At 46.7% G+C, this 140,480-nt stretch overlaps 7 protein-coding genes across 31 annotated transcripts; 3 read left to right on the forward strand and 4 right to left on the reverse strand.

Moving 5' to 3' along the window:
- Positions 1 to 6,202: 6,202 nt before the first annotated feature.
- Positions 6,203 to 19,262, forward strand: ELOA (elongin A). The gene is made up of 11 exons (XM_003356197.5): positions 6,203 to 6,356; positions 10,835 to 10,891; positions 11,697 to 11,803; positions 12,623 to 13,817; positions 14,188 to 14,302; positions 15,080 to 15,235; positions 15,337 to 15,434; positions 16,302 to 16,482; positions 16,786 to 16,897; positions 17,473 to 17,654; positions 18,872 to 19,262. The coding sequence occupies exons 1-11, from the start codon at positions 6,204 to 6,206 to the stop codon at positions 18,931 to 18,933; spliced, it is 2,418 nt and encodes an 805-aa protein (XP_003356245.3). The 5' UTR covers position 6,203; the 3' UTR covers positions 18,934 to 19,262.
- Positions 19,263 to 30,377: 11,115 nt separating this feature from the next.
- Positions 30,378 to 38,268, forward strand: PITHD1 (PITH domain containing 1). Of its 2 annotated transcripts, XM_003356196.4 has the most exons (6): positions 30,378 to 30,660; positions 31,288 to 31,331; positions 31,702 to 31,779; positions 35,774 to 35,878; positions 36,669 to 36,777; positions 37,324 to 38,268. In XM_003356196.4, exons 1-6 carry the CDS (start codon positions 30,463 to 30,465, stop codon positions 37,423 to 37,425), a joined length of 636 nt encoding a protein of 211 aa, XP_003356244.1. In that variant the 5' UTR covers positions 30,378 to 30,462; the 3' UTR covers positions 37,426 to 38,268. The 2 variants fall into 2 exon arrangements, with proteins under 2 accessions (XP_003356244.1, XP_084819504.1); XM_084963378.1 differs by lacking the exon at positions 31,288 to 31,331 and having other exon boundaries at positions 31,710 to 31,779.
- A 2,625-nt stretch (positions 38,269 to 40,893) lies between these two features.
- On the forward strand, positions 40,894 to 45,311 carry LYPLA2 (lysophospholipase 2). Of its 2 annotated transcripts, XM_003356203.5 has the most exons (10): positions 40,894 to 41,020; positions 42,456 to 42,559; positions 42,815 to 42,846; positions 42,977 to 43,042; positions 43,511 to 43,558; positions 43,649 to 43,719; positions 43,859 to 43,932; positions 44,010 to 44,111; positions 44,194 to 44,367; positions 44,456 to 45,311. In XM_003356203.5, the coding sequence occupies exons 1-10, from the start codon at positions 40,897 to 40,899 to the stop codon at positions 44,504 to 44,506; spliced, it is 846 nt and encodes a 281-aa protein (XP_003356251.2). In that variant the 5' UTR covers positions 40,894 to 40,896; the 3' UTR covers positions 44,507 to 45,311. The 2 variants fall into 2 exon arrangements, with proteins under 2 accessions (XP_003356251.2, XP_084819501.1); XM_084963375.1 differs by lacking the exon at positions 42,815 to 42,846 and having other exon boundaries at positions 40,923 to 41,020.
- Positions 45,312 to 45,364: 53 nt separating this feature from the next.
- Positions 45,365 to 49,895, reverse strand: GALE (UDP-galactose-4-epimerase). The gene is made up of 11 exons (XM_003356202.5): positions 49,825 to 49,895; positions 48,033 to 48,236; positions 47,783 to 47,898; positions 47,589 to 47,702; positions 47,158 to 47,334; positions 46,780 to 46,893; positions 46,620 to 46,686; positions 46,441 to 46,526; positions 46,248 to 46,325; positions 45,917 to 46,031; positions 45,365 to 45,746 (listed from the first exon to the last, which is right to left on the reverse strand). The coding sequence occupies exons 2-11, from the start codon at positions 48,151 to 48,153 to the stop codon at positions 45,688 to 45,690; spliced, it is 1,047 nt and encodes a 348-aa protein (XP_003356250.1). The 5' UTR covers positions 48,154 to 48,236; positions 49,825 to 49,895; the 3' UTR covers positions 45,365 to 45,687.
- Positions 49,896 to 50,911: 1,016 nt separating this feature from the next.
- HMGCL (3-hydroxy-3-methylglutaryl-CoA lyase) lies at positions 50,912 to 69,839 on the reverse strand. Of its 21 annotated transcripts, none has more exons than XR_014807305.1 (10): positions 69,744 to 69,839; positions 65,415 to 65,498; positions 62,443 to 62,550; positions 61,635 to 61,730; positions 59,457 to 59,605; positions 56,725 to 56,788; positions 55,148 to 55,311; positions 54,310 to 54,498; positions 52,812 to 52,937; positions 50,912 to 51,580 (listed from the first exon to the last, which is right to left on the reverse strand). XR_014807305.1 is itself a non-coding variant. In XM_084963372.1 (9 exons), exons 2-9 carry the CDS (start codon positions 65,263 to 65,265, stop codon positions 51,479 to 51,481), a joined length of 837 nt encoding a protein of 278 aa, XP_084819498.1. In that variant the 5' UTR covers positions 65,266 to 65,377; positions 69,744 to 69,839; the 3' UTR covers positions 50,912 to 51,478. The 21 variants fall into 21 exon arrangements, 8 of the variants coding, with proteins under 8 accessions (XP_084819498.1, XP_084819500.1, XP_005656108.3 ...); XR_014807304.1 differs by having other exon boundaries at positions 69,702 to 69,839; XR_014807306.1 differs by having other exon boundaries at positions 67,420 to 69,839.
- A 7,764-nt stretch (positions 69,840 to 77,603) lies between these two features.
- On the reverse strand, positions 77,604 to 95,300 carry FUCA1 (alpha-L-fucosidase 1). The gene is given in 8 exon segments (NM_001315628.1): positions 77,604 to 78,149; positions 78,373 to 78,472; positions 79,834 to 80,024; positions 81,235 to 81,435; positions 84,685 to 84,790; positions 86,471 to 86,608; positions 89,159 to 89,293; positions 94,902 to 95,300. Coding segments are annotated over 8 exon segments (1,404 nt in total). The 5' UTR covers positions 95,294 to 95,300; the 3' UTR covers positions 77,604 to 78,008.
- A 3,177-nt stretch (positions 95,301 to 98,477) lies between these two features.
- On the reverse strand, positions 98,478 to 131,458 carry CNR2 (cannabinoid receptor 2). 3 transcript variants are annotated; one of them, XM_021095532.2, is made up of 2 exons: positions 131,333 to 131,458; positions 98,478 to 100,735 (listed from the first exon to the last, which is right to left on the reverse strand). In XM_021095532.2, the coding sequence occupies exon 2, from the start codon at positions 100,688 to 100,690 to the stop codon at positions 99,608 to 99,610; it is 1,083 nt and encodes a 360-aa protein (XP_020951191.1). In that variant the 5' UTR covers positions 100,691 to 100,735; positions 131,333 to 131,458; the 3' UTR covers positions 98,478 to 99,607. The 3 variants fall into 3 exon arrangements, with proteins under 3 accessions (XP_020951191.1, XP_020951190.1, XP_020951189.1); XM_021095531.2 differs by lacking the exon at positions 131,333 to 131,458 and adding an exon at positions 120,307 to 120,482; XM_021095530.2 differs by lacking the exon at positions 131,333 to 131,458 and adding an exon at positions 111,414 to 111,689.
- Between the last annotated feature and the right edge of the window lie 9,022 nt (positions 131,459 to 140,480).

Below are 140,480 nucleotides of genomic sequence, written 5' to 3' on the forward strand. Positions count from 1 at the left end.
ACCACAGCTCACAACAACACTGGATCCTTAACCTACTGAGCGAGGCGAGGGATTGAACCTGCGTCCTCAGGGATACTAGTCAGATTCATTTCTGCGGAGCCACGACGGGGACTCCCTTTAATTCTTGATACATTGTCTACAGTGTTAAAAAAATGTATAGGTTTTATCACTCCCCTACCCGGGGTCCATAAAACTTTACAAAACAATTATAACATCCTTACCCTGGTCTCTAAACCCCTCCATAATCTGCCCCCTGCCTTCCTCATCAACTTCTTCTGGTACTACCCCTCTCCTTTCTCAATCCTCTCCACCACCAAAGCTGGAGCAAATGAATGAATGGATGGATGGATGAAGTGTGTCTGTTGGATAGTGTCTTCCCAGTGGTTTCTCTGGCAAGGGGAAGCAAGGCGGCTTAAGGTCAAAGGGCTTGAGCATTGGTGCTGGACAAACCTGGCTTTGTCTCCTAGCTGTGCTGCTTTCAAGTTCTGGGACTTCAGATAGGTCACAACTCCTCAGTTTCCTCATCTGTGAATGGAGATCATGTATCTATATTGCAGGATTGTTTTAGGTAAAGTTGATAGTTAATGCAAATTGCTTAGCATAATATGTGGCACACAGTAAGAACCAAGAAATGGCAGTAGCATTACCATCACTGTTATTGCAATTATTACTTTGATACATCAGGCCTCCTCAGTTAACAGATGAGGAAGCAGGCCTCACCTGAGTCAAGCAGTGAGTCAGTGAGTCAGGAAAGAAGTGACCAGAACCCAGATGTTCAGACATGTGTGCAGGCCAGGATGGGCTTTGGAGCTGAGCAGTTCATGTTTTGGGTGTGTCATTTACTATGTTTGAGCCAGTTGCTTAGCCTCTCTGAGCCTGAGGTTCTTCATCCTTAAAATGCCTCATGAGATTGTTGGAAGGTGGAGATATGACGTATATAAAGGTAGCACCGAACTGGGCCACCTCGAGGCACTCAACCAGCAGCAGTTCTTCCCACCCCAGCTGCAGTGGTGCTTTCTTAATCGCTACTAAACCTTTGGTGGTTGGTTTGTTCTCCCAAAGGGATGAGGGAGACATGGACCGCTTTGAGAATTTGTCATCTGTGGACACCCAAACTCATAGATCTTAGCTGATTGTGGGGGTGCAATTTAATCATCCAGACTTAACCCAATCAGTCAATCTCTCCTTCTCCCTCCCCCTTCTCCTTCTCTCTGTTGTCTAGCCCTATGTGTTCCAGGCTAGCTGCCTTTAGCTCACATTTTTTTTTCTAACAACTTCTTTCCAAGGGCATTCTCAGCAAAGACCACAACCATATTTTCAGTTTCTGGGGCTGAGGGCAGTGGACAGTCTGCCCTCCTGGACAGAGGATCAATTAAGATAATATTGTTGATTACTAGCACTTTGCCCGATGTGTTTACACATAATCTCATTAAGTGTAAGCAATTATGTGAGGTAGCTCTTTTATTCAGCTCAGTCAATATTGAGTGCCTACTATGTTCTAGGTAGTCTTAGCTACAGTGATGCTTCGTAGAGTTTATATAGTGGGGAGAGACTATAAAAACAAGAACTGTGGAGTTCCCGTCGTGGCGCAGTGGTTAACGAATCCGACTAGGAACCATGAGGTTTCGGGTTCGGTCCCTGCCCTTGCTCAGTGGGTTAACGATCCGGCGTTGCCGTGAGCTGTGGTGTAGGTTGCAGACGCGGCTCGGATCCCGCGTTGCTGTGGCTCTGGCGTAGGCCTGTGGCTACAGCTCCGATTCGACCCCTAGCCTGGGAACCTCCATATGCCGCGGGAGCGGCCCAAGAAATAGCAACAACAACAACAACAGCAAAAGACAAAAGACAAAAAAAAAAAAAAAAAAAAAAAAAGAAATAGCAACAACAACAACAAAAAGACAAAAGACAAAAAAAAAACAAAAAAAACAAGAACTGTGAAATAAGACCGTTTCAAATTGTGACAGATGCTACAACAAACATGAAACAAGATAGTTAAGGGAAGGGGGTTAGGTTACTACCTGGATACAATTTAAATAAACTCATAGTGTAAAGGTATCAAAGTATATTCTCGTTACTTTTTAATTTTTAGGATAGCCTTTTTTTCCTGGTAAATACAGATTCTCAGTGGACTGCTCTCTTTGGGCGTTATAGAATGCTTCAGTCTACTACTTTAGACAAAGGGCCTCAGAGGGTTTCTATGCCTGATGTCCTTAGCTAATTAGTAGAGCGTTTAATTGAACTTCAAGGCAAGTCTATGAAAGGTGTGGATTTTGAATCTCAGACACCATTTCCTAGGGCTGGCAGTCTCCACTTGCAGTACTATATTTGAGGAAGGCAAACCCAGGCTGTGAGACTCAGAAAGATGCCATCGTGAAGTAAAATAACCAACTGAACATCTTTGAAGGATGTGAAACAAAGATGAATGTAGTCAATTCAGAAAAATGAGCCCACTGGGGACGAGAACAGTGGCTACAGCTGTGTAGAACAAAACTGCCCAGATGGAGGGTTTTATATTCTCCTTTACAGCAGAACACAATATTCTCTTTGCCAAGGCAATGAATTTTCTCTAATAATTGATGCTCTAAAAAAAAAAAGAAAAAAAAAAAAAAAAGGGGGGCCACTGGAGTTTGTTGGTGGTTCACTGCTGTGGTGTGGTTCCATCCCTGGCCTGGGAACTTCCTCATTCTATGGGCATGGCAAAGAAAAAAAAAAAACCAGAGTTCCCGTCGTGGCTCAGTGATTAACAACGAGGAATGATGAGGTTGTGGGTTCGATCCCTGGTCTTGCTCAGTGGGTTAAGGATCCTGTGTTGCCGTGAGCTGTGGTGTAGGTCACAGACGTGGCTAGGATCCTGAGTTGCTGTGCCTGTGGCTGTGGCATAGGCCGGCGGCTACAGCTCTGATTCGACCCCTAGTCTGGGAACCTCCATATGCCAAGGGGACGGCCCTAGAAAAGACCAAAAAAAAGGAGAAAAAAAAATGTACAGTATCAGTTAATATATTAATAAACCTCACAAGAAATCTATACAGAAACAATTTCAGGAGTTCCTGTTGTGGCACAGTGGTTAACGAATCCGACTAGGAACCATGAAGTTGCAGGTTTGGTCCCTGGCCTTGCTCAGTGGGTTGAGGATCCAGCGTTGCCGTGAGCTGTGGGGTAGCTTGCAGTCGCGGCTCGGATCCGGCATTGCTGTGGCTCTGGCGTAGGCTGGTGGCTACAGCTCCGATTAGACCCCTAGCCTGGGAGGTCTTATATGCCACGAGTGCGGCCCAAGAAAAGGCAAAAAGACAAACAATTTTAGCCAGTAAGTTGACCACAGTCAGCATTGCTAGAGGTAGGGACTGGAGCTCAGGTTGTCACTGAGCCCCAACCCTCTGTCCTTCACACTCACCACCCAACAAACCTCACACTCTGTCCACTTGGTAAGATAGAGGAGTGGCAGCGCCCAAGCCAGGAGTGGTCCAACGGGGAAGCCCTCCACCCAGAAGTATTCCTCACTCAGCACACTGCCCAGCTCACAGAATTCCAATGGACCATTCCGTGAAAGACAAGGGCCCCCTTCTGCTGTTGAAGACAGCATCTTTGGTGTTTGTTTTCACTTGTCTTTCAGGATTCTAATTGACTCTAGTGCCAGCCAGCCTGGGGTTGCTTTTTTCCAAAATTAAAGTACCTTTATGGGTTTTTTTTATTATTATAAAAGTACATATTTGTTGAAGTTCCCATTGTAGCTCAGTGGTAATGAACCCAACTAGAATCCATGAGGATGCGGGTTTGATCCCTGGCCTTGCTCAGTGAGTTAAACATCCAGTGTTGCCGTGAGCTGTGGTGTAGGTGCCGTGATGTGGCTTGGATCCTGCATTGCTGTGGCTGTGGTGTAGGGTGGCAGCTGCAGCTCCAATTCTACTCCTAGCCTGAAAACTTCTTATGCCATGAGTGCGGCCCTAAAAAGCAAAAAAAAAAAAAAAAAAAAAAGGAAAGTAGATATTTGTTGCAAAAAGTCAAAAGTGTGCCTAGCAAAGATGAGAACCTTCCTACCCATTTTTCTTCCCCAGTATAGCCTTAAACATGCCTTCTGAACCTGTTTTTTAGGTCTTCTACAAGGGGCTCTATAGTGCTGGTAAGAGAGGTGGGAAATCCTTGTCAGGTTTTCTAATGATACTCTGGGCTAACGTTAAGTTGAATAGTAATTAGTTCAGTTTTCAAGAAACCTTCATGGAATGCCACCTGTGGGCTAAGTATTGTTGATCCAAGATGGACAAAACAGCCTCAGACTTTAGGGAACAGCATTCTGCTGTTGAAAACCCTTGTATAAACCAAGGAGTAGATTGTAATCCCCCAGTGAATATATACAAAATATCATTTTCAGAACTGGCTAAAAAACTTTCTTTTTAATCGGCGTGACATATACAACATAATTAACTGATCTGCCAAGTAGTCAGATATTCAAGTGAGACTTCAATATTCGCAAGTCTCAGGTTGACATACATAGGGTAGAGGGTTGGGGTGCGCTCTCCCCAGTATCCCCAGCAGCATGCATTGTTTCTTTTTATTCTGGTTGTTGAGATCTCCCCGGGTAACATGCACAAAATGTTCTGAGTGTCTCAAGTATATGCCAGGTCAGTTAGTCAGCAATTCTGCTTAAAAAATGGGCCCATTTTCCCATTACACCAATGTTACATTTTCAAAATGGAAGCAATTTAAAATGTAAATGTAAAAGCATTTGCTGTGCAGAAAAGGGAGACTCTAGGGCCAGGACTAGAATCCAAGTCTCCTCATGCCTAGTTTGATGTGTTTTCCATTATACTTCATGATTGAGTCTTAGGGCACCAAGCAGGTGATGATTAATCTTTATGGACTTTTTATCCAGTGCTGATTCTATGGACTAGTTTATACCAGGCAACAGAGATTTAAAGTTGGACAGGTCAATGATGGCAGCTGATAAACAGCTCAGTGACAGGACAGAAGAATAGATGGACAGTTTACACCCTGAAAAGGGTTAGTTGCAGAGGAAAGGGCACCAAGCAGAGGGGTGGGAACATCTTAGGGAGGTCTTCTCAATTTAGTGAGTGCATGAAAGTTCTTTTACTTTTTCCGGAGCTGGGACTTGAAGAGCTGCTGGGCCTTCCCGCATTGGGTGAAAGGTCAGGCTCCCAAATTGCTGATAGTGATAAGATTAGGATATAATCTAATCAAACAAAATGTGATCAATGCTGGTATTTTAAACCAATTTTCCACTGTTCAGTACTTCATTTTAGTAGTAATAATAGTAATAGTGAAATTTAGTGCTTATAGGATGAGGGTAAGGGCCCTCAAGGATGGTCTCTTGGGCTGGTCTGATTCAGGCTGTACTGATTTAGAGAAAACAGCCATTCATTCATTCAATTATTCATTGAAGAAGTATTTCTTTGGTACCTCTGTACAAGACACTGTTTTGGGAGAAAAGTGAGACATGGACTATTATTAATTACTTCACGTAGCTAAACTGACTTGACAAATCCCTCTCTCTCTCTAGGCCTCAACTCCTTGACCTATTCAGAGATGTGCGTTAACAGCGTACCTAAACTGTTTATATTCAAATTCCAGCTTCGCACTTCTTTCCTGTTATGTGATCACATGCAAGTTCGACTCCCAGGGCTTCAGTTTCGTCATCTGTAAAATGGGGATAATATAACTCCTTTCTTTGGGTTTAAGTGAAGGTGAAATTAAGCTAGTTTACAGCTGACGCTTAGTGCGCCCAATCAGGGGTGGTCACTATGTTAATTCCCTGCTGATTCCCAGGGCAGCAGACCCACCCTGGAACCACACACAGGTGTTACTTAGGGCGTGGCTTACGGCGGACGGGGGTGGACCAGGGTTTATAAAGCCAGGGTCTCAGGCGCTCGCCTCATTCCACCTTGGTTAGACACGGGACAGGTCTTCCAGGCCTTGGCTCCGCACACCAAGGACCAGAAGCAGGGCCGGCCAGCGGTGACCAGTGCGGAGCGGGCCAGGACGGAGCGGACCAGTGCAGAGTCGGCGCGCGGGGACCAAGCGGCTCCAGCTCCCCGCGCGCGCTCGCGCGCGGCCGGGGTACGCGCTGAAAACCTGGTCCCCCGGCCCCCCAGCCCTGTGGGCGGGGCCTGCAGCCGGCCAGCCCCCCACGCCCCGCGCCCCCCCACTTCGCCAAGGCCCGGAAGGGGCCAGTCGCGCTTCCGTCTCCGCCGAGGATGCACGGAGGGCGGAGCTGCAGCCCGAGGACGCGACGCGAGCCCAGTTCCGGCGAGGAGGCCGCGCCAGTGACAGCGATGGCGGCGGAGTCGGCGCTCCAAGTTGTGGAGAAGCTGCAGGCGCGCCTAGCCGCGAACCCGGACCCGAAGAAGGTGAGCGAGTGGGCAGCGCGGAGCGGGGCGGGCGTTGGGCGCGGCGTGACCCCGTAACGGTCGCGGGCCCGGGGGCGGCCCCTTCCCGAGCGGCCGGGGCGGTAGGGTCTCGGACCCGGAGCGCGGCCCCGCCGGGCTTCGGCCTGCGGTCGGGAAGTTCGTGGCCATTGGCCACTGCCCACGCGGTGGGACCCCGCACGGCTGGCGGCGCGCCTCCGCGATCCGGCCTTCCTGCCTCCGGGGCCGGGCCGGGGCGCCCGCGGGCTCCGGGAGGGCAGGAGCGCGCTCCGTGCGGCCACCGCGTGCCGGCGGGGCTCCCGGAGCCCTCCTCCGGCGTCCCGGGCCAGCTGTTTCCTGTCGGGAGAGCTCGCCCGGAGTTAACTCCTGCCTGCTCCGTCCCTCGCCCTGCGAAATGTTTCTGATTTCTTAGTGCCTTTTGATGTTTGTTGGGAGAAGGAGGTGGTTCTGCCATTGCTTGATGGGGAGTCTAAGCTCAGTGTGGTCCTGCGCCTATAAGACGTTTTTATTGCATTCTGACGTGGTATTAGAACGTGGACCTTTTCACTTTCTCAGTAAGTCTTTTTAAAACAACATTAACCTCCTGTCACCTAGGTAAAAACTTAGGTTGTGATTGGAAGGGGAAAAAAGATTAGAAGTTGCAGCTAGATTTTCTTCTGGCTTTGATGGAAAGGTAAGAGCCACCGTTTCTGGCTGCTGCCAGTGATAGGCAACCATTTTTAATTGTACTCAGCTAAATTTTTTGCCCCTTGACTATTTTCTTAAGTTAGATGCATTCTTCTCTCCAATATCTGCCACCTAGCTTCTTGGTCTCTGAGAGAGTGTCCGGTGGATGTTAGATTTTTTTTTTTTTCAATTGAAATACACTGATAAAAACACTGCAAATGTTTGACATTCTCTGTCAGCATTATAGCTGGAGTGTGCAGTCCTTAAGAGTTGGATCTCTGAACCCCAGAGTGGCTTTTGAAAAGGACATCCGGGAAGGCAGTTGAGGTAAAGTGGTGAGAGGATCTGAGTTCTAATGCGTTTACTAACCATGGACATTGGGGGATGTTCCTTGCTAAGCCAGTTTCCTCACCTGCTTCTTCCTAGGACTGAACCAAAAAGGTGGAAATGCTCAGTAGATATTAATCCCCACTATTTACAATTTTTCTTGAAGGGCCCCTTTGTCTTCACCTTATTCCCAGCCTGTCATAGGTGTGGTTCCCCCCCTCCCCACTTCTAAAGGCAGTGCACAACCTCTCACTGTCAGACTACTTTTAATTCTTCTCATGCATACCTAGCTCAGAGATTCACTTCTTGGGGAAGACATTTTAGCTTTAAGTCTGTGAAAACTTAAATGCTTTCAGTTGTTTTGTGTTATGTTTTATATCATGGCTTCAGTACCTAATGGACAGGCATATTTACAAGTTTCTTTTTAAGTAACCCTTTGTGGTCATAGAATAAATGGTCATTATTTGAGTACTAGCTTGTTTTCTCAAACACCGTAGGTTTGTGACTGATTATTAAAACCTTAAAGCAATATTATGTAAATCCCCCCATTTCTCCAGTTTGGTCTTCCATCAGGTTAAAAAAATGCACCATATAGTATCTTTAGTCATCTTCCCACTAGAATTTAAGTTTTGGAGTAACTTCTAGTAGTCGATGTGCATGAAATTTCAAATTAGGAAAAGGTTTGTTTGACTTTTCATTGTACATGAGCTGTTATTGATTATTGTGAGCATCCAGGCTTTCTCTTCCCAGATAGAAACTCACCCTGAACTTCACTGGCTTTGCATTATGAAGATCATTTTTGCAAAGGGCACAATAGTTGGCATTCACAAATGAGCTAATGCAGAGAGAAAAACTGCAAGCCGGCACACTGGCCTTCTCAACCTTCTGTTAACCCAACAAGCTCCCACAGGTTCTTGAAATTGCAAGATGATTATATAGCAGTATTGAATTTCCAACTAAATCTTGATTTCAAACCATTATTAGCCTAAGGGTTGATTCCACACCTATATTCTATTTAAATGGAAACAGTTTTCATGGCTGGTTAAGTTACCTGTCTGTCCCATGTTACAGTTCAAATGTGGAAACTACTAAGGACACAGTTTTGGAGGCACATGGAGAGCAAGGGGTCAACATTATGAACATCTTTAGCTCTTTGGGTTGAAGTAGTGTGCAAAGGACAACTGAGATTCCTAAGCGTGGGCTGTGCAAATGTTTGACGTTTCTCAATGACTTGTTATCAGTTCTTGCAAACTCTACAAATGGTCCATGGGTTTGATAACAGCAAGTTTCCACCTACCTGAGGATGCCCAAAGTGCTTTACTTTTTTAATGCTTTGTTCTCTTTTGAACTTCATTGAAACCATTTTTCTCTTATGTTGGGTAAATAGGTTTGAAAATCTCTAAGGTTTTATTTTAGTTATGTCTACTTTGAAGTCACCCCTCCTAACCTAAAACAAAGCAGAAAGCAGCATTTTCTCTTCCAGTTAGCGCTGATCTTCAAGATGAACATACCCTTCAGTGACTTCTGGCCCCATTCTTATATGCTGTCTTTGAGGAGGTCCTGGGACTCTTTGGCTCCGTGGTGACCTTATTTCCTCTGTAGACTCTAAGCTGTCTGACGATATGACCTTAAGGAAGGGCTCTTCTCCTTTGTGTCAGGTATACTAAGAGGCATATGAACTGCTCCGTTCTCTTTTCTTCTAAGGACAGTGTTTTTATGTTGGGTATTTCTCTGGCTTTGTAGCACATGCTGTGGTAAACACACTTGACTTGCTTTTTGGGCAATGTCACCTAACCTCACTGAGCTCAGTTTCAACATCTGTAAAAGGGGGGAAAGAATATCCTTTTTATAGAGTTGGTTAATGAGGGTGAAATGAGGTAACACATGAAAAATTTAGCATAATAGCTAACACATAGTCGATAGTATATAAATGCCTTCCAGGGAATGGCATTGGGGGGAGACAACCTATTTTTAACCTTTTCAATGATTCTAAATTTTCCTTAAAAAAAAAAAAAAATGGCATTGACCTCTGTACCAATAGTTTGGGTGACAAGAAATACGCTTATACTTTGTCCTGAGTTGGATGGTGGTAGTCGAATTTGAAATGGAGATTAATTTTCACTCACTTATGAAGGTGAACCTCCTAAGATACTACACCACTTAGCTTCTTATTTGTTCCCAAACAAGATTATCACATATGATCCAATTGCTCTGCCTAGCCCACTGTGTTCAGTAGTTATTGAAGTAGAATGACCAGAAAAACATACTTGCCACTCCACCTAATAGCAATATGGCATACTAATTATAGCTTGGGCTACACCTGGAAAAAGAACAGATCTTGTTATCAGATATTTAAATATAAAGATAGTCACAGTTATCTCTTTTGAACTACTTGTACTTTTCAGCACTCCTCGAATGGTAAGTGTGTTTATATATGCATAAGCATTTCCTAGAGAATGGCGCAGCAGTCTTGACTTTGAGTAGAAGTGGAGTAAGTAGAAATTGGTTGGGGAAAATTAGGTATAGAATCAAGGGTAGCTGTTTAAAGAATGGTCACTTGATGAAATGATTAAGCAGCAGCATTTATTGCGCTTGTATAGCATTCCAGGCCTTATTGATAAAGACTGCTTGTAGTTTTTGCCTCTGAATCCTAACAGCTTGTGAAGTAGACAGGAGTCAGTTCCTGTTTTGCAGATGAAGAAACTGAGGTTCAGAGAGGTCAGTGACTTGCACAAGATCATCTGGCAAGGACTCGGCAGAGCCATACTGAAGCCTGTCTCTGACTCTGGAACTCTCTCTTAACAGCTCTGCTATCCTGATTTCGACCTAGTTTAAAAGAAAGGAAGTGTGGCCAAACCCAGATCACTTCTTTTATCTACCCAGACATTTTGTAGTCACCATTAGCAATGGCAAAGCTCTGATTCTAGCAGCTTGAAATTCTTGGCTTCCCACTTATATCAAAAGCAAAACACAACAAGTGAAAAAACCCAATTCTATTCAACATTGTGACTTTTCCAGAAAACACGATCACCTGTTCCTATAGAGACCTCTTCTCCTTTTCACTTTTCTGTATGCTGGGTCCATGAGTAATTTCCTTAAATTGGCACCTTTCTCAGAAATTCTCTCTCAGAACTGGGGCAGAATGATAGTTGCTAATGACTTTTGTTAGAGCTGATAGGTTTGATTCTCTTCTCTAAGTCTTATTTCCTCTTGGTGCAGCCTAGTGGTTGAGAAAGCACGGAATCTAAAGCCACAGGCTTGAGAGAACCCTGCCCTACTTGCAACCTGGAGCAAGTAACTTAACTTTTTTGAACCTGTTTTCACACTTGTAAAATGTGGGTAATAACCATGCTTAATACTGTATAACAGAACAGAGTACTCACTTAACCGTTAGATATTACTCTTATTTGTTCCAGCGAATAATTATGATTTTATAGAAATTAACATTTATTTTATTCTCTTTGCAGCTATTGAAATATTTGAAGAAACTCTCTGCCTTGCCTATTACAATAGACATTCTTGCGGTAAGAACTGTGTAATTTTAGCTATCATGTAAATATCCCAGACCCTTCCCAATGGGAAATATTGTACAGTAACCTTAAGAGCAGGGGCTTTAGAAGTGAAAGGAACCAGAAGAAGCCATGTATTGTATGGTTTTATTTATATGAAATGTCCAGAATAGGCAAACCCATAGATAGAAAGTAGATTAGTGATTGCTAGGAGTGGTGGGGAATTGGGAAGAACAGGGTTTTCTTTTTAGAGTGATGAAAATATTCTAGAATTAGTGGTGGTGGTTTGTGTGGTATTGTGAGTATTCTGGAAACCACTGAACTGTACACTTTAAAATGATTACAATAATGAATTTTAAAAAAACCAATTTTATCTCAAATTTTTTTCCTAAAAGTTAAAAGAATATTGGCTTTGGCCTCTAGTTTTAAATTCAAATCCAAGTTCTTAACTAACTTTAGGCTCTTCCGTCATGAAATGGGCAGGTTCCTGCCTCTCAGAGTTGTTCTTAAGTATTAATTCAGACACTGTATGTAGTGCTCTTAGCTCCGTGCCTGACACCTGCCATGATCACTCTTGTTATTATTGTGAAAGTTCTAGAAGTGTTTTCATTTAGTATTTACCTCTTTTGAATCTGGTATGCTTTGCTACTGTGTCATCAGAGCTTGGGGGCATAGATACAAAGTAATCTTGTACTAAGACTTGGAAGGTATGTTTTTGGAAGGAAGTATTGGTTTGTTGAAAAGTAAAAGGCCTTCTTTCCTTAGAAACTTGTGAGCCTAGTTCCACAACCTTGTAACAATTCCTTTGTCAACTTTGTAGGAGACTGGAGTTGGGAAGACGGTCAATAGCTTGCGAAAACATGAGCACGTTGGAAGTTTTGCCAGGGACCTAGTGGCCCAGTGGAAAAAGCTGGTTCCTGTGGAACGGTAGGAAAAGTTTTTCTTTGTTTTTCCTTCTCTGCTTTCTTATTTAAAATATTTATTCTACCTCACTTATAAAAAAATAATTCATGATCATTATAGAATATTAGAAAACATTAAAAAAATACTAATAAGAATAAAAATTTCTAATAATTCTACCATCCAAAGAGAAGCATTATTGACGTTTTGGAATGTTTCTTTTTGACCTGTTCTTAAAAGGCATTTTCAGGAGTTCCTGTCATAGCTCAATGGTCACGAACCCAACTAGTTTCCTGAGGACGTGGTTTGATCCCTGGTCTTGCTCAGTGGGTTAGGGATCTGGCATTGCCGTGAGCTGTGGTGTAGGTTGCAGATGCAACTCAGAATCCACGTAGCTGTGGTGTAGGCTGGCAGCTACAGCTCTGATTTGACTTCTAGCCTGGGCACCTCCGTATGCTGAGGGTTTGGCCCTAACAAGGCAAATAAGTAAATAAAGGCATTTATACATAGTTGTGAATAAATCTAATATAAATTACAGCCCCCCTTTTATGTAACAGGTATTTCCCTGTGTTGAAAAGGTTTTTAAGCATTTTCACATCCACAAGTTATTTGATCTTTGTATCCTGTAGCTAAACTCGTCTTTTTCCATTTACTGAATATTTGTGTTTTCCCTATTTTAAAACTTAGCTGAGTGTCTTTGAGCCGAAATCATTTACCTTCTTCCCAAGACCTTGTTTCTCACTCTGTACACTCATCTCTTTCGTGGATTCAGTTTCTGTGACTGTGCTAAGCAAGGATTACCCTTGAGATTTATATCTGCTGTATCTGCTTTTTCGTTTATTCTAGAAACCCCGAGCCTGATGAACAGGACTTGGAGAAGAGCAATTCTCGAAAGCGTCCTAGGGATGCCCTTAAGGAGGAGGAGGAGGTGGAGGGGGAGGGGGACTACCCAGAAAGCTGGAAAGCCTCTGGGAGCCGATCGTATAGTCCTGATAATAGACAGAAGAAACACAGAAAACTCTCAGAGCTCGAGCGGCCTCAGAAAGTATCTCACAGTCAGGAGAGGAGAGACGAGAGAAAGAGGTACCACAGAGCCTCTCCAGTTTACTCTTCAGACCACGAGTCTTCCGACTACGGCCATGTTCAGTCCCCTCCATCATCCACCAGCCCTCATCAGATGTCTGGGGACCATTACAGATCCCTGGAGGAGGACCACGAGCCCTTTGTTCCACACCAGAAGCCTGGCAAAGGCCACGGTAATGCCTTTCAGGACAGACTGGGGGTCAGCCAAGAACGCCACCTGGGTGAAGCCCAGGGAAGAGAAGTCATGAGTCAGAGCAAGGAGCACAGATCTTCCCATAAAGAAAAACGTCCCGTGGAGGCCAAAGGAGACGAGAAGTCTTCTTTGAGCAGAGAAAAATCACACAAGGCCCTCTCCAAAGAGGAAAACCGGAGGCTGCCCTCTGGGGACAGTGCAAAGGAGAAACCGCCCTCTAGTGGCGTCAGGAAAGAGAAGGAGAAAGAGGGCGGTACCAAGAAAAAGGTTTCACCCGCCTTGGACGTGGCTTCAGACAACCACCTTAAAAAGCCAAAACATAGAGACCCAGAGAAAACCAAATCAGACAAAAACAAGCAAAGTCTAGAAGGCTTAGACACTGGCAAGGGGGCAGGAGACCTGCTGCCCAAGGTGAAAGAGAAGGTTTCTAACAACCTAAAGACTCAAGAAGGGAAAGCAAAACCTTCTCATTCAGATAGAAAGTCCGTGGGCTCCTTACCCAAAGCCGAAGAGGCAGATGTAGATGATGAATTCGAGCAGCCCACCATGTCTTTTGAGTCATACCTCAGCTATGACCAGCCCCGGAAGAAGAAGAAAAAGATTGTGAAGACGTCAACCACAGCTCTTGGAGAAAAAGGACTTAAAAAAAATGATTCCAAAAGCACTAGTAAAAACTCGGACTCAGTTCAGAAATTACCTAAGGTGAATGAAAACAAGTTGGAGAAGCTTCTGCCAGCCGGAGCCGATTCAGCCAAACCGAAAAAGGTAACCCCTGTAGCCCCTTCCCTGTCAGAGCACCTGGGCCTGTGGAGCTCCCAGGACCCGCCCCATCGCCATTTTGCTTGGCTGGCGTCTCCATGGTGGCCTGTTGAATTTCAGTTCGAAGTAATTTCCTCCAGCCTCTCTAGTGCCAGGGTCTGTAGGACCCAAGCACAGTATTTTCTGAAGTGTCTCATTGTGCTGGGCCCATCGCATGTATCTCCTGACTCAAGTGGTTGTCAGGCCTGGCTGCCGCCCTTCTCCAGGCTGGGTCTGCCTGGGCAGTTATCTGCCCTGTGAGCATTGCTGGGCATTGACTGTAGGAAAGAGCTGTGCTTGGGAAGGGGCCCTCCAGTCACTTGTCTTTTCTCTGCAGGTCCCCAGTGAGGTGTTGCCAGTGTTACCAGACCTTCCATTACCTGTGATACAGGCCAATTACCGTCCGCTTCCTCCCCTTGACTTGATATCTTCCTTTCAACCAAAGCGAAGAGGTAATTTTCTGTATCTTCTTCTTGTTTTTTTTTTTTTTGGTTTTGATGGAAGTAGGATCTTAAAAATTCATTCATGATCTGTCATCAGATTTTGGTACATTTCTTAAGAACACAGGTTCTGGAGTTCTTGGGTTTGAATTCCCAGCTCTGAATTCTACTAGAAGTTATGTGAAATGGGGTCATAACAACTTCCTTGGACTTCAGTTTCCTAGTCTGTAAATGGGATTAATGTATCTGCCTATTAGGTGGATTGAAAGTGATAATACCAGTAACGCTCTGAGCTCTGGGTTTTTCCACAGAGTAAGTGTTCACTGATCTTAGCTGTTCCTTTTACTAAGATCCCTTTATTCTGTACATTCTCCAGGGGCTTAAAAAGAAGTCTAGGGAGTTCCCTTGCAGTGCAGCAGGTTAAAGATCCAGCATTATCACTGTAGCAGCTGGGGTCCCTGCTGTGGGCAAGGGTTCGATCCCTGGCCAGGAAGCTTCCATATGCCATGGGTGTGGCCCAAAAAAAAAGTGGAAAGTCTATATACTGATGTGGAGTCATTTCTAAAATGTAAATGACAAAATGATGATAGTATATTAATTGGTTAAAAAGGAGTAAAATATTAGCTTATTTTTGTATAGACTCCCTGGAAGGATACACAAGAAGCTGATAGCATTGGTTGCCTTTGAGAAAGGAAACTGGGAGGCTGAGGAATGGGATGGGAAGGAGAGTTTTCACTAGATAACTCAGTGCCTTTTTAAACTTACATTCCTGCTTTCCTCATACCACAGCATTCTCCTCACCCCAGGAAGAGGAAGAAGCTGGATTCACGGGACGAAGAATGAATTCTAAGATGCAAGTATATTCTGGTTCCAAGTGTGCCTATCTTCCCAAGATGATGACCTTGCATGAGCAGTGCATCCGAGTACTTAAAAACAACATCGACTGTAAGTCCCATGCTTCTCCCTTGGCTCGTAAGCACGTTGTGGCACTGGAACACCGGTGACTTGGCCGCTACTCAGTGCTTTTCTCCTTTGATTCTTTGCAGCAATCTTTGAAGTGGGAGGCGTCCCGTATTCTGTTCTTGAACCTGTTCTAGAGAGGTGTACACCTGATCAGTTGTATCGCATAGAGGAATACAATCATGTGAGTATCCTGTTTGCATGGGAAGAGGGCAGTTTTCTGGCTTGTATCTCCAGAAATAGCTTTGTCTCTGAATCGGCCACAGTGATGGGCAGGTGGTGGTCAGATCACTGTTCTGAGTTTGCCTCTGGGCCTTTAAACAGCTTATTTTTAGCACCTGCTTCTGGCATGTTAAGTGAGCCTCTTGGGCTAGCATCAAGGTAGGATTAAAAGGTAGTGGGAGTGTAGCTAGGGCTCCATGGGAAGGCAGAGACCACTTCCCATACCTCCCTTGAGCTTGCCTCGTTTAGGAAGTCAAGAGAGAATTCTGGCAGCACAGCCCCTGGGATGCCAGGCAGGGACAGAGCTCTTTGTTGACCCCCAGATGTCTGGTGAATGTAAGAGCACAGATTGGCTGGGTGTCTCCTAGAGACCAGCAGATTTACCCCCCAAATCTTCCTGATGCTGAAGATGCTCATTTGATTGCATCCACTCTTTTTAATTCTGAGGGATCTATAACATATCCTTCTTAGGTGGCCCCTGGCCATTGCAGTTTAGTGTAGTGCTGGGGAAATGGCTGGATTTGACTTCATCCCAGGTCATGCCCTGCACTGATTATCTAAAGGAGAAAGACTGATCTTAAACTAATTTTTGTATTGTCTTCTTTCCTAGCCCCACAACCCCCCAAAGCAGCTAGTATAGTGCCTTACACTTAACATTTTTTTAATTCAGTGATTTGGGTTTTTTCCTAGAACTGTGGTATTTTAATATATTACTACTATTATGAGGACCAAAACATCATTAGGAACCTGTCACCCCTGGGTGATTAAGGATGGAAAAGAGATGTATAAGAGTGCTTGCATGTAAATGACATCCTGGTTTTGATTTTAGGTATTAATTGAAGAAACAGATCAATTATGGAAAGTCCATTGTCACCGAGACTTTAAGGATGAAAGGCCAGAAGAGTATGAGTCGTGGCGGGAGATGTACCTACGGCTTCAGGATGCCCGAGAGCAGCGGCTACGAGTCCTCACAAAGAATATCCGATCTGCACACGCCAATAAGCCCAAAGGTAAGGGGGCAGGATGAGTCTAGCAGAGCAGTGAGCCCGTGTTCTGATCGACAGCAGGGCTTTGGTGGGCTTGGCTGAGGTAGAATCTCTGAACCCTGGATCTCTTGCGTTTGCGGAAGAGGGCAGAGGTGGCATGCTTCTTCCACCACCGCCCATGCTGCCCTAGAGAGGGGCTTCCAGGGTTGATAATCCCATACCTCTGGAGGGATTTGCAAAACCTTTATCTTTTGATAGCATAGATTATTGAAATAACAGTAGCATCTCAGCTGAAGAAGGCCGGTGTTAACCTCCATTTCTCCACAGGCCGACAAGCAAAAATGGCCTTTGTCAACTCTGTGGCCAAACCACCTCGTGATGTTCGAAGGAGGCAAGAGAAGTTTGGAACAGGAGGAGCAGCTGTGCCTGAGAAAATCCGGTAAGACCTCTGCTCCTGTGGTTCCTTCCTGCTCAGGGAGAGAGCCCAGGATCTTGTCATTTAGCCTGAAGGGGCAGCCTGGGGACAGGAAGCAATTTGGGGGTGAAAGCATGGCCTTGCAGAGTGGGTTCTGGAGGCTGACCTTAACCAGCTGGGCACTTGACCTCCCTGAGCCTCAGCTTCCTTGACTGCATTGTGGGCCAGATAATAATTCCTGCCCCTTAAGGGGTCATAATTAAATGGAGAAAAGGGCCTGGCTACTGGGAAACATCCTCTAATGCTTTCCCTTCCCCCATTGAAACAGTAAAAATGTTACCACGATGACACAGCTATCTAAGTACACTGGCATTTTCAAAATACAGATTTACACCTAAACACTGAAAAGTCATTTGAGATCATCATTCATTCTAAAGGGCTGTTACCATTGTCACTTCCAAGCCATCAGCATAATCGAAGGTACTAGGTCCATTGGTCCAGGCCACAGACCTGAGTCCTCGGACCAGCCAGCTTCAGGCTCTTGGTACCAAGGGCAGACCTCTCTTACTCTTGACTAGCAGCTTTGCTTTGTGTCCCAGGATCAAGCCGGCACCGTACCCTGCAGGAAGCAGCCGTGCACCCTTCAGCAGTGGCAGCAGCAACAGCTTTAACGCTAGCCCGGAGGAGCCAGCCTATGACGGCCCGAGCACAAGCGGTGTCCACTCTGCACCTATGATCAGCAACACTGTTTCCTATGACCCTAGGAAACCGACTGTGAAGAGTAAGTAACTTGGGGCTCCTGCTCAGGTATTTCAAAACTAGTATTTGCACCCCTTTAATGCCATTACTGCTGCATGGCACTTTGTGATTAGATGTAGCCTATGTGGTGCCTTGCCCACAGTTGGTCTAACGGCCAGTGCCTCCTTTCCCCTGCTTTGTTCATACTGTGTGTGGTGTGAATTGTTTCGATTATGAGCATAGGAAATACTCATTTTGGTATTTTTTTTTAACTTAAATGTAAACCCCTTTTTCTCTAGGCAGTAACGTGGAGTTCATAACTATTAACAGCTAAAGGATTTTATTGACCTTTTATGACCTGATAAGCCCAGCTTCCAGGAATTTATTTTTGATATATAGTTGGGCCCATTTCATATTTTCCTAACTTGACTACTATAGGCTCTCCCTAAGGGGGTATCCTAACTTAAGAAAAGCATTATTCTGGAGTTCTTGTCGTGGCTCAGTGGTTAATGAATCCGACTAGGAACCATGAGGTTGCAGGTTTGATCCCTGGCCTCGCTTAGCAGGTTAAGGATCCGGCATTGCCGTGAGCTGTGGTGTAGGTTGCAGATGCGGCTCGGATCCCAAGTGGCTGTGGGTGTGGTATAGGTCGACAGCTACAGCTCTAATTCAACCCCTAGCCTGGGAACTTCCAGATGCCGTGGGTGAGGCCCTAGAAAAGGCCAAAAGAAAAAAGCATTATTCTGTATTTACTTCAGGGCCCACAGGAGGGTAGAAGTCCTGGGCTTAAGCTTTGGCTGGGCTCAGGTTAACCAGTTGAGAGGGCAGGCTAGGACTTCTTAGGTGATAATTGTATTTAGCTCATCTCAGACCTGTTGCCAGCACTGGTTAGACAGGGGTAGGAGGGGGTGCTTTGTGCTGGTTTAATGTTGGGGAGGCAGAATTAAATTACGGCTCAGAATGGCTATTAGAGTATGGCAAAGATTGAATTCCAGTTCTGCCACTTACTATACAGGGCAAGGTGGCCAGTCTGAGTCTTGGTGAAGTTGTGAGAATTAGAAGAGAGGGTGATTGTCAGGGGCCTGGGGAAGCGACAGCTTTGAGCAGCTGCCTTTATATGGTGTCAGTAGATAGCTACTGTTTGTATCCAGTGGTCTAGTTATGGAGAGCCAAGAGGAGCAGGACTTTGGTTTGATTGTAAACCACTGGTGTCCAAACTGCCGTGGATCCGAAACAATTGCCTTATTTCTCTCTTCACAGAAATTGCCCCAATGATGGCCAAGACGATTAAAGCTTTCAAGAATAGATTCTCCCGACGATAAACTGAGGACTTACCTTGGAAATGAAATTTGGGGGGGGATGAATTCGAAGACAGTGGGGGTTGAGGAATGGAACTTCCAAAGGAGACCGGACTCTGGCTTCATGGAACCATTTTGGTCTCTTGAGTCCTGCACAGTCCGCAGGGGTTGTGCCTGCACCTGTGTCCGCAGCCACTGCCTCCCCGCCTGGCGAGCACTTCAGAGTTCTGAAGAAGATGTGAAGCCTCATTCTCACTGAGGATTTTAAGGTCAATTGTACCTTTGTTGTTAATTAGCTTCTTTATAAACTATAAGACATAGTTTTAATTAATAAATATTGCCCCCAGATTGTATTTATATTACCCCCAGGGTTTTTTGTTTTGGTTTGGTTTTTTTCCATCTTCCACCACACATTTAGCCTTTTATTTTAAGGGTTCTTTGTTAGACAAAAGCCTAGTGAAAGCCATCCCCCGTCCCAGTTCACCTCTCCTGAGTAGACTTTCGTCCAGAGGGAGGACTGGGTGTGCCCAGAGCCTGTGTGGTGCCTGCTGCACGAAGGGCGAAGAAGGGGTCCAGGCCTGGGCTGCCTGTCCTGGAGGGGGAGCCTTGTGTGGAGATAGGAAGTGTTCATGTTGGACCCCTCACCTCTGAGAGCCTTCTCGAGTGTTGCTTTGAGGTCCTGTGCAGGTGCATCTCTCTCCTACTCATTAAATAGTATTTATTAAGGGAAGTTATTTGTAAAGGTCTAGACTCTCCCCCATCCCTTTTGCCAGGTCCTTTTTTTTTTTTTTTTTTTTTTTTGAGGCTCACCAGAGGGTACAGAACCCCACCCCCCCCCCCAGTGTTTTGGTTTTTTTCTTTCTTTTAAAATTTCTGGTTTCTAACTCAAAATTTAGGCTTTTTTCCCTTCTCCCCACTGGCATGGGGGCAAAACACAAACACATGGATGGCAGCGCTTTTGCAGCCCCACAAATACAACTTCAGAGTTTTAAAAGCCAGCACTTTGATCTCTTATTCTCTGTGAATCGCTACAAGAAGTGAGTGATTTTAAAAGTTGTAATTCGATGTTGGAAATTGGTTTTGTTTTTGCCTTTCTTTAAAAGGTAGGATCATGTGATTGGAAAAGCACAACAGTTGGTTATGTTTCAGAGAGAACTTCGCAGCTTGAATCTCTTACTTTTTGCATCTGTAAGCCAGAACCTAGAGGGGAGGACCAGTTTCAGGAAGTGTCTGAGCTGTAGCATCAGGATGGGGGAGCCACAAGGGCATCCACCGGGTTTGGGAAGGGAGGATCTCACCTTCAGTTGACAGAGGGGGCAAGATCAGAACTAGGAGGACAGGGTCAGTGTCCTTGGCAGCTGAAGGGCATTGATCTAGTAGGAACCCTCTCGGCTGTGATAGGTAGAAGTAGATGCTGTACATTTGAGATGCCCATCCTTAAGCAATGGGTTGAGGGCGTTTTTAGTGTGACAGCCCAAGAGCTTGGCTATTAGTCCCTTTGACAAGCTCACTCCAAGCCCAGGTTATGGAGCCCACTGTTTTTAATCATTCTGGACACCTCAAAGTGACGCTAACTTTGAAGATTGCAGAGCAATGCAGCAAGAAGTGTGCAGCAAAAGCTGGACTGCTCAGTGTGCATTGCTGTGCAGGGTGCCTGAGGGATGCAAGTATTGGTATGTTTTAATTTGCTGTATTTTTGAATTGGGTAAAGCATTATTTCTCTGGATTGTGTATTACCGTTCCACCAGTCCCGCAGCCTGCTCCCCAAATGTGATATTAGGAAGCCTTGTACCGAAAACCAAATGAGCAACTGGGCCTGGTGCCAGACATCTGTTGCCCAGAATAGCTTCCTCTAGGTGTGCACCACCTTGATTTTGTCTCTTCCCTTTGTGCTCAAGTCTTCGCCATTGAAATTAGTTTTTCATATTTGATTCCATTGCATAACATTTAATTTCCTCTATTAGGAGTCTTTAGCCAGGGAGGGAAGAAAAAGCACATCCCAACATTACTCCCCATCTTTACAACATGAAGATTTTGGATCACCCCTGTTTGTATAGAGCCAGAGCTTTCCCCCTCCCCTCCAAGAGTGCCTGCATCAGGGCTGCGACTTGGTGAGAAGAGTGAGGAGGAAGAAAAACCGAGTTTCTAAACAACCTCCTCTCCTGGGTTACTGAAATGGCTAAAGAGCAGACACAGGATGATGTGGAACCTTAGGTCTCATGTGTAAAAACTTGTGCAATTTTTTTTTCTGTGCTACACTACATACAAATCACCAAATTACAAATTAACCCTTTGTGATCCTTGGTGTAATGAGCATTTTCTTTGGGGCTTTCTCTTTCTTTCTGGGAAGTGGGAGGGAAAGAAGCAAGACATTATCTTGCTCTTCATTTGTATTTTGGTCCCAAAATGTAAATACAATTTTCTATGTTACTTTTTTGTGGTAACTACCAAGATGAATATTTTAATTAGATAAGTTATATGAAAAGGAAGGAAAACTCCACGTCTAAATAAAAAAAGAAAAAAACATATGTTGTTCTTCTTCCTTTCTCCCTTACTGTGTCAGAGACTGGATGTCGGCCACAGGTGTGTGGTTCCTGGGCTGTGAGGCAGTGGTCTCAAGCCTTAGGCTGCACCACAAAGGATCCTGGGTTTCTGTCTCCACTGTAGCACAGCAGGACTGGGAAAGTGGGGTTCGCAGGGAGAGAGCCCTGTGAGCAGAGCAGGGAGACTCAGATGAAAATGAGCACCTAGTGGGAACTGGGCACTGTCCCCTCTTTCACTTGGAACCCTGGTGCTGAGCAGTTACCCCATTTTACAGTTGGAAGCCGAGGCTCAAAGGGCTGAAGTAACAGCCAAAGCCGCATAGCTAATAAGTGGCAAAGCAAAGGAGTTGAAACCCAGATTCTCTGACTGCAAAGTGTGTGCCACTCCGCCTTTCGGTCACTTTTGAGAGGCGTGGAGGACCCAGGCAGGACTCCTCAGTCTTACAATGGCTAATGAGAGCATAGTGAGCATGCAGCAAGGGCTCAGTAAGAACCTGCTGTGTTGGCTCTGGCTGCGTTGGAGGAGGTTCAGTGTTGCTGGTGGAGCCAAGGGCTTGGTTTCAGCCCCTGCATACATCAAAATGAAGTTTCTTACATCAAACTCCCAACATCTCATGGCAACACAGTTTTATTATCCCTTCTCTCCTAAAGAGGGCATTCTTGGTGTATGGTCTGAACTTATTTTTCTCAAGTCTTTACTGGATCAAATTCTCACTGTTGGACCTTACTAGGCATTGAAGTTAATTATGGCACATGGTATCTGTTGGCTGATGTCACCCAGAATCTGTAAGTTAGCCCTTTGTCCCTTATTAATTGAACATTTCCTGAGCCACAACCTGTATATTAGACCCCAGGATACAGAGTAATACACAAGTCTGGTGCTCAGGTCTAAGTGACTAACCTCACTGGTTACATATCCTACCACGTGCCAGAACCACTGTCACAATATACACACATCATCTCAGTTATCACAACAATCCTACAAGGTAGGTCATCAAGGTTCCCATTTAAAAAACAAGGAATCTGAAGCACAGGGAAATTAAGAACTTGCCCAAGATCACACAATGGTGACCAGCAGTGCTGTGCACTGGTCTGATGCTAAACACATATTCTCAGTGGTATCTGCCATCTCACACACAGACGCGTACCCAATGTTAGGCTTCTGGAACCGAGCTGGCCTCCAATGCATTAAGATGCCCAGACCAAGGCCTTGATGACTTGTAGGAATGATTTCTTCTCTCTGCTGCACTTAACTGATGCCCAGAGGAATCCTCTACCTGACTTATCACCTTGACAGATGCCCCCTTCACAGGATTTCTCCGCTAGGGCTCCACCTCCACTTGAGCATCTCCCTGGGCATTAGGCTAAATGATGAAATAGGCAGTTTGTCCTCACAGCCCCCCAGACTTCTCCTTCGGTGATGCCTACTGTCTCAACCCTTTCTGGAAACTTCCAAGGAAAGTTCAAGCCATCAAAATTTTACATAGCTACACCTGTGTTTTGCAAGCATAGAATCTCTGGGGTTGGGCCCCTAGAGCATGCATAAAACAAACAGAACTCCAGTAATTCTTTTTTTTTTTTTTTTTGCTTTTTAGGGCCGCACCCACAGCACATAGAGGTTCCCAGGCTAAGGGTCGTATCAGAGCTGCAGCCACTGGCCTACGCCAGAGCCTCAGCAATGAGGGATCCAAGCCGTGTCTGCAACCTATACCACAACTCATGGCAACGCCAGATCCTTAACCCACTGAGCAAGGCCATGGATGGAACCCACAACTTCATGGTTCCTGGTCGGATTCGTTAACCACTGCGCCACAACAGGAACTCCACTCCAGTAATTCTTATAAGGTGCACATTAAAGTTTGAGAACTGGGAGTTCCTGTTGTGGCTCAGTGGTAACAAACGCAAGTAGCAGCCATGAGGATGCAGATTTGACCCCTGGCCTTGCTCAGTGGGTTAAGGATCCAGCATTGCCATAAGCTGCAGTATAGGTCATGGATGCAACTCAGATCTGGCACTGCTGTGACTGATGTAGGCTAGCAGCTGCAGCTCCGACTTGACCCCTACCCTGGGAACTTCCATATGTTGTGGGTACGGCCCTAAAAAAATAGTAAATAATAAAATAAAATACAGATTTCTGAGCACCCCCTGCAGAAATCTGAATAGATTAGAGATAGGACCTGGAAATATGTACCTTTTTTTTTTTTACAGGCCTCCCCCAGTGAGTTTGATGAGCAACCTGGTTTGGGAATGCGTAGTGGACTGGGAAAACAATGTATGAGCTCAGATTCAGGTTCAAATCCTGGCTCCACCATTCTTTAGCTTGTTCTTTTTTCTTTTTCTCTTTTGTCTTTTTAGGGCTATACCCTCAGCATATGGAGGTTCCCAGGCTAGGGGTCAAATCGAAGTTGTAGCTCCTGCCGGCTTACACCAAAGCTACAGCAATGTGGGATCCAAGTCGCATCTGCAACCTACACCACAGCTCATGGCAGTGATGGATTCTTAACCCACTGAGCGAGGCCAGGGATTGAACCCAAGTCTTCAAGGATACTAGTCAGATTCTTAACCTGCTGAGCTGTGATGGGAACTCCTTTATAGAATTCTTTCAACCTTAAAGATCATAGTATCAATGCCACTTTATTCCAAAGCAAAGAAAAATGCTATTGTAGCTAGTAAAACACTGATATGGAAACTGAATAAAGTTTGCACCAGAAAAATTACAGACCAATCTTACTATGAATAGTTATATGTCTATCCTAAATATTAGCAGATTCTAACAGTATATTAAAGAAACCAGGTCTAAATGGGGTTCATATAGGACTGGCAGGATAATCAAACTATTAGGATAGAATAGGGAAGGAGTTCTCAACTGGAGGTGATTTAGCCCCCAATAAGACAAGCAGCAAAAAATTTTAAACATTCCACAATGCAAAGGACAATCCCCACAGCAAAGAATCATCTGGCCCAAAATGTCAATAGCGCCAGGGTTGAAGAACTGTGGACTTGGTTATGGTGCAGTAACAACTCTCAAATCTCAGTGGCTCAAAACAGTGAGGTTTGTTTCTTACTTGCACTATAGGTCCACTGAGCTCTGCTTTATGTCACCCTCCCTCAGGGACCCAGGCTGAGGGAGGCCTTCTCAGGTTTTCAAGGCAAGTAAAGAGTCCTGCACTGGGCCCTAAGCTATGTCCAGAGGTGACACCCATCGTTCCCATCATCTTTCATTGGCTGCCCCTAAATTCAAGGAGCTATGGAAGTATAATCCATCTGTGCACCCTCAGGCAGAGAACTGGAAACACTGGCTACCTCCAAAGGCAGTCACAGTAGCCTGGACTCGGGAATCCACAAGCCCACCCAGCTTTGAATCCCACACTTCCGAGCTTCAGCAGGTCACTTAACCTCTCTGTGACTCAATGTCTTTCCTCCAAGAATGAGGAAAATACACCAACCTTGCAGAGCTATTATATCATGATTTAATAAGTTTAAATATGTAAAGTGCTTATAATAGGAGTTCCTGTCATGGCTCAGTGGTTAACAAACCTGACTAGGAACCATGAAGTTTCTTGGGTTTGATCCCTGGCCTTGCTCAGTGGGTTAAGCATCTGGCGTTGCCGTGAGCTATGGTGTGGGTCGCAGACAAGGCTTGGATCCCGAGTTGCTGTGGCTCTGGTGTAGGCTTGGCAGCCACAGCTTCGATTCGACCCCTAGTCTGGGAACCTCCATATGCTGCAGGTGTAGCCCTAGAAAAGACCAAAAAAAAAAAAAAAAAAAAGACACACACACACACACACACACAAAGTGCTTACAATAGTGCCTGGCACATAAAAAGAGCTCAAGATATGGCAGCCAGGATGTTGATGATGAATTAGGAGATGTATACAACAGGGAATGGGCATTTAGTAAAGGATTATTGTTATAACTGAAGCTCTAAGGAAAATGATTTGTCCAAGGTAACGTGGCTGGTATGTGCAGCATGTGGTTAAGAGCCTGAGCTCTGGGGCCTCAGCTCGGCACCAGAGTAAGTACTTAATAAATGCTAATTAATATTTGGAGGAGATTCAAACTGGTTAAGAGCACAGCCTCTGGAGGTCCACTGCCTGGATTCAAATCCTAGTTCCACCACTAACCAGCTGTGTGTCCTTGAGCAAGTTACTTAGCCTCTCTGGGCCCCAGTTTTCTCATCTATAAGAATAAAGATAATAATAGGACACCTCTAATTATGAAGACTAAAAAATAACATAAGGAGTTCCTGTCGTGGCTCAGTGGTTAACGAAACCGACTAGAAACCATGAGTTTGAGGGTTTCAATCCCTGGCATCACTCAGTGGGTTAAGGATCTGGTGTTGCTGTGAGCTGTGGTGTAGGTCACAGATGTGGCTTGGATCCCACGTTGCTGTGGCTCTGGCATAGGCCAGAGGCTACAGCTCTGATCCGACCCCTAGCCTGGGAACCTCCATACGCCGCAGGTGCGGCCCTAGAAAAGACAAAATAATAATAATAAGTAAAGCCCTTGGGACAACGGGCATTATTAGTGCCATTATTAGCACATTATTAGTGCCATATAATTGTTAACTATTATTATTAGATACTCTCATTTTGCCACTGTGCCATGACGGGAACTTCCTAAAAGATGTTTTCATTTTCAGGGGTCACTTAACATGTGCGGTACTGTGGCAGCCACTTCTAAGGGGACCTCTAAGGAGTTCTACCCGCAGTATTCACACCTTTATGTTATTCCCTCTCATACTGAGAATGGCTAACCGACGGGATCACGGAATCTTGCAGAATTGACAGTTTGTGATTTTTTGTTGTTGTTGTCTTTTTGTCATTTTAGGGCCACACCCACGGCATATGGAGGTTCCCAGGCTAGGGGTCTAATTGGAGCTATAGCTGCCGGCCTACGCCAGAGCCACAGCAACATGGGATCCGAGCCGTGTCTGCAGCCTACACCACAGCTCATGGCAATGCTGGATCCTTAACCCACTGAGCGAGCCAAGGATCAAACCTGAAAACTTGTGGCTCCTGGTCGGATTCGTTTCCACTGCGCCACGATGGGAACGCCACAATTTGTGATTTCTAAGGCTGGGTCATATAAGATATCATGGTTTCTACTTTGCACTCTCTTGGATCTCTTGTACTGGTGAAAGCCACCACGTCCTAAGGATACTCAAGCAGTCCTCTGGAGAGGGCAATATGGTGAGGAACTGAGGCCTCGTGCCAACAGCCTGCACCAACCTGCCAGTCATGCAAGTGCACTGTCTTGGAAGAGGATCCTTCAGCCCCAGTCAAGCCTTCAGAAGACCCGAGAGCCAAGACAGAAACCCCCAGCAAAGCCATTCCCAAATTCCTGGCTTGCAGAAATTGTGAGATAAATGTTTTTTGTTTGTTTGTTTTTGTCTTTTTAGGGCCAAACTTGTAGCATATGGAGGTTCCTAGGCTAGGGGTCCAATCAGAGGTGTAGCCACCGGCCTATGCCATAGCCACAGCAACACTAGATCTGAGCCACATCTGCCACCTATACCACAGCTCACGGCAACGCCAGATCCTTAACCCAGTGAGCGAAGCCAGGGGTCAAACCTATGTCCTCATGGATACTAGTCAGATTCGTTTCCACTGAGCCACGATGGGAACTCCCGTGAAATAAATATTAATTGTTTTAAGCCATTACCTTTGGGAATAATTTGTTACACAACAAAAGACAACTAATACAGGTATATTGGGGGCAGGGGAGAGGGGAGCCACATTATTTTTGTCATTCTTCCAATTAAAAGGTGAAGTCCATCTCTCCACCCTTGAATTTGGATTTGGCCTAGGAAACTCGTTTTGGCTGATGGGACAGTAACAAACATTACAGAAGCGAGGGTTAACAAGTGGTCCTCCCTTGGGTGCTCCTGGAACTCAGCAACTGCTACAATGTGTCTGAGCTCAGGTAGCCTGCTGGAGACTCCCGGCCATCACCTCGGCTGCCGGCCATATCAACTAGACGTGTGAATGAGGCCATTCCAAACTGATCAGCCCAGCCAACTTGCCCAGAATAGAACTGCCCAGGTGCTCTACAGAACCATGAGAAATAGCAAACGCTGATGTTTAAAGCTTTAACATTTTGGGGGTAATTTGTTACACAGTATAAACTACTTGATACAACACATTTATTTCATGTATACCTTTTTGTTTCAGGAAACCACAGGCTGTGCTCAAAGCCTAGTTACTTCCTTATCTTATCTGGTCTTGGGCAAGTTAACTCACCTCTTGCAGCTTCACTTTTCCTCATTTTCAGATGGGAGATCACATGGGATAACACTCCCTATCTTTTAAAGATCATGTGACCAGTACTTGAGATGAACCACATGAACTTACAGAATGTGCTTAGCACCATGTCTGGCACTCTGTACTTACTTTTAAAACAGTGAAGAGGCCCATGATGCAAATGACAAGAAAGAAGCCAAAAGTGAGTAGAAGGGCTTGGGTGTGGCCTGGATTAGTCTTGCAGTGGGACATGGTCTTTCCAGAGCAAGACTGCTGAGTGTACCATTCAATTAAATACATATTTACCATGCATGTACCTCCAGCCAGGCCCCTTGCCTGAAACTGTGAGGTGAAAGCAGGAGTTTGTCATGGCAGTGAGCTATTTGAATCAGAACCAAACTTGCCTACTTCACAAGGAACTGCACTAGGACATCAAAATATTTCTGAATGGGAAGTTCCCGTTGTGGCTCAGTGGTTAACAAACCTGACTAGGAACCATGAGGTTGTGGGTTCGATCCATGGCCTTGCTCAGTGGGTTAAGGATCCGGTGTTGCCGTGAGCTGTGGTGTAGGTTGCAGATGTGGCTCGGATCCAGCGTTGCTGTGGCTCTAGTGTAGGCCAGCGAGTATAGCTCCTATTCGACCCCTAGCCTGGGAACCTCCATATGCCACGGAAGCGGCCCTAGAAAAGGCAAAAAGACAAAAAAAAAAAAAAAAAATTCTGAATGGAACAGAGGGATATTTTGATTTACAGTTCTAGCCTGGTCTGGAGACTCCAGAGCCAGAAGGGAAGGGCAGGGGACATCCAGAGTATCCCATAACTCTCTCTCCAGCCTGTCTTTGCCCGTCTCCACCAAGGAGTAAGGACAAAATCTTTGGCTTTCCTTTTTTTGGGGGCTTTCCATTCTTCTGCCCTCAACCTACAAGACAAAACAAGAAAAAAAAAAAATCTTAAATTGCACCTGAATACACAAACCCAAAGCTGAAACAAAAGTTCCAAAAATTGAGACTTAAAATGTGATACATTCTGAACTTTTTACTCAGTTTTTTAGTGCTGGTGACAATCCTCTAAATGAACTTTGACTTATTAATAGGAAAAAAAAAAAAAAAGACTTATGAATGGGTCACAGCCAGCTGTTTCAAAAAACTGCTCGGGGAGTTCCCGTCATGGCTCAGTGGTTAACGGATCCCACTAGGAACCATGAGGTTGCAGGTTTGATCCTCTGGCATAGGCTGGCAGCTACAGCTCCGATTGGACCCCCTAGCCTGGGAACCTCCATATGCTTCGGGTACGGCCCTAAAAAGGCAAAAAGACAAAAAACAAAAAACTGCTCTGAAATATCACATAGGGAGGGGACTTAAAATTCATCTAGTCCAATTATTTTATTTACAGGGAGTAAACTCAGTTTACTCTCAGGGAAGCTAAATCACTTGCCCAAGGCCTCACAGCTAGTAAGTGGAAGTGCCTGAATTTGAATCAAGATGTATCATAATTACTGACTTCTTACCATGTGTCAGCTAATGTGCTGAATTCTTTTTTTAAAAAATTATTTATTTATTTATTTTTTGCCATTTATTGGGCTGCTCTCACAATATACGGAGTTCCCAGGCTAGGGGTCCAATCGGAGCTGTAGCCACCGGACTATGCCAGAGCCATAGCAACGCGGGATCGGAGCTGCGACTGCAACCTACACCACAGCTCAGGGCAATGCCGCATCGTTAACCCACTGAGCAAGGCCAGGGATCGAACCCACAACCTCATGGTTCTTGGTCGGATTCGTTAACCATTGTGCCACGACGGGAACTCCTAATTTTTGTCTTTTTAGGGCTGCACCTGCAGTATGTGGAAGTTCCCAGGCTAGGGGTTGAATCCCACTTGCAGCTCTCAGTCTAGGCCACAGCCACAGCAACGCCAGATCCAAGGCGCGTCTGCGACCTACACCACAGATCACAACACCGGATCCTTAACCCACTGAGCGAGGCCAGGGATCTAACCGAAGTCCTCACGGATACTAGTGCGGTTCATTACCGCCGAGCCATGACGGGGGCTCCCTATTGTGCTGAATTCTTGAAGTGCATTATTTCATTTAATACTCATTGCGATCCTATGAAAAAGATATTACCAGCCCCACTTTACAGAGGAGGACGAAGTCTCAGGGGAACATGAGTTACTGGGGCGTCACACAGTCAGTAACAGACCCAGGACTTGCCTCCAGATTCGGCTGTCCTTAAAGCCCTTGGTGTCGACCGCTAAGCCCACTGTGAAGATAGTGGCTATGACAGTGGGTTTGTGAGCTCTAAGGCCTAAGCGCGCACGAGTGAGGCCGTGATAATGTGCTCCCTGCTCCTCAGGGCCTTATCACTGCGCCACCAGCTCCCCCAAAAACGGTGGTGGTAAACAAAGAGGGAACAGACTTTAGTCTAAAGGGGAGGGGGATTCGAAACCCAGCCCCAACATTTTCTCGGAACACCATTTAATCTCTCTGCCCTTTAGTTTCCACATCTGGCAAAAAACCTGGGAAGGCAACAACATCCGTCTCCAAGGCTGAAAGAGTCAACATTAATCAGCTCCCTGGCTCCTGAAACCGCTGGGTCAAAAGTAACCCCCCTCCGAGCCCCGCCCTGTGCTCCTCAAGCGCATGCGTCGCACAGGGGCGCCTTTTACGACGCGGCGGCCGCTGCGCGCTTGGCGGCCGGAGCGAAACGAGCGAAGCGCGGGTGGCCGCTGCGGCAGGGCCGAAGGGACGCGCGGGCGGCGGCGGCGTCGCCATGTCGCACGGCCACAGCCACGGCGGGAGCGGCTGCCGCTGTGCCGCCGAACGGGAGGAGCCACCCGAGCAGCGCGGCCTGGCCTACGGCCTGTACCTGCGCATCGACCTGGAGCGGCTGCAGTGCCTCAACGAGAGCCGTGAAGGCAGCGGTCGCGGCGTCTTCAAGCCCTGGGAGGAGCGGACCGACCGCTCCAAGGTGGGCCTTCCCGAGCCTGGGCGGGCGGGCGAGGCGGGGACCCGAGCGGGGCCTCAGGCCGCCCGTCTGCTGTCAACCTTGTTCCTAAAGTTAAAAATAACCACAGCCCGATTGGCAAGCGCTTTCCCATGCCCGTCTCCTGCCAGCCCTTTGAGAGGCGACAGAGGCGAGTCTCCCCATTTTGCAGGTTAAGGGAACTGAGGCCCAGAGACAGAAAGGGGCACTTTGCTTTACACATCCAACATTCAGTCCAGGGCTTCGGGAGGTCGTGGGGGAGGATGGCCATCAGGGCGTCTTCCTTACCGCTTGACCACTAGTCCAGTTGCAGCCTGATCACTTATCACCAGATGAAGACCAAAGACCGGCCTGGGGAGATAAAGCGCGATATCTATCTCGAGCGTTCACCATTGCGGGGTCACAGAGCCATTCGAAAGCTGTGGATCGTAGATCTTTGCAGACAATTGCAGGGGGCTGATCGGCCCTGAATGTTAATAAGTGCTGGATAATCGAGGGAGGTTGACTATTTGCATTGCACTTCAGCTGTAAAACAGGGTGGAACATGTCTAAAATTGTAGGCTCTCAGCAAATATTTGTTGCTTTCTCCTACCCCCTCCCCATTCCCTCCAGTTTGTTGAAAGTGATGCAGATGAAGAGCTTCTGTTTAATATTCCGTAAGTATCTCCTTGGTGTTTGCCTCAGGCTGAATAGGCTATACTCAGGATTCATTCATTGGTGGTGTCAGGAGCACACATCTGTTTCTAGAAATGGGGTAAATTACCGTGGTGGGTGTGAGGAGAAAAGCATCATTGCTTTCTTGGTGCAGACTGAGAAAAGATGTTCTTAAACGATAACTGAGAAGTCAAGGTAAATTTCTTAGAACCACAGAATGCCAGAGGCAGGTGGGATCTTAGAAATTATCTAGTACAAGTCTGACACAAGCATGAACTGAAGGCCAGAAAGGGGAAGGGTCTTGCACAGGATCACACAGCTCAGCAGAGATTCCAACCCAGGTTGACAACTCTCTTTTTTGCCTTCTGGCAGATTCACAGGCAATGTCAAGCTCAAAGGCATCATTATAATGGGAGAAGATGATGACTCACACCCCTCTGAGATGAGACTGTAAGTGGCAAGGGTTTAGGCCCTCAAGAAGCTCCTGTCTCTTTTTCTCTTTCCTCTGGTAGCACTTTATTCCAGAATAATGATTTTTTCTTCTATACTGCGTTAAATATCCCCCCCTAAAAGATGTCTTCTGTTTGTACAGATTATGCTTATCTTTTCCTGAATTAATGACATTTTTAGATTAAGCATCTTTAGGGCCAACAGCTTGTCTCTCTTCAAAGCCTTGCTATGGCATCATTCATTCAGAGAGCATCCTATAAATGCCAACTGTTGATGACTATGCAGTTTTCTTAATAACACATCTGCAGATCTCAAATGACCTTTATGGATTCTACTCTTGGGGTTAGCTTCAAATTTTTCCTTTGCTTTTTCAGACACTTATAATCTTTCTGTGTGTTTTGTTGAGCTGGAATCACCCCATCTGAGTTTGCATGGCTTTAGTTAGCAAAGTTCTCTCTGCCTCTTGTAAAACTGAACCTGTTGACCTCAGAGCTCATACTTCCTCTTTAACAACTTCCAGTGGATCCTTTCTAAGAGGGAGGAAGAGTGCCTGTTGCGGTGCAGTGGGTTAAGGATCTGACTCCAGTGGCTTGGGTCACTATGGAGGTGTGGGTTCCATCCCAGGCTGGGTGCCATGGGTTAAGGATCTGGTGTTACCACAGCTGTGACGAAGGTTTCAACTGTGGCTCGGATTCAGTCCCTGGTCTGGGAGCTTCCATGTTCCCTGGGCGCAGCCAAAAAAATAAAGAAGTAGCAGTTAAGTATCTGGCATTGTCATTGCTGTGATGTGGGTTGGATCCCTGGCCCTGGAACTTCCACATGCCTCAGGTGCAGCAAAAAAAAAAAAAAAAAAAAAAAGCAGGGGTGGCAGTGGGGGGACCAGTTCCTGAGTGCTGGAGAAACAAGTATCAGAAGAACTTTACATAAAAAGTTCTTTTGAGGTGTTCCCGTTGTGTCTCAGTGGTAACGAATCCGACTAGTATCCATGAGGATGTGCCTGGCCTCATTCACTGGGTTTAGGATCCTGGGCTGCTGTGAGCTGTGCTGTAGGTCGCAATGCTTCTTGGATCCCATGTTGTGGCTCTGGCGTAGGCCAGCAGCTACAGCTCTGATTCAACCCCTAGCCTGGGAACTTCCATATACTGTGGGTGTGACCCTAAATAGCAAAAAGGAAAAAAAAAAGTTCTTTTGAAAAATTAATCAATTTAAATGAAAAATTTAAGAAATGGATACCATTTTTGAATGTTAGAAATATGATTTTGAAGGCAAATCCACACATTTAGTCATTTTAAGGAAACAAAACATGTTTGAGGTGAAGCTTTTTGAGATCCACTTACTTGGGAGATGGATTGGATTAGCTGGAGAGGACTAAACATCCATGTTGCGTTATGATTAAGAATGGGCTCCGGGAGTTCCCGTCGTGGCGCAGTGGTTAAAGAATCCAACTAGGAACCATGAGGTTGCAGGTTCAGTCCCTGCCCTTGCTCAGTGGGTTAACGATCCGGCGTTGCCGTGAGCTGTGGTGTAGGTTGCAGACGCAGCTCGGATCCCGCGTTGCTGTGGCTCTGGTGTAGGCCGGTGGCTACAGCTCCGATTCGACCCCTAGCCTGGGAACCTCCATATGCCGCGGGAGCGGCCCAAGAAATAGCAAAAAGACAAAAAAAAAAAAAAGAATGGGCTCCGGAATAAACTGCTTGAGTTCAATTCTGGCTACCCCTTGTTAGCCACATGACTTTGGGCATTACTTCTCTATATCTCAATTTTTTCATATGTAAAATGTTTTTTTTTTTTTTTTTTTGTCTTTTTGCTATTTCTTTGGGCCGCTCCCGCGGCATATGGAGGTTCCCAGGCTAGGGGTCGAATCGGAGCTGTAGTCCCCGGCCTACACCAGAGCCACAGCAACGCAGGATCCGAGCCGCGTCTGCAACCTACACTACAGCTCACGGCAACGCCGGATCGTTAACCCACTGAGCAAGGGCAGGGACCGAACCCGCAACTTCATGGTTCCTAGTCGGATTTGTTAACCGCTGCGCCACGACGGGAACTCCTAAAATGTTAATTATAGTCTGAATCTCTTAAGATTATGGACAGAAATGAGGTATAACATGTAAAAAGCTGAGGATAAGTCTGGAACAGAGTAAATACCCGGTTTGGGAAAAGCAGGTGCAAATACTTACATAGCCCTCAGTTCTAAGCACTTTCATGTACTACACTTTACCGAATCTAAGATGTCATTGATTGTAAAATGCACCATTTTATGTACATTGCTAAAGAATGCCTCTTCAACTATGACATATCATCAGCACATTCAGAAAAATTAAATTGAGATTTAAATCAGTGAAATTTGAAGACTGGGATGTTAGATGATATTAAAGAATTATTGTTAATTGCTAATTATAAGATGGTACCACAGGTTTTTCTTAAATCCTTACTTGATTAGCAGATACAAACTATTATATAAAAAACATAAAAAGGTCTACTGTATAGCATAGGGAACTGTATTCAGTATCCTGTAATGGACCGCCCCGTCTGCAACCTCAGCTCACAGCAGCCCCGGATCCTTAACCCACTTAGTGAGGCCAGGGATCGAACTTGCATCCTCATGGAAACTAGTCCGATTCATTTCTGCTGAGCCCCGACGGGACCTCCTCTCTCTACTTTTGCATGTGTTTGAAATACTCTGTAACAAAATTTTTACCAAATCTGTCTCTTAGAGTTGATTCTATTTAATGTCCACATCAACTGTATGGGATATGCACTGTTGCTATCCCCATTTCACAGATGAGAAACTAAGAGACAGGTTAAATCACTTGCCTAGGATTACACAACTAGCAAGTGACAGAGCCAGGCTTTAAACCTAGGAAGTCTAGCTCCAGAGACACTGCTTTTTACCACAGTGCTACACTGCCTCCCATAATGCTGCTTGTAACTGTTCACTATTTTTATTATTCTGTGCATGATTCTTAGAAACACTTTGTTTTTGTTGTTGTTGTTGTTGCTATTTCTTGGGCCGCTCCCACGGCATATGGAGGTTCCCAGGCTAGGGGTCTAATCAGAGCCGTAGCCACTGGCCTACGCCAGAGCCACAGCAACGCGGGATCCGAGCCCCGTCTGCAACCTACACCACAGCTCACGGCAATGCCGGATCGTTAACCCACTGAGCAAGGGCAGGGACCGAACCCGCAACCTCATGGTTCCCAGTCGGATTCGTTAACCACTGCGCCACAACGGGAACTCCTTTTTGTTTTGTTTTTTTTTTTTTCTTAGAAACACTTTGAAGCAAACTTTTGCTTTCTTAAATTACATGAATTTTGCTAGGCCCCTCTCATGTGTTGTGTTAATAAAACACTGTAGAGATTGGGGGTGTGTGTGGCTCAGTCCTTTAGAATTTGTGTTATAGAAGAGACTGCTGTGTCTTGCAATTTTTTTCTTCACTAGCAGTTTTTTATTTGACTTTCCAAAGCCCATCGTGAATTTGCGGTCTTCTGTGCTCTTTTCAAAATGGCAATCCCCAAATTGTATTTTTTTAAGAATTGTAAGATGACTCGGTATGTAGGGTAATTTTGAACACAAAAAAATGCTTGAGCGTTGGGTTACCTGATCTTATCTCTTAACTGTGTTTAATATGTTTCTGCCAAAGTATTTTTCCCCCATGAGTAAGCTGTTTGTTTAACATCCTCAGCTTAGTCTGAATGTGCAGAGTTGCTTATTTTCTCCATGCACTTGCTGCATGTGACCTAATTTGAGCTACCTCTTTGTGTATTGCTTCTCATGTGATCTTAACCCACTCAAAGATGCCATTGGATTATGTTGCAGTTCTCAGCTCTTTTCTTGCTAGATTAAAGATATCTGCGTATAAATGCCAGTAAAATGCCATTTCCAAAATTTGATCTCCTTTTGATAGAACTGAAAGCAGTTGAGTCTAGGAAATTTTGAGAAACTGCAAGATATGATAATGCATGTTTCTTGATTTTTCTTCTCTTTCCTTTCTCAGGTACAAGAACATTCCACAGATGTCCTTTGATGATACAGATAGGGAGCCAGATCAGACCTTTAGTCTGAACCGGGATCTTACAGGAGAATTAGAGTATGCTACAAAGTAAGCACTGGGCCTCTCTTCCGCTCTCTGGGTTCGAGAATAGCAGGCGTTCCCTCATTTGCAATGAGCATCTGTGCATTAGTGCTTGCTGGGCTTACAAATTGTTTTGGGCTCGTTTCATGTGTTCTCTCAGTGTCAGAAACAAAACAGTGGAGGAGGCGTGATCCTAGGCTTGGTCAAATTTTGGCAGAAGTTTAGTGCAAGCCACAGACTTGTTAACCTGTAAGCAATTGGCAGATCTGGGAGTTCCTTGGTGGCTTTGGAGTTAAGGACCCAGCCTTGTCACTACTGTTGTACTGATTCAATCCCTGGCCCAGGAACTTCCACATGCCGTGGGCCTGGCCAGAAAAATTTGGCAGATCTGAATGAGCTCCTGGGATGGTCTTAGGAAAGATGTTTTCAGAATTCCTCTCTGCAAAGTGGGCTTATAGCAGGCCGAGTTACATGTGACCACCTTATCTCTTCATTAGTTCTCCATTCCCTACTGAGTTTGTTTTCACATCCCTGCCTGGTCACACGGCATTTCTCCTTCCTGTTCCTTGAGGGCAGGGGTAATGTTGATTCATTTTTTTGTTCCTGTTATCTTGGGCAGGGTCTGGCAGATGTTCAGTAAATGTATTAATTGCTTGTCTAAAGGTGAAAAATGAGATGTAAGACCCCAAGATTGTTCTCTGACATTTGCCTGGGTTTTACCAAAAGGTGGAGTCTGAACTGTCATTTTTGACATCGTGGTGAGCTTCTCATTGAACTCTAATTGTTGTCTTCTCTCCCTACTCCTTTTATCCTCTAGAATTTCTCGTTTTTCAAATGTCTATCACCTTTCAATTCATATTTCAAAAAACTTTGGAGCCGATACCACAAAGGTCTTTTATATTGGCCTGAGAGGAGAATGGACTGAGGTAAGATGGGGTTGGAAATATTAGTGACTCCCTCCAGTATGTGTGCATATGTGTGTGTATATCTGCATGCTGTGGAAGTGGGAGCTTAAAGGAAAGGACAAAGCAGGTGAGACATTGACTGCTCCTAGTCCCTCTTAATTTTTCTTGGTTTCATCACTGTAAACTGTCTCATTTATTTAACAGGCCGTAGGAATTTTAAAGGAGTTGAAATAATACAATTATATCAATTCGGTTTTTTCACCTTAAAATTATTTCCTTCATTTAACATTGTTGATAACATTTCTTGTTCCAGGCACCAGAGAAAAGATGATAGACAAGGTAGACAAGGTCCTTTTCTCACGGTGCCTCCATTAGAATGGAGGAATGAATCTTCTAGGTTACGGGGTAAACCGTGGATGTGATCTTATCCAGATCTTATCAGGATGAAAAGTATCAGAACAGGGAAGAGATTAGATAATGACTTATAGAAATGAACCTGAATAACGACTACTCCATTGTGTGGTCTGGGAAATGGCCAGCTGACCCAGCCTCTCAATTTTCTTACAGCTTCGCCGACATGAAGTGACCATCTGCAATTATGAAGCATCGGCCAACCCAGCTGACCACAGGGTCCATCAGGTTACCCCACAGACACACTTTATTTCCTAAGGGCTGGCCAAGGCTCCTACAGAGGCGTTGTGTCAGTGAAGATATGTGACATCCTGTTGGGGAGGACAAAGAGAGATGGGGCTCCAGAGAGAGTTGGCAGCTACAGCCTCTGCCAAGCTTTGTGTTTGGAGCTTGCTGCAGAAACCTGGCCTATGGAAGACACCACACCCCCGGAAAGGCTTGTGTGGGCGCTGAGGGACAATCGTGGTTCTCTAGGGGCCTGCAGAAATTGGGTCTTGGGCTGGTCAGCGTCTGGTAGTCATGGATAATGCCTGCCTTTCCAGTTAATGTGGCCATGGGATTCCAAGTATCTTGTTGCTTTGTGGCAGGATTTTTGTGTGACTTTTTTTTTTCTTAAAGTGGAGACTATTCCTGGGCTGCATAAACTTTCTGAAGCCTCAGCATTGTGTTTGTATTAACCATCAGGAGGGTTTCCAACTAGAAATACTTGTCCCTGCTTGCTCCTTCTCCCTGTCATCTTTCAACATTCTTGTCAAGTTGCCCAGCTTGGAGTTGTCTGTCATTCAGTAGTGTCCCATGGTTATAGCTAGAAGAGCAGGAATCACCTGATGATGCTTAATAGCTTGAGGAGAAGGTCTTTTTTCCTACTGCCCAGGTAAGCAGTCTGAGGCGAGCAAGGGCATCATTTCTGTGTTTGTGGGTATGCTGGTCCGGGTGAGATTGGGACTTAGGTAAGATTCTCCTTGGATATCCTTAATGTTTATTAGCTTCTCACTAGTATTGTAAGCCCAGTGGCAGAATTTGGAAATCTCAGTTCTTCTGTTCATGGCTTTTTATTCACTGTGATTAATAAGCTTCCTAATAAATCCTTGCCAGACTTAATGTTTGTATATCCTTTTAAGTTCTTGGTAGTACTTATGAAAACTTTACTGGGAGCTGTATGGAACTTTGAAATTTGTTGTTGTTTTATACTAGGTAGATCATAAGTGCCACAGTTGTATCAAGACTGGATCAGTTTCTCTAGGAAAGGTCAGGCTTAATTCTATATAGTAGGCTAGAAACACTCCTACACCCACCTACCTACATTTTGTAAAGAGGAAGGTGAGGTTAAAAACCTTGCATTTGGAGTTCCCGTCGTGGCGCAGTGGTTAACGAATCTGACTAGGAACCATGAGGTTGCGGGTTCCATCCCTGCACTTGCTCAGTGGGTTAACGATCTGGCGTTGCCGTGAGCTGTGGTGTAGGTTGCAGACACGGCTCGGATCCCGCGTTGCTGTGGCTCTGGCATAGGCTGGCGGCTACAGCTCCGATTGGACCCCTAGCCTGGGAATCTCCATATGCCGTGGGAGCGGCCCAAGAAATGGCAAAAAAAAAAAAAAAAAACGAAAAAACCTTGCATTCCATTTTTCATGCAAGGAAGTAACTTGTGGGGTGACATTTACAAAAATAAGGGAGAGCAGATTCTGGAACTCATCAGAAAAAATGGTGGTGAGGAAAATAAGTGAGCAGCACATATGTTCTAAAGGTAAACAAACCCAAGACACTGGATTTAAGTTTGAAAATTCAGTATAGCAATTGGAGAGAATATAAGTATCTAAAAGTAGAGGATTTGAAATGGTCAGTATTTTCTCCCTTGCAGGAAATAGATAGACTTGATAATGGGGATCAGTGAGGGAATTCCTCTGCAGGATTGGTCCACCCTGTTGTTAGCCTGTTTCTCTAGCCTATTCTGAGGAAGCCTGCCACCACCAAGCCATGTCAACCTCACAATTTCTGAAATGCTGCCTGAAACCAACTAGGATGCAAATGAATTTTATTTTTTTTGCTTTTTAGGGCCATGTCTGGGGCTTATGGAGGTTCCCAGGCTAGGGGTTGAATTGGAGCTACACCTGCTGGCCTGCACCACAGCCATAGCAATGCCAGATCCCACTGAGCGAGGCCAGGGATTGAACCTGCAACCTCATGGTTCCTAGTCAGATTCGTTTCTGCTGCGCCATGATGGGAACTCTGCAAATACAACTCTTGATGCACTAGGGGTCCTCACTCCTCCACCACAGCCTCTTTGTTTCAGTTGGGTCATTTGGAGATAAAAGAAGGGCTATGTTTTAATTTGGGGTAGGGGGAGAATAAAGTTAGAAATGTTAGCAAACTAGCCTTTCATTAGTTCCACTGATTAAAGCACTAATCACAGATAGCCTCTGGGACTGGGCCTCTGAATTTGATTTTTACTCCAAAGAATTGCTCAAAGTGCCACCCATGTCTCAGGTGATTGGGATGCAGGAGGAATTGTCTGTTCCTCCACAAGCTGACCCAGCAGGCATTCTGGGAGTGGGGGCAGCTGTGTTGTCTTCACACACTTATCCCATTTCTTCTGACATCCAATCCTGGGTGCTGGGCCTGCTATGGTCCTGTGGACACATTCTTCCTGTTCAGGCCTTTTTTAGGCTCTGTCTCTGACCTGCTGAGTACTTAAGACCAAACGCCTCTTAACCTGGGGAAAAGAGCTTTGTTGAACTTCCAAGTTTACTGTTTTCTTTCAGTTCAAAGAAAAACTAGTGTAGGTTATGCTGGGTGAATGAGTCCTAAACTGCTGACGGATGAGCATGACTCATTTCCTGTTTGTAGATGCCCACGGGCTCTTTCAGAGACAAGAGCCTTCAGCTCACTTTGCCTCCCCTTCCAGCCTTTATGTGGACCCTGAGCCCGGTTCCATTTTACCAGTGCAGCAAGCACCGAGTGACTCCTCGGTTACCAAGTGAAACCCTTTTTGTTAACTGGAGCTCACTGCCGGTGGTTATCTTGTGCGCTGTCTGCGTGGCATTGTTTGCGTAGGGCAGAGCTAAGACAACACTTTTGATTCCTGTCCAGTTTTCACAGACACTGCTGATGCCAGTGCTCTTTTTTCCCCCAGGGTCCTTTTTAGAGTCTTTACATCCTCACACTGATTTTATACTGTATAAAGCACTTCCACACAACCTCATTTGAGCCTAACAGCGAAACTGTGAAGGAGGAAAGGTGGTTATTATCACCGCTTTATAGCTCAGGAAACAGGTGCAGAGGCAGCATTACAGTGTAAACCTGAGATTGCTGTTTACTTCCCTTCTTTGAACCTCAGTTTCCTCATCTTTAAAATGAGACTGGAAGACTAGACAGTCTCTAAGGATCTTGTCAGGTGAGTGTATAACTCTACCCATGATCCTGGAATAGGGCATGAAAGCCAGTGGTGGATACCCATGACCGTAATGACGTGTGGCCCGTGGGGATGGGAAGGGGGGAGACTATGTTAGTGTGAGGAACGCCTCTCCTTCAGGATAGGTTTCCTCCAGGAGGTGCATGGGTGGTGGAAGCAAGTGGGAGTCACAGATACACTGCCCAGATTCTGCAGGTGACTCCGTGGCTTAATTACGGGGAGTGGCCCCATCGGACCCAACATGGCAGCTCCTATATGAAGAAACTCCGACACCCACTTCCGGGTTCCGTACTGCTGGCCAGGCTACTTCCGGCAGCGGGATGGCTGGGTTCCCGGGACTCGAACGGAAGTTCCGGCGGGGGCGGCCGAGGGGGAAGAGTGTGTGTCTGTGCGGGAGAAAGAGGAGAATCGCCGGAGAGGTCTCTAAACCCCCAGGGAGTGGAGGTACTCTGGTCCGGGGCCAGCAGGCGGAGGGAGGGCACTGGGGGGCATCGGCCCACCGCGAGGGTCTTGGCGAGTGGGGAGGGGCAACCGCAGTTGTGAGGGATGGGGGTGGGGAGTGCGGTGCGAAGAGATGCTGGCCAGTCTTGGGGACTCGGAGGGTAGAGAGGAGGAAGAAGGTGGGGTCCGGGTACAATGAGAGGATTTCAGGGTCGGAAGTGGAAGATCCCATTATGGGCGGGGGCTCTCCGGGGTCAAAGGTAGAACGCCCCTTTGTGGGCAGAAGCGGGTCCGGGGTCAGGATAGAAAAAATGTCACTATAGGGAGGAAGACTCTTGGTCAGAACAGAAGTTCCCATTGTGGGGAGTCAGAGACCCTGGATCAGGGTTGTAATTTTTACTGTGGGGAGGAAGACCCCAGGTCGGGGGCGGGAAGGCACCACTCGGAGAGGAGGGACCTGGAGTGAGAGGTGAAAGTCGCCTAGTGGGTAAGGAAGGAAATCTCAGTTCAGAGCGAAGGGTGCACTTCTGTGTGGACAGAGGGGCCCCGGGGTCAGAGAAGAGAGGCACTCGGGGACTGAGAAGGAAGGTGGAAGCCAGTTGGTGGGATAGGAGGGGAGGGCGCCCGGTAGGAAGGGCAGGCACTTAGGGGGAAGTAGCAGAAGCCTCCCGGGGAGTTTGGAGGATGCTGAGGATGGGGAGAAGTCAGCCAGCTTGACATTCTTTTGTGTGTTTGGGAGTCCCAGAGCTTGGCTGAGCTGGGGGGACCTCTTTGGAGTCAGTGGGCAGCAGCAGCAGGTAGCCTCCTTCAGGGGGTCATGGGGCACCATTTAGGGGGTAGGTGTTGGACCAGAGTTCATGTGCCTTCTAGGGACATGGGCATTCCCCAGGGGTTCTGAGAACGGTTGAGCCAGAAACTGCTGTGAAGGCTGATGGGGGCCGGATGGGAAGGAAGTTGGAGAAAATGTCTGAGGGGTTGCGGGTAGGGGCTGAAAGCATATTTCCCTGGCGTTTTTCTCCCCTTCATTTCCCAGTAGGGCTTGAAGTTGGGGAGGAGGGGGATGATTGGAGAGAAGGGAGAGGAGGCCTTACCCGCTGACAGGTGGGGAGAAGGCAGCAGGGATGCCCTGGCTCCGCCCCCCCCACCCCCGTGGCGGCCAAGCCCTGTCTCTGCCCATCTCCAGCAAGCTCAGGCTGTGGGATGGGCCAGAAGCAGAGCCTCTAGGGTGGCTACCTTTGCTTTTCAGCCCTGGGATGAAGGCAAACCTCCTGCCCCCTCTGGCCCTTCTTGCTTGTCTTTTCTTTGTGCCCAGGATAGCACCCAGGGTGCCATTGGGGGCTGATGGCCTGGATGGGCCCTGGGTTTGAGGCTCTGCTCCTGTGCCGGGATTCTCTCCCCGCCTGGTCTTGTTCTTGACCACTCCCCCAAATTTGCACAGGCCCCAGCGGTGGAGCCCTGCAGTGTATGTGTGGTAACACCATGTCTGTGCCCCTGCTCACCGATGCTGCCACTGTGTCTGGAGTTGAGCGGGAAACGGCTGCGGTAAGGATCCTCTCCTACCCACGTGGCCCCCAGGCCACCTGGGGAACTGGCTGGAGGGAGTGTGGGGAAGTGGAGATGGCAGTGATGAGAGGGGAGGAGCCTGAGGCCAGGAGGCCCGGAGTTCCTCACCCATCTGGCTAATCCCCCAGTTACCCCCCAGGCCCCTGGGGGTCAGAAGGGGATGGCTAAAATCTGGAGGATGGAGTGGTAGCAGGATGCTGACTGCCCTCTCTCCCATCTCTGATCCCCTTCCAGGTTATTTTTTTACATGGACTTGGAGACACAGGGTGAGAGAGCTGGCAAGGGGGTGTTGCTGGGTTGGGGGTAGGGAAGGGCCCGGTGGGCAGGCCTGGAGAGGCCGGCACCCTCCCTTTCTCCCTCTCCACAGAGGCGCCTCTTCTCCCTTCCCTCCTACAGGCACAGCTGGGCTGACGCCCTCTCCACCATCCGGCTTCCTCATGTCAAGTACATCTGTCCCCATGCGTGAGTGTCACCCCAGAAAGGGAGGGGCTGAGGATGGAGGGTGGTCCCGTGGCCCCAGGCCTGTTCTCTCCCGCCGGCCGCATCCTGGGGCCTGGGCCTGGAGCAGTGAGAAGTGCCATTCTCAGCCTTCATTTCTGTGGAGCCCTCAGGAATGGGGTCCAGCCCCCAGCCCAAGGCCTCCTAGACCTGAGACGCCTAGACCAGACCCCTTGTGCCCCTTCCCCAAGTACTCACCGACTGAACTGGAACCCCATCCCACGGAGCACTGGGCTCTGCCTCTCCATCACCACTGCTGATGCCCCAACCACAGCCTCCAGCCCCACGTGGCAGGTTGCCTGGCAACGCCTTAAACAGAGGCCGGGCCTGTTGGGAGGGTTCCCCAGGGCTGCCCTGCCCCCTCCCGGGCTCTCTGCAGCGGCTTCCTCATCTCTCCTGAGCACCACGGCCCTTCTTGCTGTCCCTCCTCAGGCCTCGGATCCCCGTGACACTCAACATGAAGATGGTGATGCCCTCCTGGTGAGTTTGGGGAGGAGGAAAAGGAGTGGAGGGAGTGGCCCAGGGCCAGCCCAGGTCTTCCAGTAGCTGCAAACGCCTCTGCTCCCACAGGTTTGACCTGATGGGGCTGAGTCCAGATGCCCCAGAGGACGAGGCTGGCATCAAGAAGGCAGCAGAGAACAGTAAGGCCCCAGCCCCTCCTGGGCATCCTCCCTCTTCCCCTCTGCCCCCAGGAAAGTGCTGGGCAGTACCTCTGTCTGGCTTCCTTCGCTGGGCCCCTCCAGCAGCTTTCCCCCACCCAGTCATGCCCCCTCCCCACAGTCAAGGCCTTGATTGAGCACGAGATAAAGAATGGAATCCCTGCCAATCGGATTGTCCTGGGAGGCTTTTCACAGGTGAGCAGGAGAGAGAGGGGGCTGGCGGATGGGATCTGAGCTGTGCCCTCGTGACCCTCATTCTTTCTCTCCTCCAGGGTGGGGCCCTGTCCCTCTACACAGCCCTCACCTGCCCCCACCCTCTGGCTGGCATTGTGGCATTGAGCTGTTGGCTGCCTCTGCATCGGGCTTTCCCCCAGGTGGGTGTCTCCATGACCCTGCTCCTGCCCTCCATCTCCTTGTGGCAGGGGGATTGTGCTGAAGCACTGGCTCTGCCCACAGGCAGCCAACGGCAGTGCCAAGGACCTGGCCATCCTTCAGTGCCATGGGGAGCTGGACCCCATGGTTCCGGTACGGTTTGGGGCCCTGACAGCTGAGAAGCTCCGGTCTGTTGTCACACCCGCCAGGGTCCAGTTCAAGACTTACCCAGGTGTCATGCACAGCTCCTGTCCTCAGGTCAGTAGTGAGGGGTTACCACCCACTCCCACCTCCTCCCTTCCCCTCCCTCCAGCCAGAGCCTCTCACAGCCCCCCCTCACCCCCAGGAGATGGCAGCTGTGAAGGAGTTTCTTGAGAAGCTGCTGCCTCCTGTCTAACAAGAGTGGCTGGCCCCCGGCGCAGTCCCCCGGCCCACGGAGGACTCCGCACCCGAGGCACCATCTTGGATCTGAGCCGGTCGAGCCCCTCTCACCCTCCTGGACCCATCCTTTTCCCACAGGCCTCTGGGGCAGGCAGGCCAAGGGAGGCCCTCTTTCCAGGCTTCGGCCACCTGGCTGGCTGCCTCTGGGGGTGGGCTGCTTTCTTACCTGTTTCCCCGGAGGTGGGGCCCCCCGGCAGCAGTATTGAAGGGGCTGTAAGCAGCGGGAGAAAGGGGCCCAGCCGCTGACCCACTCACTCAGGACCTCACTCACTAGCCCCGCTTTGGGCCCCCTCCTGTGACCTCAGGGTTTGGCCCATGGGGCCCTCCCAGGCCCCACCTCCCACCCCCTCCCCACAACTGATATTCTGCCCAGATAATCGTGTCTCCTTCCTCCACTCCAGCTGCTTCTCAATCATGAATGTGTCTGTGGCCCAGGCCCCCTTGCTGCTGTGCTCCCTGCCCCTGCGCAGGGGTGTTGCTGAGGGGGTGGAGGCCTTTGAGGGGCCTCCCCTCAGCCATTTATTGACTTGGGGGCTGGGCCCTGCCTCCCCATTACCCTCCCCCCAGGCCTGGAGCCTGCAGGGCTGGACTGAGGCTCAAGGTCGCCCGCAGCTGTCCCACCCCACGTCGCCCCCATGCTGGGGCCCGGGGAGAGGTGGGGAGGACTTGTGTCTTGTCTTCTGTCTCCATGTAGTTTTGGGTGTTTTTCTTGTTGTGTCCTGGATTCCGATATAAAATTAAAGAAATGGCTTCACCTCTCAGGCCTGGATGATTCTATCCCAGGGGCAGAGAGTGACCAGGTGGAGGAATCTGCTCCAGTGTCAGCAGGGGTTTTATTGTAAATACTTTGGAAAGCTCCTGCAGAGCGGTCTGAGTTAGCGCCTGGGAGGAAGGCGTTCTGTGTCTCAGGGTCCTGCTTCCCCCACTCGCTCTTGGGGGTCCTGTCCTCATGGGTTCCTGGACCCTGTGGAATAGAGACCCCTGATACCTGGTCAGTGGGGCCCTTGGCCTCTTGCCTGGTGGGCCAAGTGGGCCCAGCTGGGGTCTGAGGTAGGGGAGGCTCTGAGGCCCCAGGGTTCGTGCCGAAGGCTGGAGAGCAGGCATTTGTTTCTCTTCCTTTTCTGGCCCCAGAGGATCTCAGGCCTGTGCACCAAAGCCTGAAGGATTCTGCTTCTGCCAGCGCCATAGATCTTCACCTGGGAAGGGGCGAGGTCTGTGCTTAGGGCCCAGACTGGAATGCAGGGCCCTCACCACCTCGGGCAGCCCGGGTTAGGCAGGCCTGGGCCCCAGCAGCCCTTTCCTAACCCCTTTCTCTCTCCCAGGGGTCAGGCCAGCACCAGGGTCAGGGGTCAGGGCTAGCACTCACACATCCTGTCCAGCCCTAAGGCTGCTGTCCAGCCCAGCTCCTTGAGAGCCAGGCTGGGGTTGGCATAACAGGCAGCCACATCTCCTTCCCGCCGTGCCACCACCTTGTACGGGATCTGTAAGAAAAGCAGTGTTTGTAGCTGAGCTGAGCCAGCCCTAGCCTCACCCCCTGAGTGCTGACCAGGCTCTCAAAAGACGGAGGCACAGGGCAGGGTCTCGCTCTCAGGCACCAAGGCTGAAGGCAGGCTTGAGCAGGCAGGGCAGTGCTGGGATGCCCACTAGATAGGTCAGTGGGAGGGGCTGGGGTGGGACAGGGTGGGCTGCCAGCCTACCTTCTTCCCGGAGGCCTTCTCCATGGCCCGGACCATCTGGAGCACCGAATAGCCCGTGCCCGTGCCCAGGTTGTAGATCTGCCCAGGGGAGGAGAGCAGGGGTTGTGGTGGGGCTGCACCTCCTACCTCTCTGGGACCCACTGGTTGAGGATTCCATCTCCCGCCCTCCCTCGCTTCTCCCTTCTCTCCCTACCCGGCAGCCACACTGCTCCTTCAGCTTCCGCAAGGCTGCGATGTGGCCCTTGGCTAGATCCACGACATGGATATAATCCCGGACGCCTGTGAGGAGGAGGCGGTTGGGTGCAAAGGTTCAGCACAGTCTCCGCCCCGCTTCCATCTCCCACGCCTGGCTCCTCCTGGTCCCGGGCTCACCTGTGCCATCCTCCGTGTCATAGTCATTGCCAAAGACATTCAGTGCCTCTCGTCGCCCGATCGCCACCTGGGGTGAAGGTCAGGTTAGCTCTTCCCAGGCCCTAGGCACCAGCTGGGCCCCTCAGCCCTAGGGCCACCGCCCTTCCTCTCCCTTCTTTACCTGGGAGACATAGGGCATGAGGTTATTGGGAATGCCCTGGGGATCCTCACCGATGCAGCCTGAGGCATGGGCGCCTATGGGGTTGAAGTATCGCAGCAGCACTGCATTCCAGGCCTGTGGGATGCAGGTCAGATGATGGGGGGAGAGCGGTGCAGGCTGCCCATCCGAGCTGAACCCAGAATCTGCGCCCACCCCCGCCCTGCCCCTGTCAGTCCTCTGTCCCTAGAAAAGAGCAGGGGATTGGGCCCTTCCGCCCCAAATACTGTGACCTTGTGCAAGTCACTGCTGCTTCCTGAGCCCCAGCTTCCTGTCCTCGGGCTGATGGGGGCTGTGAGGGGCCCAGGAGTGGAGTCAAGGCTGAAGCAGAGGGGGCCTCACCTTGTCGGCCTGGCACAGGTCCCGGATCATTTCCTCAATGAAGAACTTGGACTTGCCGTAGGGGTTGGTACAGCCACCTGTCGGGTGGGCCTCGTCCAGGGGCAGGTACTGGGGGTTCCCGTACACAGTGGCCGAGCTGCTGAACACCAGGTTCTTCACCCCATGGGCCTTCATGATCTGCCCGAGGCGGAGAGGCGTCAGTGGCCTCTGCCTCACATGTTATCCTGCCCCCCTTATGCCTCACGGGTGAGGCTGAGGTGCCGACACTCCCATTTCCAGAAGGGGAGACTGAGGCCAAGAAGTAAAAACGTGTCCAAGATGACACAGCTTAGGCCCTGCCTGACTCTACCCCCCAGGGGCCTTACCCACTGTGGCACTGTCTGCTTGGCTAGGGGCCCTCCCAGGGTCTGTGTCCTTGTCCCACGTCTCACCTCCAGAAGCTGAATGGTTCCTGTCAGGTTAACCCTGTAATAATCCAGAGGCTTCTGCACCGACTCGCCCACAGCTTTGAGCCCGGCAAAGTGGATGACTGCCACGAAGTGGTACTGCAGGGTTGCAAAGCTCAGGTCAGGGGCTGCTTATAGGCCCGGCCCTGGGCAGCGCCCACGGCCTGCCAAGCACTTACCTTCTTAAAGAGACGCTGTAGGGCTGCCTGATCTAAGATGTCCATCTCCTCAAACTCCACAGAGCGGCCTGTCAGCTCCTGAACCCGCCGCAAGCTCTCCGGCATGGAGCTCCCTCCTGGTTGGGCACATGGGTCCTGGGTTGCCAAGAGGCTGGCCATACATTTAGCCCTTGGAGGTGAAGGTACCTCGTGGGGTTTTCCTTCCATCCTCTCTGGGAGCCCCAGCACCCCTCCCTCCCAGGCTGCTCACCACGAATGGCGTTATGGAAATTATCGATGACCACGGGCGAATAGCCTGCTTCCAGCAGCTCCAGCACAGTGTGACTGCCAATGTAGCCAGCCCCACCTGTTACCAGCACTTTCTCTGCCATCGTGCCTGGTGCAGGACAGAGACTACCCGCTCAGCGTCTTCTTCCAGTGAGAGTCTGGGGTTGGAGGGAGGCAGTGGTGTGTCCTAGGTAATAGGGTGGGTCCAGAGTCAGCCCTGGGCCAAGTCTGGATACCATCACTTTCTGGCCTTAGGCCTTAGAGACCAGTTCTCTCTTGGCCATGGTTTCCATTTCTATGAGATGGAGTTTATAAATGTACAGATATCTCGTGGTAGTGTGAGAGTTAGATGATTTTAAAAACCTGCCACATGGTGCAGGTGGGGAGGTTGATGCACAGGCGCCCTAATTCCTAATCTTAATTTGACCAGGGCTGGGAAGATAGAACCTGAGGCTCCACACTGCCTTCCCCAAGGTGTGTGGAGACCAGACAGTTCTGGACAGAAGGAAACAAGGCAGCAGCATTGGGACTCCAAGAACTCAGGAGGGGGATCTGTCTGTACAGACTCAGACCTTTCCAGTCCCTCTACCATCCCTAGGTATAAACTGGCTCCTTGGTTCAGTGACTAAAACGTCATGCTGTAAGTAGCTCCTGACTCTCTCCCACCGTCAACTGGGAGGAAGCAGGAAATACAGCAGTTGGCCTCAGGGTGAAGTCCTTGAGGCCAGTTCTGGGGGCTGTAGCCCTGCAGTCCTAGAGTGGGCCCCACCCCAGGTCAGCCAGGCTGGTTCAGCCTCTGCCCATGCCACTCTCGGCTTGAGGCTAAGGATACCGTCCAACTCTAGGCGGCACTGAGCGGGATGGTGTAGACGTGGCGTTCGCCCCAGATTCCACTGCCAGGTGTGCACCACCGCCCTGAACAAACTCTGCGGGCAGAGACGGTGGAGGAGGGGTGAAAGCCCAGACACTGAGGCCTTTCATCCGGGACAGGCTGGCCCGCAGCCGCCTTCCTCCAAGTTGCCTCAATCCTCTTCTGGGTTCACCCAGCTCCGACCCACTTTGCTGAACGCCCACTGAGTGCCAGGCTCTGTACTGGGCACTTTTGCATTATTTTCCTGAATTCTCCCAATATCCTGATGAGGCAAGTGTTATTAGTGGCACTTTACAGAGACGGATACTAAAGTCAGAGAGGTGAAGTAATTTGCCTTAAGTCACACAGCTACCAACGCCGGCCCGGCCAGGATCTGGAACGCCAGGCTCAAAGCCCCGCCCCTCGCCCCCCGCCCTCACTGTTTCCCGCTGGACTCTGCTCCCAACTCTGAAGCTGCCCGCGCCCACACACCCCCCCCCGCCCCGAGCTCCAAGCTCTACGCGGGGCCCAGGAAAGTGGTGGCAGAGGGGCCCTCGGAGGCAGGAAGGCTGGCGAGGCTGGCTTCCCTCCGACCAGCGGAGTGACCTCGGTCAGCTGTCGCCTCCTCAGTTTTCCCAGTCCGCAAAATGGAGGGGAGGGGTCGCAGGGCCGTGAGCGCTCGAGTGCAAGGAGCCTTGGCCTGGGATTCTGGTGGTGGCTCCGAGAGGGGACAAACTAGGTGCCCTCCGGCCGGGAATGAATGAACCCAGGCCTCCCTAGCCAAGGCAGCAGGAACTGGGACCAGCAGAGGCGGGCCTGCCCTGGCGGGGCTCTACCCAGAACGCGGTCTCTCTCTCTCGCTCGCTCCCCGCGGACCACCCGGCCCCTCGCAAACGCGCCCGGGTCCCCCATTCCCTTCCCGAACCTGCTCGGCTCCACGCGCCCCGCACTGCCTCCAACAGCGCCGCCTCCGGCGCCCGGCTCAAGGGTCCCTTTAAGAGTCGAAGGCCCCGCCTGGCCCCGCCCCCTCCCCGCCCCCAGGAAACGTGTCTGTCGGGAGACTGCAGTACGGGACGCCGCGAGGACCTACGGCGCTGCCGCTTCCAGACGCCTGCGCGGCGCCTCCCGCAGAGGGCGGCCCTGAGCCGTGCCGGAGCGGTGGGCAGAGGCAAGGCGCAGCTGGGACTTAAGATCTAGTGCCCGAGCCGCGGAGGTCCGCTTCCTGGCCGAGGCCCCAGGCCTCCGCGCCAAACACCGGCGCTGGTCCCAGCCCCTGAGAGCAGGCGCTGCGCCCCCGGAGATGGGGCTCGTTGGGGGCGCCCGGCACCTGTCCCCGCGGTAGGAGCCACAGCCGAGGCTGGGGCCGAAGACTGCTGCTCCACGCTCGCCCGCAGGTTTTCCACCCTTTTTATATCTTACAAACCTTTTCTTCACAGTAAGCCTGGCATGAAATAAGACGGCTGCCTGGAGGAGAGGCAGTCGTTCTGGAAAGTCTAGTTTGAAAACCCGCCTAAGGGCTGGCGGCAGCTCTGAAACTAAAACAGGAATTACAGCGCCGATTGCGCTCAGCCTTCACGTAAACCATGCCCCTCCACACACACCGCCTTAGGGAATGGTGTGCACCCTGCCTATCCTGGTAGGTTCTAAAACAGTGTTCTGCTTGAAGGGAGGGCTACGGGATGCTGTGTATAGAGGCATGACATAACGGGGGATGAAACCCGAGCAAAAGAATGTGCGTCCTACAGCCTGAACAGGCGGCAGGGCACCTTGTGCACCAGCCTGGTCACAGGCCAAAAAACCCAAAAACAGCCTCTCCCGGGTGCTCCGACCAGAGTTGAGTAAGTCTTAAGCCACTGATTTCCAGTCACTATGAATTCCCAAATTTTCAGGAGGAGAATGAGGGAGAAAACTCCGAGATAAATAGTCTGTGTTTCCCTCTCAGCGTGCAGTGCTGGAAGGATGCTTTATTCCCCCTCTCATACACACACACACGTCTGCACAGGACACTGGCATGGTTATGGCATTAAACCTTTAATTACATAAGCTGTTTTCAAAAATCATGTTCAAAGTGGAGATTTTCCAGAGTTGCTGGAGTTGGCAGGTGGCTACCACTGCTCCCTCACACCTTCACCAAATGCCCTCTGCCAGCTGAGGAAAAAACTCCTCCATGCCCCTTTGCCCTATACAGAGAGCGATGGCCCCAAGGATATGGCAGCATTGTGCTGAGGAGAGTGGCTAACTGGCAGGTTTCACCCAGAGATGAGACTTAAGGATCAACCCAAGCCCAAGAATTGGGTTCCCAAATGCCCACAGGTATTCAGCTCCTGGACCTTTGGGTCCGTGTGGGAGGGAGACCTCCAGCTGCCCAAGCCTCTCATTCACACTCAGGTTGGACAGGGAGGGCCTGAGGCCAGGCAGCGCCCATCTTCCTCCTTTCCCCAGGAGAGACCACTGGGCAGAGCTGGCGGTGAGGTGCCTGCACCTGTTCATTTCATTCCCATTTCCATGTGCTCATCCGTGAATCATCCACATGTGTCCCTATTCCCATGCAATCCCCAAGGCTTCAGGGGGCAAGGGGCTCACAGTTTACAGGAAGCCTGAGCCACTCTGGAGCTGGTTTTTTTGTTCAGGGCTTGACAGATAAAGGCCCCAGCTTCCAAGAGCTTCTGGAGGTTCACACCCTTTGAGAAACAAATCAGAGGATGCAGTAAGTCACGACATGCCCACAACACCCAGGGAAAACATCTGATTGGACAGAAACTGTGATACTGAAAAAGTAAAGGTGAAGACAACCAGGCTCTTGTGCCTCCGACGAGGGGACACCGGCTGCTGGGAGTCCCGCTGACTGCCCTCCATCTGTGACATGGTTTGTAGTGCTGCCACCAGGGAAACCATCTCATCAGTGTGGTTGGGCACAACACCGTCTAGCACAGGCCTGGCCCTCAGGGGTCAAACACTGCATCCTGAAGTAAGGATTGTGAGGCAGAGAAAAATAGGAGTAAAAACACCAACTGAAAGGGCCACACTGAAAACCTACGGTTATAATAGGAGCTCTTATTTACTGAGGTGTACTATGTGCTCCGCTCTGGGCTAAGCATTCTGCATTTTCTTGGTGCTATTTATTCCCATTTCTTAGGCCCAGAGAGGTGAGGAAATTTGTCCAGTCACAGACTGCGAGTGGCAGGACTAGGTTTTGTTTTATTTATTTATTTAGTCTTTTTAGGGCCGCACCCTTGGCATATGGAGGTTCCCAGGCTAGGGGTCTAATTGGAGCTGCAGCTGCCAGCCTATGCCACAGCCACAGCAACGCCAGATCCGAGCCGAGTCTGCGACCTACACCACAGCTCATGGCAACGCTGGATTCTTAACCCACTGAGCGAGGCCAGGGATCGAACCAAAACCTCATGGTTCCTACTCAGATTCATTTCCACTGCACCACGAAGGGACTCCAGTTCTGTCTGACCTCAAAGCACAGATGCTATACTGCTTCCACCCCACACTGAGGGCCTTTACTGACTCTGGCAGAGCCTGGGGGGCCAGGGGGCGGGGGGCCATGGTGTGCTGGCTAATTCCGCTGCCCTTATTTTACAGAGAACAAAACAAAGGTCCAGAGGGAATGGATTCATTTCAGGTCATGGCCTTAACCCTCTCAAAGCTCCTCCCCACACCCTGGTGCCTCCTGGAACTGAAGTGTCAAAGTGACACTGTGAACCTGGCCTTCTTGTGGCCTCCATCAGTTGCACTCTGTTATCTCAAAACATCTGACAGCACAGCCCTAATCCCCTGGCACCCTTCCCCTCTTAGCTGCACCAACACCACCACAAAAACCCTGAACAAACCTAGCAGCTCTAGTCCTTGGGCACAGCTCTGGTCCATTCAGGGCTGTCGCCATCAGGGGGCAGGCAGGCTTACCGTGTCAATGCCCATGCCCGCCAGCATGTAGACCAGGTCCTCTGTGGCCAAGTTTCCTGACGCCCCCTGTGCAAAAGGACAGCCTCCAAGTCCAGCTACAGAAGAGTCCACGACACTCACTCCCATCTGGAAACAAGGACGGCAAAACACGGCTGTCACGGTGGGGACCAGAGCCCACAGAGCCAGTTCTTGTAAACCTCCCTGTCACTTGCTGCTGGAAATTCCAGGACTAACGCATTCCTTTGGTTTATGATTCTGCTGAAGTGAAAAATCCCACAGAAAAGAAACAGTGTTTCCTTTTTTATTTCCTCAAACTGAGTCTTTTTTGCTACATTCTTTCCTCTGCCAAGAATATCTTTCCTCCTCCCTTTCATGGGAGATCCCTCACCTCCTTCTCAGCCTGAAAGCCATTTCCGCAGAGAGGCCCTTCCTGATCACTGACCTCAAGTAACCCCCACTAGGCCCACCGTAAGGTTTCAGACCCCCGTGTAAAACCTGTTGTGTTTGTTTGCCCACCGTCGGAGGGCCTCTAACCCCACGGGGGCCTAGCCCATTTCCCTGGGTCAGTGGCTCCCACTTTCTGAGATGATGGTTTCACTGTCTCCTCTCTTCTTAAACCTTAACTCTGAGAAAATAGACCCAGAAAGTAATAGAATCAACCAATTTAAAGATATGAGCCTCAAGGAGGTAACCTGAGAGCTAAACAAGTTGGCGCAGGATTGCTCTAGGTAACCTAGACAACCGGCTAGACTTGGACTAGCCTAGAGCTAAGTAGCCCGTGGCCAGGCCAGCACTTTCCTCCTAAGGGACTGCTGCAAAACGGGACCCTCGTTCTGGGCCAGGCCCCGCCAGCCTCGAGGGATATCCAATTTGAGGTCTCAGTCTGGTTTCTGAGGACCGCATTAAAGCCCCTCCCTGAGCGCCCTCTGCCTCCCTCACTACTTCCAGCCCGCTCCCCTACACACAGGCACATGCACACACACACAGCCGTGCGTGCTATCTCGGGGCTCCAGGACCCACCTTGGTCTTACAATGCGGTGCTGCCCGGTTACCATTCCACTTCTCTCTTCCACCTGCTTAACTTCCTCATGTCTGTTAAGCCTCGCTCAGGGCTCCTCTGCAAAATCCTCTCTGACCTCCCCAGCTCAGATGGGTGCCTTCCTCAGCCCCAGGCTTCCTTCCTCGAGGCATTTGTCACATGCATTAGGGTTACTACCTAACTCTCGAATGTCTCCCCTAACAGACAGATGCAGGTGCTTCCAGCGATGGGTCACATGTCTGTGCCCACCACGGCCAGCTTGGGGCCTGGCACACAGCTCTGGGCTTTTGGCACAGTGGGTGCTTGCTGAAAGCATAAATGGAACACAGCTGTCAACCTGCGCTTTCCTTCTCCGCCTGCCTCAACCTCCAGTCCCTCACCCCCACCTTCACACAGTTTCAGGCCATGTCCTTTGGGAGAATGGACTTGCACCTTTAGCCTGGGACAGGCCCTGATTACCTGCAGGGCCATCAAGGTGTTGGCCAGTGCCTGGCCGTAGGTGTCATGGCAATGGACGGCCAGGGCAGACACTGGCACCTCCTGCATGACAGCAGACAGCATGGCCTTCATGAGCCCGGGAGTGCCCACGCCAATGGTGTCTCCCAGGGAGATCTCGTAGCAGCCCATCGAGTATATCTTCTTGGTGACCTGGGAAGACAGGCAGGTACTTGGAGGACATGAGGCTCCTCAAGCCAGAGGCCGAAGCCTGCACAGAACACCCCCCACGTCCGAGTTTCTACTGGCCAACAGGCTCCTTACAACTTGCTAAGTGTGGCTAATAATCCTCGTTCTGCTGGTCAGGAGACTGGGACATAGGGAGCAGAGCTGGCCAGTGGTGCGGCCCTGGGGCTCCAAGGCCTGCGCTTTCCTCCTCTGCCTGCCTCAATCTCCAGTCCTTCATTCCCCACCTTCGCACACTGTTCCAGGCTCAGCAGAATTGACTCCTTTCAGGTGCTTTATCTTGATAAGAAGATATGTGAAATCATGGGGCTGAGGTGCTAGATATATATATATAGATATAGATATATATATATATCTATATCTATATATATATATAGTCTTTTTGCCTTTTCTAGGGCCGCTCCCTCGGCATATGGAGGTTCCCAGGCTAGGGGTCTAATTGGAGCTGTAGCCACCGGCCTACGCCACAGCCACAGCCACACCGGATCCTTAACCCACTGAGCAAGGCCAGGGATCGAACCGAAACCTCATGGTTCCTAGTTGGATTCGTTAACCACTGAGCCACGACAGGAATTCCCAAGAGATATATATTTTAAGAGAAGTACAAAACTCTTACAACTTTTGGAGTTCCCACTGTGGCGCAATGGGATCAGCAGTGTCTCTGCAGTGTTGACCCAGCACCGTTGGTTAAGGGTCTGGCGTTGCCGCAACTGGAGTGTAGGTGGAAACTGGGGCTTGGATCTGATCCCTGGCCTGGGAACTCCATGTGTCACCGGGTAACTGAAAAAGAAAAAAAATTATTTAAAAGTCCATTTGTAAAACCCTAAAATCACTGCAAAACAAGAGCAGGATATGCTCCACCTGAAGAGATGCTGCCCTACACTGTTCTGCTGGAGAAGGTGGGGGAAGGGCCAGGGACAGAGACGACACTCAATGATAGGCTGCTGGATAAAGGAAACAGAGCCCCTCCCCACTGCCCACCCAGGCAGTGACAGAAGGTGTGGCAGCACAGGCTGTAGCCAAAGGGACAGGCTTTGGAGTGACCTGATGCTGAAGTAAAATCCCAGTTCTGCTGCTTTCTAGCTGTGGGATCTTGACAAAGGACTTAAATGTCTCAGCTTCAATTTCCGCTTCTGAAAAACAATGATGAGCCTCTGTAGGGCTACAGGGAGGACTGACAGCAACAAGAGGCTGAGGTCTGGACTACAGAAGCCACTCTCCATAAGCAGTTGCTACTGTTACCACTGCTTATTTATTTTATTTTTTATTATTTCTTTTTGGCTGCACCCAGGGCATGTGCAAGTTCCAAGGCCAGGGATTGAACCCACACCATAGCAGTGACCTGAGCCACAGCAGTGACACCACCAGATCCTTAACCACTAGGCTACCAGGGAATGCCAACCACTGCTCTTTTTTTTTTTCTTTTCTTCTTTTTTTTTTTTTTAGGGTCGCATGTTCGGTATATGGAGTTTCCCAGACTAGGGGTCGGATAGGAGCTACAGCTGCCAGCCTTCACCACAGCCACAGCAATGCCAGATCTGAGCCATGTCTGCAACCTACACCACAGCTCACGGCAAGGCCGGATCCTTAACCCACTGAGCGAGGCGAGGGATCGAACCTCAACCTCATGGTTCCTAGTTGGATTTGTTTCCTTTGTGCCACAACGGGAACTCTTTTTCTTTTTCACAGCTGCACCTGTGGCATATGGAAGTTCCCAGGCTAGGGGATGAATCAGAGCTGCAGTTGCCGGCCTACACCACAGCCACAACAACGCCAGATCCTTAACCCACTGAGCGAGGCCCAGAAGCAAACCTGCATCCTCACAGAGACCATACTGGACTCTTAACCTGCTGAGCCACAATAGGAACTCTCCAACCAGTACCAGAACCCCTCTGCAGAGGACTCTCACTTGTCCACTCACCAGTCTGAAAACTGAGTCAGAGGCTTTCCTTCTGGGGTAGGGCAGGGGCCTTGGGGACTCCATGCCAGGCTAGGAGGTGGCCCTCCAGGAGCAAGTGCAGGGCTGGGCTCTCAGAGGGGCTTAATGAAGGAGTGGCAAACAAAGGAACTTAGGGGACCACAGGAAAGGGTGGCGAGAGCAACTTATGCCCTCAGGGGCAGGCACCCTCACAAGACCCCGCCCTGACACACACACATAAACACACACACACACACACACACACACACACACACCTTGGCTACTTTGGCTGGGGAGATCTTCCCTTCGTAGGGGCATCCAAGCACACAGGAGACATACCTGTGGGAAAACAGGAATGGTGTCACTGTCCCCGAGCTCTTTAGCCAGCAGGGCTGGGGCAAGCTGGTTTCACATCTCTGGTTACACCTGAACCTGAAGCTGGGCAGGAGGCCAAGGGCCTGGGTGAAAGCTACTTCAATGATGACGAGCCAAAGGCAGCGCCGCTCAGTGGGAGTGGGCACTGCAGCGCCATGGCAGGGAGGGGAAGGAATGAACAGGCTTGTCGTTCGGGAAGCGCAGGTTTTGGGAGTGGCTGCCAGAGACCAACCAAGGAGGAGAAACTAAAGGACAACCCGAGCAGCCAGCTGGGCCACACAGGGGAAGGGACAGCAGAAGACAGGTGGTGAGGGATGGGGGGGAAACTCAGGAGAGGACCAAGGACAGGTGAATCCAAAGCAGGAACAAAAAAGTGGGGCTGGAATTCCCTGGTGGCCTAGCAGTTAAGGATTTGCATTGTCACTACTGTGGCTCAGGTTCGATTCCTGGCCTGGGAACTTCTGCACGCCATGGGTGCAGCCAAAAAAAAAATTTTTTTTTTTTTGAGGTATATTTAAACTATCAGAATCACTGAAGAATTAAAAAAAAAAAAAAGGCTGGGCCAGCTTGAAAGCCAAAGGATGAGCTGCTCCAGTGAGTTGCCAGAGGATTCATACACTCATTTATTTAACTGATATTTACGGAGTTGCCACAAAGTGCTAGGCACTGGGGTAAGCCCAGTGAGCAAGACTGAAAAGGTCCCTGCCATTATGGGGCTTAAGGTTGCAAGGTAAGGAGGCAGCTGATAAAAAGGTAATCAAGGTGGTGAAGGCGAGAATCACAGACAGTGATGTGCTGGGAAGGAAAAGGCAAGGGAAGTGAGACAGGAGCGGCGGGAGGAGGCCAACAGCAGTTAGGATGGCCCAGGAGGGCCTCGGTGAAGACATGATGCTGGAGCTGAGATGGAGGGAGAGCTGTGTTCCAGGCAGAGAGAAGAACCAGTGTAGAGGCCCAGAGACAGAAGAGCAGGTGTGTTAAAGACACAGAACAGAGGACTGAATGGCTGAGGGAGGGGGAGCAAGGGGCAGAGAAGTGCAACATGAAGTGGGAGAGCGTCCACCAGCCTGACCTCGAGGTCTTGGGAGCTATGGTAAGGCCTGGTACTGGGTGTACACAGCTCCTAAGCCCACCCACCCTACTGAGGCTGAGGCTCTAGTAAATCCTTTTAAAGTCTAGCAAACTACTCTATATATTAAGAGACATAATACATGTTTGCTGGATAAGTAATTTCATACCCAAACATCTCCATGTATTTTTCCATCTTAATTTTCCCCCTTACTCCCCAATCTTCATTGAACAAAGAAAAGTTAAGAGAAATACTGAGGAAAGAGCACAGGCTTGGGAGTCAGGAAGACCTGACACGCCCCTGCCTCCCATCTATCCCCTGGCCCATCGATTCCCTGAGCTGGAGGAGGGAGCACACCAGGGACTGAGAGATGTGGGCTCTGCCCTCATGGGGAGTAGAGTCTGGTGGGGGTGGGGACAAGCAGGTCAGTGTTACATTAGAGGATGTCCAGGCGACTATGGGAGCTCAGAGGAAGGGCTCCAAAGCCACCTGAGGGAAGAGGAAGCTTCTTAGAGAAAATGGCATCTGCGAGAGGACCTGAAGGTGAGCAGGAATTAGCCCTGACAAGTAGGTTGAAGAAAGAGTGTTCTGAGTCTATGGAAAGCACATGCAAAGGCCCAGAGGCAGGAGAGAACTGGGCCATGGGACACATGGACAGATGTTCCGGCTGGCTGGAATGCAGTATGCAGAGGAAGTAGGGCCAGAAGGGAGCAATGAGCACCGAGGCTGCAGAGAGTAGCAGTGGCTGAATCACTCAGGGGCTTGTAAACCATGCTGAAATCTCTGGAGTTGATGAGTCACTAAAAGGTTTTTAACCAGGGAGGGATATAATCAGATGTGCACTCCCCACCATCCCCCATCCCCTGGTTGCACCTGTGGCATATGGAAGTTCCCAGGCTAGGGGTGGAATCAAAGCTGCAGCTGCGACCTACACCACAGCTTGTGGCAAAACCAGATCCTCAGCCCAATGAATAAAGCCAGGGATCAAACCCGCATCCTCATGGACACTATGTTGGGTTCTTAACCCGCTGAACCACAATGGGAACTCCCAGATGTGAACTTTTGAAAGAGCATTCTGGTTGCAACTTGTTGTGTAGCCTTACAGCAGACTTTTTATCCTTCCTCAGTCTATTTTGTCATCTGGAAGTGGGGCTAGCACCCTCCCTGCTGGGCGATGATGAGGCCACAATGAGATAATCCATGGACGATGCCTGGCACTGCTGCCATTAGAGGCGTGAAGGTGGAGACATCTTAGAGGCCAAAGGCATTCCTTAGGGATGTGTGAATAGCTGGCGATGAAGCCAGGATTAAATTAATTGAACCCCATTTAGTATCCTGTCCTGCCAGATTCCTCTGGTGAACTGACCCGAAATTTAGGTTTGGAGAAGGCATTTGCCTGCATTTCTTCTGACTGCACTTACTTGGGATGAGATGTCTGAGTGGCGAGCTAGGCCTGCCTGCACCCAGGATAAGGAGTCTGCGAGGGAGGTCACTTGAGTCAGCGCCTGGCCCTGCTGCAGAATGGTACTGAGGAAAGGGCAGGCAGCACCCATGTGGTAGACTCACCCCCGCACAGGGATACCGGCTACCCGAGCTGCCTTCAAGATTTCGTCACACCGCTGGAAACTCTCATCTGTGGAGCAGTTGACGTTCTTCTTGGTGAAGAGCTCAGAGGCAGCTACAAAGACCGCCACTTCCTTGGCTCCAGCAGCAACCTGCCAACAGCCAGGAGAATTCCCTTCAGGTTTTTCTCTTCAAGGAACATCAACACAGAGTGGCAAAAATCCTTGTCTTACAGCGAATGTTATGATACATGAATATTACAGGTTGAATTGTGCGCTTTTTGTGTTCCCAAAAAGATATGTTGACCAAAAAAAGGAGTTACTGTTGTGGCTCAAAGTAACGAACTGGACTAATATCCATGAGGATGCGGATTCTATCCTTGGCCTCGCTCAATGGGTTAAGAATCTAGCGTTGCTGTGAGCTGTGGTGTAGGTCACAGATGTGGCTCAGATCCTGCATTGCTGTGGCTGTGGTGTAGGCCGGCAGCTGCAGCTCCAATTTGACCCATATCCTGGGAACCTCCATATGCTGAGGGTGTGCCATAAAAAGACATGTTGGCATGCTAACCCCCCAGCACCTCACCGTGCAACCTTATTTGGCAATAAGGTCATTGCAAATGTCATTATTAGGATGAAGTCACATTGGTCCCTACTCTAAGATGGTGGCCATGTGAAGACAGACACAGCGGGGGGAGGCCATGAGGATGGGGAAGACATTGGAGTGATGCGACCACAAGCTGAAGACTGCCAGTCATGACCAGAAGCCAGGAGAGAGGCATGGAACAGATTCTCCCAGAGCCCCCAGAAGGAACCGACCATAGAGTTAAGAGTCTTTCATAGCCTCCAGAACTGTGAAAGACTACATTTGTGTTTCTCTTGTTTTTTTTTTTTTGTTTTTTTTTTTTTTGCCATTTCTTGGGACACTCCTACAGCACATGGAGGTTCCCAAGCTAGGGGTCGAATCAGAGCTGTAGCCGCCAGCCTATGCCAGAGCCACAGCAATGCCAGATCCGAGCCTCATCTGCAACCTACACCACAGCTCACGGTGATGCTGGGTCCTTAACCCACTGAGCAAGGCCAGGGATCGAACCCACAACCTCATGGTTCCTAGTCAGATTCGTTAACCACTGAGCCATGATGGGAACTCTCATTTCTGTTGTTTTAAGCTACTAAGTTTTTGGTATTTTGTAATGAAATTAATACAGTGAACTTTATTTATTTATTTATTTATTTATTGGTCTTTTTGTCTTTTAGGGCCACAGCCACAGCATATGGAGGTTTGAAGGCTAGGAGTCCAATCGGAACTGTAGCTGCCAGCCACAGCCACAGCCACAGCAACTTGGGATCCGAATCACATCTGTGACCTACATCACAGCTCACAGCAACACCAACTCCTTAACCCACTGAGTGAGGCCAGGAATCAAACCTGCATCCTCATGGATGCTAGTCTGGTTTGCTAACCGCTGAGCCACGACAGGAACTCCAACTTTATCTCAATGAAAAAGAAAACCTGGCCTTCCTCCAAGGACCAATACTTTTGCTGCCATTGCCACCCTGGAAGTCATGTTTATTTTTCTGGCCATGCCCATGGCATGTGGAAGTTCCAGGAAGCAACCTAAGCCTTGGCAGTGACAAAGTGACAATGCCAAATCCTTAACGGCTAGGCCACCAGGGAACTCTCTGGAAGTCACTCTTAAAAGAAGCTTTTTGCCTAAATCCAGAATCAACATCTCCAATGGCATTCTCATCTAAAATTATAAAAAGGCTGGCAGATACTAGCAACTACCCTTGAACTCTTGTGGCGAATTTGATTACCTTTCTCTAATGAGGAAACGGGCAACAGCAACAAGAGCTGACACTTATTACACTCATCTTCTATGAGGCTCCTCTAAGCAATTACATGCTTCCTAAGTTCTGATGCATGGTACTATCATTAGTCCTGTGTTTTAGGCAGAACCCGAGGCTCAGAGGTTCAGCAGCTTATCAATATCAGAAAGCTGGGAGTGGCAGGGCCAGGACTGCCCCAGGTCTGTCTGACAGTGCCCATCACTGCTGGAGCCAAGCTGTCAGACAGACATTCTGGGAGAGGGACTGAGGCCCAGAGACAAGACAGGGACCAACGCCATCAATCTCATTTCAGGCCCCCCACCCCCACCCCAAAACGAGACCAGGAGCCTCTTACCGCTGTCTGGAAGGCTCTGAGATTTGGTGTCAGGACTGGGTAGTTGACGCCAGGAAATTTCTGGATACCCTTCAAGACTTCAGTGTGGTCAGCCATCTGGGAACCAAAGGAGACATTGCAAGTCACCACCAAGGGCCGGCAGAGAACTCAGGTAGAGAAAACCTTTTTAGCACAAAGTCTCTGTTCTCCAGAGCCCTTGGAGAATGAGTCCTTTTGCAGAGCTAAGGCTCCCAAATGCTTTTACTACTTGTTAGACTGCTGATGAGCCAAGAAGCCTCCTTGGCAGGGGTGAGATCCTCCTTTTCTCCATATGCCTAATACTGCTGGCTTTACATAAGCAGCAACAGCAATAATGAGACTTCTAGCCATTTGCTGAGAATGTGCTCCAAGCCCGGCACTGGGCTCAGCACTCTGTCAACTGACAGTTAGAAAACCATCTTTCTTCCCAATTGACTGTCTCTGTGAAGCAGGAATCATCTGTCTTTCCCTTTTAGAAACGCTGAAGCCACATCTCTAGACAGGCCTAGAGATTCTAGGCTTCTAGCGCCAGAAGAGATCTGGGAGGTCATCTTGAACCTGGAGAGGGGAAGGCCTCAACGAGCAAGTCAGGGCATATCCAAGACTGAATCCGAGCCTCCTGCCTCCCAGGCCGTGCTCTTTGGTCACACCACACTACTACGAACCACCTGAGACCCCTCAAAGCCAGAGACCTGGACACCTTCCCATCTTCTACTTACTTCCAAAGCAAATGCAAAATGTCACACCCCTCTTATCTGAGAAATGCCTCGTGCTGAGGGCTAGGGCTCACCTGGGGAACCCATTTGGGAGACACGAAGCTGGTGACTTCTATAACGGGGAGTCCTGTTTCAGAAAGCATGTCTACCAGCTTGATTTTTGTCGGAGTAGGTATGATATTCTGCAGTGGAGAAAGAAAAACATCAGAAAAGACAGGTAGGCAAAGTCAGTCAAAAAAAAAAGTCTCAGAATGCAGCCTGTTAGTTTGAAGTTTTTGCTACAGCATGCACTTCACTGCCTCAACTTCCAAACACTAATATGAATTCATAATCCTTGCCAACAGATCCGGTACAAGGCTTGTCTTCAAGTTCTACAGATGGTGTTTTGCAGTGGAAGCAGTTTCTCACTTGAAAAGGGGTTAATACTTAACACGGAAACAATATTTTTCTGTTATGCAGGTTTTTTTTTTTTCCTTTTCTGTTTTTTGTTTTTATCCTTTTTAGGGCCACACCCACAGCACATGGGAGTTCCCAGACTAGGGGCTAAATAGGAGCTGTAGCTGCCAGCCTATGTCACAGCCACAGCAACGCCAGATTCGAGCCACATCTGTGACTTAGACCACAGCTCATGGCAATGCCAGATCCTTAACCCACTGAGTGAGGCTAGGGATCAAACCTGCGTCCTCATGGATACTAGCTGGGTTTGTTACTGCTGAGTCACAACAGGAACTTCCATACAAGCTTTTAAATTTCTGTGACTTTATGACCCTATTATAAAAGAATTAAGAGCAACATACCATGGCCTGAAAGGGCAGAGATGACCAATGCTCTGAGTTCCAAGAGATGGGAGTGTGAGGGTGGAAAGGACCGCACTCTCCCCTTTCCATCTCTCAGCTGGCAGAGGAGCTCATCCTCACACACAGCCCACTGCTTCTTTCTTTCCTTCTTTCTTTTTTTTTTTTTTTTTTTTTTTTGTATTTTCTAGGGCCGCACCCACAGCACATGAAGGTTCCCAGGCTAGGGGTCTCATAGGAGCTGTAGCTGCCGGCCTTCACCAGAGCCAGAGCAACACAGGATCCGAGCCACACCTGTGACCTACACCACAGCTCACGGCAACGCTGGATCCTTAACCCCCTGAGCGAGGCCAGGGATCGAACCCGAAACCTCATGGTTCCTAGTCAGATTCGTTAGCCACTGAGCCACGACGGGAACTCCCCACTGCTTCCTTCTTTCCCTCCCCCAACACAGAGTTGCCCACCTGATTCTATGGACGCCTATTTCCAAATCTACTGTCGCTATCCCATGTACATTACGGCATGGTCTCCTCTGCCAATTCATCCTGCATAGGAATCCTTCTAAAACACAGTGTCTGTTAGCTCACTCTCCTGTTCAAAAGCCTCCTATGGCTCTCTAGTACTTACAGGATTAGGTCAAAAATCCTAAAAACTCCAAGTCCTTCTCATCGGACCCTTCCGCCCCCAATTTCTCTCCCACTGCTTTAATGTAATGATTAATTCACAAGTAAATTTTGAGAGCCTCCCATGTTCCAGGGATTGTGCTAGGAGCTACAGATACAGTGGTGAGTAGAACAAACATGACTCTGCACTAAGAGAGCTTACAGTGTATTGTTTCCAACCAATGTTCACTATTAAAAGTTAGGCTGGTGAGGCTTTAAAAACAAAAAAGAAAAAGGTTTTCTTACTGAAAAAATAATTAATACATGATTATTTCAGAAAAAATGCCCAAAACAAGAGAAAAGCACCCTTAAAACTTCTCAGAGACAATACTATTAATATCCTGATATGTAACTTTCTAGATCTGTGCAGTCCAATACATTAGACACTAGCCATATGTGGATATTTAAATTTATTAAAATTATATTTAAAAAATTCAATTCCCCAGCCACACTAGTCACATTTCAAGTGCTCAATAGCCACACATGTCTAGTGGCTACTGTAAGAGTGCTCAAGTCTACAGCACTTCCATCTTCACAGAACGTTCTACCGGACAGACTGTTCTAGACCCTTTTCTAGGTAGATGCTCCCACATGTATAAACTTTTTTGCTTTTACACAAAAGGGTAAGAATAAAAACACATATATAGGAGTTCTCTTTTGGTGCAGTGGGTTAAGGATATGGTGGTATCACTGCAGTAGCTTGGTTTGCTGCTGTGGCAGGTTCAATTCCTGGCGCAGGAACTTCCACATGCTGTGGGTGCAGCCAAAAAAAAAAAAGATATATATATATATTTTTTTAATATAGTATATAGATATAATTTTATAATCTGCTTAAGTCATTTAATATACCCCTACGTTATGTAAAAAATTTTTTTTCTTATTATTTGTTTTTTTAGGGCTGCACCTGCAGCATACACAAGTTCCCAGGCTAGAGTTTGAATCTGAGTTGTAGTTGCTGGCCTATACCACAGCTGCAGCAACTCCAGATCTGAGCTGTATCTGTGACCTCCACCACAGCTCATGGTAATGCTGGATCCTTAACCGTCTGAGCAGGGCAAGGGATTGAACCCGCATCCTCATGGATACTAGTTGGGTTCGATACGCTGTGCCACCACAGGAGCTCCTCCCCTATATTATTAGTGGCTTCAAAATATTCCATTTTATTAACTCATTAATGTATTTGTTCTAACTTTCTTCCTATTGAACATTTAGGTTGTTTCCAACTGTTCTGCTGTTACAACAAGGTTATAAGGAAAATCCCCAAGCCTAAATCTTTGCATGTGACCTGCATGACTTCCTCTGGGCAAATTCCCCCACAGGGATTTGCCAGATCAAAGGCACACCCTCACCTTCCTTTTACACTCCTGCTGCACCTACCGCCTGCCCTGTGCCACAGGGCCTTGAGAGGGACCTGAGGTCACGACACTTCTGACATTACCATCCTAGATGGATGAACTGTCGCAGGTGCCTGCCTGGCCTCCCCAGCCCAGGCCTCAGTCGAGCAGAGTGATCACGTCTTGCATACTCTACACCATCACATCAACTCTCAACGCCTGAAAAAACAATGTTTTGGTTGATTTCCATCTTTACCTTTTCATTTTGTAGTCCATCTCGGGGACCAACTTCCACAATTTTCACCCTCTTTGGGAAAGTACCCACAGATGAGGTGCTGACCTTTGGTATAAAAGAGCAAATAAGAAAGTAACAGGAGGAGATTGTCACAATTGTCCAGGGGGACACATCTGAAAAAATGTATGCCTCTTCACTGAGACAAGAAGCAGTATTTCTTACCCTTTAATTCACATTTGGTCTGTTTTACTTTATTTTTAATTTTTGTTTTTTTGCTTTTTAGGGCCACACTCGCGGCATAAGGAAGTTCCCAGGCTAGGGGTCAAATCGGAGCTACAGCTGCTGGCCACTGCCAATGCCATAGCCATGCAGGTTCCAAGCCGCATCTGTGACCTATACCACAGCTCAGGACAACATTGGATCCCTGACCCACTGGGTGAGGCCAGGGATCCAACCCAAATCCTCATGGATACTAGTTGGATTCGTTTCTGCTGCACCACAAGGAGAACGTCCATATTTGGTCGGTCTTAGAATCAAAGAACAAAAAGAATAAGAACATTTCACTTAGAAACAGGAACGAGTAAGAGATTCATGCTCCCAGTACAGGGCCATTTCCAACTTCTCTGAGTCCAGACCCATTTCCACCTGAATGGCAGTTGCATTTAGGTTGTTTTTTACACAGACCTATTTGTACTTCTCAAACATAGAAGTCCCCAAACAGAACTGTTTAATTTCTCCCAAAGCCCAGTCTGACTTTATCCTTTTTATCTCAGTTAAAAAGCACCACATGCATCCTGTTGCTTAAGCCAGAAACCTGACTCATCCCCTTCTCCCACCCACCGTGGACCATAAGATTCTTAGCATCTCACTCTTGCCACTCCTGCTGAACTCATTAGCTGTTCCTGCTGTTCCACATCCACCTCGTTGGGTCACTCACTGGCCTTTCACCCACAGCAGGGCCTCACTGCTTTCAGTTCCCTCTGCCCAGGATGCTCTTCACCTGGCCTGTACCACATCTGGCTCCCTCTCATCTTTCATAGATAGGTCCCCTCTGATTACCCTTTGTAAAGCTGCCAAACTGCTCATCCTCATTCTTTTCTCTTTCAGGACTATAATCACTTTCTCAGGGTCTCTTGCAGTAGAACATAAGCTCTATAGGGGACTTTGTCTCAATCGCCACTTCATCCTTTGTGTCTGGCACTGTGCTTGGCACAAAGCAGGCACTCCTTCAAAAGCTACTAAAACAACACCTAAATGCATGAAGGTCATAGCTGCCTCAGAGGAGGGAAATTATTGAGTGTGGTGAGGAGCAATCTTGGACCTTGGGGGGTTGTGGAGATGGAGTTGGGCTCTGTTCTGATACAAGCACAGGCTGGGCGAGGACAAGGAGACTGAGTCTGACAGATGAAAACTTTAGCGGTTGAAGACATTTAAGAGAGTGAGATTCCCTCTCTATTTAAAGCCTGCTCTATATAAAGTCCTCTATATAAAATCTTCCCCTTTTTACCACCAATATAAGGCTTTTCTCTCTCTCTTTCCTCTATCCTTCTTAATATTACTTGAGGAGTTCCCGTTGTGGCTCAGTGGTTAACGAATCCGACTAGGAACCATGAGGTTGCGGGTTCGATCCCTGGCCTTGCTCAGTGGGTTAATGATCCGGCATTGCCGTGAACTGTGGTGTAGGTTGCAGATGCAGCTCAGATCCGGTGTTGCTGTGGCTGTGGCACAGGCCAACAGCTGTAGCTCCGATTAGACCCCTAGCCTAGGAACCTCCATGTGCCATGGGAGCAGCCCTAGAAAAGGCAAAAAGCAAAAACAAAAATTATATATATATATATATGTTATATATATATAACTTGATACTCTTCAAGTTAACTTCATTTTACCAGATTTAATCTGGATAAACATAGTACAATGGGGCAAGGAGAGAGGTATATTGAGAATCTGCTAAGGATTCCAAATTCCTAAAATCCTTAAGGAAGGAAATATTCCTGGCTATTAATCAGCTAGAACTTAAACAACTCACCTGAACTGGCCTTGGTTTTAGCCAGCAAAGCTTCCTAGAGACTAATGATGAGCCACTGAATTCCATGAAGTCAACAAGCTAGATGGAAGGTCCCTGCAAGCTGAATCTCCCTCCAATAGGGAGGTTCAGGATCTGCTGGTACATTACTCTAAAAGGATCCCACTGGAATGCAAGCTCCATGAGCAGGGACTTTGTTTTATTCACTGCTACATTGCCAAGACCCCAGGACATAATAGGGGCACATTAAATCACTGCTGAATGTTGCTGAAAAAGCGTAAAATCTGTTTCCAAGTTCCTTTTATGAGAACACAATAAAAACTCAATTCCACTTCCTTGCCATAACAACTCTTCACATACTAACAACAAAGCAACTCACATTTACGAAGCATTTACTATTTGCCAGGCACTTATAGGAACCTTTTACATATTAACCCATTCATCCTCTCAACAACCTTATTAGGTAGGAACTAGTATAATCTCCATTTTACTGTGAGAAATCTGAAGCCCAAGGAGATTAGGTAATTTTCCCAAGGTCACATGGTAGTCACTGAGCCACTATCTGAACCCAGCAGTGTGGATCTAGAGTGCTTGCTCTCAATCCCTAGGCCACATTACCTCTGCCACCCCTCGGTTCCCCAGTCTTCTTTTGTCCTGGTTAAGCACCTATTTCATTCCTTCTATAAAGTTCTCCATAGTAATAATGCCCTCTAACCACACAAATCCCAGGCCACAACTTCTGAGCTATGGTGTCTATATCAAACAGCCGATAATGACTAAAGCCCAGTGCTAACTTCCAGACATCAGCACCTCATTTAGTCCCTACATGACAAGGACTATCACTATCCCAACTACAAAGAGGAAGAAACAGCCTCAGAAATACCCCAGTTCACCCAGTAGGAAGTGAGGAAGTTTGGACTTAACTGTCTGCTTCTGACACCAAGTCTATGCTAGTAACCTTGAACCTACTACCTACCACCATCTCACTACACCAGGAATTTTTTCAAAAGCACATTTACATCCACCATCTCATTTAATTTTCTTAACTTGGCAAGTTGGAATTACTAGCTTTTCTGGCACATGAGTAGTTGATGGGGGAGGGTGGCCTAGGAGACACTGAAGTGGTTTTCTGAGAGGGGCCCATTGCCAAGACAGTGAAATTTTTACCACTATACAGTTTTTTTGTTTTTTTTTAAATTTTTTTTTTTTTTTTTTTTTTGGTCTTTTTGCTATTTCTTTGGGCCGCTGCTGCGGCATATGGAGGTTCCCAGGCTAGGAGTCGAATCGTCGAATCGGAGCTGTAGCCACCGGCCTACGCCAGAGCCACAGCAACGCGGGATCCGAGCCGCGTCTGCAACCTACACCACAGCTCACGGCAACGCCGGATCGTTAACCCACTGAGCAAGGGCAGGGACCGAACCCGCAACCTCATGGTTCCTAGTCGGATTCGTTAACCACTGCGCCATGACGGGAACTCCCAACACTATACAGTTTTAATTCCTTCTAAACTCTAAGGCAACAAAATTCATCGATCACTCACGGGCCTAGAACAAGGTCAAATGCTTTACCTACATCTTCTTTAATCTCCAAACCCACACTGAGGTAACATTTTTTCATGCTATAGTTCAAGAAAAGGGGTTTAGAGACCTGTCACTCAACCTAAAAAAGTGGCGTCATAACCACTGGCTCACCACAATTTTTGAGCTTTAACCAACACAGTGTATTCAACCCTTTAAACGATTAGGTCCACTCACTGAGCATGGGAAAGAAGAGGGAAAACATCAGGACACAATTCCAAGGTAATCACACTTAGCCCCACATGATCCAAATCCTGCTCTGCACCCTGGAACAGCTCGCCAAGCGTCCCCAAACGCAACAAGAGCTGGAAATGGAGACGGACAGAGGGGGATAACCTTGCTTTTTCCACTGGCAACGGACAGAGTATTCACGATTTTCACTGTGTCACTTTAGTCTGAAGTTAAAGTTCAATCGGACAGAGAAAGATGCCAGAGACACCAGGAAGAACCTAAGCCAGGGAATTAGGACGTCTGGGATGGCGTCTCAGGTCCTGACAACCTGGACAAGTCGCTCCCCATCTCTGGGCCTCAGTTTCCCTATGCCCCTCAAGAGCTTTGGGCGGGACAGACAGGGTTCAAGACGCCGAGGCCCTCTGTGAAAGAGCTGTCGGCCTTCGCCTTTCACAGACCAGCCGCTACGGGTCAAGCCCCCGACCTTCACCGTCAAGGTGCCTTCAGGACCGCCCCCGGGCGGGTCGGGGCACTTACAGCCCGAAGGGATGCCAAGCCCACCAGTCTCCGTAGCGGCACCTTTCTTACTGTCGCCATCTTGTCCCAGCTTCCCCCGCGGCTGCCCAGCAGAGGTCCGCGCGTCCCCCTTCGCCAGCTGGGCATGGCCCCGCCCCCAGGCGGGGCCTCTGGGACGACGTGGTGACGCACTACGCTGGCTCCGCCCCCAGCCTGTCTAAGTTTTTCGTCTTTTCTGACGCTCTTTGTGTGCCAGGCGAAGTGAGGCGCTAAGACTATAAAGATGAACAAAAGTTAACCAAAGTCTCTGACTTCAGGGGTTTGTAGTCTAGGGGGTATGGGGAGACAGATGTTAACAATCACGCAATTATAAGATGAAGCGTTACTATTTGCCATGCACTGTTCTGAGTTGTTTGCATATAATAATTCATTAATCATGATCTTTGGGACTCAAATGCAGGCAGTTGACTCAAGAAAGAGAAGCGTCCTTTGATTTCACACCTCGAAGAATAAGTAAGATTTACCCAGGTAAAGAGGATACAAGAAGAATTTTCCGGACAGAGCATAGCATTATGCAAAGGCCCCTAGGCAAAGAAATTGAATGTTTAGAGCAGCGTTTTTCAAAATTGAATGCCTGTGACCAGTGTTGTACCCCATTGGTCATAAAATCAATTTAGTGGGTACTTTTTAAAAAATCCTTTTTTATTAAAAGCTTTAAAAAAATCAGGAATCCACATTGGATTTTGTTGCTTGTTTTTTCTCTAGTGGCTTATTAAATAAATAGTACTTTAGTAGGTACTTTTTTTTTTTTTTTTTGGTCTTTTTAGGACCGCACCCGCAGCCTATGGAGGATCCCAGGCTAGAGGTCTAATCGGAAAGCTGTTGCCGCCGGCCCACGCCAGAGCTACAGCAACGCCAGATCCGAGCCTCGTCTGTGACCTACAGCAGTGCCAGATTCTTAACCCACCGAGTGAGGCCAGGGATCGAACCTGCAACCTCATGGTTCCTGATCGGATTCATTTCCGCTGCACCACGACAGAGAACTTCTTTAGTGGGTACTTTTTAAAAGAAATAGCATAGGAGTTACTGTTGTGGCTCACTGGGTTAAGAACTCGACTAATATACATGATGACGTGGGTTTGATCTCTTGGTCTTGCTCAGTAGTTTAAGGATCTGGTGTTGCTGCAAGCTGCAGCGTAGGTTGCAAATGTAGCTCAGATCTTGCTGTGGTTGTGGCTTAGGCTGGCAGCTGCAGCTCTGATTTGACCCCTAGTTGGGGAACTTCTATATGCCACAGGTGTGGCCATAAAAATAAATAAGACAAAATAAGTAGGATAGAAAATATCGCAGTGCATTGTATAAATAGAAATCTAAGTACTGCTTTACAAAACTTCTGTTATTACACAACAAACTAGGTTGCACTGTAAAATTTATTACTGTAGGCTGCAATTAGAAATTTCTGAAAATATTGCTTCAGAAAGATGAAAAGAAGGCTAGAAGGACTGGAGAGCAGGAGGGAGTTAAAACGGGACTTCCTACTAAGATGAGAGAGATTGGCAGGGACTATACCAGGGGGCTTTGGAGAACATGTTAATAACAGCTATCCTTACAGCAATGCATTTGAAGGATTCTATGCAGGAAGATATGATCAAATTTGCATTTTGTAAATAGTCACTGTGGCTCCTGGGTGTATGGATATCCAACTGGTGAGTGAACTGACTGGCATTCTTGGGAGGAGCAGAAAAGGCACTGTCCCTGCTTTCAAGGGGCTCAGATTTTAGCTAGGGAGAAGATGAGACATGATTAAGTCTTTTGTTATGCTTCCAAAGCACAAAAAATATCCTCCATCATAAGTTAGAGCACTACTGGACAGAATCCTCAAGCCTGCAGCCAGAAGACTGAACTTGACCCCAAAGTACTACCATGCTGTTTAAAATAAACATGACTTTCAAGATTTATACACTGAAAACTACAAACCATTGCTGAAATTAAAGAAGACATAAATAAATGAAAAGACATCCATGTTCATGAATTGGAAGATAGAATATGAAGATGTCAATATTACCCAAAAATGACCTACAGATTCACTGCAATCCCTATTTAAATGCCAGTGACGGTTTTTTGCAGAAATAGGAAAAAAAAAAAGCATACTAAAATTCATACAGAATTTCAAGGGACCTTGAATAGTCAATGAGATCTTTAAAAAGAGAAAGGAGTTGGAGGACTCACACTTCCTAATTTCAAAACTTACTATATTAATTAAAACAGTGTGGCATAAAGGAGGACATACAGACCAATGCAAGGGAATAGAAAACCCAGAAATAGGCTGTTGCATGTATGTTTGAAAAATTTTTGGAGTTCCCGTCGTGGCGCAGTGGTTAACGAATCCGACTAGGAACCATGAGGTTGCGGGTTCGGTCCCTGCCCTTGCTCAGTGGGTTAATGATCTGGCGTTGCCATGAGCTGTGGTGTAGGTTGCAGACGCGGCTCGGATCCTGCGTTGCTGTGGCTCTGGCGTAGGCTGGTGGCTACAGCTCTGATTCGACCCCTAGCCTGGGAACCTCCATATGCCGCGGGAGCAGCCCAAGAAATGGCAAAAAGACAAAAAAAAAAAAGAAAGAAAAATTTTCAACAAGAGTGTCATTCAAACGGGGAAAGAACAGACTTTTAACAAATGGTGCTGGGAGAATTGGAAATCCACATGCAAAAGAAAGAGGCTGGACTCTTATCGGATGCCACATACAAAAATTAACTCAAAATAGATCATAGACTTTAACTGGTTGTTTCCTGTGGTGTTCACAATAAGTAAATATTACTTAGTGGTGTTGTTTCCTGTGGTGTTCACAATAAGTAAATATTACTTAATGGTGTTGTTTCCTGTGGTGTTCACAATAAGTAAATATTTACTTAGTGGTGGCACTAAGTAAATATTTACTGTTAAGTGTAATACTTATATAATCTTATCTGTAGAAAATCCTAAATATTCCATACACACAAAAAACTGTTACTACAGTGATCAAAACAACATGGTACTTGCATAAAATAGACCAAAGGAATAAAAGATAGATAAAAAATAAATTCTTACATATATGGTCAAAGTATCTTTGACAAGGGTGCCAAGATCACTCAATGGGGAAAGGATAGTCTTTTTAATAAACAATATTGAGAAAACTGGATATCCACATGCAGAGAATGAAGTGAGACCCCTACCTGACATCATACAAAAGTTAACTGAATGGATCAAAGACCTATATGTAAGACCTAAGACAATAAAACTCTTTGAAGAAAACATAGGACAAAACCGTCATGATATGGATTTGGCAGCAATTTCTTGGCTATGACAGCAAAGGCACAGACAACAAAAAAAATAGACAAAAAGACTTCATGAGGAGTTCCCATCATGGCTCAGCGGAAATGAATATGACTAGCATCCACGAGGACACAGATTTGATCCCTGGCCTTGCTCAGTGGGTTAAGGATCCAGTGTTTCCGTGAGCTGTGGTGTAGGTCACAGATGTGGCTCAAATCTGGTGGTGTAGGCCAGCAGCTGTAGCTCTGATATGACTCCTAGCCTGGCAACCTCCATATGCCACGGGTGCAGCCCTAAAAAGACAAAAAAGACAAAAAAAAAAAAAAAAAAAGACTTCAAGAAAATTTTAAAGTTTTGTACATCAAAAGGCACTATGAATAGGGTTTTAAAAAAGACAACCCCCAGAGTTCCCGCTGTGGCACAGAAGGATAAGGATACAGCATTGTTTCTGCAGCAGTGTGGGTTTAATCCCTGGCCCAGTGCAGTGGTTTGAAGGATCTGAAACTGTTGTGTGGGTCACAGCAGCAGCTCAGATTCAGTCCTGGACCTGGGAACTTCCGTAAGTGGCTTTTTTCTCAGTGGAGAGGAGTAAACTGAACTCCTTGGGTTTGCCCTCAATTCAAATGTCTCAGTGTTGAAATTACTGGGCCAGAACCAGATAATTTGAGTGAAGAGTGGATTGCACTGCTTAACAAAATTGTGGCCAAAGGCATGGCTGGACTCTTTAGCTGTGGACCTTAGGAGGCCACTTCTTCCCATCTGCCATCAAGTCCTAAATTGACAAATTATGTATCCCCTCTGCTTATCTTAGACACTGACAAGAATAACTCCCATAGCCTGTTAATGGGCGGGGAATCCTCTGAAGGTAGGCAATCCTGCCACAGTGGCCACCAGGGGATGTGTGGTGCAGCTCAAAAGACCTCATCCGGGCCCTGACACTGTACACGTGGGGACTTTCTGGGGCTGTAGACCTAGATGGCCACCCTGGAGCAGGTGGAAAGGTGGGATTGAGACTTCAAGGCCTAAAGGACTTCATTATCAATCATCACAGAGACTTCACCTCCCCTTTATGTATTAATTAGGTTTTTGACATTTAAAAAACAACTTCATTGGAGTTCCTGTCATGGCTCAGTGGTTAACGAATCTGACTAAGAACCATGAGGTTGTGGGTTCGATCCCTGGCCTTGCTCAGTGGATTAATGATCCGGTGTTGCTGTGAGCTGTGGTGTAGTTCACAGATGCGGCTCGAATCCCACATTGCTGTGGCTCTGGTGTAGGCTTGGCAGCTACAGCTCCATTTAGACCCCTAGCCTGGGAACTTCCATATGCCGTGGGTGTGGCTCTAGAAAAGGCAAAAAGACGACAAAATAAAAAAATAAAAAACAACTTTATTGAGATATGATTCACCTTATACAATTTGCCCACTTAAAATGTGCAGTTCAGTGGCTTTTAGGATATTCACCGGGTTGTCCATCACCACAATCAATTTTAGAGTAGTTTGATCATCCCCCAAAGAAACCCCATACCTTTGAGCAGTCACCCTCTTCTCCCCTCAACACTCCCCCAGCCCTTGCTAACCATGAGTCTACTTTCTAGTTTTGTGAATGTGTCTGTTCTGGGTACCTCATACCAGTGGGACCATGCAATATGTGGTCTTTAGTGTCTGACTTCTTTAACTTAGTGTACTTTTTTCAAATTGATGCATATTGTAATAGATCAGTACTTTCTTTTTTTGGCCACACCTGCAGCAAACAGAAGTTTTCCTGGGCTAGGGATCAAACTCACACCACAGCAGCAACCCGAGCCACAGAAGTGCCAATGCCAGATCCTTAACCCGCTGAGCCATCAGGGAACTAAATATTTTCTAATTTTCCTTATGATCTCTTCTTTGGTATATTAGTTGTTTGAATGTGTTATTTAATTCCACAGTTTTGTGAATTTTACAGTTTTCTTTGTTACCGATCTCTAATTTCATCTAGTTGTGGTCATAGAAGATACTCTGAAGATCTTTTTCTTTCTTTTTTCTTTTTGTTTTTTTAGGGCCATACCCATGGCACATGCAGGTTCCCAGGCTAGGGGTCTAATCAGAGCTGTAGCTGCTGGCCTATGCCAGAGCCACGGCAACGCCAGATCCGAGCCGCATCTGTGACCTACACCACAGCTCACAGCAACGCCTGATCCTTAACCCACTGAGCTAGACCAGGGATCGAACCGCAACCTCATGGTTCCTAGTTGGATTCATTTCCACTGTCCCACGACGGGAACTCCAAGAATGGGCCGTACTTCCATGTTTCTTTGTATATTGTTATTGAAAACTGGACGTTTGAATCTAATAATATGGCAATGCTAGAAATCAGATTCTCCCCCTTCCCCAGGGTTTGCTCTTGTTACTGTTTTTGTTTGTTGTTTTTTGATTGTTCTAGGCTGTCTCTGTGCCAAAGATAAGCCAGAGATGTAAACTAATGTTGTCTCAGAATTTTTTTGATTCTTTCCCTGGGTATGCATGGTCATTTTTCTTTTTCCCCACAAATGCCATTATTTTTAAAATTTCCTAATTTTTAACATCTAGCTCCCAAAAGGCGGGGAGGAATTAAAGGGGAGGAAGGCACCAACCCTTTAAATTCTCTGGAAGTTACTTTAGGTGTTGGAGGAGGGGCTTGCCACAATGGAAATTGTACAACAATGGCTTGCCCTCCTCTCTGCCTGTACCTCTATGATAAAAAGCAGCAATCAGAGAACAAATCCCTGCTATTTGAAGGACAGGATCCTCTTGCCCACCTTGGTTCTCGCAAGCTGCGTGCAAGTTGCTCCAGGAACACATGCACAACTGCCTATTCTGTGACTAGGGATGAGGGACGGGTAGCTGCAATTGACCAGAATTAGCCGTATTTCCTGTCCAAGTCTTCCTCTAGAAGTTGCAAGCCTTCTGTAGACTCCAGAGCTTGAAAAAATAACATCAGACGGATTCTGCCAGTGCAACGAGGAGACAGATTCTTGGTGCTTTCTCTCTGCCATCTTCCCAGAACTCTCTCTAAAGACTTTTTTTAATGTTGCATTTCACAAGTTTCAATGCATAGTGTTTTCATTATCATCCTAAGTATATTCTAATTCCCCATGTGGTAGTTTCTTTGATCAGTAAGTACTCAGAAGTGTGTTTAAAAATTTTTAAACGTACTTTTTTTTTTTTTCCTCCAAGTTTTTATAGTCCTTTTTTCCTTTTCTTTTTATGGCTGCACCTGTGGCATACAAAGTTCCTGGGCTAGGGGTTGAATTGGAGCTGCGCTTGCTGGCCTACGCCGAAGCTGCTACAACACTGGATCTGAGCTGCATTTGTGACCCATGTTGCAGCTTGCAGCAACGCTGGATCTTTAAGCCACTGAGGCCTGGGATTGAACCTGCATCCTCATGGACACTATGCCAGGTTCTTAACCTGCTGAGCCACAATGGGAACTCCTGATCTGTTAATTATGTTGTAGACATACTATATAGTCTGGATGATGCTGCTTCTTTGGTATTTACATTTGCAAATGTTTGTTATGTGCTTGAGAAAAACAAAATTTCTATAAATGTTGGGTAAGGATTTCTAAATACATCTAGTTAATAAATAGAAAACTTGATTTGATCTAAAACAATTAAAGAGGCTGAACTAGCAGTCAACTCTAGTACTAGAATAGTATTAGAGGGAGTTTCTGTTGTGGCTCAGTAGGTTAAGAACCTGATTAGTATCCATGAGGATGAAGGTTTAATCCCTGGCTTCACTCAGTGGGTTAAGGATCTGGTATTGCCGTAAGCTCAGCATAGGTGGCAGATGTGGCTTGGATCCTGCATTGCTGTGGCTGTGGTGTAGGCTGGCAGCTATAGCTCTGACATGACCAGTAGCTTGGGAACTTCCATATGCTGCAGGTGTGGCCCTAAAAAGAAAAAAAAAAAAAAAGACTAGTGCTACAAGTGAGGAGCAGAAAAACCAAAATAATTATTTTTTTTGCTCTGCATTAAAGAGACTTGGCAGGTTCCCCTCCTCCCATTTTTTTTTTTTTTTTTTAACAAGAGGAGGCAATAAGCAGTCCATATAGAAATTGGAAGAAGAGGAGTTCCCGTTGTGGCGAAGTGGTTAACGAATCCAACTAGGAACCATGAGGCTGCGGGTTCGATCCCTGGTCTAGCTCAGTGGGTTAAGGATCCGGCGTTGCCATGAGCTGTGGTGTAGGTTGCAGACGCGGCTCGGATCCCGAGTTGCTGTGGCTCTGGCGTAGGCTGGTAGCTATAGCTCCGATTTGACCCCTAGCCTGGGAACCTCCACATGCTGCAGGAGCGGCTCTAGAAAAGGCAAAAAGACAAAAAGACAAAAAAAAAAAAAAAAGAAATTGGAAGAAGAAAGCTGTAACATGCTTTTCGGTAGACAATGATTTGACATGCAAATTTATTCATGATTGTATTACACAAAGGAGGGCAGAATCACATTCCTTTTCTTCATAGTCTCATTGTAAACAGAATGAACTTCAGTGCTCATAGTTTGCTTTGGAAACTTCTAAGAAGCTGTTAGTAGCTTGGGGAGCATTTTCCTTCCCTTCCAGGCTCTCCTGCTCCTGGGAGTAGGTGGGGATAGTTGGTGTAAGTTGATGCTACATAAGTAGCATTGGTGGAGCTTGCCAAATCCTTGTTAGCTCCTTCCATAGGCAGCGGGATAACTTGGCTTATTCTTGACCTGAAGTCATTTGAGTAAACAAGCAGGTTATCGAACACAGAATGAAGGGAAGTTTCGTTGTGGGTAACTCCCAAAGTTGGGAATGGATAAACTCAGAGCTTAACTGTGCAGTCCCCTTCTGCTGATCAGAGAGAGCTATGTTAGCAATGGAGCTGAGACCTTTGATCCTGTGAGTAATGTAATCAGTTCCTTTTATTAAAATGTATTAGAAAAACCATCTCTGAGTAGAGAGGAGCAGTTTATTACCACGACGGTTGTATAAAGAGGAAAATCAAAGTGCAAGCAGTGTCCCTTTCTTCTTGAACTCCAATGATCACTTCACTCCTGTCAGCCTTAGAGTCCAAGCAAACTCAGTCGGAACGGCAGCGGGGGGTAAGTGGGGCAGGTACACGAGGAGACCTTCACCTGGATTTGTGGACCACTTCAGATCGTTTTGGATTCCCAGCATGGTTATCTGCATAAAGCAGAAGGGAATGGAACACACTTTAATGCACTGATGAGCACAGAATATGCCCTGAACACAGTGGAAAACAACCATGCCAGGCCAAGGCAGGGCGGGGCAGATGGTCTGAAGGGGAATAAACATGGGACACATCTGGGGAAGTAGGAAAGCATTAGAGGAGGCCTCCAATTCATTTAGAAAAGGTTCCATCTCTGACAGGACTGAGGCTCTTTACCTGTGTGGTTGAGGTAGCTATGGGGGATTCAAGGCTTAAGATTCCGGATTCTGGCCAGTGCAGGAAAATGGCATAAACAGTTGATCCTTTTGAGGTATACCTGGCAAAAAAAGAAACATCATTGTCAAAGATAAATGGCTTGTTACCCTGACACATAACTTACCCATTCCCCTTTCAACTATCCACCTTCAGTCTATCATTACTGTCACGAAGCACTAATAACTCAACACCCGTTAAGGTCTGCAGGAAAAAAATCAGTCCTGGGAGACTCTTTCTAATGATGTCTTCCATTTTCTCTCTCGATGGGGTTCTGAGATTTAACATGTTTTAAGCTCTTATAGTAGTTATTTCACACTGAAGCCATTTGCCTCATTATTCAAATCTTTCTTCAACTCTGAATCCATGTGAAAACAGCCAAGGATATGACACAGATGAGGTGTGCAATGAAAACAAGCTTGTTCTGAGATTTCACCATGCTTATAGAAGAGGGTGAAAAAAATCACTAAAAAGAAACACACCCAAAACAGAGGGATGAATGAGTTCTTACCAATTCAAAGAGCCCCCCTCCCCAGTCTATGGTGGAACACTTGCAGAGGTCTTTCATTGAGCAGTTAGTAGGTATCCGGCACTCTGCTGGTTACTTGACATATGTCATCTCGTTTAACCCTCATGACCACTATGGGAAGTTAGATGTCAACCATGTTGCAACTGAAAAAGCTGAAGCTTGAGATCAAATAACTAGATCCACAATTCCAAGTATGAATCATCACACCTCTACTTAGTAGCTTTGTGATGCTTGGCAAGTGTTATGACTGCCCCGAGCCTGCTTTCTGACTTGTAACCTGGGGCTACTGACAATATGGACTTGGTGGGATTGTTGAGGGGATAAAATGAGCAGAAAAAATTTAGATGGAGCCTTGCACCTTGCAGGTGTTGTACAAATATTAACTCTTACTATTCTTAGCAGGTGGAATAACATTGTCAAGCAAATTGACTGATACTTTGTAGCTCCTTATTCTTTTTTGTGTGTGTGTGTTTGTCTTTTTTGTCTTTTAGGGCCACACCCACAGCATATGGAGGTTCCCAGGCTAAGGGATGAATCCGAGATTAGCCGCCGGCCTACACCAGAGCCACAGCAACACCAGATCCTTAACCCACTGAACAAGGCCAGGGATCGAACCCGCGTCCTCAAGGATGCTAGTTGGGTTTGTTAACCACTGAGCCACGGCAGGAACTCCCATGTAGCTCCTTATTCTTACCACCCCTACAATCTCCCTCACTCCTCAAACATAGACTGGGGCCTAAAACATAAACCTGGGTACAAATTTAAAAGCAAAAGAACAGTTTTTGGGGTTCCTCAAGATGACTCGCAGCCTGGTTTGAACTGCTGTGGACTCAAGGAGGTACCAGCTCAGAATGGGTCATATCCAGTTCTTTCACACAACAGAGGACAAGACTCACCACACAGAGGTCTCGTTCTTTTCAAACTGTACCCTCCAGGGTTTGGAGGCATAGATGGCTTCCCCATTGATGCTCAGCCACTTCCCAACAGCAAGAAGCCTTTCTTGGAAGATGGGAACAATCAGTCCATCTTTAGTTGGTCCAATGTTGAGAAGATAGTTGCCTCCCAAACTTACTGTCTGAACCAGTTCCTGGAGAGGGCAGAAACAAGGAAATCCCAGCTCTGAACACCAAGCCTGGCCAAATGCTTAGAACACACAGATATGAAGAGAAGAAAAAGAAACTAGGGTACCTTTTCCCACTGCTTTGTGAATATTCTTTACCTTTTGGAAAATACTATACACTTTTGTCATTATGAAAGCAGGACATACTTACATGGGAAAACTGAAAACTCCTGCTATGAGATGGAGAAATATATTAACTGGAATTCCAGAGAGTGACCGTGGGCATGTCCCTGTGAGCCTGCACCTGCCATGGTGTCATACGAGCAGGAAGGGTCATGTGTCAGAAGCACCAAGTGTGAGTGGGGGCCTGAAAACAAAGCCCTTGGCCATGAAGGAGTCCCATGGAGCCATCCAGAGAGAATACAGGGATCAGAGAGAGATGCTGAGCAGGTGCTGTGGAGACTCTGGGTAGATGGAAGAGATTTGGTGAATTTCAGGGCACTCTATATGTGATGGGCTATAGACAGATACGCTGCTCCTTCAGGAAAACACACTGTAAAGAGGTATATTCTTTTTTTTTTTTGCTATTTCTTGGGCCGCTCCCGCGGCATATGGAGGCTCCCAGGCTAGGGGTCGAATCGGAGCTGTAGCCACCGGCCTACGCCAGAGCCACAGCAACGCGGGATCCGAGCTGCGTCTGCGACCTACACCACAGCTCACGGCAATGCCGGATCGTTAACCCACTGAGCAAGGGCAGGGACCAAACCTGCAACCTCATGGTTCCTAGTCGGATTCGTTAACCACTGCGCCACGACGGGAATTCCCACACCATTAACTTTTGATGTTTCCTTCTGATCTTTTTCCTGTGTGGTTAATTCTATACAGCTGTGAGAACACATAACTTGTCTTTTCATCAACCCTCTAAGCATTAATCCATATTACATTTAGAAACACTTTCATGGTTAAGGAAAATCCCCGATTCTACTTAATTATCCCTTTACGGTCGCAAGAATGGAAATGCCCCAAAGGTCAAACTGAAAATAACCCTGGAAAGAACATCTCTGTACAGGAGTCTTTCTTCTGTAATTACACCCATTTCCTTAGGACAGGTTTTGTGAGTATGTTCAATAACCCTAACGGAATCTATCGGCCCCCTGCCCTCCAGGATGCTCCCACCACTCTTGCTTGGAGGGCGGCTGCAGAGAGCAGGGAACAGCTCCCTCACAGGTGCGCTTACCGAAATGATTGAATATTCACTTGCAACGTCAGTTATCATCATGTCGCGACGGTAGCCCCAGGACATCTTGTCTATGGAGGTGCACATCTCCCACTTGTGATCTGGCAAGGTCTCTGGCATGAATTTATCTTGACAGTTGTAGTATCCTCCGTGGTGACAGGAACAGTTCTTACCCCATCGGTCATTTACTACGACCACATCCTAAAGGAGGAAAGAGTCCTGGGTCATGGGGGCGGGGGGTAAAACCACTTAGCTTCCTCGAGTAATGCGGTTTGATCAATTAGGTGCCTGTTTGGAAGCAAGGCGCAGACTTAGTTGACCGCAGTGGTCCCTAGCTAGGGGCCATTTTGCCCTGGACCAGACGACTGGCAAAAGCGGGTGTTGGCTGTCACAACTGGGGTGGTGCTACTGCCACCTAGTGGGAGGAGCCCAGGCATGCCTCTAAATGTTTCAGGACAGGCAGGAGAGTCCCCTCACAACAAAGAAACACCAGCCTCAAATGTCACTAAGACCGATGCTGAAAAACCTTGCAATATGAAATTTCAGAGCTGAGACAGGCTCTTTAGATCATCTCATTCTATCAGGGGAGAAATGGAGATTTGCCCAAGGTTACCTCCCCAGGTGGTTTTGGAAAGCTGGGATGAATCAGGTATCTGAACCTAGACCAGGATGCTTTCCACTATATGGCCCTGACTTTCTTTAACTAGGTAAGGAAAGGTCATTAATGAAACATTTTTTTTCTTTCCTTCAACGTTTTGATGAACTTTGAGAAAGTCTTACATGGAATATCTTTTTTTTTTTTTTTTTTTTTTAGTCATTTTAGGGCTGCACCTTAGGCATATGGAGGTTCCCAGGCTAGGGGTCAAATCAGAGCTAGAGCTGCTGGTCTACACCACAGCTATAGCAACGCCAGATCTGAGCTGCATCTGCGACCTACACCACAGCTCACGGCAACGCCTGATCCTTAACCCACGGAGTGAGGCCAGGGATCGAAACTGCATCCTCAAGGATTCTCATCAGATTCATTTCCGCTGAGATGAGACGGGAACTCCTTACATGGAATATCCTAATGTAAAGGTTTAATGCTACTATGAGGCTCACACTGGGATCCAAGGTGGGAAAACACAGTTCTTGCCCACAGGGATCCAGCAGAGACTAGCCGGTGAGACAAATACATGGACACCACATCAGAACCAGGGGCTAACATAAATGGGGAACACTGATCTGGGAGTGTTTCTTACTTCTTCCAGGAAAGAATATAAATTGCCAGGAGCTAGATTTGGTTTACATTCGATCACTACTTCTTATGTGACTCACTGGGCCAAGTACTGTTGCTGGGGTTGGGGACATAGCAAAGCACAGACCCAAACTCTTGCCCTCACACAGCGGACAGTGAGAGAGACAAATAGTAACAAGGTAAATGATGTCTAAAATATGTCAGACCAGGTGGGTGGTAAGAGAAAGACATCTAGTGCGACAGGAACATGCTGAAATTGTAGTCGGGGTGGTGGGGAGGGGGACCCCTTGGGGAAGACCTGCGGAGAGCTCAGGAGTGAGAATGGAGAGGGAGGACAGAGGATGATTCTCCTAGAGGTATTTTCCTAACATGAGCATATCTCCACCACAACCCCCTTTCCCAACGCATGAGAAAGTGTGCAGAACAAGAGTGGGTAGAACAGCGCCCGCAGGGTCCTGCTCAGCCTCGACATTTGAGCCACCCCAACCCGGCGACCATTGGGGAAGAGCCACAATACTCTGCCACTAGAGGTCCCCATACATTTGGCACATCTCAGAAAACCAATCTGAGTTGGCCTCTGTCACATAGGATCTTTCTTTCTTTCTTTCTTTCTTTCTTTCTTTCTTTCTTTCTTCCTTTCTTTCTTTCTCTCTCTCTCTCTCTCTCTCTCTCTCTCTCTCTCTCTCTCTCTCTCTCTCTCTCCCCCTCTCCCTCTCCCTCTCCCTCTCTCCCTCCCTCCCTCTCTCTCTCTCTCTCTCTCCCTCTCTCCCTCTCTCCCTCTCTCTCTCTCTCTCTCCCTCCCTCCCTCCCTCCCTCTCTCTCTCTCTCCCTCCGTCCCTCCCTCTCTTTCTTTCTTTTGGTCTTTTGGTCTTTTCTAGGGCCGCTCCCGTGGCATATGGAGGTTCCCAGGCTCGGCCTACACCAGAGCCACAGCAACGGGGGATCCGAGCCGTGCCTGCAGCCTACACCACAACTCACGGCAATGCCGGATCCTTAACCCACTGAGCAAGTCCAGGGATTGAACCTGCAACCTCATGGTTCCTAGTCAGATTCATTAACCACTACACCACAACAGGAACTCCCAGATCTTTCTTTCTTTCCTTTTTTTTCATTTCTTCCCACTTTCTGAATTTACTAATATTAACCCAAGGAGAGGCTTAGAGTTTTATGAAATCTACCAAGATAGCTCAGTTCGAACTGGTCTTATACTTGGATTTTTTTTTCTTTAAAATCCACAACCAATCTAGATGATGTAAAATGTTGGAAATTTTCTACAGTGAAGATGAAAACTTCTGCTACTTTGTAATTGTACTGAAATACAAACTGTAAGTGGGCAGCCATTATGCAGCGGAATAGCGCTGATTATGAGAAAGAGGACAAGGTAGGCAAAGTTCCCTCGACAATCTGGATGTAAGGGAACTGAAATTTCCCCTTAAGAGTCAAACTACGGGAGTTCCCATCGTGACTCTGCAGAAGCGAATCCAACCAGGAACTATGAGGTTGCAGATTAGATTCCCTGGCCTTGCTCAGTGGGTTAAGGATCTGGCGTTGCCATGAGCTGTGGTGTAGGCCAGCAGCTGTAGCTCTGATTTGATGCCTAGCCTGGGAACCTCCATCTACCACAGGTGTGGCCCTAGAAAGCAAAAAAAAAAAAAAAAAATTTTAATAAAAAATAATTTAAAAGAGTCAAACTACATAGTCAACATAGGGTAGGTGAGGTCATAGATATTTCCATTTTATCCCTATTATTTATTTTTATATGTTTTGTATATTGATTTCTGGGTGTTTTTCTCATTTTAATGTCTGTTTGCTTACTAGTTTATTTTCTCTACGGGGGTCTGGGACTTCTATATACTATTTCTCTTCTACAACCTACATTGAAGAAGATTTACAGCTATCTTGTCAAAATCAAGAATTAAAACTGAAAAAGAAAGTTTATACCCCAAGGGAGGAGGAAAAGAAGAATTAAAGGAGAAACCTTTAACATCTATTAAGTCCCTTGGTCCCTCCCATACTCATGTTGACATTACTCTTTATTATTATTGCTGTGGTCATTATTGTTATTACTCCAGGCCTTGGAGTCTCACATTTTCTTTCTTTCCTTCTTTTTTTTGGCTGGGCCTGCAGCATGCAAAAGGTCTCTGAGCCACGGCAGTCTCACATTTTCTTTTAACATAACAGATAAATAAGAGATACATCATGCAATCACATACCTTTACTGGGCTATCATTGTAGAGCCAAGAAAGGAAATCTGTAGAGTTCCAATACGTATCAGGGCCTTCCCACTCTCCGTCAGACCAAATCAAGTCAGGTTTGTACCTGAGAGACACGCAGTTAGAACAAAATTTATTATCTGACTCCATTCACCAAAGTCTTACAGAGCCGTTTTTGCAACAAGTATTTAAAAATTAATATTCTCCTATTTTGAAAGTAACATAAAATTACTACAGTAAAGAGAAAGTGGAGAACTAAAGAGACAAAAAAGACAACACACATACACACAAGCTCCTTAGCTAACACAACCATTGTTTAATCCACAGCATTTTGAGATATTTCCTCCTTGTCTTTTTTTTAAGGTCTTAAGTTAAAAAGAAGAGTTGTAATCAGTGTATTTACAAGTTGGTTTCCTTCTAGCAGCTAATTCCAATGAGAAGAGTGGTGCTACAGAACTATAGGTTAAGGTTTCTGCTTTAAAGATGTATTAAGAGCTTGAACTAGTCCGCCAAATGCATTTTTTTGGGACAACTCTCTCAAGTTTAACTATAAAAATCTACTGAATCCACCTGAGCCACAGTTGTTTTTCACAGTTTCACATATGATTATTCTGAGCCCTACAAGGTGTGAGAGTGTATATTCATACCTATAAGGTAAGCAATATTATTTCCTCTTTAGAGAGCAAGAATCTGATGCTCAGTAGGGCAATTTGCTTTAGGTGAAAAGCTTTTAAGTAACAGGAGCTGGAACCCACAAGCAAATCTGCCTGATACCTAATCCTGTGCTGTACTCCATAATTACTTAGGCTAGCAGGTTGATTCCAGGGAAAAGACTGGCTGTGTAAGAGGCAAGATAAACACAGACAGTCTATGTTTTACTGTGTATGAGAAACTGCACAAGGCACTTTACATCCGTTACTTCATTAGCTCTCACAGCAACCCTGTGATGTATAAACAGATAAAGAAACTGAGACCTAGAAAGATTAAGTGGGTTGCTCAAGGCTATACAGTCAGTAAGAAAAAAGAATTGGACTTCAATCCAGTTCTATGCTGCTCTCTTATAACTGTACTATTTCCTTAGAGAAGTCATCTGTCTTTTGGTCTACAATGAGAGTCCAGGCAGAGATGTCTGCCTCTTAGTCTTTAAAGGTCCATCATCATCTAGGAGCCCCCGGGGGCAAGAAGGGCAAACTCAGAATAAAACATGAAGACGAGTGACAAATCCCAAAGTGAAAGTGGTCACTTTAAGAATAATGATAATAACACCACCATTATTCTGTACCAGGCATAGTGACAGATGCTTTTTTCACATATCATTCTGGGCCCTACATAGAAGGCATTATTGAAAATCTGAGGCTCAGAAGGGTGACCTGTTTAAGGCTTATAAGTAAGCAAAGTCAGGATTCATATACAAATCTGCCAGATGCCAACTCTTCTACAGGGCCTATTAGACCATGTTGCCCTTCTCCAAGGTCCTGACAAAGAAAATAGCACAGGGAACTGAAGTTTTGACTTAACTAATGTCCTCAGTTTTCTTTCAAATTTTAAAGGCAATATTAAAAAAATAAAAAAAAATAAAGGCAATATGACCATATGATGGATGTTTTGAAAAGTAGGAAGAAAAACTGCATTTTGTCTTAACCACCACTTTTATTATTTCGATGTCCTCTAGATTTTTTTCCATATCCTACCCTTCTCCCCCCTCCCCTCACCTTAACAGTATTTTATAAGTAGCTCAGATGTCACCAATCAAAATCATAAAGCCGAAAACGTTTATGTTGTGTACCTGTTAACAAGGTCATATAGCTCTGGCATTATTTTTGCACGGACAAAATATTGGGTTTTGAAGTCATTTTTCTTATCACGCAGGTAGAGAGGATGGAACCATTCTAAGAGTGAGTGATAGAGTCCATAGCGTATGTTCCTTAAATAGAAAAAATAATTTATTTTTCTTTTATTAAGTAAAGAATAATTTAATAATTTATTATTAATAATTTATTTATAATTTATTAAGTAAAGAAAAAATAATTCATTTTAGAAAAATCAGTTGTAGCATTTTTACATCTCAGTGAAACTTACCCATAGGGCATGCAGAGGTGTAGGAGCTATAATAATTTCCTTAAATTATCTCTTATCATTCATTCAGGCAAATGACTGAGGTTCTTTTTTAATTGTTCTAAATTTTATTTACTTATTTTTTCGCCACACCCATGGCATGTGGAAGTTCCCAGGCCAGGGACTGAATCCAAGCTGCAGTGGCCTGCATCACAGCTGGAGCCAACAATGGATCCTTAATCCATTGCTCCACAAGGGGACTTCCTGAGTTTGTTTTTGATAATACACATAACAAATTATTTTATACATAAATATCTTAACACCAAATGTCATTTAAGCCATCTTTTGTCTTTTAAGTCAATTATCTCAATAACATATAGTCCTATTAAAGAAAAGTTTTTTGTCAATCATATGAATACATGTTGAAGAGATACTGGAAAATAGAGACGGGTATAAAGAATAAAATATCCAAAATCTTATCACTCAGAAATAATCATCAGTAACATTTTTATATAGTTGAAATTAATGAATGTAGGTTTATTGTTTCATTTATAAGATTTACTAATAGTTCTTAACATACCAAAAATGACATATGGTTAAGCTGGCCTGTTTTCATACACAATAAAGCTTGTTTTGCATGAAGAACAGTGTTTTGGAAACACCATAATACAAGTAAGAAGAAAAGATAGGAGTTCCTGTTGTGGCGCAGGGGAAACATCAATCATGGAGGAACCATGAGGTTTCGGGTTGGATCCCTGGCCTTGCTCAGTGGGTTAAGGATCTGGCGTTGCCATGAACTGTGGTGTAGGTCGCAGACATGGGCTCGGATCCTTGCGTTGCTGTGGCTGTGGGTAGGTCCACAGCTGTAGCTCCAATTTGACCCCTAGCTTGGGAATCTCCATGTACCGTGGGTGTGGGCCTAAAAAGAAAAGAAAAAAAAAAAAAAAAAAAGAAGATAACACTTCAATAGCACAGATAAAACTGAAGAATTTCATCAGGTGATTCAGGGACTAAATAGATACAAATGTAACAATCAAGGAGCTTAGAGTCCAGATCTAATCAACATCTCAGAGTTTTACAGCAGGACTATTAATAGAGCACAGCATTGGGAAATTGAATATTTAGCAGGTGACATAAGTCAGCAAATGTCTTTTTTTTTTTTTTTTCCCTGTCTTTTTTAGTGGCTGCACCCTCAGCATATGGAAGCTCCCAGCTAGGGGTTAAATTGAAGCTGTAGCGGCTGGCCTACGCCACAGCCACAGCAACATAGGATCAGAGCCATGTCTGTGACTTCCATCACAGCTCATGGCAATACTGGATCCTTAACCAACTGAGCAGGGCCAGGGATCGAACCTGTGTCCTCATGGACACTAGTCAGGTTCATACCGCTGAGCTGTGAAGGGAACTCCAGCAAATACTTTCTTAATGAATCAGATAGTATTTGAGGCATTGCAAGCCTTGAGATCTCTATCCCAGCCCTGAAATTATAGCTTAAAAGCAGCCAGAGACAACACATAAATGAATGGGCACAACTGTGTTCCAATCAAACTTTATACAAACAGGTAGCTACCTGCCTGAAACAGGACATCAATTTTGCCAGATCACTATAGAGCTGAAGTTGGGCGTGACGCAAATATCACTTTTCCTCCTTACAGGAAATATACTCAGAACCATTGGGTCCAAAACCAGAATACCTGGGTTTAAAAGCCATGTCTACCACCTCCTAGCTCTTTGAGCTTGGGACGTCATTTCTAACTAAGGGGCAAATATTAGAAAACATTAATTAGAATCAACAGAGTGGCTCACTACCTCACTTTTTGCTGCTTTAACTGCCCTTTCCAGTTCTCTCCTGATCTACCACTCATCTAAACCTTCCCAGAATGCCTACAAAGCTCTGTGTTGACAGCTAAGGAGGACACAAAGGTAAGAGACCAAACCCTGGCCTCCTTCAGATACTGGGTTGGAAAGCTTTCCAGAAAGAAAGATCCTCTATGCAAGGGATCCTTCACCTAATCAGACAGGGCCATGAACTTATCTGATGACCTTTGCTGACATAAAAACTCCAAGCATCAAAGGCTGCCAATTCAAAGCCAGAAGCCCTTCAAGGTACTTGTTAAATGCAAATTTAGAAAACACATTAGAGGAGTTCCTGTTGTGGCACAGCAGAAATGCATCCAACTAGGAATCATGAGGTTAAAGGTTTGATCCCTGGCCTCGCTCAGTGAGTTAAGGATCTTGAGTAGGCCGGTGGCTACAGCTCCAATCCAACCCCTAGCCTGGGAACCTCCATATGCTGTGGGTACGGCCTTAAAAAGACAGGAAAAAAAAAAAAAAAGAAAACACATTAGAGCAGAGAAGACATGGTACACTGGATGCTAGACCAAAAGTGACAGTGGAGTAACCATCTGTGGATACACACCTCTTCCGGATAGCTGTTCCCAACTCACCAACCAAATCACGATGGGGCCCCACATCCTTAGAGTTCCAGTTCCAAGACACAGGACTCGGCCAGTTTGTGAAGCCTTCGTGGTGCTTTGTTGTCAGGACTACATATCTGTGGACATGGAAACTATATGAACAAATGGAAGTGGGTGGTGGGCCACCAGCATGAACTTACCTGGCATGTCTGAGGCTTTTAAAATGGTTGGGAGAACTTGACTACAGGAAATGTATAGCTGATTCTTGAACAGCTTGGGGGTTAGGGGTACTGACCCCCTGTGCAGAAGAGAATCCATGTATAACTCTCGATTCCCCCCAAACTTAAGTACTAATCACCTACTATTGACTGTAAGCCTTACCAATAGCATAAATGGTTGATTAACACATTCTGTATGTTATATGTATTAAATACTGTATTCTTACAATAATGTAAGCTAGAGAAAAGAAACTGTTGCTGAGAAAACCATAAGGGGAGTTCCCATTGTGGCTCAGTGGGTTACGAACCCGACTAGTATCCATGAGGATGCAGGTTTGATCCCTGGCCTCGCTCAGTGGGTTAAGGATCTGGCGATGCCATGAGCTGTGGTGTAGGCCAGCAGCTGCAGCTCCGATTTGACCCCTAGCCTGGGAACTTCCATATGCCACAGGTGTGGCCCTGAAAAGCAAAAAGCAAAAAAAAAAAAAAAAAAAGAAAGAAAAAGAAAAAGAAAAAAAACAAAACAAAACCCTCCTTCATCTTCCTTTTGCTTTAGGTTGTCAAACAATGACTTCTCATATTCAAGTCTTTAGGCATGCCTTTCTTAGAGCAATTCTGCATCCACATAAAAGCTGCATTTTCAGCACAAGATAAGAAGGTATTTTGCCAAAAGTGCAAGGTTTTATTTACACCTCCTGACATAGTTGCAGTGACAGCTCCATGAATTTTTTTTTTTTTTTTAAACAATGATCCTTAGGCTGGATTCCTTTATGTCTGGATGGCAGGCAACCACAGCTGCAGACCTCCATCTAGGGTACATATCTAGCAGTCCAACGTTTTCTTGTAAAGTCATGGCTCTTCTCTGCTTCTTGGGAGCACTTCTAGCATCACTAGGTGCACTTTGTACGGGTCCCATGGTATTATTCAAGGTTTACAATGCTGCACTAAACAAGATGAAAAATACACGAGAACCACAAGAGATTATTTTCTGCTGTGATAAGCAATTTATTGGAGGGATGAGTGCTCAAGCAAAGATGATTAGTGTCACATGCATTTTAAGTGGCTACTTGCAACACTTGAGCTCCCTGGGACACCAGCAGGAGGTGGCTACAAAATTATGACAGTAGTACAGGATGCCCTACAGTTAATTTTACGCACTTATGCTTTAATACTGCATCTTTACATTTCTTTCTCATTTTTTAAAGAAAAACATCACAGTTCTAATCAGTGTGCACAAAATAATGGGGTTGTACCTCTATGTTTTCACTTTACATTTCTGCAAATGGCACCATGTAGAGTCTGTAAGTGTGTGCCTCAGTTTTGATAAACTTTAACTTTTTATGATAGATTTGTATATATTTTAAGGTAGTAAATGATAAAATAGACAAGTGTGTATATCTTATGTATTCGTGACATACCCTTTTCTTAATTTTCGATATTTCTAGGCTACGTGGTTCATTTCCGGGTTTTTTCAAATTGTCAAATCTCCAAAAACTTTCCAACATATTTATCGGAAAAAGTCCACATATGGGGATGCATGCAGTTCAAACCTGTGTTGTTCAAGGGTCAACTGTACTTATATGAGTGACTAAGTTAGTGACACTCAGGAAGTTGCTGCAATCACAATACCCCTTGGGTACTACTCCAAGAATGGAAGCAAATTTAAGGAAGCCACAGTGCTTAGGGGCCAAGGAGGAGGCACAGAAGGAAAGAAGAAATAGGTAAGACAAAATATGTACATGTTGGTTCTTGGGTTCTTCAACCTTTATGTATATTAATGAATAGTTTTCTTTTATTTATTTATTTTTTTTTTAGGGCTGCACCTGTGCCATATGGAAGTTCCCAGCCAGGGATTGAACCTGAGCCTGTAGCTGCAGCAACACTGTGTCCTTTAACCCTGGGAGATTGAATCCACACCTCTGCAGCGAGCCAAGCCGTTCCAGTCAGACTCTTAACCCACTGCACCACAGCAGGAACTCCAATGATTAGCTTTTTAAAAAATGCTTTGCCCTAAAGGAGAAAGATCTCTACTGGAATTAGCAGGTGACAGAAAAGTAAGTTGTTTGTTTTACCAAGCCCATACTAATTGCCTCTCATTTACATAGGTGACAAAAGGCCCAAAGAAAAGGGGAGAAAGGGCAAGTAGTGAAATAACCAAATCCTCCCAAAGCAACAGAAATAAAAGCAGAAATAAACCAATGGGACCTAATCAAACTGACAAGCTTTTGCACAGCAAAGGAAACCATTAAAAAAAAAAAAAAAGCAACTTACAGAATGGGAGAAAATAGTTTCAAATGATGTAACTGACAAGGGCTTAATCTCTAAAATATATAAACAACTTATACAACTCAACAGCAAAAAAGCCAACAACCCAATGGAAAAATGGACAAAAGACCTGAATAGACATTTCTCCAAAGAAGATATACAGATGGCCAATAAGCACATGAAAAAATGCTCAACATCATTGATTATTAGAGAAATGCAAATCAAAACTACTATGAGGTACCACCTCACACCAGTCAGAGTGGCCATCATTAATAAGTCCACAAATAACAAATGCTGGAGGGGGTATGGAGAAAAAGGAACCCTCCTACACTGTTGGTGGGAACTGAAATTGGTACAACCACTATGGAAGACAGTATGGAGGTACCTCAGAAAACTAAATATAGAACTACATAGAACTACCATATGACCCAGCAATCCCACTCTTGGGCATTTATCCAGACAAAACTTTCCTTGAAAAGACGCATGCACCCGTATGTTCATTGCAGCACTATTCACAATAGCCAAGACATGGAAACAACCTAAATGTTCATCGACAGATGAATGGATTAAGATGTGATATACATACACAATGGAAAAACTACTCAGCCATAAAAAAGAACAAAATAATGCCATTTGCAGCAACATGGATGGAACTAGAGACTCTCTTACTACGTGAAGTAAGTGAGAAAGAGAAAGACAAATACCATATGATATCACTTATATATGGAATCTAATATAGGGGACAAATGAACCTTTCCACAGAAAAGAAAATCATGGACAAGGAGAACAAATTTGTGGTGGCCAAGAGGGAGGGGAAGGGAGTGGGAGGGACTGGGAATTTGGGGTTAATAGATGCAAACTATTGTCTTTGGAATGGATAAGCAATGGGATCCTGCTATATAGCCCTGGGAACTATGTCTGATCACTTATGATGGAGCATGATAATGTGAGAAAAAAGAGTGTATACATGTATGTGTGACTGGATCACCTTGCTGTGCAGCAGAAAATTGACACAACACTGTAAACCAGCTATAGTGGAAAAAAAAAAAAGAATAAACAAATAAAACCAAAAAAACAAAAGCAAATATTACCTTGGCAGTAGAAAATTGATAGAACACTATAAATCAACTATAATGGATGGGAGGGGGAGGGAGTGGGAGGGATCGGCAGCTTGGGCATATCAGACACAACCTAGAATAGATTTACAAGGAGATCCCGCTGAATAGCATTGAAAACTATATCTAGATACTCATGCTGCAACAGAAGAAAGGGTGGGGGAAAAACTGTAATTGTAATGTATACATGTGAGGATAACCTGACCCCCTTGCTGTACAGTGGGAAAATAAAAAAAAAAAAAAAAAAAAAAAAGAAATAGAAAAAAAAAATCAACTATAATGGAAAAAAAAATCATTATTAAGAAAAAAAAGAAATAACCAAATCACTCAACATTTCATTTGCTTTTATGGCAGAAACAGCTAGTGCCCACAGTGAAAATTTAATCACTGGCCAATGTGGGGAACTCAAGACTTTTAAGGGCTAGACAGTATTTCAGGCTCTGTAGGCCACGTTCCTCTCTGTGGCATAATCTTATTTTCTTCTCATCTCAAGAAACTTACAAAAACAGGCAGAGAAACAATCCCTCTGGCCACGATCGCAGACTCCTAGTGTGGTGGAAAGAACCTTTACCTTAGAGTCGTGGAATTTGGAGTCTAGGACATCTGTCCCCTTCCTCTATCTGGGCTGGTCAGATCATCTTGTCTGTAAGGGGACATCTTGTCCTGGACAAAGGATGTCTCCCAGATTTTAACTTCTTCATTTAAAAATTATGGATTTCAGGGAGTTCCCGTTGTGGCTCAGCAGGTTAAGAACCTGACCAGTATCCATGAGGATGCAGGTTCAATCCCTGGCCTTACTCAGTGGGTTAAAGGATCCTGCATTAGCCTCAAACTGCAGTATAGGTCAAAGACGTGGCTCAGATCTGGTGTTGCTGTGGCTGTGGCCTAGGCCAGCAGCTGCAGCTCTGATTCCACCCTTAGCCTGGGAACTTCCATATGCCATGGGTACGGCCCTAAAAAAAAGAAAAAGAAAGAAAATTATGGATTTATAAGGCTCCCGGAAAACAGAGAACTCCTCCTTTGTTTATTCAAGCCTTATACTCCCATGCATTTAATTGCAAACACTAAATGTCAGTTGTAATTTCTCTTTAGTACAAGAGAACTTAAAGTCCAAGAAAAACTAAAACCCGGAAAACAGCTGAGAAGACAAGGTAAGGGTGGAAGACTGCCCTAAGCCAGGAGCCAGGGGACCTCCCTGCCTCCATTCTTACCCTCCTGCAACCCACTTCCCTCCCAGAAGCCAAACATCTTTGACGCTAAAAACTGCAACATCCCACCCTCAAGGATGACTCCTCCAGGACTGGCCCTAGTCTTCCATGGCCTCATAAGGCCTTGCCTCTTTTCCCCTCCCCAGGGCTCTACACTTTCTGTTCTCAGAACCATTCACAGGCAAGTTGTGACAGTTCTCAAAACAACCCAAACATTTCTTGAGCACTCTCTATGCTCAAGAAGCATGGAGAAGCATGTAGAAAAGCAGATGAACGAGAATCTGTATGCCCAAACACACTGCACACCAGAACTCCCTTCCCTCCCCTTCCCTCTGGGCGATACTAAAGCTGCAAGGAAGAACACAATTCCTTTCTAAAACCACGGAAGGGGGCTCTAGGGAGGTAAAATGCCTTGTTCAAGTTTGCAGTTGAACTTGGATCAGACTCCTGATTGGCTTAAAATCCTGATTGTCTTGTTGACTTGGAAGGGACATTAGGTATCACCTAGCTCAATCCTCTCAATCAATATACAGGTGTAGACGCTGAGGGCTTTCCAGCCCACCACCTCCCTGAAACCTTTATTTCCTTCTAAAGCTCAACCAGACGTACCTTCTCCTTAGGGTCAGGAGTGCCACATTCAATTCTGCATCCTTCAGGAGGCAAAACACAGAACCGGGGCGGGGGGGGGGGGGGAATGTTGAAGTCAGAGGGACAGCTGTATGACCCCGACCGCTGTGTGACCTGGCAAGTCAGCAAGTCGTCTTGCCTCCCCCTCCATGGTTTTCACCTACCTAATCGTCTCGCCTTCCCCTCCACGGTTCTCACCTACCTAATCGTCTCGCCTTCCCCTCCACGGTTCTCACCTATCTACGCCCTCTCCCGGCTCTCTTCCCGGACGCCGGGAAGCGGCGTCCCGCCCGTCCCTGAAGCTGCACTCACTTGGCCCCGGAGGCCTCGAACAGATCGGCCCAGCTGTCAGGATGGAAGAAGTGCGCTGTAAACTGTGGCCCGAAGTCAGCGTAGGAAAAGTCGGGCGGGTAGTTCTCCTTCATGAAATTCTGGTAGGCTGGCAGCTTCTCGGCCTCCCAGTGCCACCAGAACCACTCGCTGCCCCAGGCCGGCACGGAGAACACGCCCCAGTGTATGAAGACTCCAAACTTGGCCTCATCGAACCAGGCCGGCAGAGGCCGGGAGTCCAGACTCGGCCAGTCCGGGGTGTAGCGACGCGGAGAGCCGGTGCAGCGCGAAGACCCGGTGCAGTCGCGAGCCCTCACCAATCCAAGAAGCAGCAGTAGCAGTAGCACCTGGGCACTCATCGCCCGCATTTTCATCCGGGGTCGTGGTACCGCCGCCTTTACGCCCCACCGCCCCCTCTTAAAGCGCAGGTGCGGGGCGCGGGTCCCCGCCCACCCTAACTAATGATTGGCTCGGAAGGAAAAAGGGGTGGGGCAACTCAGGCTGCTTGGCTACCGAGTCTCCTTCGCCTCCGGGTGGGCGGTCCCTGCCACTGCCCTTGTGATCACAGCGAGAAAGACTCTAGGAGGCGTAGGCAGTGCTGTGCTGACATTGGATTTGGTGACAGTGGATTGAAAACTTGGAAAGGGACTTCACTGCAGGGCGAACTCGTGGGGGTGTGGAGCTCCCGGTGTGTGTGGTCCATTTTGCCGTTGGAAGCTATAGGAGACTTTTTGAGCTGTGATGTAGGAGAGCAGCCAGGGGCCAGGAATAGCAGGCGGAAGGGCATTGTAACTTCCCTGGAGTAGAAGGATTATGGAAGGAAGCATTAAAAGGCAAGAGATGAGAGGAAAGTGGGCTCTGAAAGAGGAAGAACAGGTGTGACCATTTTGCCTACCTAATATTTTTTGAACTTGTTTTGAGAATTCTGAGGCAATTCAAAGAATTTAACAGCTAGTTGGAAAAACGAGAGTCATGGACAGGCCACCAAGAAGGAATAATTTTTAGAGTAATAGGGTGAGGAAATTGAGAGTCTCAGGCCCAAGGAATACCTGCGTGAACCTTGTCTGGCAGGGAAATCACCAAATTCCTCTACAATTTGTACATTCTACGTGTGAGGCCATAAGGTGTGGGAAAGTCTAGTGACCCCATGTGGCACAGCTGGTCCCTGCACATCAGTGGGAGATCTGCTGCAGGTCAGAGTTGGAAGGGACTTTGGAAATCCTTGACGCTATCCCCCTTCCTTACTCTTCCCATTTTATGGAAGAGACAGACCCGGAGAGAGGATCAGGGTTTTCCAAAACCACGCAGTTAGTTTGGGTCAGAGGTGGAACGAGAACCTGAGCCTCCACGTGCGGAATCTGTCTCTCAAACATTGCTTCTCCTGGGGTGCAAGAGAACGTGTCAAAACTGTGTTGACAGAGCAAGCACTTCCTCATTCTAGCAGTGATAAGGAAACTCAATGGCTGTTGTTGAACGAACAGCCATTTTCTTTATCTTCTGTTTCTTCCTCTGCAAGATTGTGTTGAAATATTATCCAAAACAGCAAGCCCAGACACTTAAAAAAAAAAAAAGGAGAGAGAGAGAGAAAAACCCTTAGTACACATCTTCTAGTGATCAAGTTGAGTAATGGTCTTTGATGTTATAACTCATTCTAAGGGAGATAAAATGAAGGACACCATGACCTTCGTTTCCCCTTCATCTCATAACCAAAACATAAATCTGCAGGGGAAGGTGAGAGGCATTGCAACATAGTGGAAAAACTGCAAGTTGGGAAACCTAGGTTTCTTGCACCAGACATCACCTTGTTGGGTCTCTTTGGGCAAATCTTGCCCACTGTCTGGGCCCATTTCCTTTTATTTTTTCAGGGCTGCACCTGAGGGATACGGAGGTTCCCAGGCTAGGAGTAGAATTGGAGCTGTAGCTGCCAGCCTGTGCTACAGCAATGCCAGATCCAAACTGTGTTTGCAACCTACACCACAGCTTACAGCAATGCCACATCCTTAACCCATGGTGCGAGGCCAGGGATCAAACCTGTGACCTCATGGATGCTAGTCAGATTCGTTTCCGCTGAGCCATGACTGGAACTCCTTTTTTTGCCTTTTTAGGGCCGAATCTGCCGCATGTGGAAGTTCCCAGACTAGGGGTTGTATCGGAGCTGCAGCTGCCAGCCTATGCCACAGCCATAGTAATTTGGGATCCAAGCCTGCGACCTACACTGCAGATTGGGCCATGGGGCAGTGCCCGATCCTTAACCCACTGAGCAGGGCAGGGATCGACTCTACATCCTCATGGATACTAGTTGGGTTTATTACAGATGAGCCACAACGGGAACTCCCAAAGTTGCAGCAATCTGATGTTACAAAAGTCTAGTATTATTATTAGACTTAGTAAGTCTTATTATTACTTATACTTTATATATATTTATCACTATTAGACTTTTAAAGTCATTATTATTTATAGACTGACTTCTTATTGCTATCCTAATCAAGCAGGCTTTGACTGAAATAGGCCAAGAGGTTAGTGGTAAAGATGGCAGGCGTGGAAGTTCCTGCTGTGGTGTGGTGGGTTAATGATCCGGCTTGTCTCTGTGGAGATGCCAGTTTGATCCCTGGCCCAGCTCAATGGGTTAAGGATCCAGTATTGTTGTAACTGTGGTGTAGGTCACAGCTCTGGCTCAGAGTTGATTCCTGGCCCAGGAACTTCCATATGCCACGGGTGTGGCCAAAAAAGAAAAAACCAAAAAGTGGGCAGGCTTTGAAGTCAAACAAAACTGGGCTGAAAACCCCAGCTCTGGGTACATATTAGTAGTGTGACTATAAGCAATTGACTTTGCCTTTTAGAGGTTTCCTCATCTGTAAAACGAGGATACCAAACTTTCATCCTCAGGTTATTGTGAAGACCGAGAGTCCTCATTTATTTTTTTATTTTATTTTATTTTATTTTTTTTTGTCTTTTTGCCTTTTCCAGGGCCGCTCCTGTGGCATATGGAGGTTCCCAGGCTAGGGGTCGAATTAGAGCTGTAGCCACTGGCCTATGCCAGAGCCACAGCAACGTGGGATCCGAGCTGCATCTGCAACCTACACCGCAGCTCATGGCAACGCCGGATCGTTAACCCACTGAGCAAGGGCAGGGACCGAACCCGCAACCTCATGGTTCCTAGTCGGATTCGTTAACCACTGCGCCATGACGGGAACTCCGAGAGTCCTCATTTAAAAGCACTTAATCCAGTGCCTGACACATAGTAAAATCTCAAAAGAAAGAGTTGACTCTTAAGACCAGAGCACATAGTAGGTCCACCTCACCTAAAGCTGCCTTGATTAATGTCTTTCCTACAACCCTGATGATTTCCTTCATTGTACTGCCAGTAATTAACTTCTTTATTTATTGGCTCTCTTCCCACGAGAATGTAGAATGTGAGCCCCATTAGACAGGGGCAGAGTCTCATTTACGGCTGGACATCCAGGACCAAGCACAGAGCCTGGCATGTATTTGTGAGATGGAGGGGTGAATGAATGGTGGACACCTAGTCTTGTAAGTATTAAATGAAGACACAGTTAATCCATATCTTTCTTTTTATTCCATCCATAGTCCCAAATAATTGCATTAGAATTGCTCTGCAATCCTCTTCGTCGTTAACAATTTCTTTTGCCTACTGCTCTAAGCCCTTCTGAGATCATCAAAAGCATGGGGCTGAATTCTTGCTGGAGATGATGGATTGTGGGACATCAGCCTTATCCCTGGCACGTAGTAAGGAGGGAGGAATTTTCCCCCTCCTCCCACTTGCTCTGTTTATTATTCATTACAGGGTATAGAGGGTGAAGGCGACAAAGGGGCTGGGGAAAGGCGACATGGCTGGGGAAAATCTGGGGATTTATAAAGTCTTTGTGAATGTCTTCTTTTTTCTTGGATTTGGTTTTGACTGGGACTCTGCCTGCTTCCAATGCCACCACTAAACAGGACTTTACAAGGTCAGTCAAATTCTCTGAAGATTCTGTGTCTCAAGTGATCCCAGCCTCCTCTGTATTCCCCAGGTACCTAAGAGGACACAGTGGTTGTGAGGGGGGATTATCAGGGTGTTAGAAAGGGCCATTGCTGTAATAATAAGATGCCCTGACCGAGGGGCTTGTCCATCACCTCTGCAAGAGGTGGATCAACACCCTCGATCCTCACTGCATCAGAGTTCCTGGTCCTGTGTGGGAAAGGGTGACCTGAAGGTGGGGCCTTTCATAGATCCAGAACCAAGGTGGCCCCAACAATTAAGCAGAGAGGGCCAGCCGGCCATCCCATCTGATACTCTGAGATCCCAGGAGAATGGTCCAGTCTTCTTTTTGGATGTCCTCTGAATCCCTCACTGCTGAGCCTGAAGGCTCCACCTGGCTCCTCTGGCCTCAGGAGAATGCAGTCACGAGCTGACTTCTGGGAGGGTTGTCCTGTCCTGCACTGAGCGTGTCCCAGGCTTCTTGCCTTCTGCCCACCTTGCTATCCCTCACAGGGCCTGGCCACCCAATAGACCGTGTGCAGATAGGTAAGGCCAGGCTACCCTCTAGGGGTCAGTACCGACACTCATCAGCGAAAGGGGGCGGAGGTACAGGTCTTCGGAGCTGGTGAGAGGGTCAAGGCCACTCTCTCTCCTCCAGGGAGTGAATGATTTCTGATGTGGCTTGTTTAAACCTGTGAAAGAGGCCTCATCAGGAATCAGAGCAGTATAGCTCTCTGGAAGCTGGTCCCTGGGTGATTTTCCCGTCTGCCTCTGTCTCAGTGATTGAGGACCTCGGGAACTCTTCTTTTCCATCAGGCCCAAGGCAGCTCAGGTGCTTCTTCCAGCGGGCCAGGCGGTGGTGGGCGGAGGAGCGGATCTCCCCACTCCGCAGGGCGTAGATGATGGGGTTGACCATGGAGTTGACAAGGCAGAGCAAGGAGCAGAAGGCAAAGACCTTCCTGACTTGCTCACTTAGAGGGGAGGCCAGGCTATAAACCATGAGGGTCAGTGCCGGGAGCCAGCAGATGAAGAGCACAGCCAGCAGCACCCCCAGGGTCTTGGCCAGCCACACATCCAGCCTCATCCGGGCCATTCCTGGCACTTGCCTGTTGTGGTGCTCAGCCAAGCTGGCTACATGCTGATGGGCCTTCCAGAGGACATGCCCATAAGTGTAGATGATGCCAGAGAAGAGGACGGCAATGAGCAGGAGCCAGCCCAGCAGATAGTCATTGGGAAGCAGGGGGAAGAGCTCAGAGCAGGGCCTGGGACAGCAAGTCCATCCCATGAGAGGCAGGTAGGAGACCAATGCCGAGAGGGCCCACATGATGCCCAGGGCCACCAGTGCCCTCCTGCGGGTGAGCAGGGCTTTGTATGTAGGTGGGTAGCACAGACAGAGGTAGCGGTCAATGGCTGTCAGCAGCAGGCTGCCTACGGAGGCCGTGAAGGTCATAGTCACACTGCCGATCTTCAGCAGGAAGACAGCTTTGGAATCCACACCATGGAAGACGTGGAAATTTACAAAGCTGCAGGCAAAGACCACACTGGCCAGAAAGTCAGCCCCAGCCAAGCTGCTGATGAACAGGTAAGAGGGCTTCCTGCGGAGCCGGTGTGAGGACAGGATCAGGTAGAGCACGACCAGGTTCTCCAGGGCGCTGAGCAGGCCCAGAGGGGTGCACAGCACCGCAATGGCGATCTTTTGGGAACTGCTCAGGACCATGTAGTCCTTCAGGGGGTTGAAATCCAAGTCGTCCCTGGAGCCGTTGGCTGCCTCTATCTTCCAGCATATCTCCATGGAGTGGGACCTTCAGCTTCTGCGGGACTTGCCAAGAAGCCTTTGCTGTAGTACAATGAGGAGAGGAAATGAGTGTTTTTCAATCAGCGCCATCGTGACCTCACACGAACACTGACTTTAGCCAAACCCTTGACCTCTGCAGATGGATCACATGTGGAAATAGCGATTTGTATTTGTTGCTCTATATTTTACCCCTTTTTCATCCTGGGGGGGGGGTACTAGGTCTGCCTTAGGAGAGGTATACGGGAATTCAAGAAGGGGAAAGTGGCCTGCAAACCATATGATCTTACTTATTTGTGGAACTGAAAATTAATCCAGGGGGTCCCTGGTGGCTCAATGGGTTAAGGATCCAGTGTTGCCACTGCTGTGGCTTGGGTCACTGCTGTGTGCAGGTTTGATCCCTGGCCTGGAATTTCCACATGTCATTGGCTGCCCCCCTCCAAAAAAAAAAAATTAATTCGTAGATACAGAGAACAAATTGGAAGTTGCCAGAGGCAGAGGTTTGGGGGCGGGTCAAATGGGTGAAGGTAGTCAAAAGCACAAATTTCCAGTTATAAAGTAAGTCTTGGGGATGTATTACAACGTGGTGACTATAGTTAATAATATTGTAGTGCATATTTCAAGGTTGCTAAGAGAATAGATTTTAAAAGTTCTCATCATAAGAAAAAAATTTGCAACTACATGTGGTAACATATATTAACTAGATCTATCATGGAGACCATTCCACAAAATGTACAAATATTAAAGCATTCTGTTGTACACCTGAAACCAATATAATGTTATATGTCGATTACACTTCAACGAGATAGGAAAATTTTATTATTTTAAAAATATTTATTTATTCATTTATTTATTTATCTGTCTTTTTGTCCTTTTAGGGCCGTACCTGCAGCATAGGGAGGTTCCCAGGCTAGGGGTTGAATCAGGGCTACAGCTGCCAGCCTGCCCCACAGCCACAGCAACGCCAGATCCGAGTTGCATCTGCAACCTACACCACAGCTCATGGCAATGCCAGACGTTTAACCCACTGAGCGAAGCCAGGGATTGAGCCTGAAACCTCATGATTCCTAGTCGGATTCTTTCTGCTGCACCACTATGAGAACTCCAATAAAATAGGAAAATGTTAAAAAGAGAAGTGACCTGCAAGCTTTTTGGCTAAAAAAAAAAAAAAAAAAGACTACACCCAAGATTTCTCTTCAAAAATAGAGAAATCTCCAAGGGTCAAAAATCAAGAGGAGAAGTTCTCAGCAGGTTAAGGATCTGGCATTGTCACTGCTGTGACACTGGTTACTGCTGTGGCAAGGGTTTGATCCCTGTCCAGGGAACTTCCACAGGCCACACATGCAAAAAACAAAATAAAACAAAAACCAAAAGGAAATTAAATGGACTCCAGAGTGATAAGATGGAGAGTTTTTTTGTTTTGTTTTGTTTGCTAGTTTTTTTAAGTGAGCAATATTTTGGTTTCACATCAGTAGATATGTCAGATAAAATATAGGAATCCAGATAAATTTGAATGTCAGATAGTGAATCTTTTTTTCTTTTCCTTTTTGGACACCCTGTGGCATATGGAGTTCCTGGGCCAGGGATCAGATCCGAGCCATAGTTGCAACCTATGCCACAGCTGTGGCAACACTGGATCCTTAACTCATTGTGCCAGGCGGGGGATTGAACCGTGTCCCAGTGCTCCAGAGATGCTGCTGATCCTGTTGTGCCACCGCAGGAACTCCTAAATTATTTTTTAGTATAAATATGTCTTAAATATTGAGAAAAACAGGGCACCCAGACATTATATGGGACATTATTAGAAAGCGGTCTCCAGATTTCTCTAGAGGGATGTACTCTCTATCCAGGTCGCACAAGATTTCTGCATATAAAAGCCCATGGAATTTGCGTTCATGATGCAAAATTACAAAATGCACAAGGAAACAGGAACAAGAGTTAGCAGAAATGTCAGAAAGAAGAATTAGACTTCTAAGAACTTCACGTTAAAAAAAAAAAGAACTTCACATAACTCGGGTTTATGTTATAAAATGTGTTTAATAGGATTAAACAAGGAATCAAAAACATGATTACTTAAGAAGAGACTAGGCAGATCTGAAAAAGAATGAGGTAGAATCTCTGGAAGTGAAAAGTGAAGTCACTGAAAAACAGAAAGCTTTAAAGATAGGTTAAAGAGTAGAAAAGACTAGTTAAAAGTTTTGATCTGGAGTTCCTGTTGTGGCTCAGTGGAATGAATCCGACTAGAAACTGTGAGGTTGCGTGTTCGATCCCTGGCCTTGCTCAGGTGGGTTAAGGATCTGGCATTGCCATGAGCTGTGGTTAGGTCGCAGATGCAGCTCGGATCCTGTGTTGCTGTGGCTGTGGCTAGGTCGGCAGCTGTAGCTCTGATTGGACCCCTAGCCTGGGACTCTCCATATGCCGAGGGAGAGGCCATAAAAAAGGCAAAAAAAAAAAAAAAAAAAAAAAAGTTTGGCTCTGAGTAAACGTCTCAAATCGCAGTACAAGGAGATAGATAGTTGGGAAATATGAAAGATAGGTTAAGAGACATGAAGGATTGAAAGAAAAAGATTAAAATATATCTAACTGAAGTTTTGGAAGAGAAGAATAGAATCAGTGGTAGGCACTGGGATGCTGTATTCAAAGATAGTGGAGAATTGCTATAGAGTCTCCTGGACATGACTCCTTAGATAGAAAAATCACAATGAACTTCAAGCAGAAGTTTTTTTAACGGCAGTACAGTGGATTTAGTGTTCTAGACAGCAAAGCGATTCAGTTATACACTTTGCTGTACATCAGACATTAACACAGCCTTGTAAAATACATGTTTAAAAATGAAGAAAAGGGATTTAGTTATATACATGTATACAAATTTTTTTATTTTATATTTTTATTTTCAACTTTTTATTTTTATTTTTTTTGTCTTTTTTGGGCCACACCCGTGGTGTGTGGAAGTTTCCAGCTAGGGGTCGAATTGGAGCTACAGTTGCTGGCCTATGCCACAGCCACGACAAGGCCAGATCCAAGCCGCCTCTTTGACCTACACCAGAGCTCACAGCAATGCCAGATCCTTAACCCGCTGAGTGAGGTCAAGGATTGAATCCGGATCCTCCTGGATACTAGTTGGGCTTGTTACTGCTGAGCCACAATGGGAACTCCTATGCTTTTTCATTATAGATTACTACAAGATATTGAATATAGTTCCCTGTGCTATACAGTAGGTCTTTGTTGTTTACCTATTTTTTTTTTTTGGCCTTTTTTTTTTTTTTGCCTTTTCTAGGGCTGCTCCCACGGCATATGGAGATTCCCAGGCTAGGTGTCGAATCCAAGCTGTAGCCACCGGCCTACACCAGAGCCACAGCAACACCAGATCTGAGCTGCATCTGTGACCTAAACCACAGCTCATGGCAATGCCAGATCCTTAATCCACTGATCAAGGCCAGGGATCGAACCCACAACCTCAAGGTTCCTAGTCAGATTCATTAACCACTGGGCCACGAGGGGAACTCCTGTTTATCCATTTTTGTACATAGTAGTGTTGTTGAGCAGAATTTTAAAAACAAATTCCGCATTCACATATATCATAATAAAACGTCAGATTACCAAAAGGCAAAGAGAAAAAAATTAAAAATGATCAGAAAGAAAAGAGACAAAACCTGCAAAGGAATCACAATGGATATTAAAGGTGGATTTGCCAATAGCAATAATACTATCCAGAAGATAGAGGGGAACATCTAAACTATCATGTGAAATAAAGAAATACAAATAGAATTGTCCACTAACAGACCTTCACTAAAGGAACATCTAAAGGATATGCCACCAGAAGGAGGAAATTCTTTATAGTGGGAAGAACAAAAAGGCAAGAAGACGTTATGAACAAATAAGTTGATAAATATATAAGTGAATAAAAACCAATGTCTGGGAGTTCCTGCTGGGCTCAGTGGGTTAAGAATTCAACTGCAGCAGCTTGGGTCGCTGTGGAGGCATGGGTTTGATCCCTGGTCTGGCACAGTGGGTTAAAGCATCCGGTATTGCCACAGCTATGGTGTAGGTTGCAGCTGTGGCTCAGTTTCAATCCCTGGCCTGGGAACTCCATATGCCACAAGTGTGGCCATTAAAAAAAAAAAGAAAAAAAAAAACCCAAAAAACAAAACAAACAAAAAAAACCACACAAATATCTATAGCAATGATAATAATAATAATAATAATGACAGAGATTGATATGGAGGGTATGAAACAAAGTGGAAGTAAAGTTGTGAGTGACAGTAGCAAAGCCAAGAGGGATGAATAGAATTGAAACTTTATTTAGGAAGCGAGTAAAGGTGTTGATCTACTGTAGGCTCTTTTAAAAGTCAGGCATCGTTTCACATTTGGTTTACTGCAATAGCTTCCTAACTGACTCTCTGCTTTTACCTAGGTCCATCTTTAGTCTAATTTCAACACAACAGCCAGGGCGATCCTTTTAAACCGTGTCAGATTGTTCCCTGGTGGCCCGTGGGTTAAAGATCTGGCATTGTTACTGCTGTGACTTGGGTCATTGCTATGGTGCAGGTTTGATCCGAGGAATTTCCATATGCCTCAGGCGTGGCCAAAATAAAATAAAATCAGTGTCAGATCATACCACTCCTCTGTCCCAAACCCCCCATGGCACCCATTCTATTCAGCATAAAAGCCAAAGTACTTACAGTGGCCCAGAAGGCTATGTGTGTTCTGGCCCTATTAACTTTCTGACTTCCCTACTAACCATGCTTTCTTTGGTCAACTAGCTTTAGCCACACTGGCTTACTAAAGGGTGTGTCCTCCCACCACAGGACCTTTGCACTAGCTGTTCCCTGTGCCTGAATACTCTTTTCCAGGCTTGGCTCAATCTCACCTTCTTCAAGTTGTGGCTCCAATTTTGCCTTTTCAACGACATCTACTCTATCTTCCTATTTAAAATTGAAACTCACCCTACCCTCCTGCTCATCTGGTCCCCTTTACTCTTCTCTATATTTTATTTTTTCCATATCACTTATCACCTTCTAACATATAGTTTATCCTACATAATTTACCTTTATTGCTTATTGTCTATTCCACTAGAATTTAAATTCCATAAAGTCAAGGAAGTGACTACTTTGTTCACTGATATAACGGCTTAGAATAATTTCTGGTCCATAGTAGGTACTCAATAAATATTTGTGGAATTGAAATGAAATCCAATAGTGAGTGATTCTTTAGCATGCCTCTCTCAGAAGTTAATAGATTAAGCAGACAATATACTAATTGATAGGCTATGTCAGATTTGAACACGCAATTAATGAGCTCGATCTAATAGTCATAGAGGGAACTCAGCACCCAATAAGGAGAGAATACTCATGTTTTCAAGCAAATGCAGACATTTACCCAAATGGGTCTAGTCTTAGGTGAAAGTAAATTACAACAAATCTTAGAGTTTCCATCGTGGCTCAGTGGAAACAAATCTGACTAGCATCCATGAGAACATAGGTTTGACCCCTGCCTCACTCAGTGGGTTAAGGATCTGGCATTGCCATGAGTTGTGGTGTAGGATCTCGTGTAGCTATAGCTGTGGCATAGGCTGGCAGCTACAGCTCTGATTCGACCCCTAGCTTGGGAACCTCCATATGCCATGGGTGCAGCCCTAAAACACACACACACACACACACACACACAATTCTTAGATAATCTGTAACATACAAACCTATGTTCTCAGATCATGGTGCAATTTTTTTTAGAAATCAAGAACTTAAACGATATAATTAACAAACTTCATAGGTATAAAGCTTCTGGATCAAAAAAATCATAAAGGAAATTAGAAAATACTTAGTATTGTAACATATTAATATTCGTGGGATGCATCTAAGTGGTGCTGAAAGGGAACTTTATAGCCCCACATGCTCATATTATACAAAAGAAAAAAGACTAATGAGCTAAATATGCAACTCATGAAATTAGAAAAAGAGCAACAGCAAAAATACAAAGAAGGGAGTTCCTGTCATGGCTCAGTGATAATGAACCCACTAGTATCCATGAGGACACAGGTTCGATCCTTGGCCTCACTCAGTGGATTAAGGATCCAGTGTTGCCACAAGCTGTACGTCGGTCACAGATGCAGCTCAAATCTGGGATCTGATATTGCTATGGCTGTGGCGTAGGCCAGCGGCTGCAGCTCAGATTCAATCCCTAGTGGGAACTTTCATATGCTTCCGGTGTGGCCCTAAAAAGACTACATAAATACACACACACACAAATACTAAATATATATATATATATATATATATATACACACAATTTCACCACAGCAGAAATTGATAATGTGGAAAAACAATAGAGAATAAAAAGCCCTGACAAAGACCGAAACTAGTTCTTTGAAAAGATAATAAAACAGAAAAACCTCAAGCAAGATCACTTGAGAAAAAAGAGAGAAACCACAAATAAGAAAAAAACATCAGGCATAAAAGAGAAATGGTCACCAATCTTTTGAAAAGATGTGTAACCTCAATAGCATCCGCAGAAAGGCAAGTTTCACTTCCGTCACGTGTGCAAAAAAATAAATCCGACAATATGGCGTATAGGAGAAGGTGCAGCTCGAGAATGCCCAGCGCTGTGATGGGGTGTAAGCTGGTGCAAACACTTTAGAGAGCAGTTCGGCAAAATCTAGTGAAGGCAAAGCTCTAACCCTGCCCTTGTAGGCACCCATTCCCCTCCTGAGAATGTGCCAGGGGAGACACATACGAGGGTGTTCATTTCAGTATTTTTGAAATGGAGAAAAGTCCAACTGGAAACTGTGTGAAGAAATTATAAGACGTCTGTACAAAGAAATACACAAAGCAGTAAAACATGAACCAGAACTCTATGTATCCACAAGAATACAGCTTAACAATACAATGTTGAGCCAAAAATCCAACTCCTTAGGAGAAGGTAGAGGATTTACAAAATAGATAAAGCGGGGAGAACTTGCTGACAGTGGCAGGGGAATGAGAGACATAGGAAGGAGGGCAGAATGTCTCCCAGATTACACCAGAAAGCAATGCCTTGCCTGAGGCAAAGGGAAAAAAATGTGCTCCACGAAGTAGACATTTCCAAGTATTCTTCTGTGGCTTTTTTTTTTTTCCTCTCAAAACATTAAACATTAAAACACCAAAAAGTAGTTACTATTGAAAAATGGAAAAGTAGGTACATTAAAATTCACAGCAGTATATTATAAGGTTTCAACGTTTTATTTATACTCAAACATAATTTATTTATTATAATTTTGGGGCATCCATTTAAACTTTGTGCCCATGGAGAGGGCCTCACTCTCCTCACCCTATGTCTGGTCCTGCTAGAGGGTCTCAGAGAGTGGGATTTGGGATAAGGTGGCTTCCCAAGCAGTGGTTTCCTGATGTGTCTTTGTGAGAAGACCTTCACTGCATTTTCTTTTCTTCTTCTCTTTTTTAATGGCTGCACTTGCAGCATATGGAAGTTCCTGGGCCATGGATTAAATTCGAGCTGACACCTATGCCAGGGCTGTAACAATGCCACATCCTTTAACCCACTGCACAGGCCCAGGACCGATCAGTGCCTCCAAAGGGACCCGAGCTGCTGCAGTCGGACTCTTAACCCACTGTGCTGCAATGGGAACTCTCACTGCATTTTCAAATCTCCCCTGAAAATAACCTCCAGGATGGATGTGCTCATGCTTAGTTTATGTAGGAAGAAGGCTTAGGAATGATAAGCTCTCTGGGCTCCCTCTACTCAGTTTCCTTATCTAGAAAATGGGGAGAGGAATTCCCATTATAGCTTAAGAACCTGACGCTATCTCTCTGAGAATGCAGCTTCCATCCCTGGCTTTGCTCAGTGGGTTAAGGATCTAGCATTGCCGCAGCTGTGGCATAGGGCACAGATGTGGCTTGGATCCTGGTTGCCATGGCCGTGGCATTTCCATTCAACTGATAGCTTGGAACTTCCAAATGCTGCAGGTGTGGCTGTAAAAAGAAAAAAAAAAAAAAAAAAGAAAATGGAGATGATGATGGTAAACTACTGTTACAGGTAATTCATGTTATGAGAATTAAGTGAATTTGTATATAAAATATATTTAGAAGAGAGCTCAACACTGGGGCGTACTGTTCTGAATTAGGAACTTGCTCCAGGATGACTTAGTTATTCAGGTGTGAGGACTGGGGTTCAACTCCAGTTCTGTCTATACCTACATCATCAGCACGGTTTGTCTGAATGGAGATGTGCCTTAGGTGTAAAACACACACCAGATTTCAGAGCCAGTATGGAAGAAAGCAGGTAGGATACCTCATCAATAATTTTTTATACCGTTCCCCAGTTGAAATGACATATTGGGCTAAAGAAACATTTATTTTGCCTGTTGCTTCTTTCTTTTTTTTTAATTACTTAATGAATTTTATTGCATTTATAGGTGTACAACAATCATCACAACCAAATGGCTTTTTTTTTTTTTTAATGTGGCTACTAGAATGTTGTAAATGACAGTGGCTTATGAGACAGTGCTAGCCCACCCCACAGAGGTCTACTATCTGTTGACAACAAGGTCAGAAGTATGTCTTTGCAGCCGCTGCAGGCAGCCCCAGTCTGGCTGGCCCGGGTGCTTCATCATTCCTAAAATAGTTCTGATTTCTTGCACCTTTGCCCCAGGGTTCCTTTCCTTGGCTTCACCCTTTTCCTTGGACCTATCTTTCGCCCAGCGAGCCTTCCCAAAGTCACACACCATGCTCCCAGCCTTACTCTGTATGTCCTCTAATGAGTTCTGCCTTAGTCTTTTCTCCAACCAGACTCACATTTGTATGAAATGTAACCTCTACAAAATATTTTTCTCAGCTACAGCATAACGTAATTCATACAACCTCTGATATAAGAAATACGAAAAACACAATCTTCATTATGGTGCTGGTTACATAAGTGGGCGAATTTGTCAAAGGGTATTGTAGCACACCCTTCAAATGGATACATTTTATTGTTATGTAAATAATGCCTCAATAAAGTTGATTTAAAAGTTTTTTTGTTTTTTTTTTTTTTTTGTCTTTTCTAGGGTCGCACCCTCAGCATATGGAGGTTCCCAGGCTAGGGGTCTAATCAGAGCTATAGCCACCAGCTTACGCCAGAGCCACAGCAACGCAGGATCCGAGCCGGGTCTGCGACATACACCACAGCTTTCGGCAGCACCGGATCCTTAACCCAAGGAGCCACGACGGGAACTCCCAAAAGATAATTTTTTTAAAAAAGGGTTATTGTTATTTCATAGATAATGGAGGCTCAGAGATGTTAAACTCCTGGGAGGAGGCCACACAGCCTGTCAAGTTTGGGGACTGCACCTGCATTATTTCTGGGTCTTCAGTGCCTTGCACAATGCCTGCTACAGAGTTGACGCCTGAAAACCATTTAATGCACAGGGAACTATATTCAGTATCTTAGGATAGACCACGATGGAAGGTAATATAAGAAAGGGAATGTGTGTGTGTGTGTGTGTGTGTGTGTGTGTGTGTGTGTATCTGAGTCACTAGAAATTGGCACAACATTGTAAATCAGTTATACTTTAAAGAAAAATAAAAAATGAAAAAATAAAAAACTGCGTAATGAATGAAACCCCTTTGGATGGAAAGGGACTTTCTCCAATAGAGTATATCCCAAGGAGGAGTGTGAGGGGGAGGGGAACTTGTGTAGATTCAAATCCTAGCTTGGTGACTTTATGCACGATAACCACTGTCTCGGTTTTCCCATTTCCCATCTGTAAAACGGGTTTTTTTTTTTTTTAAGAAAAGTAAATTAATAGAACACAGGGAAGTACTTGTTATTGTTACTATTATTATTATTAGGAGCCTCTTCAAATGGGGTTAATTTACCTGATTGCTGAGGCTGTTAAGAATAATACGCCTGGTATATTATAAGAACTTATTGCATGGCAGCCCTTATAATACAGAGTTTTTCAGATTTTTAAAAGAGCAGAATGCTTTTTTTTTTTTTCTTTTTAGGGCTGTACCCATGGCATATGGAAATTCCCAGGCTAGGGGAACTACAGATATAGCTGCCGGTCTACACCACAGCCATGGCAACAAGGGGTCTGAGCTGCATCTGCTCATGGCAGCCCCCCGGATCCTGAATGCCTGATCCCCAACCCACTGAGCAAGGCCAGGGATCGGACCTGCATCCTCATGTATACTAGTCGGATTTGTTTCCGCTGCACCAGAATGCTTTTTACCACTGATGGAAGCGCCTCTTCATAAATCAGGTAACATCTGAGTTCATGTCATCTATGTCCTTTCTTCTGAGCAGCCCAGTTTCCTCTGCAGAGTCCTCAGGCCCCACAGAAAAGATTTAAAATCTCTCATCCAATCTAGCTCTATCATTTTACCATCAAGTAAACAAATCAGCAGCAGAGCTGGACCTAGATTTCACATTCCGCAAACCACAATCCAAACATTTGTGCTGAAGTGTAGAGTGACTCTATCCTGAAAAGTTGAAAAGGGGTGTTTCCCTGAGACAGGTACCCTTTGCTGCATGCTGTCAAGGTCACCCCTGAGTGAGAGAGGAAGCGGTGTCAGCCCAGTTCTCAGCCCTGAACACAAATGAGTAGCAGAAAGTGTGAAGCCTGTCCCAGCTCCCACGTTCCCCACCCTGCTACTTCTTCCCTGCACCCCTGCAGCCCCAGTCCCATCGCCCTCCAACTCTCTTCCCATAATTCCCTGAGGAAACAGCCCCCTCCCATCAGAGAATGGCTTACCCCATGCAGAGTCCAGCCTATAAGAGGAGTTCCAGGGGGGTGGTGGCCGGCATTTGCCCCTCACCCAAGCTTGTGGTTATTGTCCAAAGTAAGAAAAAGCAGGAAACGCAGGCAGTTGGATGGAGGTCCTAACAAGACAGCATCTGACAACAGGATGCACGGAGCAACCGGAAACCCAGCTCCCTGTCTGCCTTCCTTCCGAGCACATCGAAATCCCTTTAGGAGTCAGAGCTTCTGGCTTCTAGATGAACCTTCGTTCAGGGCAAGGACTTGTCTGGATGCCCAGCACAGAGAGAGACCCAGTGCTCGCTGCGCTGCACAGCTGTTCCTGTTCCACCTCTGCCACGGCTGGTCATGTGACTTTGGGCAAGTCCCTTCAACTTTCTGTGCCCCTCTTCTCTTTTGTGAAATGACAGTGACTGTACCTGTCCCTTGGGAAAACCAAATCAGCTGACAAGCTCCACCATGGCTCTTTAACTGGGCCCATGGGAAGGTTGTGACAGGGTCCCAGTTCTTTCAAAGGGTAAAACTTCATGCCTGTGCATTTGTTAGAGGAAAAGTGTTCGTATATATGTGTTTTATCAGCGCGTCAGTGGAGTTCCAAAGATCAGGAACCACTGAGGTGTGCAAAAACATTCTGTGACCTGACACACAAATGTTAAGGTTAAAGGAGAACCAACCAACTGAGAGGCTTACCCCACCTAAGAAAAATGCCATAGCCCCCAAACGATGTGACACTGTTTCCCTCGAGAGCACATCCATGCTGAGGGGGTGAACAGGACCTGGAGCGCTGACTCCTGCTGAGTGTCTCAGAGGGGACCCTTGAGTGCCGGGAAACTGCGCAGTTTGAAATGGGGCACCTGGGGGTTTTTCTGACCCGAACTGAAAGTGTGAAGTGAAAGCGTGCCACAGTCTCAGTGGGCCCCTCTGCACTGCTGTGCTGAAAGCCCACGGGCACTCGGGACAGCCTGCGAGATGAGAGGGAACTGGCCCTTGATTGTGGCCAGCTGCCGTGAGAAGCTGGGATTGGAGGCCAAGAAACATCATTTTTATCTCTGACTGGGAATGAGGTGGCCTGGTGTCCAGTCCCTGTCTGCTACTGAGTGACTTTGGGCAGGTACCTTCTCCATTCTGAGTCTGTCTTTCCTCATTTTTAAACATTTTTAAATTTAGCATTTCAGGGCTGTACCTAGGGCATATAGAAGTTCCCAGGCTAGGGGTTAAATCGGAGCTGCACCTGCCAGCCTACACCAGAGCCATCGCAACGCAGGATCCGAGCTGTGTCTGATACCTACACCACAGCTCATGGCAATGCTGGATACTTAACCCACTAAGCGGGGCCAGGGACCGAACCCACTTCCTCATGGATACTATCTGGTTTCGTTACCACTGAGCCACCACAGGAACTCCCTCTTTTCCCATTCTTTTTTTTTTTTTTTTTTTTTTGTCTTTTTGCTATTTCTTTGGGCCGCTCCCGCGGCATATGGAGGTTCCTAGGGGTCGAATCGGAGCTGTAGCCACTGGCCTATGCCAGAGCCACAGCAACGCGGGATCTGAGCTGCGTCTGCAACCTACACCACAGCTCATGGCAACACCAGATCCTTAACCCACTGAGCAAGGGCAGGGACCAAACCCACAACCTCATGGTTCCTAGTCAGATTCGTTAACCACTGTGCCACGACGGGAACTCCTCTTTTCCCATTCTTAAAGCACATGGGTTTTCTCCAGATAGATGCCCAGGAGTGGAATTGCTGGATCATATGGGCATCTATCTGGAAAAAAACATAATTTGAAAAGATACATGCACCCCAGTGTTCATTGCGGCTCTATTTACAAGAGCCCTGACATGGAAGCAACCTGCATGTCCACGGGCAGATGAATGGATTAAGAAGATGTGGTACATATATACAATGGAATACTACCTAGCCATAAAAAGGATGAAATAATGCCATTTGCAACAACATGGATGGACGTAGAAATTACCATACTATGTGAAGTCACTAAGACAGCTGAAGACAAACATCATGTGATATCACTTACATGTGGAATCTAAAAAAAGGATTCAAATGAACTTATTTGCAGAACAGAAACAGACTCACAGACTTTGAAATACTTACGGGTACCAAAGGAAACAAGTGGGGAGAGAGGCGGGATGAACTGGGGATTTGGGATTGGCAAATGCACACTGAGATATATGGAATGATTGGCCAACGGGGACCTTCTGTATAGTACAGAGAACTCTACCCAATATTCTGTGATAATCTATGTGGGAAAAGAATCTGAAAGAGAATGGATGTGTGTATATATATAACTGAACATATGTAACTTTGTTGTACAGCAGAAATGATCACAACCTTGTAAATCAACTACACTTCAATAAAACTTAAAAAAAAAATCCATTTAAGAAATGGGGGAGTTCCCGTCGTGGCACAGTGGTTAACGAATCCGACTAGGAACCATGAGGTTGCGGGTTCGGTCCCTGCCCTTGCTCAGTGGGTTAACGATCCGGCGTTGCCGTGAGCTGTGGCGTAGGCTGGAGGCTACAGCTCTGATTTGACCCCTAGCCTGGGAACCTCCATATGCCATGGGAGCAGCCCAAGAAATAGCAAAAAAAAAAAAAAAAAAAAAGAGAAATGGGCAGAAGACCTAAAGAGGCTTTTTCCCAAAGAAGACATACAGATGGCTAAAAGGCACATGAAAAGATGCTCAACATCATTAATCATCTGAGACATGCAAATCAAAACCACAGTGAAATATCACCTCACACCTGTCAGAATGGCTATCATCAAAAAGAACACAAATAAAGGAGTTCCCATCGTGGGTCAGTGGAAACAAACCCAACTAGTATCCATGAGAATTCGGGTTTGGTCCCTGACCTCACGCAGTGGGTTAAGGATCCAGTGTTGCCGTGAGCTGTGGTGTAGTCAAAGATAGGGCTCGGATCCCACATTACTGTGGCTGTGGCCAGTAGCTGCTCTGATTCGTCCCCTAGCCTGGGAACTCCCATATGCCGCAAGTGTGGCCCTAAAAAGAAAAAAAGAACACAAATAAGAAATGTTGGGGAGTTCCTGTCGTGGCGCAGTGGTAAATGAATCCGACTAGGAACCATGAGGTTGCGGGTTCGATCCCTGCCCTTCCTCAGTGGGTCAAGGTTCCGGTGTTGCCGTGAGCTGTGGTGTAGGTCACAGACGCGGCTCGGATCCTGCATTGCTGTGGCTCTGGCGTAGGCTGGCAGCTACAGCTCCGATTCGACCTCTAGCCCGGGAACCTCCATATGCCGCAGGAGCGGCCCAAGAAATGGCAAAAAGACCAAAAAAAAAAAAAAAAAAAAAGAAATGTTGGGAGGATCCAGAGAAAAGGAAACCCTCATACGCTATTGGTAGGAATGTAAATTGGTGCGGCCACCATGGAAAATGGAATGGAGGTTTCTCAAAAAACAAAAAATAAAACTACCATATGCCTCAGCACTTCTACTCCTGGCCATATATCCAAAAAATGCAAAAACTAACTCAAAAAAGATACATGCACCCCAATGTCCATACCAGTGTTATTTACAATAGCCGAGACATGAAAGCAACCTCAGAGTCCATCAGCAGAGGAATGGATAAAGATGTGGTACATATATACAATGAAAGGTTACTCGGCCACAAAAAAGAATGAAAATTTCCCATTTGCAACAAGATGAATGGACTTGGATGTCATTATGCTAAGTGAAAAGTCAGACAGAGACTGTATGATATCGTTTATGTGTGGAATCTAAAACAAATAAAATAAAATAGTGAATATAACAAAAAAGAAAAAAATAAAGGAAATGGGTTGACTGAATCACTTCTTAGGTCTCCTCTGGGAAACTCACTGTGTTGGATCCCAATGTTACAGGTTTGGCAACCAGACCTCCCTGGGTTCAAATTTAGCTCTGTACCTTATGGGCTGTGTGATGTTAGGCAAGTTACTTCACCTATCTGAGCCTCTGTTTCATTCATCTATAAACTGGGAGAAATACTACCCATATCACATTGTTGTGCAATCAAGTGATTGACATTTGCTAAATGTATGGTGCTGTGCCTGGTTTACAGTGTGTGTCTAATGAAAGGAAGGAAATACTCAATAGAATTGGTTTACAGGATTCTCTGCTTGTCTTGTCCAACTTTTGCTTGAGAACTGAAACAGAGAGAAAGCCCTTCACCCTTTCTCAGCTGACACTTTACTGCAATGAAAGCCAAACCATCACATTAGAAAAAAAAAACTAACCTATTTGACCTACATGAACAATCCATTAGTAAGAGATCAAAGTGAGGTTCTTGACCTGTTTCCCAGCAGGGCTCTTGACGCTATGTCCAGCCATAGGAAGGGTGTTTTGGGGCCTTCTTTCCACTTTTATTTCCTAGTTCTCCTCTGTGCTTGGTAGCACTTGGGTGCAGTTGCAAGAAAGTTTTCTGGAGTTCAGGCTGTGGAGTTCCTTTGCCCAAATCTTACTTATTTTTTTCAGGCCCTATATCAAAAGCCACCTCCTCCAGGAAGCATCCTCTGATTTCTCCTTACCCCCTAGGTGGATGAAATTCACTAAGTCCTACAGCATGGATCACTGTCTACCTTCTATTATTTACGTCCATGGCTCATCTCGCTTCCTGGGCTGTGAGCTTCTGATTGTGAGAGTAGACTCTGGATCAGGGAGTAGAGGCATCTTTCTATTCTACTCACCCTCACACCAGAAAGGGTCCATAGTATATTCTTGGGGGAAATCTTCTCGAGAAGGGCCTGAGCTAAGTTTATGTGAAACTCATCCACATAATCAAGGCAATTTGTTGGCCCCTGAGCCACCACTGCCTGTCTCCAAACCATGGCAGACAAAGTCCATCCATCCCAATCCATTTGCACCCTAAGCCTCCCTGGAAGCTTCTCACCTTAGTGGTCTGAGCCACAGATCCAAAATTTGGAAAGAGGCAGAATTCACAAGCAGCAGGTCAAAAGCAGAAATTTAACTAGAAGGTTGGCAACTGTCTGAGCTCTTTGACCTTGTAAACAGACCACCAGGATAGTCATTTGGATTTGGCAGGGGAGGTGGGACAGCACGTAGGGGAAGGAACTTAAAATCTCTCTGGTTATGTAAGTCGCAGGATAACTTATCTATGCGAGGGACAGTATGGAAATTACCCGACAGGAGAGATGTGAAGGGCTGCCAAAGGGGTAGTTTCCCAAACTGATTTCTTTAGTACGTTCCTCCTGGGATTTCCAGCCCCTGAGCACAGGGCCTGGCACAAAGTGGGCTCTTAAATATTTAAACATCAACTTACTGAATAAATGAATGAACAAATATCTATTAGGAGAAAAGCAGTTTTCTTTAGATAGACTTTCATGTTTCTTTTCCTTAGCAAGGTGGATTCCTCATTCATTCACTGCTCCTTTTAGCGGTTTCTGGTCCTTTGCTTCTATTTTGACTGCCCTAATACATAACATAGGCCACCTCCAGTCCTTTTAGGAATGAATTTGTAATTTAAGAGTGGAGGTAGGAGTTCCTGTTGTGGCTCAGCAGTTAACAAACATGACTAGCATCCATGAGGACGCAGGTTCGATTCCTGGTCTTGCTCAGTGGGTTAAGGATATATGCGATGGATGCGGCCCTAAAAAGACAAAAAAAGGCCAAAAGAAAAAAAAAAAAAAGAATGGAGGTAAAAGATCGTGGTTAAGGTCTTCTCCGTAATTCCTTTCTCAAATGTCTATTGGTTGTCAAAGAAACTCCCCATGAGTCTGTCCTGTGGAGCTGAAGAATTCTGTCCCAAGTCTGCTGTCCACTCACTATTCATCGCCTCCACCCAGGGGTCTGTGGGGTCACCACCTGCTGTCTGGACCCTTGTTGTCCCTGGACCTTCTTTCCTCATCTGTCTGTGTCATCTCTACCCTCTCTGCCAGAGGAATTGAGTTCAGGGATGTCTGAGGCCTCTTTCCACTGTCGTAGAGGTTAAATGCTGAAGCTTTTGAATGAGGCATTGCTGGGTTCAAATCCCAGCTCTGCCACTGATGGGCTGTGTGACCTTTGGGCAAGTTACCTAACTCTCTGAGCCTCAGTTTCTTCATCTGTAACCTGGGGAACTAATACCTGCGTGTTTTTTTTTTTTCTTTTTTTACAAGAATATAAACTGTTAACAAGTTTATTTTTGAGTTGCAAAGATTTTTTTCCCTGTAATACCTGCATTCTTGATATACAGATTAAATAATTATTTAAAACAACTAAGCAATATCTTGGCTGCCTGATTGATCAATAGAGTGTGTGTGTGATGCAGCAGAAAGAAAAGTCTCCAAGTTAGGAAGCAGATACTCAGGGTTTAAACCTGGCTCTGGGAGTTCCCATTGTGACTCAGCGGGTTAAGAATCTGACACAACGTCCATGAGGATATGTGTTCAATCCCTGGCCTCGCTCAGTGAGTTAAGTTCTTGGTGTTGCTGTGGTTGTGGCTCTGGCTGTGGCTGCAGCTCCAATTCAACCCCTAGCCAGGGAACTTCCATGTGCCACAGGTGTAGCCATAAACACACCTGCACGCACATACACACACCAAACCCTGGCCCTGACAGCAGTTAATTTGACGGAGAAGTTGCTTCCTCTGTCACCCTAGTACTGCTGTCTGTAAGGAAGATTGGAGGATGGTGACGATGGACCCTTGGCACTGGGCTAGTGCTCTCTACTAAGAATCTCATTTAACCCTGTTACTTTCCATGTTTTATAGATGAGGAATTTGGGGCCCAGGGATGGTAAGTGACTGGGTGCCCCAAACCTGGGCTCCTGTTCATTCCTTTGAGGACCCAGGGTCTTAGAGCTCTCTTTACAACCTCCAAAGGGTGAATTATCTGTAATCTGCCCACAGGACAGTTTTGTTGAATGTTTTCGAGTATCTTCTTCCTCTTTTTAACTACCTGGTACTCCAGCGACTTCCCTTTTAGGAAAGGACTAATAATGCCCGCAGGTCATGTCATACTTGATAGTTTGCCCAGCGGGGGAGGGCTCGTGGCTATTTTCCAGGGAAGATAGCATTCCTTGAACAAACGAGTTCAGAGAAGGCGAGTCACTTGCCCTAAATTCATAGCAAGTGGCAGGCGAAGCTAAAACTTGAGCCTTTGTGTGAGGGCAAAGTCAGGTTGGTTAAAGGAATAGGAGCTAAGGCATGACCCTGCCCACGTGTGATACCAGACACAGGCAATCTTCAGTCTTTAGTCCCTGGGCAAATGGCGTCTCTTTTCTTTTGGTGTTTTTTTCCTCTTGCGACCCGTTTCATTCAGTCATGCCTCCACCGCTACCATTAACCGGCCCAGGTGTTAGTCCTGTGCCCACGAGCCTGGTGAAGCCCTGATCTCCTTATCCCCACAGATTTGCCAGTCAGGCTGAGTTCCAGTCCCAACTCAGCCAAGTATTAGCTTTGTGCCCTTGGGTAAAGTCACTTCCCTCTTTTCCTCGGTTTTCTCACTGGTAAAATAGGAATAACAAATAGTACTTATTTATTTATTTACTTTTGGCCATACCTGTGGCATGTGGAAGTTCCTGGGCCAGGGATGGAAACCATACCACAGCTATAACCAGAGCCACAGCAGTGACAGCATGGATCCTTAACCCGCTGTGCCACAAGGGAACTCCCAAATAGTACATATTTCACAGGTGTGGTGAAGCATAAGGATTAGTTGGGATAACATTGTGCTGAATACAGTGTTTGGCACTGCTGTACATACACACACATAAATATATATATGTGTGTGTGTGTATGTATATACACATATATGTATAATGCCACTATACACATGCACCTATCGTATGTATACATATTATAGCTTTTTCCTCAATTTCCCAAGTTCTTTGCTGTTTAGCCACAAACGAGAATGGCAATGTTATGTCTGCTGTGCCCGTGGGCTGGTGTGGGGGGAGGGTGGTCAAAGAGAGAAGTGAGAGGCAGGAGAGAGGGGTGGAAGTGTGTTTGGAAAGCAGAGGGAGAAAATCCAGTTTACATTCAGGATTTCTGGAGCTGAGTAAACAGGAAGCTGAGATTGTGCCTGGGAGGCTGATGGGTATTAACGAGGCTGGGGTAAAGAAGTCAGTACCAGTCAGACTGGCCATCATCAAAAAGTCTGCCAACAATAAATGCCGGAGGGGGTGTGGAGAAAGGGAGCCCTTCCACGCTGTTAGTGGGAATGTAAATTGGTGCAATCACTATGGAGGACAGTATGGAGGGTCCTTAAAAAAACTAAATATAGAACTACCATATGACCCAGCAATCCCACTCCTGGGCATCTATCCAGAGAAAACCATAATTCGAAATAATACATGCATCTCAGTGTTCATTGCAGCACTAGTTACAAGAGCCAAGGCATGGAAGCAACCTAAATATCCATCGAATAGATAAAGATGTGGTACATGTATACAATGGAATAGTATTCAGCCATAAAGAATGAAATAATGCCATTTGCAGAAACATGGATGGAACTGGAGATTATCATTCTGAGTGAAGTAAGTCAGGCAGAAAAAGGCAAATACTATATGATATCACTTACATGTGAAATCTAATAAAAAATGATGCAAAGGAACTTATTTATAAAACTGAAACAAACTCAGATTTCAAAACCAGTCTTACGGTTAGCGCAGGGGAAACCGTTGGAGGGAGAGGAGAATTGGGAAGGTGGAGATAACATACTCGTTACTGTATAAAATAGATGATTAATGAGAACCAGCTGTATAGCACAGGAAAATCGAATCAATAGTTTATAATAACCTGTATGGGAAAAAAGAATGGATATATGTACATGTATGATTGATTCATTTTGCTGTACACCTGAAACGAATGCAATTTTGTAAGTCAACTATATCCCAATAAAATTAAATAAAAATAAAAAATAAAAAAGAGGAAGTCAGTACCCATCAGCGTGTAATCATGATTCACGTCCTGGGCCAAGGAGACAGGAGCCTGGAATCCAGTTCTGGTTTTGGGTGGAAGCGATGCTGGGGAATCTTAGGCCAAACAGTGCCTTTCTAAAATGTCCATCTGCACCAAATGAGATCTCAAAAACCTTCCAACTTGGTCCTTCCACTTTGTAGGTTGTGCAATGAAACCACAGAGGGCTGGGTGGGGCAGAGGCGGGGAGTGGGGGGGGGGGATTTGTCAGGTTGCAAAAGAGCCGGCCCGAGAAAGCCTGGAGCTGCAGTTCTCAAACTTCCTGGTCTCAGCACCCCTCTACCATCTTTAAAGTTACCAGACCCTAAAGGGCTTTCCTTGATGTGGGTGACCTCTTTCCTGTGTTTGAACTCAAAACTGCCAACTTAAAAACAACATTTAATAAACTTGCTCCATGTGAACAGAAATAATATGTTTTTAATGGAACTACCTTTGAGGGGAAAGCTCTTTATTGTTTGGCTGGATTCTCAACTCTGCTTCTGCATTGTCTGTTGTGATATGTCATTGTGGTTAAAGCACATGAGGAAAAGGAATTTGTCACTGTCCCCTGGTGCTTCCTTTGTGGCAGCTACTACAAGGAGGCTTTTTACCCTGTTGCCTTTGCCCTGCACACTGCCCTTGCAGGTAGACTGTCTTATTTGTCACTCCCTTAGAGTAGAGGAAACTGAGGCTCATCTGGATGGATCCACCTGAGTTCACACGGCTTGTAGGAGGCAGAGTCAGAACTCAAAGCCAGGCTGCTATGCTAGCCTGGTACCAGACCCCATCCATGGAAGGCAGGCGTCTGGATGGAAGGGGCTGGGGACTCTGGGCAACCATCGCTTCCCTGGTGTCCTTTCCCTCCCTTCCCCCTTGAACTGTTTCCTCTAACCTGGGCCTCCAGCACCATCACTAGCTGCCAGGGCCCTGGAAACTCAGCCTCAAGAGAGCAGATGCTCATTGTTTGGTTCACTGCTGTGCCCTAGGTGCCCAGAATGCTGCCTGGCACAAGGCAGCTGCTCAAGAAATATCTGTCGGGGAGTTCCCACTGTGGTGCAATGGGATTGGTGGCATCTCTGCAGCTCCAGGTTGCAGATTCCATCTCTGGCCCAGCAGAATGGGTTAAAGGATTTAGCATTGCAGCAGCTGTGGCGTAGGTTACAACTGCAGCTCAGATCTGACTCCCGGCCCGGGAACTCCATAGGCCAAAGAGGAATAAAGAAAAAAAGAAAGAGAAAAAGGAGAGAGAGAGAAATATCTGTTGGATGAATTGGTTGAAGGAATTCTCTGACTCTTGTGAAAATCCTCAAGGATGGATACTGTCTTTAGAATTCTCAAAGTAGACACAATTGGTCGATTTATGGGGGAAAGATAGATTGATGGAATACACATCAGCAGGAAGGGCACACCTGGTTTAACATTTCAAAAGTGACTCTCAAAGGATCTGTGGCAAGAGCACTTAGGAAAGGCCTTGCAGAGCCTGACCTGCCCCGCTGTGAACGTACAGGTATCTCGGAGTAGGGGATGCTGTACCTTAACAGTGGCTTGCTGTGTGCCAAGCACTGGTCTTTGGGCTTTTTCTTTTTCCTTTTTGGCCACCCCTGGTATATGGAGTTCCTGGGCCGGGGATCAGACGCTGCAGCTGTGGCAATGCCAGATCCTTTAACCCATTGTGCTGGGCGGGGGATTGAACCTTCGTCCTGGTGCTGCAGAGATGCCGCAGATCCTACTGAACCACAGGGGAACTCTCAAGCATTGGGCTTTGCACATAAACTCAGTTTCTCACACTAAGCAGGGAGGGTGGTACTATTCTCACCCAACCTCTCTATTACAGGCAAGGAGACAAGCTGATGGAGATGAATGACTTGCCCAAGGTCATACACAAGGGCAGAGCCTAGTTTGAGTCCAGGCCCAGGCCCAGAGTTGTCACACCTCCTGATCCTGCAGCTTTGTCCTGGGGACCTTTATCTTAAAATGCTGTAAGTGCTTTACCAGAACCCCGGGTTCAGGGTCTCAAGATAGGCCCCTTGACATGCTGTCTGAAGACACGTCTTTGTTCTGCTCCTACTGGGAGCACCTGTGCTAATCAGGGCACCACTCTGATTCTCTGCCCTTATCTTCATCTTTGTGATAGGAACTAAAGGCCTATCCTCCTCTTTCAAAGAAAACCTGCTTCAGAAAATTTTAGGAACTCAGTCATTAAAGCGTAAATGCAGGCATTCCCACTGTGGTGCAATGGGTTGAGAACCTGACTGTACCAGCTCAGGCTGCTGTGGAGCGTGGGTTCAATCCCTGCCTGGGTACAGTGGGTTGAAAGATCCAGTGTTGCTGTGGCTGCAGCGTAGGCTGAAGCTGTGGCTTGGGTTCAGTCCCTGGCCTGGGAACTTCCATATTCCGCAGGTGTGGCCACAGAAAATAAAAATAAAGTGTAAATGCTAATAAGAGTCTCTGAATCTCCCTCCCCCTGGGAGTACTTGCTGCTGGTGAAATCTCTGTTTCAGGAGTCCTTGGGGAGTGTAGTGGGGCAGGGGAGTGCGTGGGTTGGGGAGCATTGTTTTTTTCTTTTTAGGGCCACACCCGCGGCATATGGAAGTTCCCAGGCTGGGGTTAAATCAGAGCTGTAGCTGCCGGCCTACGCCACAGCCACAGCAATGCCAGATCCGAGCAGTGTCTGCAACTTACACTGTAGCTCATGGCAATGCCAGATCCTTAAGCCACTGAGCAAGACCAGAGATCGAACCTGTGTCCTAATGGATACTAGTTGGGCTCATTACCACTGAGCTGAGACAGGAACTCCTGGGGAGCATTGCAGAAACCTGCAGTGGCTGACACCACGTCTGCCCATGAAGTGCTCTCTGTAAGATGAACAAGACAAGGCCTTTCCATGGCGGCTCCTCTGTACAGCAGCAGAGTGTAAGAAAAGGGTGACTGCGTGGTGAGCATTCTGGTTCCCCTGTGCTGTCCTTATAGGCTGCTCTACCTCTTCCTGGCTGGGCCAGATCCCAAAGGATGGGGCCTGCCTCATCTTTTAAAAAAATTTTTATTATTATTTTAAAAATTTATTTTAATTTATTTTTTGCCTTTTAGAGCTGCATCCACAGCATATGGAAGTTCCCAGGCTAGGGGTCCAGTCGGAGCTGCAGCTGCCGGCCTACGCCACAGCCACAGCAACACAGGATAGTATCTGCGACCTACACCACAGCTCACAGCAACGCCAGATCCTTCACCCATGAGCGGGGCCAGGGATGGAGCTCGCATCCTCATGGATACATACTAGTCAAGTTTGCTACTGCTGAGCCACAATGGGAACTCCTCCCTGCCTAATTTATTATTTTTTTTTTTGCCATTTCTTGGGCCGCTTCCGAGGCATATGGAGGTTCCCAGGCTAGGGGTCTAATTGGAGCTGTACCCTCCGGCTTACGCCAGAGCCACAGAAACGCGGGATCCGAGCAGCATCTGCAACCTACACCACAACTCACAGCAACGCCGGATCCTTAACCCACTGAGCAAGACCAGGGATCGAAACCCGAAACCCCGTGGTTTCTAGTCGGATTCGTCAACCACCGAGCCAGGACGGGAACTCCCTCCCTGCCTCATCTTGCTTCTGGTTTTTCCTAGGGTTGTGGCAGTGTGGGTAGGAGGTCACAATTTAGGCTGGTTCCCCTGAGCAGAGGCGAGAGAGTTGGGGCAATGATGCGGAGAGCCCTGGGGGCTCAGCTCAGGAAACACACATTTGATCATGACAATAATAGAAAGTAACACAAATGAGTGCTTACTGTATAGTGTGTGCCAGACCCCATGTGCCATGCTTTACACGTTACCTCATACATTCTACATGGCAAGCCAACGAGGGGACGGGTATGCCCCCCATTGTATAATTGAGGAAACTGTCACCCGCAAAGAGGCTGAGTTGTGGAGCATCAGGCCAATGAGATCTGTGAAGGGTGACAGAGTGGCTGGAGGGTCACAGGGACAGCTGGAGAGAGGCAGAGGATAAATTAAAGCCTATGTGAGCACTCAGGCCACAGAGAGATGAGGAGAAGCCAGAACCCCGTGGAGCCGACCCTCACACGCCCTCCACGACAGCCCTGAGCGGTGACAGAAAGAATTAATGTGCGCTTGGGAGGCTGTCTGGCTTTTGGTCTCTGGGGCCATGAGAGGAAATCATGGTACCACTTCCGGCCTGGGACTTGAAATCAGATCCAGCAGTGCTGGTTCTTTCAGTACACTCTTTGCTGGGTGACCCAGATTTTATCTCGTACTTCTGTGAACAGAGCTGGTTAATAGGTAAAGATCGACTCAGAATAAGAGGGGAATAGACTTTTTTTTTTTTTTTTGTCTTTTTGCCTTTTCTAGAGCCGTTCCCGCGGCATATGGAGGTTTCCAGGCTAGGGGTCCAATCGGAGCTATAGCCACCAGCCGACACCCGAACCACAGCAACGCAGGATTCGAGCCGCATCTGCGACCTATACGACAGCTCACGGCAACGCCAGATCCTTAACCCACTGAGCAAGGTCAGGGATTGAACCCGCAACCTCATGGTTCTTAGTCGGATTCATTAACCACTGTGCCACGATGGGAACTCTGAAATAGACAGTTTTAAGAAGCAGCTCTGAGTCACCGTTGTGAATTCTGATTCTGCCCCTTATTAAATCTGTGGTCTCCTGGGCAAGGTACCTCACCACCGTGAGCCTCAATGTCCCCATCTGTAAAATGGGGGTAATGAAAGTATCTCCACTCAGGGCTCTTGTGAGGCGTGCATGGGACGGGTGGCATGTAGAAAAAGCATAGCATTGCGCCTGGCTGGCTCTTAATAAATCCTCGGCAAATGTCAGCTCTTGTGTTTATGGTTTTTGTGTGCATTTTCTCTGCCAGGTTACTTAAGGATCATATCCAAAATTTAAGAAATCAAGGAGAACGAGGTGGGAGTTCCCTGGTGGCTCAGGGGGTTAAGGATCCAGGATGGGCACTGCTGTGGCTCTGGTTACAGCTGTGATTTGGGTTCCATCCCTGGCCTGGGAACTTCCACATGCCCTGAGCGTGGCCCTCTCACCTGGCAAGTTAGTGTACTGAAAAACAGAATGGGGCGATGGGACAAGAACATCTTCAACTTCTGATCCAGGAGCTATTTCACAGTAATAAATAATTTTACAGTGGGGGAAAAATGTAATTGTAATGTATACATGTAAGGATAACCTGACCCCCTTGTTGTACAGTGGGAAAATAAAAAAATTATAAAAAAATAATTTTACAAACCCCAATGAGAATTATTTGGACTATGTCATACTTTTGTGTGGTCCATGAAAAAGGAAATGTTATTAAGTCCAATGTACTGTTTTTTTTTTTTGTTTTTTTTTTAGGGCTGCACCTGAAGCATATGGAGGTTCCCAGGCTAGGGGTCAAATCAGAGCTGTAGCTGCTGGCCTGTACCACGGCCACAGCAACACAGCATCCAAGCAACGTCTGCGATCTACACCACAGCTCATGGCAATGCTGGACTCTTAATCCACTGAGCAAGGCCAGGGTTCAAACCCGCATCCTCATGGATCCTAGTCAGGTTTGTTAACCACTGAGTCACAAAGGGAACTCCTTCAATGTGTTATTTTATTTTATTTTATTTTTTGTCTTTTTTTTTTTTTTTTTGCTATTTCTTGGGCCGCTCCCTCGGCATATGGAGGTTCCCAGGCTAGGGGTCGAATCGGAGCTGTAGCCACTGGCGTACACCAGAGCCACAGCAACGCGGGATCCGAGCCGCATCTGCAACCTACACCACAGCTCACAGCAACGCCGGATCGTCAACCCACTGAGCAAGGGCAGGGACCGAACCCGCAACCTCATGGTTCCTAGTCGGATTCGTTAACCACTGCGCCACAACGGGAACTCCCAATGTGTTATTTTAAATAAGTGTATTATTTCAGAAATTTCCACAACAATTTATTTTATTTAAATTATATGCATGAGGAGTTCCCGTTGTGGCTCAGTGGTTACTGAATCCGACTAGGAACCATGAGGTTATGGGTTCGATCCCTGGCCTTGCTCAGTGGGTTAAGGATCTGGCTTTGCCATGAGCTGTGGTGTAGGTTGCAGATGCATCTCGGATCCCACATTGCTGTGGCTCTGGCGTAGGCCAGCGGCTACAGCTCCAGTTAGACCCCTAGCCTGGGAACCTCCATATGCCACGGGAGTGGCTTAAGAAATGGCAAAAAGAAAAAAAAAAAAATTACATGCATGATATGTGAAAACAAAGTTTGACTTCTCCGCACTTTACAGGTGGTGTATGTGCAGGATTTAATTTAAATTCATGACAGAAGAAAATGCATGGTTGTTGAACAAATTTTAAAGTGAGGTTTTATGGGGCACCAAATGGACACTAAAATGGACTGAAATGTAACGAGAAGACAGAAATCGCTTTTATGAGTTGGGGCTTTGCATTCTTGCATTTGATGCTTAAAAGATCTCAAGTCCCTATTGGCAAGCATCCCTCGGCCTATGCCTTGCAGGTATAGATCACCTCTGTGCTCAACGTAGGAAAAGAAAAAATACATATTATTTTCTCCTTTTAACAATCTGTGACTTACAAGAATTTCCCTGATAAGCTATGTAAGGAATTTGGTCAGATAAAGGCAAATTGTGAACCCTGAGGCAAATTTGCAAAGGGGTCACCATGTCCCTTGTCCTATTTCCTTGTATTTTCGACTGCAGAGTTCCCTTTGCTTGTTTCATTAAAGGTATAAATTAAGCAACATAAGATTAAGAATAAGACCAATGAAAACCATGTATCAGCCAAAGCCACTCCAGTGGCCAAATGATGAACAGCCCACTGGGAGTCATTTGTTTGATGACCACTAACTGGTGCTTTTGATTCTCTCATTTACCTTAAGCAGCTCTCACATTAAAAGAAAAATATCTTTTAATTAGCAAAGTGATTTCACTAACTAAAAAAAAGGAAACATTCTATTAATGTGAATCTTCTGGAAAACTTTGTTGGGAATGCTGGTGGAAGGCACTGGAAAGACAGACCCAGGCCTGACTCTTCTCCCTGCCATTTACCTGCTGTGCTTGAGCCTTGGTGGCCTCATCTGTCCAGTGGGTATAATGTGATGAGTTAGAGAAGGTCCATGAAGCATCTCCCTGCCCCCTGGTCCTCAGCAGGCTCACATCCCCTGTTTTTTGGCTCCATCAGATTCCCCAGGATCCAGGCAGATCCACAGAGACACATTAACAGATGGACTCACTGATTTCTGACAGAAGCAACACCGTGGAACACAGCTGGGGTTCTTAAAGAGGAACTCTGGGGTGGCCTCAACCCCCAGGGAGGGGAAGACAGGGGACTTTGTGGGAGGAGCTGCCTCTGACTCACTGTGAGAGAGATAAGGGGACCTCCCTTGTGGGGGCCTGTGAACAGGTGGAGGAGAGAAGAAGCTGCAAAACCCAGAGGACACCCAACCCATGTAGTCACTTCTGCCCAAGGTCTCATGATCATTCTCGCATTTGGATGGGATACCAACAGCTCTGCTTCCCATGCCTGATGACACTGGGGACGCTCCTCCCTACCTGTCCTACCCCATTGATCTGCCCTGGTCTGCCATTTTCTTTCCTTTGGGGTTTTCACTGCAGGGAGGTGGGGCAGGACACACCCAGGTCCACGTGCACGGTGGACCCTGTCTCTCTAGGAGCTGGTGGGAAGAGGGAATTGCGGTCTTACTGTTTTCTGACCTCTGCTGGAAGAGGGCTCACCCGGCTTTATACCTTCATGCTTATGAGATGCTTTCCACCTCTGTTCTCCTTTTGATTCTCACCACCATGTAGTGTGGTTCTGGATTCAGACAGACCTGGGTTTGAGGCTTGGCTTTGTCATGTGACCAGCTGCGCGAACGTGGGCAGTCTTTGGCTTCTGTGAACTTTAGTTTTATTTTTTTTAATTTTTTAATTTTTTGTCTTTTTTCCTTTTCTAGGCCCGATCCCACGGCATGTGGAGGTTCCCAGGCTAGGGGTCGAATCGGAGCTGTAGCCAGCGGCCTATGCCAGAGCCACAGCAACACGGGATCCGAGCCGCATCTGCAACCTACACCACAGCTCACTGCAATGCCGGATCGTCAACCCACTGAGCAAGGGCAGGGATCGAACCCGCAACCTCATGGTTCCTAGTCAGATTTGTTAATCACTGCGCCACGACGGGAACTCCCTCTGTGAACTTTAGTTTCTCACCTCGCAGATGTGGGTAGTGACACATCTCCCTCATAGGCTGCTATGTGGATTGAATGAGGCGAGGCTGCCGTCCTAGCAGAGCTCTTGCCTGTGGTACGAGGATGCTCAGGAAGTGTTAAACTAAAAAAATAACAAGCACCCCTTTGAGACAATAGGTAATGCTACTATAGCTTCATCTTTATTTTATTTTATTTTTATTTTTTGTCTTTTTGCCTTTTCTAGGGCCGCTCCTGCGGCATATGGAGGTTCCCAGGTTAGGGGTCTAATTGGAGCTGTAGCCACTGGCCTACGCCAGAGCCACAGCAACTCGGGATCTGAGTTGCATCTGCAACCTACACCGCAGCTCATGGCAACGCCAGATCCTTAACCCACTGAGCAAGGCCAGGGATTGAACCTGCAACCTCATGGTTCCTAGTTGGATTCGTTAACCACGGAGCCAAGACGGGAACTCCTACTATAGCTTCATTTTTAGAACTAACGAGATTGAGGTTTACACAGGTGATGTGACTAAGCCAAGGTCTAATTGGTGAAGGAGACTTGGTCTTCCAGAGGATTCAGTGATGACAGCCCAAGCTTTGGAGCCCACAAAGCAGGACTCAACAAGGGCTCCACTCTTCCTTGGCCGCATGATCTTGAGGGAGTCCCTATTGCCTTTGAGACTTGTTTTTCCTTCTCCGTAAGGTAGGACAACCCATCTCCCTTTGAGGAGCTCCCTTGGGGTCTCCTGGCTCAAGGAGTTTTTGCAGGGGTGGGAGTAGAAACAAACTATTTGAAGGAGAGATGGCCCCACCCAAGGAAGGGACCAAAGGCCATTGGTCCCTTGAGGGTTGGGGACCTGGGCTGTGGCCTGAAAGTGCCTTGGGGAGATAGCAGGACCTCTGGGGGAAGTTGCTGGGTGGCGTACCCTGGAGGTTGAACCCAAGACACAGTGGATTCAAGTCTTGGCAAAGAATCTGAACTCTAGGCATGCCAGAGAAGTGCACAGAGCTGAACTTTATGGGATCAAACCCCTTTGGACAATGGGCATCCATCCTAGGAGGAGCCAGAGTGGCTTCTGTCATTTTGTGCTCCTACAAGACCCCAAGAGTTGATGTCTGGTGCTAGAAGGTGGGGGTGGGGTGAGGGAAACTCAGTACACGCTGAGATACAACTTCTGTCTTTTTTTTTTTTTTTTTGTCTTTTTGTCCTTTTTAGGGCCACCCCCACGGCATATGGAGATTCTCAGGCTAGGGGTCTAATTGGAGCTGTTGCTGCAGGCCTACACCAGGGCCACAGCAATGCCAGATCCGAGCTGCATCTGTGACCCACACCACAGCTCACGGCAACACCGGATCCTTAATCCACTGAGTGAGGCCAGGGATCGAACCCACAACCTCATGGTTCCTAGTTGGATTTGCTTCCACTATGCCATGATGGGAACTCCAGATTCAACTTCTGACCAGCCCAGTAGGATGAGGGCTCAGAGTCCTATTGAACATTCTTTAATAAAAATGAACAAAAGAATGTCTTGTACACATCAGAGAGCATGGGGTAAAATGAGAAGATGCAGTGAGATGAGGAGGGAAGAGAAGAGACTGGTGCTGGAGGGCTCTGCTCAGCTGAGCTGGGCTGCCATTTCCCCACCCTAAACTGGCCTTAACCAACCAAAAGGTAAAGGACCTGCTTCACTGGCTGAGGCCTATGCCATTGGGGTGCCATCTCCCGGGGCCTCCCCCAATTCCTCCCTAGCCCCTCCTCCAACTCAATCCTGGTCTTCATGCCTGGAAGATGTCTGCATGCCACCCATACTAGGGCAAAACAGCCTGTAGCCTTATCTATCCTCATCTCCAATCCAGAGCAAAGGCAGGTGGGGTGAAGAACAGAATCTCCTCTGCAGCCACTCCCAATGCAGGTACCCCCATCCCGGAGCCAGCGTCACCCAGTCAACCCTCCATGAGCCTGAGTGATGGTCTCGGGCCCAGGTTTTCTTGGAAGAGAAGTGGCGTGATTTGTCTAAGGCCCTAGGGTTACTAGAGGCAGCCCTGGGGTTCACACCCAGACACTGGCCCCAGTGCACATGTGTCAGCACTACTGTTCCCTGAGTGGAACCTCCAGGGAAGTGGACCCTTGGTCTTCTGGGTCTAGCGTGGACTAGACCACATTACACTACCGAGATGCCCCAACTGGGCAAGCCGTGTCTCTCTGTGCCTCAGTTTCCCCATCTGTAAAATGAAGGCCAGGACTCACCAGGTGATCTCTTCGAGCCCTAGTCTTTTGGGGTTCTTTCCTGGCCACCACCTGCTATTCAAGCCTGTACCTTGTAAGGCAGGATAGCCTTGTGGTCAAAGAGTAAGTAAGCTGTGGAGCCAGATGCCGAAGTGCAAGCCCAGCACCCTCACTTCATGCCCTTGTAACATCAGGTAAGTAGCTGAGGCCCCGTCTGCCGAGCGGGGAATGATAATAGCACCTACTGTAGACAGTTGTGAGGATTAAATAAATTTAATCATGAAAGGCCCTTAGAGTAGCACCTGGCACATGTGAGGCTGTCTGCGGGCTGTGAGCATCACCTTCTATCCTAACTTTGATAGACATGAAAGCCGAGGGCTGATTCTTGACCTGTCTGAAGGTAGGGATTGGACCAGCCCTGTGCCTTCCAGTGCTGGCCCTCAAAAACCTCAGGAGGCCTCACGGGACATCCATCTCCTGGCCCCTGGCAGGCCCACCCAGCTTCTCCCAACCCTGGAGGGAAGGGGTAAGTTAAGAACACAGGTTTTCTGCAATGAGGAAGGATCCCCAAATAAAACAGCAAGAAAAACTACTCACCGTTGTCTGTGGCTGAGCTCCCTGACCCTGCTGGGTGTTGAGGAGTCCTGGCAGTTGTGTGGCTAAAGCCTGGCCCTAGGGCCCAGCCAGAGCTCCTGTTGGGCTGCTGCCCCCAAACCAGCTGTCTCTTGCTTTTGCTTTCTCACAGATGAGTGAGTGTGGCCTTCCGTCCCTGTCACAACTTCCCCTCTGGGTCCCCAGTGCCACAACGTTCTTGCCCTTGGAGTTGAACTGTTTTTCATGGGGATCTCTGACCAGGGTATTGTCCTTGGAGCTGCGGGATTTGGGTTCTAATCCAGCCAGTTCTTATGACCTTAAGCAATTCACTTAACCTCCCTAAACCTTAATTTCTTCATCTGTAAAATGGGGATAAGGCACTAGCCTGGTACAGATCACCTAGAATGACATTCCATACGAATGCCTCTACCCCTCCAGATCAGAGCTTTGAACCAGATGCATTCAGGCACCAGGCAGATAACATAAATGGGTGAAGAGTGCCGGTGTGGGGCACCAGGGAGTGGTGCGGGCTGTGGGGAATGGGGAACACCCCTCTCAGCTCCAGGGAAGCCTAGCCCCTGGGGAGTGCAGGCCCAATTGCCAATGGTCAAAGCATTTGAAAGATGGGCCACATTTTCCGAGACTAGAAATCCTGACTTTTATGTAGTGGCTTCCAGTCTTAGAAGGTTGCCCACAAAGTCAAATCTTTAAAAATACTGTGTAGGGGAGTTCCCCTGGTGGCTCCGTGGATTAAGAACCCGACTCGTATCCATGAGGATGTGGGTTTGATCCTTGGCCTCGCTCAGTGGGTTAATGATCTGGCATTGCATGAGTTATGGTGTAGGTCGCAGGTGCCGCTTGGATCTGGCGTTGCTGTGGCTGTGGTGTAGGCCAGCAGCTATAGCTCTGATTTGACCCCTAGCGTGGGAACTTCCATATGCTGCAGATATGGCCCTAAAAAGACAAAAAAAAAAAAGAAAGAAAAGGACTGGGAATCTGGGAATCTGGGTTCCAGGGTGGTTCTGCCACTGCCTGGCTATGTGATAAGTTACTTCCTTTGGCCTCGATTTCCCTACTCCTAAAATGATAGGTGCTTCTGCAACGTCCAATGGATCTGAATCACCTGAAGGGCTTGTGAGAACAGATTGCTGGCCCACACCACCCCAAGTTTCTGACCAAAGTATTGTGGGGCGAGACCCGGGAATCTGAATTCTTAACAAGTTCCCAGGTGATTCTGTTGGTCCTTGGACACATATTCGGCAGCACTAGACAAGATGATGGTTAAGGGCCCTTTTTGCTCAGTTGGTCCAGAATCTCCAAGTCTCCTGGGTACCCTGGGTAGGGCTGATGGGACCCACACAGGAAGTCTGTTCTCCTTTTCCCCACGGGAGCCTAGTTGCACCTGCATGGGATGGTCAGGCATCAGTTTTCTCAGTTCCTAGCAGATAGTCGGATTCCCCAGTCCTTGTTCTGTGAGATGCTGCCATCTACTGGATGCATCTGCCCATGGTTGGGCCCAGAGCACCACCACACTTGGGGCCTGATTGAAGAATGAAACTTCCTGGGCGGTATCTCTCCCGTCAAGCCTCAAGGAGGCAGCTTCAGTAACATCTAGGCCCTCTGAACTGTTCAGATGACTCAGTTTCCAACATAGATGCTGGCGCCTGAATTAATTTGGGACAATGAGAACAAAATGCCCTGGCAAGCAATGTGAGATATTCTCATCAAACTCTTGCTATTTTCTGCTTTTAAAAACCTGACATACCATTATCTTAATTTACTAAATGCAGATATTGGTGGTGATATTTAAGTGGACATGTATTTGTGTATCTTTACAAATTTTTACTTCAAGCATCCTTTTAGATGGCTGCATAAGGCAGACTTAAAACATGGTGATTCACTTAACAAATTGGGCAAAAAGGAAAAGGAAACTGACAGTGATGTCGGCAAGCATTCAATGAGACAGAGAGTCTTGTGTACTTAGTGGGAGCAGAAGCCGAAAGTAAGGGGCCACAAGGTTCTCCAGCACGGTACAGTGGTTTGGGCGTAGTCTCTGGAATTGAGCTAGGCCTAGGTTTAAATTCTTGTTTGGGGAGGATCTCCAGTGTCTGGTCACTTTCTTTGTCTGATCTCAAATTTTTTTTTCTTTCTTTTTTGGCTGTGCCCGTCGCCTGTGGAAGTTCACGGGCCAGGGATCAAACTCGAGCCATGGCAGTGACCCGAGTTATAGCAGTGAAAACAGCAGATCCTTAACCCACTGAGCCACCAGGGAACTCCTCTGATAGCAATTTCTTCAACTAGGAATGAGGAACTTGGTCCCACTCAATGTTTCTCAAATGCTAAGTTCATCAGAATCTCTAGGAAAGCTTATTAAGGTACGGAGATGTTGACTCAGTAGGCCTGAGCTGGGCCTGAGAGTCCGCATTTCCAACCGGCTCCCTTGTCACCTAGGCGACTAAGTGACCCTTGTCATGCACCTCCTCCGAGCCTTAGCTTCCTTACCTGAGGATCTTCAAAGGGTGAATGTAGCTATCAAGTGAGATAACGTGTATAAAGCTATTGTTGCTCTCCTGAGTCTTAAACATGTTCATAACATTTCAATCAGTAATGAACTTGCAGAAATCTATTTCATGAAATGAATCATATGACCGAAGAAGTTACAGTGGTATTATTTATGCTAGTAAGAACCAGCACCCACTCTAATGATTCAATAAGATAGGGATTATTTAATTGATTATGGTATATCCATATGCTGGAATTGGATGTGACTATTAAAAATAGGTTTAAATAATTGTAATGACTTCAAAAAAGGTTTGTAACACAGTAGTAGTAAGAGAAAAAAACAAAACGTAAAACTGTTTTTAAGTAGGCAAGGGACTTGGACATTGAAAGAAGACATCCAAACGTTAAACAGGAAAAGCTGCTCAACCGGGACAGGGGTGGGCAGTGGGGATTTGGGTGGGAGGGAAGCTCTCTTTTCTCTATATTTGAGCCACTGGGGCCCTGGGGCCTTGTTTCAAGTTCTCGAAGATGCCGCACTTTCTCTAATCTCAGGGCCTTCAGTTCCATTCCCCAGAGTAGAAAAATTTCCCCTCCTAGTTCATCCTTCAGATGACAGCTGCAATGTCACTGCCTCCCCTGGAAAGCCCTCCCTGACTACCCAGGCAAGTTATAAGCACTTCTTACACTTAAGATTCTTGTCTTTCCCTTTGGGGATGACTGTAAACCCCACAACAGCATGGTCCACCTTTCACATTCACTGCTGGATCCTCTGCAACTGGCCACTGTGCCTGGCATAAGTGCTCAATAAATAGTTGTGAATGCTTTGCTCCTGGTGATGTTACAGAGGCACCGGGACTAGAAAGTGTGTACAGAAAAGTTGTAAAGTGCTGACAGCGTTTTATCTTTAATTTCTTGGAGAAAGTAACCTACAGAATTCTTTTTTTTTTTTTTTTTTTTTTTTTTTTTGGCTTTTTGCCATTTCTTGGGCCGCTCCTGCGGCATATGGAGGTTCCCAGGCTAGGGGTCGAATTGGAGCTGTAGCCACCGGCCTACGCCAGAGCCACAGCAACGCTGGATCCGAGCCGCGTCTGCAACCTACACCACAGCTCATGGCAAAGCCAGATCCTTAACCCACTGAGCAAGGGCAGGGATCGAACTCGCAACCTCATGGTTCCTAGTTGGATTCGTTAACCACTGAGTCACGACGGGAACTCCAGAATTCTTATTCAGAATGTTTTCTGCTTGTTTTTCATATTTCCTGATGTGAGAGAGAGAGGAAGAGAAAAGGCAAGGCAGCAGAAAAGAAGGGAGGAAAACACAGAAGGGTAATGATTTACAGGCTTCTGGAAATTAGGAGGTGGACATCTTTAGAGGAAAGTTTTTAAGCCTCTTACGTTCTGGGAGTGATACATAAACAGAATTTTCTTTCTTTTATTTCCCCTTTTGATCTGAAGAGATTTTTAAAAGCACAGTGAGATTTAATGATCGCATATATACACATATATTATCTGATTTTCTAAATAAATTGTAATACCACTACAAGAAAGAATTTAATAAAAATTAAAATGTATAAGCACACACACACAAATAATTGTGAATGAGTAGATCTTAGATTACTCAAGTTTTATTTGGGAGACAAATTGGAATCAGGAGGAGACTTGGGGGGAGAAGGGGTGGTGCCTACTATGAATCCTTAGGCAAGGATCCTAATCTGGTCCTCAAGCTGTGTAGACCCTGGGTAAATCACTTCCTGTCTCTGCACCTTAGTCTCCTCCTCTAGAAAATGAGATGATTGGATTTCTAGGAAGAGCAGGTAGATTTTACCTCAGTGTCAAGGCTGGCATTTTGGTGACAGCCACTTAGAACATTGTTTTGGGATGGATTCTGTGGCTGAATTGAAGCTCAATAGGAAAAAAATGCTGTGATCAATTAGTGCGGTCTGTAGTGGTGGCTGGCATCCTTGGATTATAGTTCTTAACTTCCAGGGGGCTCATGGCCCCCTTTAAGAATCTGATGAAATGTAAGGCAAGTTTTGCAAACACAGTAGGGGCTGGTAGAGAGCTGGGTGTAGCAACTGGAGAGGGAGGCCTGTGGCCAACTGAAGAGCCCTTGCCATGTCTAAGGATGCTATGCCTCTTGCTCTGCTGATTGTTCCTTGGGGAATGAGCTTAAATGGGCAAACCATATGATTTTTGAAGAGACACTACAAATCTGGATTTGTACGTAACATTCCTTGATCTTTCTTTCCTTCCTTTCTTCCTTCCTTCCTTCCTTCCTTCCTTCCTTCCTTCCTTCCTTCCTTTCCTTCCTTCCTTCCATTCCTTCTTTCTTTCCTTCCTTCTCTCTCTCTTTCTCTCTTTCTTTCTTTTACTTTTTTAGGGCCACACCTGCAGCATATAGAGGTTCCCAGGCTAGGGGTCTAATCGGGGCTGCAGCTGCCGGCCTATGCATAGTCACAGCAACACCAGATCCGAGTCGTGACTGTGACCTACACCGAAGCTCATAGCAAGGCTGGATCCTTAACCCACTGAGCGAGGCCAGGGATTAAATGCACATCCTCATGGATACGAGTCAGGTTTGTAATGTGCTGAGCCACAATGGGAACTCCCGAAATTCATCGATGTCTTAATCAGACATGGTGAAGAACAAACAACACATCTTCTGGCCGGTTCCGGTTTGCCACCTATGCCAAGGACCCTTCCGGCTCTGGCATTTCCACATTGTGCCCTCCTCTCGCTCGCCAGCCCCTCCCAGCGAGGACCAGTGGAAACTTCTTATAGATGAATACAGGCATGCCCTCTCCAAGGGTACTTCTTCTCCCCTTGTCCAAGGCATGGCCTTCGTGTTTCAAAAGAAGAGGATGTGTGACTCCACTCCACTCACAGTTACCCCTGCAATCCCTCAGACCCACCCTGTGCTATGAGTGGGCCTTTTTTGCTGATTGTGAAAGTAAACAGAAGTCACAGACCATGGCCACCTATGTGCCAAGTTCAAAGAAAAAGGGAGAGAAGAAGAAGACATGTGGCACACTGTCTTTGTAGATTAGGAAACATCTACACACACAAAATGGCACAACATATTTTACAAGGATACATTTAAAGTCAAGGATAGTTGGGAGTTCCCTGTTGGCTCAGAGGGTTAAGGATCTGGTGTTGTCACTGCTGTTGTGAGGGTTCAGTCCCTGGCCTGGGAACTTTTGCATGCCACAGGTGCAGACAAAAAAAACAAAAACAAAAACAAAAACAATCAAATTAGGGATACTTGGTGACCAAAGAGATACCCCAGAGGGGTTACCTGTAGTGGCGGCAGCAGGGGGGTTGGAGGGAGGATGGGAGGTAAAAGAAATTTAATACCTCAATGAATTAGTTACCTGGATGGAGAGTCATAGAATTGTTTCTCTTTTAGGGAAAAGAGAAACAATTCTCACTGCAGATATTTTTGAAATTTAAAATATATATAAAGAAGAAGACAAAATCCCGCTGATCCCAGCACAGAGAGGGAGGGAGCCACTAGTAGCTTTTATTTTATTTTTTTTATTTTATGGTTCCACCCAAGGTACATGGAAGTTCCCAGGCCAGGGTCTGCATCTGAGCAAGGCTGGATCTTTTAATCCACTGTGTGGGGCCAGGGATGGCATCTGAACTTCCACAGCGGCACCCCACCCAACCAAGCCTCTGAAATCAGATTCTTAACCCATTGAGCCAGAGTGGGAACTCTACTGGCAGCTTTTAGATGTTTTTCTCTCTGTTGCTGCAAGTCCAGGCCGGAGATGTTGAGGAGCTCAGCAAGCCCATGGGGGCCTTGGGGACACGGGATGGTTGAAGAGATGAATTAGAGGGTTGATCAACAGAACCTGGGTTTGGAGCCAAATTTTGACCTCCGGTATTACCACCGGCTCTTTGCCCTGGCATCACACAGCCCAGCCCCACAGAGAAATAATCAGCTCTATAAATAACAGAGTGGGTAGGTGCCGAGGGCAGATCTGAGCCTGCCAGGCTTAGGGACCCGAGAGAGTTTAATAATAGCCTCGTCTCTCACCCTTAGGCTTAGACAGCAGTGCAAACACAGGCAGATAATATCTGGGTTCCTGAGCAGGACCTGTGGCAGGCATCTTTGATAGCAGAGGAATGGATTTGGACTTTCCAGCTGGATTCTGGCCACGAGAAGCAACACGATGCGGTGGTTAAGCATCTGGGCTCTGATGCAGATGGGCCTGGGCGTCTGTTCCCAATTCTGCCACTGAACAGCTGTGTCACCTTGATCAAGTTACTGAATCCAAAGAACAAAATAACACCATTTGCAGCAACATGGATGCAACTCGAGAGTCTCATACTAAGTGAAGTAAGTCAGAAAGACAAATACCATAAGATACCATATATGCGGAATCGAAAATATGGCACAAACGAACCTATCTACAAAACAGAAACAGACTCACAGACAAAGAGAACAGATTTGTGGTTTGCCAGGGCGGGGGGGAGTGGGATGGACGGGGAGTTTGGGGTTAGTAGATGTGAACTACTACATATAGAATATGGATAAGCAAGGAGGTTCTACTGTGTAGCATGCGGAACTATATCTAATCTCCTGGGATAGACCATGATGGAAAATATTACAAAAGAATGTATATATATGTGACCGAGGCACTTTACTCAACAGCAGAAATTGGCACAACGTTGTACTTTAATTTAAAAAGCAAAAATTAAGAAAAAAAATTCCTGTACCCTTGATGTCTCTTCTTAGTAATTTTCCATCCACTGGTACCCTCATCTTGCTCTTTAAGTCCCCAGCTGTCCTTGCTGTATTTGGAGTTGAGCCCCATCTCTCTCCCTTATTGCAATCTTCCTATTGCAGTTTTCCTTGAACCAAGTCTTCCTTATTGCTTTAATAAACGTCAGAATAATTTTTCTTCAGCATCTCCAGTTGGAACAAAAACTTAACAGTTAACTCAAGGAAAAACCAACATCAGGCAGTAAATCTCACATTCCCGTCATAAACTTCATGCTATCCCCATTCCTGGCACAAATGCCCAACCCGTGGTGGGCCCTCAGCAAGTGTGTGTTGGATGAATTAAGGGGATGTCTCCAGGATGGTAAAAAGAATGGGAGCCATAACTCAGGAGTGAAATGGTTTGTGGAGAAGGAGCAGTGAGAGTCAGGTCTCAGGGCTGCCCTAGCTCTCTCTATAAGCCTGGTTCTCTCATCTATGATGTGAACAGGCTGGTTTGGGGAGAGATTTAAGAAAGAATATTTTTTTATTTTTTTTTTGCCATGCCTGCGGCATGTAGGAGTTCCTGGGCCAGGGATCGAACCCATGCCATAGCAGTGACAACACCAGATCCTTAATCTGCTGAGCCACGAGGGAACTCCAAAAATTTTTGCGTTATAATCCATGAAAAATGCATTTTACATTTTGACCCAGTACATTGATAATATTTGCATACTGTAAATGAAATTACAACAGCAATTTTATGTAATGATAACAATCCTCTTTATTCTCTTTGATTCTACTCTGTTTTATTTTTTGAAAATGCTATTTGGAGCTAAAGACATACTTTTTATCACCCACCAACAGGTCACACACTGAAATCTGGAAACACTTGTTAGTGGACCTCTTATCCAGGTCTGGTATTCTGATCTGCCTCCATATCACTGCCTCTGCCTCTTTGGTTATGCTATTCTCCCAACCTGCAGTGCCCCCTCCCTCCTGCTTTTCTGTACTCTTTTTTTTTTCTTTTGGTGGCACCCAAGGCAGTTCCCAGGCTGGGCATTGAACTTGTGCCACAGCAGTAACCAGAGCCACAGTAGTGACAAAGCTGGATCCTTATTTATTTTTATTATTATTGTTATTTTTTGTCTTTTAGGGCTGCATCTGCAGCATGTGGAAGTTCCCAGGCTAGGGATTGAATTGGAGCTGTTGCTGCCAGCCCACACCACGACTCACTGCAAAGTCAGATCCTTAACCCATTGAGCAAGGCCAGAGATCAAACCCATGTCCTCATGGATTCGTTGGGTTCATTACTGCTGAGCCACAATGGGAACGCCAATGCCGGATCTTTAACCCGTTGAGCCACCAAGGAATTCCTCCCTCCTGCTTTTCTATTTGATCTTGACTCCTTCTTCCAGGCCTATGCACATTCTTCAGCATATCTTCCCTAGGTCCCAAGTCCTACTTCTCAATCTGTATTTTTTTCTTAAATAGTTACATCTGTCAATTAGCTAGTAGTTCTTTATTTGTCCACTTATGTGTGTAGAGCCATGCTTGAGACTCTGAAGGAGTCAAAAAGGCTTAAGACACGTTCAGGGTCCAGGCACTGAGTTGTAATCAGAGAACAGAGATCAGGAGAAGGCAGCATATGGGGTGGGGGTGGGGAGAGGACACTTTCCTGTAGGAGTGGGGAGGGGAGAACCCTTTTTCACTCCCCAATTCAGAGAACAAGAAGGCTGAGGACAAAAGGAACCCAAAGGCAGGGAAGGAACGGAAGAATCATTCCTTAAACAAAGGGGAGGCAGCCTCCGTGGCCTCCTGCAGGGGTCAAGGGAAATGGGGCAGAGGAAGGCGCTTCCTGCCGCCAGACTGGCTGGGCCCGGTGATGAAGCAACCTTAGGGTCAGCGGCTGCAGTTTCCACTCTGGGCAGATGCCAACATGTCC

This window comes from Sus scrofa, chromosome 6 (assembly GCF_054392235.1).
Source record: "Sus scrofa isolate SSC_HxYL_T2T_F1_AM1 chromosome 6, Sscrofa_HxYL_maternal_Yorkshire_Landrace_v2.0, whole genome shotgun sequence".
NCBI lineage: Eukaryota > Metazoa > Chordata > Mammalia > Artiodactyla > Suidae > Sus > Sus scrofa.

Excerpts from the sequence above, each read along its gene's own strand:
- ELOA (XM_003356197.5), top strand. The coding sequence starts at position 6,204 with ATGCACGGAGGGCGGAGCTGCAGCCCGAGGACGCGACGCGAGCCCAGT. Across the intron at positions 11,804-12,622 it reads AAGCTGGTTCCTGTGGAACG|AAACCCCGAGCCTGATGAAC; the intron begins GTAGGAAAAGTT and ends CGTTTATTCTAG. Across the intron at positions 16,898-17,472 it reads GCTGTGCCTGAGAAAATCCG|GATCAAGCCGGCACCGTACC; the intron begins GTAAGACCTCTG and ends TTTGTGTCCCAG.
- PITHD1 (XM_003356196.4), top strand. The coding sequence starts at position 30,463 with ATGTCGCACGGCCACAGCCACGGCGGGAGCGGCTGCCGCTGTGCCGCC. Across the intron at positions 31,332-31,701 it reads GAGCTTCTGTTTAATATTCC|ATTCACAGGCAATGTCAAGC; the intron begins GTAAGTATCTCC and ends GCCTTCTGGCAG. Across the intron at positions 36,778-37,323 it reads TGAGAGGAGAATGGACTGAG|CTTCGCCGACATGAAGTGAC; the intron begins GTAAGATGGGGT and ends ATTTTCTTACAG.
- LYPLA2 (XM_003356203.5), top strand. The coding sequence starts at position 40,897 with ATGGCTGGGTTCCCGGGACTCGAACGGAAGTTCCGGCGGGGGCGGCCG. Across the intron at positions 43,043-43,510 it reads AAGTACATCTGTCCCCATGC|GCCTCGGATCCCCGTGACAC; the intron begins GTGAGTGTCACC and ends GTCCCTCCTCAG. Across the intron at positions 44,112-44,193 it reads TGCATCGGGCTTTCCCCCAG|GCAGCCAACGGCAGTGCCAA; the intron begins GTGGGTGTCTCC and ends CTCTGCCCACAG.
- GALE (XM_003356202.5), bottom strand. The coding sequence starts at position 48,153 with ATGGCAGAGAAAGTGCTGGTAACAGGTGGGGCTGGCTACATTGGCAGT. Across the intron at positions 46,527-46,619 it reads TGACACGGAGGATGGCACAG|GCGTCCGGGATTATATCCAT; the intron begins GTGAGCCCGGGA and ends TCCTCCTCACAG. Across the intron at positions 45,747-45,916 it reads CTTAGGGCTGGACAGGATGT|GTGAAGATCTATGGCGCTGG; the intron begins GTGAGTGCTAGC and ends GCCCCTTCCCAG.
- HMGCL (XM_003356200.5), bottom strand. The coding sequence starts at position 69,827 with ATGCCCAGCTGGCGAAGGGGGACGCGCGGACCTCTGCTGGGCAGCCGC. Across the intron at positions 62,551-65,414 it reads ATGGACTACAAAATGAAAAG|AATATCATACCTACTCCGAC; the intron begins GTAAAGATGGAA and ends TCTCCACTGCAG. Across the intron at positions 52,938-54,309 it reads ACACCTTGATGGCCCTGCAG|ATGGGAGTGAGTGTCGTGGA; the intron begins GTAATCAGGGCC and ends CCTTGTTTCCAG.
- CNR2 (XM_021095532.2), bottom strand. The coding sequence starts at position 100,690 with ATGGAGATATGCTGGAAGATAGAGGCAGCCAACGGCTCCAGGGACGAC.